Consider the following 123,400-nt stretch of genomic DNA (forward strand, 5'->3'; position numbering starts at 1 on the left):
CAGACCCCCTAGCACTGGGTTAAACAATCTTACACCTAATATGCAAATAGAGTTATTTTTGGAACATTTTCAAGGCATTTTAGACTCTATCACGGAGCGAAAATGTAAAGCAATTCTTTGTGGAGACTTTAATTTAGATTTGTTTGCTTACAATGTACATAATTATACAGCTGATTTTGTCAGCATGCTTTTTAGCGCTGGCTTCCTGCAGCTGATCTCTAACCCTACAAGAGTCTCAGCCCATAACAATACAGCTACGCTTATTGACCACATCTGGACAAATGATATTAAGGATCAAATGGTTTCTGGAGTAATAACTACTTATTTGAGCGACCATTTCTCAACTTTTCATTTTATTAGCACTAATAAACATAAGACAAACCCAAAAGTAATTTCCACTAGAGATTTTTCTGACGTTAATATTGAAAGCTTTAAAGATGACTTAAGTAATTTGTCTTTTAATGAAGTCTATGCCAAAAATAACCCCACAGAAAGCTATGCTATCTTCCAAAACTTATTTCAAGCTTCTTTTGAGAGAAATATTCCTGTTAAGGAAATTCGATTTAATAAAAACTACCACATGATCCAAAATTGGATGACCAAAGGCATATTAAGGTCTAGGAATAAGAAATTTGAATTACAATCTAGATTAGCAAAAGTTCCAACAACTGAAAATAAGGAATTGTATACTAAATATAAAAACGTGTATAACAAAGTTCTGAAAACTGCAAAAAAGTTATATTATAGTAATCTACTTGTCTCCAACCAAAACAATCTTAAAAAGAGTTGGCAAATTATTAAAGATGTTGCTGGTTTGAATTCAAAAAGAAAATTTTCAGCTAATAAGATTATTGTTGATGGTAATGAGATCATTGGTGATAAGAACATAGGAGAGGCATTTAATAGGCATTTTTCTAGCATTGCTTTTAACATTCGACAGGCTATACCCCCTACTGAGAGATCCCCTAACTCTTATCTTGAAGAATCTGGCAACCTATTTAACATTCCCCCAATCACACCTGCAATTATAACTGAAATTGTTAATAATTTTGACCTAAAAAAATCCTGTGACTACCTTGGAATATCATCTTTTTTATTGAAAAAAGTCGTTTCACAAATTCTAGATCCTTTATGTCATATTTTCAATAAATCAATTGAACTTGGCTCTGTACCTGAACAATTCAAAAGGGCTAAAGTAACAGCTGTCTTCAAAAAAGGCGGAGATCCTTTCAATCTTAATGATTACAGGCCAATTTCTCTTCTTCTTATTTTTTCAAAAATTCTAGAAAAGTTCATTGCCATTAATTTGCAAGCTTATCTTTCTGATAATAATCTTATTGATGAACTTCAATTTGGATTCCAGGCAAATAATTCAACATATCATCCTATGATTCATTTACTCAATCATGTAAGTAAAGCTATGAATAATAAGGAGTATACTATTGGAATTTTTTGTGATATTCGCAAAGCATTTGATTGTGTGCCTAAAAATACTCTTCTTATGAAGCTACAGAAATTTGGTATTAATGGGAACTTGCTTAATTGGTTTGAATCATATTTAACAGATAGAAATCAATTTGTTAAATTTGGCCTTTTTGACTCTGATCCATTAGAGATAGATAGTGGAGTGCCTCAAGGTAGCATATTAGGTCCTATTTTGTTTCTTATATTTTTTAATGACTTGCCTAAGTCAACACTTTTAAAAGTCCTACTTTTCTGTGATGACACTACTATATTAGCCTCTGGTAAAAACCTAAATGAGCTTGTTGAATTTGTTAATGCAGAACTCAAAAATATTTCCCAGTGGTTTAGGGCTAATCAAATGTCTTTACATCCCAACAAAACAAAATTCACTATATTTTATCCTACTCCCTCCCTTATTCCATGGAATGAAATCAATCTATATTTTGATGATAATGATCCAAATACCCTTAACCCTAACCCTTTACTTAGACATAGAATTGACTTTGTCAACCATGAAAGTGATATTCCAGCTATAAAATTCTTGGGTATTTATTTGGATCCTGCCTTGAATTTTAAGGTTCATATAAATGAATTAAACAAAAAGCTCTCTAAATCATTATTTTGTCTCCGAAAATGTCAAGGTCTACTCACTGAAAAAGCTCTCAAAGCTCTATATTACTCTATTTTTCATTGTCATTTAGTTTATGGAATCCTTATCTACTCATGTGCATCACCCACAAATCTTACTGGCATAATCACTAAACAAAAAATGGCTGTGAGATGTATTAAGCAAGCAACCTACTATAGCCATTCTAGTCCTTTATTTAAAAATCTCAATATTTTACCCTTTGAATCCCTAGCTCATTACTTCAAACTAAAATTTATGTATGAATACAAAAATAATTTGTTGCCAAGGTCTTTTAATAATATGTGGCCTAGACGAGGTGAATTAAATGGTAACTTCGTTTTGAGAAACAATAATAATTTAACTGTCCCCTTTTCTCGAATTAACTTAGTAGAGAGGCTTCCTATTTGTTCATTTCCAAAGATATGGAACAGTTTTGACGACCGTGATAATATAAAAAATGCCTTAAACCTAAATCAATTTAAGAGTAAGCTAAAAAAATGCCTTCTAGCAAAAATAGACATAACATGTTATAGACTTCTTTGCCGTTCTTGCCACCTAAGAATGTAAAACATTTATTCTGTCTGTTCTACAAGTCTTCACTGATTTACCCCTCTTATTAATTATAAATGTTTATAGTCAATATTACAAACACACATCATGTTACTTTCCCCTCCAATTCCCTTCCTTACAATTCCACATTATAATCCCCATCATATATAATGCGTAAGTTCTTATTTTAAATAATTAAGCTTCATGTTATCTATTATATTTTTTTTATCATTTTTTTCTTATCTGCAAAGGCTACTTAATATTACCTCGAGAGAGATTAATTAGTCCTTTGACACGAATTTTGAATGTGAATACTATTATCTTTATTATTAAACTATAAGTAATCATGATCAATTTTATTGTTTGTTTGTGATTATACCATGTAATGTATATATATTTTTTTGTATGTGTCATAAAATAAATATTTCATTTCATTTCATTTCATTTCCCCTTCCCAAAAAAATCCCCCCTCTCTCAAAAAAACTTTTCTTTTAACCGTCAGTTAAATTATAGAGCATCAAAATTTGTACTTACCTTGTTTTAAGATTATCACTCATTTTATATTTTTAGAAAACATTTGTGCCACATAATCATTTATCTTACACACACCCACACATACGCACACAAACTCACACATACACACCCTCATACACTCACAAAGAAAACAATTTACAACTTCATCTTTCTCAAAAACTAAATTTTCTTTTTAAATCTCTCTCTCTCCTGTGGAATATTACTTCTCTAAATTTTTCTTCCCTTCCTTCCCCAACCCAAAAAATACCTTTCCTTTATTTGGATGGGACTACCCATTGTTTTTGGTTTAAACTATGCATGTGGTTTTGTTTCTTAACAGATATTAGTATATAAAGTTAATCTTTTAAAACTATTGTCCCTCCAAGATGGTCGTAATCATGGAGACACTTTAGCAAAAATTTGTTCATATCCCATTAAATAAAGTAACAAGTATTTTTATCTGAAACTTAAGATCATAATAACTACTGAACTTATTGTTTTTATATTTTAAGTAAGATTCACATAAGTTATTTTTGGTTTTAGGCTATTTTATTTCGGACAATTTAATCTATTTTTTTCTAGGCCCTCTCTGACAATCCGAATACAGAGCCCCTACATACTAGGGGCGTAGCCGCTAGTTAAAAAAAATAGTAAACTTTAAGTGAAGTCAATGTTTCATTCTACCCAACTGTGTTATTATCTTAATTATGTTGAAGATTTATATGTTTCTGTGTATTGTATATATGTATGGATGTGAGAAATAAAAACGAAGGTTCGGCTGCTGCATTCCCAGCCGCTTCTTTTTAAATCACAGCCAGCTGACACTCTAGAGCCGCTAACATACTGGTGTTTATTGTTATATCATGGATCTTGTGGAAGGGAAAATGGCAAAATAAACTCTCTAAACAATCATCAACTTTTTTTAAATAATAGCAGCAGTGCCAGTAGATTTTATGCTGTGATTGGGTTATGAGGGGACATAAAAGTAGCATAAAATCTCACAAGACTTTAATTTTTAAATAAATATACTATTTAAAACTATCCGAGACCTATGGGAATCTTACATATACTGATGTACATTTTCTCGATCAGTTTTATGATATTAACTGACAAACATAATAACCTCAATGCTTTTCAGAATACTAGCGGCAGCGTCCCTAGCATATAAAGCCTTTGTATTCATAGTGGAAAGTAAGATGGGGGAAAATAGCCAAAATACATTCAAAGGCCTGAATCTTAAAATAAATAGTCTAAAAACATTCAGGGACCTATGTGATGCTTCCCTAAAAAGCTTAATTCTATCATAAGTAGTTATTAAAATTTTATGCTTTAGACAAAAAAATTCTACTTTATCTATTAGGATGGCTCTTATCGACAGCCAGTAGCACTTATTATAAAAAAAAATCTGCCGACCGCCGCTCTAGAAATTGAATGACACTGTTAAACCCTTGCATGAAAAGAGAGAAATAAATTTAACTAATTTTCCTAGCTTAATGTAAATATTATGGTAATTGAAACAATAATAAAATTCAGCTTAAATTCTTCACAAAATTTATTTCCTTGCTATTTTCATTACAATCTTGAGAAGTTGAAACCAAAATACCTACTTTGGTATCTTTCTATTTCTACCTTTACTTCATAATAGGAAAGGTTCTGTGACAAAAAGTACAATTTAAGACTTGAAAGTTCTTATGCCAAAGATAAAGTTACAGTTATTTAGAGCGCAGCTACTCTATAATTCAAAAAGGAGGTTCAAAACTTTTTACCTATAATTATAGAAGGAGGTTTTGTTTATCATCATCGGAGATTTACATCAATTACTGGGATTTACTTGGTGTGCTTCTAAAGTTTCATATGAATAGCAAGATTATAATTTAATCACACTTTGGACTTTGTCTTTCTTGTTTTTATACAGGTCCAACATTAAGTAATATATCAGAAATTGAACAAAAGACCGAACCATGTTCTTCATCAGAAGATATTGTTTTACTTCCAACTTTTCCTGCAGTTAAAAAATATTTTCAATACATATGTTCATGTTCATTATAATATTCTTAACCTTTGATTTGCTTCGCCCCTAGCCTAGCCTAGGGGGGGGGGGGGGGTAGTCAGAGAAGGCCTTGATAATAGCTTAAAACTAACCAAAGACATTTAAAAAGCTTGAGATCTTTAGCTTCAGACAAAAATAAGATAAAGATTTTACTTTTTTTACTGAATTAACGTATGTATAGTCCGATATCAAAGAAGGGAGATCAGTGGGGAATTTTAAAGAATAATTTTTTAGTTTTTTTATTTACTTAAAAGATTTTTTTTTAGTATTTTGATACGTAAGAATCATAGACGTCCAAGGGGGGGGGTAAAGGGGTGATTATCCGTCAACCTAAAGCTTCTTTACGTCGACCTATGTCTTTTGTTAACCAGGCTTTACATATTTAAGGTCTAGACTTTAAAGGTTCCCACTGATTAAACACTAAAGAGGGGGAAAATTGGAAAAATTCCTATCATGGGTAATGGTTACCGCCTGTGACAAATAAAGGTTGACTTGATATCTTCCTTTCAGTGAAATTTTATGTTGATCCTTGAAAAAAAATTAAATATTATTGTCTAGAGATGCCGGGGATCGAACCTGAGCTTCATATATGCAAAGCATACGTTCTAACACGAATTTGAGGGTATAAGAACATTGGCGTCCGAAACGAAAGGGGCATTTTGAAATATCCTCATAGTGAACTAAAACCACCCGCTTACCCCGAATTTTGATAAATACTAAAGCTAGGGGCTAGGTACAAAATATTGTGCTAGCTCCAGGGATAAAGGGATAGAATGGCTGTCCAATTTTTCCTTTTTTTTATCTAAACCGTTTCCATATATATCTTAAAGTTTAATGAAATTTGTTCTTGCCAAATTGTTTAAATTTTCTAGATAAATCAGGTATTCAAGACTATGGAGCAAGAACATTTAACATATTTTTTCTGCCAATTGGTCCCTCCCTATATCCCTGGCCAGCCCTAAGTCTGAGAAGTTAGTTGTATTTATCTTAAGTTTGAAGATGTTGCATTTCTCAGCTAGAATTCATACATTTAATTTCATGTATTTAGCAAATTTAGAATAAAACTAAATGGAAATTCTAATTGATTAGAAAAATGCTTAAAAATTTATATTAGTAAATCTATCTCTACTTAAGTGTAATTTTTATCCTTACATGTATCTGGACTACTTAAATTAAAGTAAGATTTAAAAACAGTCACTAAATTGTTTAAGGTAATGAATGAAAGTCTGTGTTTACAAAACTTTTGGGATAAGTAAAATTTATAGTTCAATTTCCCCTCCCTCGCTGATTACACTCCACTTCCAAACCCACAGGGACATTGGGCTGTTAATTACACTGGTACCACTCCATCTCATTCGTTGGCTCAGAAACTTTAGGTACTTTTAGTTGTTTTTTATTTGTGAGTTTAAAACTAATTTTGTCAAAACAACAATTTGATCTATAAGAAGGTTAATCTTGTTAATTATCATTAGGGATGTATATCAATTTATCGTCCATTGTCTTATCCCTTAGGATCCCTGTAAATCTCTGAGAAGGCTCTTGATATGATATAAACAAAATGTTTGCTCCGAAATATTTTAAAATATTGAATAAATTTTGCAAGTATGGTTTTGTCAGATTTGAAGAGTTGGCTCTGCTCATATGTTTGGGATTGATAGCTACAAAAACAAATTTCAAACAAGAGTGATATTATTCAAAAGTAACGCAGCAACAATAATAAATTATTTTAAAATGCATAGAAATAAATACATATCATTCTAATAAAGTAACGGGATCTTTGTTTATTTGTTTGTTTTTTCATAGGTCCTGGGAAGGGTTATACCTATTTTGGGGGAGGGTGCCACAACCCTCCCAAGAGATTCGCCCCTCGAAAAAAAATTTATTTTTTCTTTTACTTTTTCTTTTTATATCTAAAATAAAGAAAATTCAATCAAATTCAACTCTCAAGTGCCCCTAGAGGCCTCTAGGGGGCGTAGCCGCTAATAGTACATATAGAGAAACGGCAGTTTCTCTATAAAAAAAAACTTTGTTATTGTATGTTAGGTTGTATTAAGTCATGGTAGCCAGTCAGGGCCAGAGCTCGTCGCAGGGGTTAGACAATGGGAAAACACCATCCCTATTTTTTTATTTATATTAAAAATAAGATAATTTTTTGTGCTCACTATTGACTTGAGGGAAAGAAAGAACAAATTTTCAAATTATGAAATTGTTTTAATTATCTTCAATTTTGTTATTTTGAGGAAGCTGCGTTAGTTATGGACCTAAATAGAAATATTTAAGATTATTTTATTTTATTTTTATCCTTAAAAATTGTATGTTTGTTTATACATTACTAGCGGCTTCGCCCCTAGCCTCTAGGGGCTTTGCCCCAAGAGGTTTGATCAACCTAATTTTTCGTATTTTTTTTTTTTTTTTTGGGGGGGGGGGGGGTATTTTTCATTTTTTGGGGGGGTTGGGGGTGTCCCACCCCCCAAGAAAATAGCTTAAAACCATCACAGGACCAGTAGGTATATTCCCTGAAGAGTAGAGCCCAATCGGTTCAGTGGTTACTGAGATCTTAAGCTTCAGACGGACAGACAGACGGACAGACGGACAGACGGACAGACAGACGGACAGACATCGTTCTACTTTGTATTATAGATAAAGAATAATTGATTAAGTAAGAAAACATTCTCACACCGTACCTTGATACAATCAAGAAGTTTTAACATTTCTTTAAACTAGACTTTATTATGAAGCTTCACCTGAGAGGGAGGGTCGACATAAGACTGTAAATTGTACAGGTCCTCAAGGTTTACTCATTCGTTGGCTTAAATACTTTAGAACTTGCATTAATTCGTGATTGGTTTGTACAAACCAAGAGTCAATTTAAAACCACCCTGAAGAACACACTTCTTTAAAGCAAATGGTTTTAGTTTTTGTTTTTGAGCACACAATTGTTTTTTAATATGCACTTAATTAAGCAGTGCGTTTGGTCAACATTAAGAACAGTTAGACTTAATAAGCGCATTTGACTGGAAGCTTGCGTAAGTTACTATTCCCTTTGTCCAATTCAGATTTAAACAAAAATTTTATGAAAAAATTAGATGGTATTTTTTCTTTAAAATAATGTAAAACTTCTTGAATGCAATAAAGAGTGGTGTTTCTAAACATTGTTTAATCAAAATTAAAAACTTTTAATTAAACAACTTTTAAAACTGTGAACTAAATATTTAATGAGTAGGTATGTGTACGTACGTGAGTGCTCTTGTTAAAATTCAGTGCTGTCATTATATCAACATACAATATAAACATCATAGCTGGGATTTATATAAATAGGTATATCTATATTTATAACAGGTGTCCAAATTATGAAAATACAATGAAATGTAATATCACAATTAAAAATAGTGAATTTATGTTTCAGTAAAGTTCTTTACAGATGAATATCTTGTACGTTTTGTCGACTTAAATATCAGGCAAATACAATTCAGTCGAAGGTGAATTACAAACAAACTTTAAAAAATAACCATTATTTTGATGCTTATTACTTACAAAGCTGGGTTTAGGATAGCACCGCACAGAAATACGTTTATTTTATTGTTAAAAATGGGAGGGTTAGAGGGATTATATCGACAAAAAACATACATGAGTAGTGTCTCAAAATCTAAATCTTTGGTAAAAATGTTTGGAAATAGACAAAAAGAATTATATCAAATTTGAGAAATGCTGAGTTGTAAAATAGTTGATGTAAAACGCTGCAGTAAAAATTCTCTTGAGTAGGTATCAATAGTTTTTAAAACATTTTTTTTTTATTTCTCCTAGGGGAAGGGTACGACAATAAAGGTACTAAGAAAGAGAGGGAATGTCTGATTGAGCCAATAGGAGAATCGCATAGGTACATACATTTAATTTCATTGGTTGAAATTTTGTACACATCTTGTCACGAATGCATGTTTTTTTTCATTTCATACATAGTTAAAAGTCAGCTGTAAACAGTATATTTTCTTAGTAGAAAGCTTTGCGGAATCAGAATTAATTGCCCAAAAATTTCGTTTAAATTTGAAAGCTTCGAAACGAGGTGGATTCTTAAAAAACAAGTTAGGCTGGCTACTCACTGGTGAGGCAAAATTATTTTTGTGAAAAATCCTCCAAAATCGTATAAAAAAATTTACAAAAATTAAATAAAATATTAAAGGGTTATTAACATATGATTTTGTTTAATTTTTGTAGATTTTTAATGTGCTTTTGGATGATTTTTCACAACAATAATTTTGCCTCACTATCGAGTAGCGAGTCTATATTTTTTTAAGAATCCACATCAGCTTGAGTCAAAAGTAAACAATACTTTTGTCTGCTAGAAATGTTCCTTCTTAGATTTGACGAAAAAGGGGTTCAGAATATGCTTCTATTCTTCTATTTCTATTGGTACGACAAAAGGTATTTAATATACCTAAACAGTATCTGAAGATATAAGACAAAGGTCGATAGATTGGTATACATCCCCAATGATGCTACACAAAATTACCCCTTCTGTAGATTATAATTAGTGGTTGAAACGTATGGACAATCAACTTAATGAACCAACCAATCAAAATTCTATAAAAGTCAACGAAGTTGTTGAGTCAACGAGTAAGAAAACAAACCTTATTATAAAACTTTAAGGACTAGTGTAATAAACAGCCAAATGCCCCATCCCTCCCTGAGTATTTCACTTACTACAAAGTTAGATCGACCAACAAAAAAAACAAACTTTAATTGCACTTTTTTTGTCTTGGTGTATGTTTATTGAGAACAGTTTTATCTGTTTTGGCATTCTTCCTATTATATGGAAAGTATTGAACTAACCCTTTTTTGACTCTTTGTGATGACCAGGATTGTCCAGGACTCGAACCCTAGACAAATATAATCTATCTTTTTACAGAAAATGAAAATCATAAGTTATTTATTTAAAACTGTTCACCAGAATCTTGTATTTGTAAACAGAAATATCAAATTCAATGTGTTTTATTGTTTTACAGGTCTGATACAAAATTACCAACAGACCTTTTTCCTTTTTAATCAATTATATCTAAAAGGTTTTGACAATGAACAATAAATCAATGTTCGCACAACCCCAATTATATAAAAAAAACTACCCTGTACTGTAGATTTGTCGTACATTAGAGTAAAACACTAGAGGGAGAAAGGGTCAAATAACTGTATCTCCCCATCGCAACCACCTTGTGCAACCTTTCTATTGGGTCCTTGAAAATCAACCAATGGTGTCGCTTATATTAAAACAGCCAAGTAGGAGAAAATAATTTAGAAGCAGACGAAAGAAATCTTTGAAAAAGGAAGGGGGGTAGTTGTCTGTCAGTGTATATACAGCTACACTATAGATCTGTTTGTTGTACAGTTTAGGAACTGCTAGATTGAACCAACCAATCACGATTTTATACGTTTAAACCCACAATGAGAAAGAGTGATCATAACACATAGTATAATCTAATTCAAATGATCAAGTAAAATCAATAATTTGTATATTGACCAGTTTATGCTCATGTAATGGCAAAAAATATTAAAACACTGAACAAAGAATTTACTTACCACTTCTCTGGGTAACATAGCTTGAGTCCTTTCCCTATTGAAAATTTTTGAGTGATTATTTCTTTGGTAAAAATGAAGGGTTTATTGTAAAAAATGCAACCTCTCTTCCAGTATGACTTCATAAATGATCAATTTCAACTGGATTAGAAACGTTTCTCAGTCATACTGAAAAATCATGTATAACATTGTATTATGGACAATTTCCAACAAATATAAAAATCATAAAATAAATACTAGTTTTGTTAACCTGGGCCTTTGGCCCTCAGGGCTAATAAAACTGTTTGTTCTTTTAGATTTAACGATACAATAAATAAATATTACTATTTTTTAAATGTAATATGTAATAAATATTGTTATTTTTGTATCATCACCGTTTTATTGTTTTCTACCTGAACAAGAAATGGTGCAATTTGTTCTGAGTTATGAGATCAAATAATTTTAGTCTTCAGTGTTCTATCATGGCCACAGGAGGTTATAATTTGTTCTAAGTTATGAGATGAAATAATTTCAGTCTTCAGTGTTCTATCATGGACGCAGGAGGTTATAATTTGTTCTGAGTTATGAGATCAAATAATTTTAGTCTTCAGTGTTCTATCATGGACGCAGGAGGTTATAATTTGTTCTGAGTTATGAGATCAAATAATTTTAGTCTTCAGTGTTCTATCATGGCCGCAGAAGTGTTATACTTGCAAAAGAAAGATTGATAAATAATCACATAATTCCTCCTCTTGATTGTAGATACCGCAAGTAACTCTAAAAACAAATAGTAGAATTAATAAATAGAATAAAAAAATGGTGCTTTTAAGCAGTGTTTCGGAGCCGGAGCAGCAACATTTTTGGTGGAGCCGGAGCCGTATTTTTCGTTAAAAACGGCTCCGGATTAGCTAAAAATGATTTTTTAAAGTAATATTATAATTTGGCAACGGTCCATTTCCATATAAAAAACTGAAAAACTATTGTTACTTAACAAATAGACACACATCCTTCTACTTTTATATAGCTTTAATCAAATAAAAGCAAAATATTTTATATTATTTATTTTATTTTATCAAATTCAATAATGAAAAAAAATGATATATTAATTTTAAGGTAGGAGCCGGAGCTGGAGCCGCATCAAAATTATACGGCTCTGACACCCTGCTTTTAAGGGAAGCTTTTTATGGATGGTCTTAGACGATAGCCCTATTAATCTGCTGTTCTTAGCTGATAAATATAAAAATAAACAAGACTTTGTGCGAATGTGATTCAATGCATTAATCTCAACAACATATAGGTACTCATTTCCCAAATATATTTCATACACAAGTATTTTCCATCTTAGAAGCTCTGCATAGACAGGACGGTATAAAAAAACAGCCCAATAATGTAATTGTTTTGAATCAAGTTTCAGACACAATGTCCTGAAATCAGCGTAAAATAATGTGTTTTTTTACATCACGCTTGACTTCTCCATTTATTCACATAGCTTAATTAATATTTTATTACCTGGATGTTGCACCAGATTTTTCTAGTAAAGTGATAAGATCAGCTGGCTAAAATGACGATACTCCCCATCCCCCCAATTCACCGGATGAACGAACTGACCCATAAATGAGGTTAATGTGCAACCTACCGACGACAAATCTTTTCTTTTCAATATATATCCACGTAATCTATATCCACTGCCAGTCATAGCTCCCAGGGTGATATAGGCTATTTTTAGTAGCGAAGCTACTCTATAATTCGAAATGTCCGTCTGTCTGAGACAAAGTGGGGGAAACGTGATTTTCTCGGCTCCTATTAAAGATAGACAGCTGAAATTTTTAGTGAAGATTCCTATGACATATGCGCATCTAATCTATACATTGTTTTATCCATCTGTTTGTTAATTGGGGTGCTAGATCGATTCCTAGCTTTTTTGTTTTCCCAATTTTCTCGACTCCTTTTCAAGACAGACGACTGAAATTTTCAGGGATTAAGTAAATTTACATCCTACAAATTTTTACTAAGTTTCATTATGATTTTTATATTTATTGGGGTGCTAGATCGATTCCTAGTTTTCATGATTATCTCTACTCCTGTTCAAGATAAACGGCTGGAATTTTTAGGGATTAATTAAGTCAACATTCTACACATTTCTATTAAGTTTTTCAAAGGTATGCTAATTGGTTGGGGTGCTAGATCGATTCCTAGTTTTTCAAGTTTTTCACGAATTTTTCGACTCCTGTTCAAGATAAACAGCTGTAATTTTTAGGGATTAATTAGTTCAACATTATACACCAATTTTAATAAAGATTTGTAATTTGTTGGGGTGCTAGATCGATTCCAAGATTTTACGTTTTTCTTCTTAGCTTAATGCTTCAAAAGATATACATTTAAAAAGATTTTGTGATTTATTTCATTTACTTCGTTTTAACATACTCAAAAGATTATTTTTTTCCTGGTGTCTATCAATAAATTTTGAGCTTCGCTACTTATGGATGTTGTCATCCTTGTTTCTAAATAAAGTTTTGAGCTTTTTTTCTGTCGCATTCCTCCCTTTTTTGAACATAGAACCCTTATATGCTATTACATGCCACTAGTATTGTTTCTGATCAAGTTTACAGGTTTCTGTGTATATTCGGGACTGCTAATAACACTTTAATGTAAGTGACAATTCTACAGACACATTTTAGTTATAAAGTAGCCTTACATAATTCGGCATTTATTTTTCAATCTAATTATTAGAAATAAAATATAATTGAAAAAAATTTATTGAAAAGATAATTATCACAGTAATAAATACATTAATTTTTCTTTGAAAACCTTCACAAATGATTTGAAAAAATAATTTCTTTACAAACAAAATAAATAGAAATAGATTGTTACACATTAGGCTGTGTTTAATCTCCATTATATTTATTTAATAGTTTGGATTTTAAGATTTGAATTGAACACCAGTATACAATTATACAAATAAATATTGAAAAAAACTAAGAATGAATTTTAATAATATTTTTTCAACACACAAGGCGTTCTATACAGCTTAGCTTCTACATAAATTGAGTAAGTAGTGATGTTTTTCTTTACTTGGCCATACGGAATCTCTTAAACAACGGATGGGTTGCCTAAAATAAAACAAAACTAAATAAAATTCATGTGTTTAAATTAATTTAGCTCGTTAAAATATTTTCTACAAGTTTTATGGACAGTTGAATGCGGATTTTCAAGTAAAAACCCTTATTTTTAGACAGCAAAAAGGTATTAAACTTTCAATTATTTATCAGTAATTAATGGTATTCTGCTGTGCCGTGTCGTTACACTGTAAACTTTGCTTGTACTAAAAGTTTTCTTTTTGGCACTTGATTGGTTGGTTTAAAGTAGGAGAGTCCAATCTTTCCACTTACAATTTTATTCTACAGAGGGGTAACTTTGTTCAACATAATTGTGGTAAATACTACATAAGCGAAGATTAAAGAAGTTGTAGCAGGGAAAATTTCTTGTAATAAGTTAGCAATTCATCAAATGAATGTTAAATTCAAAGATACACAAATTATATGATTATGGTTGGTTACCTTAAGACGGCTTCTAACTTCCAGGTAGAGGTTGTCATCTCCACCAGACATGCTTGCCATGTTTCCTAAACATTATAAATATGTATCAAACAAGAACGACTGAATCCATAAAAGCAAAGCTCAACAAATTAGAGGGACAATCAAACATTGATGGCGCTTTTAATATCACTGAAAATTTTATCTTAGAATCGGGAGAAAAATTCTATATAAATATTTTGCCAAACAGCTTAAAAACTAATTGTTTACCAGCTTACTTCCGTATTTAGACTTTATTATAACCTAAATTTTTTTTTCAAAATATCTCTTTATATAGGTTGCTTGTGAATTCCGTAAAGGTGTGAGATTTAAGGCCTAAAAACAGGAGTAGAACGATAATATTCACTAAGTATATGTATTCCTTATTAAAAAAAAACTATAGACAAAAAAAATTTTGAGTTAAAAAAATTGGTGAAATTTTTTTTTAATCATCGAATGCTTCGCTAATGTCAAACTGACATTAATAACAAAATTGACAATTAAAAAAAAATTATTAGAAAGAGTTTTAAAAATTACAAATAATGCCAATTATTTCAAAGATATTAATTTTTAAAAAAATATTTGATTGTCCATGGTAATTCTACTACCTATATGTTAAAAATAAAAGGGGGGGGCGAAAGTGACACTTTTTGAAACCAAAACTAAAAGTTAAAGGAACTCAACTAAAAAAAGAGTTACAGGTCTGACATTTTGCATGGCAGTTGCTTTATAGGGGTACAATATGGAACTGTGAAGAAACGGCGGCGCAACCGGCGAAAACCGCCGAGAAAAGGCAAAAAAAAATTCGGCGGGAAACGGCGGTTTTTGGCGGTTGCACCGCCGTTTCTTCACAGTTCCATATTGTACCCCTATAAATCAACTGCCATGCAAAATCTCAGACCTGTAACTCTTTTTTTAGTTAAGTTCCTTTGTTGACTTTTAGTTTTGGTTTCAAAAAGTGTCACTTTCGCCCCCCCCCTTTTTATCAGCTTGACATTAGCAAAGCTTTCAGTGAAATTATCAAGTTTTTAAAAACAATTTTCAGGTATCGTTAACTTAAACAAATTTTTTTTGTCTATAGTTCATTTCACTAAGGAACAAAGTTTCAATAAGGAAGAACAATTTCAATATAATATGAGTTCCCCTCAATGAACTAAAACTTATCAAAATATAGAATGTGGACTGACCTGTTTTCCTGAAGGTTCCAGGTTTTCCAGGAACAGTTTCCTCCTCAATATCTGCGTCATTGGCCGCCAGGGTCTGGTGCAACAGAGTTACCTGAACATTTTTATTTGTTTATTTTTCACCATTTTATAATAGGTATGCAATAGTAAGGTTAAGTTTTCCATTTTAGAGAAGTTTTATAGAGGCCTTTGGATGGAGCCGCCTAGCCTGTGAAAATAACGGCTCCGGCCTAAAATCAAGAAAATCTCAACATATTTTTTTTTTGCAAAGTCTATTTTTGACATTTAAAGGTTTTAAAAGTTCAATTTTTGATAAAAATGTACTTGAAAAAACTTAAAAGGGGCATTTGCACACGACACAACAGAGTTACCAAATAATAATTGATAAAAAATCTCTTTTTTATAGCTAACCCAGAGACGAAGACGTTTTTTAACGAAAATAACGGCTCCAGCAAAATATGGCGGCTCCCGGCTACGGCTCCAAACCGCTGGTTTTAGGCTATCCATTTCTAGATTTAAGTCTAGGTTTTAGGCTATTACTATGCAACCTTCCTCATACCTTTAAATATGTTTAAACTAAGGGGGGGGGGGTTTTAATGCAACCATCTCGTAATCAATGTATAAATGGCACTTAGAATTCGAATTTCGATCTCAAATTTTGCATGAGTAATCCTTGGTAGGTCTATTTTCCCTAAATAGAACAAAAAGTTGGAAAAGTAACGGCTGGCAGCTGGCGGCTCAGCCGTTTAGCCGTTTTTTGCCTATTTTCAGGGCAAATTCATCATTAATTACGTAGGAATCAACTTTTAAAACCAGATTTTTGGTTTAATTCATGGTAAATGATAGCAATAACCATTTTTTAAATTTCTAGTACCAGCTGCTAAACGGCTAGAACCGGCTAAAAACGGCTGGGAGCTGCCAAGAGTATGAAGAGTTGATAGGGCATGTGACATGTCTAGGGGTAGGTTTTTATGGTTGCTGAGCTCACAAATGCTACCAAAAATAGTGGCAGCCCATCCATATGGCAGCTGGGTAACAGCTGCAGCTTAGCTGGTAGCGGCCAAGAGTAGAATGAGTAGATAGGGCTTGTAACGTGTCTAATGTTAGGTTTTTATGGGTGCTGAGCTCAAAAATACTACCAAAAATAGTGACAGCTTAATCATATGGCAGCTGGGTAACGGCCGCTGCTGAGCTGGGAGCTGCCAAGAGTTGAATGTGTAGATAGGGCTTGTGACGTGTCTAGGGGTAGGTTTTTAGGGGTGCTAAGCTCAAAAATACTACCAAAAATAGTGGCCGCCCATCCATATGGCAGCTGGGTAACAGCTGCAGCTCACCTTGGAGCGGCCAAGAGTAGAATGAGTACATAGGGCTTGTGACATGTCTAGGGGTAGGATTTTAGGGGTGCTAAACTCAAAAATGCTACCAAAAGTAGTGGCAGCCCATCCATATGGCAGCTGGGTAACAGCTGCAGCTCAGCTGGGAGCGGACAAGATTAGAATGAGTAGATAGGGCTTGTGACGTGTCAAGGGGTAGGTTTTTATGGGTGCTGAGCTCAAAACTACTACCAAAAATAGTGGCCGCCCATCCATATGGCAGCTGGGTAACGGCCGCAGCTCATCTTGGAGCGGCCAAGAGTAGAATAAGTAGATAGGACTTGTGACGTGTCTAGGGGTAGGTTTTCGGAGTGCTGAGCTCAAAAATACTACCAAAAATAGTGGCGGCCCATCCACATGGCAGCTGGGTAACAGCTACAGCTCAGCTAGGAGGGACCAATAGTAGAATGAGTAGATGGGGCTTGTGACGTGTCTAGGGGTAGGTTTTAATGGACGCTGAGCACAAAAATTAGTGCCGTCCCTTCTATATGGCAGCTGGGTAACAGCTACAGCTCAGCTAGGAGGGGCCAATAGTAGAATGAGTAGATAGGGCTTCTGATGTGTCTAGGGGTAGGTTTTAATGGACGCTGAGCACAAAAATTAGTGCCGTCCCTTCTATATGGCAGCTGGGTAATGGCCACAGCTCAGCTGTTTTTTTGAGGCTTAAAAAATTGATTATTTCAGTGGAATTAAACTTCTCCCTATTAACATTTTACCTTTTTTTCATGGATATATTACTAATAACTCTTTTTAATTACTAGATTTCACTGTTTCAAGAGCTGAAAACTACCATAAAACGGCTGAGAAAAGCTAACAATAGCCAAAAGTACATAGCATGTGACTTGTCTAGGGGTAGGTTTTTATGGGTGTTGAGCTCTAAAATACTACCAATAAAAGTTCGGGCCTGTCTATATGGCAGCTGGGTAACAGCTACAGCTGAGCAGCAGCCCTTACGATGCTGCCATGTGTATGGGCTTTTCTATTTTTGGGAGTATTAATGAGCTTGGCACCTATTAAAACTTACACCTCTTTGACACATCACAAGCTATGTCTTTACTTGTTTACTTTTATCTGTTGGTAACTGTTCTCAGCCAATTTCAGCCGTTTTACAACTAAATCAATACATTGATAAGGTGTTGTTATTAATAATATAAAACGACAATAGTGTATTTATACTGAAATATTCAATATTTGGTTATCCTTCAATAGTCCCAATAGTCAATGAGTCTTAAATAACGGCTTACTGTTAAGCTTAGCTGTTACCCAGCTGCAATATGGATGGGCGGCCACTTTTTTTAGTAGTATTTTTGAGCTCAGCACCCATGAAAACCTACCCCTAAACACGTCATAAGCCCTATGAACTCATTCTACTCTTGGCCGCTCCCAGCTGCCATGTGAATGGGTGGCCACTTATTTTTGATAGCATTTTTGAGCTCAGCACCCATAAAAACCTACCCCTGACATGTCACAAGCCCTATCTACCCATTCTACTCTTGGCCGCTACCAGCTGAGCTGCAGCTGTTACCCAGCTTCCATATTGATAGGCGGCCACTATTTTTGGTAGTATTTTTGAGCTCAGCACCCAATAAAACCTATCCCTAGACACCTCACAGGCGCTATGTACTCATTCTACTCTTGGCCGCTCCCAGCTGAGCTGTAGCTTTTACCCAGCTGCCATGTGGATGGGCCGCCACTATTTTTAATAGTATTTATGAGCTCAGCACCCCTAAAAACCTACCCCTAGACACGTCAAAAGCCCTATCTACTCATTCTACTCTTGGCTGCTCCCAGCTGAGCAGCGGCCGTTACCCAGCTGCCATATGGATGAGCTGCCACTATTTTTGATAGCATTTTTGAGCTCAGCACCCATAAAAACCTACCACTAGACATGTCACAAGCCCTATCTACCCATTCTTCTCTTGGCCGCTACCAGCTGAGCTGCAGCTGTTACCCAGCTGCCATATTGATGGGCTGCCACTATTTTTGGTAGCATTTTTGAGCTCAGCAACCATAAAAACCTACCCCTAGACATGTCACAAGCCCTATCTACACATTCAACTCTTGGCAGCTCCCAGCTCAGCAGCAGCCGTTACCCAGCTGCCATATGATTGAGCTGCCACTATTTTTGGTAGTATTTTTGAGCTCAGCAACCATAAAAACCTACCCCTAGACAAGTCACATGCCCTATCAACTATTCATACTCTTGGCAGCTCCCAGCCGTTTTCAGCCTGTTCTAGCCGTTTAGCAGCTGGTACAAGAAATTTTAGAAATGGTTATTGCTATCATTTAACATGAATTAAACCAAAAATATGTTTTAAAAAGTTGATTCCTACGTAATTAATGATGAATTTGCCCTGAAATTAGGCAAAAAACGGCTAAATGGCTGAGCCGCCAGCTGCCAGCCGTTACTTTTCCAACTTTTTGTTCGATTTAGGGAAAATAGACCTACCAAGGATTACTCATGCAAAATTTGAGGTCGAAATTCGAATTCTAAGTGCCATTTATACATTGATTACGAGATGGTTGCATTAAAAACCCCCCCCTTATACGAAATTTGTCTGAAAATAATATCCTTCTTTTCACCGTATCGTTACTGGGTAATCATTCCAAGTTTAAAAAAGATAGGACATTTCTAACATACTTAAATTTACGGATAGAGCTATCCATAAGAAGCTAGTAAAAGTGACAGATTATGACGTCAAAAAAATTAACCAATGAGAGGCCAGTATACACTGTAATTGACCAATGGTAAAATTTATAGTGGCCTCTCATTGGTTATTTTTTTGACGTCATAATCTGTGCCGCCACTTTTACTAGCTTTTATCCAATACGAAAATACAAAACAAAGTTAAATGTGAAAACCCTTAGATTTAAAAATTACAAGTTTACCTGTTGTTCCTTGGTACCATATAGCAGATCCTTGTCCTCCTCCATGCCTGCCAGCTTTGTTACAACCTTGTAGGCATAACCTTGATTCACAAGAAACCTCTGTCTCTTTCTGCTGAAGGACATCTCCTGAGTATCTTGGGATACGAGGGTGTAGAAGAAAGCGTTGAATTCATCCACAATAGCGCCTGGAAAACATATTATTTATCAATTTAAGAACTTGAATTTGTCTGCCACTGTTTGTCTTTCGTTTGTATTATTTATTAGGGGAGGGAGCTAAGTCGTTTCGTCTCTTTGATAAAACAAAATGGATAGGTACGTTATAGTTCCATTTGTTAAATCTAAAGGTTATTCAATATCCCATTTGTGCGGAAAACGTTTTCCTTGGAAAGAATTGATGACTACTTTTTATGTAAACGTAATGGCTTGCTCAAGTCAAAAGCATTTTACAAACATCCTTTGTATTTACTACCTAAAAACGTGCACTTCTAGAAGAAGACAACTTGGCTGATTATTACCTTTCTTAGCTCTTAGAATTCTACCCAATCTCTGAGCCTCCTGTCTTCTGGAACCACCGTGACTAGAAATCTAAACAAATATCCAGATATATTTTCCAACCTATGGAAATAATATGACATAGTTTCGAACCTTTAACGTGCATGTCAAGAGAACAATTTGGCTGATCCTAAGTTGACTGTAAACAGTAACTTATAATCAGGGATTTGAAATGATTGATTGTAATTGATATACATCCACAATAATGATACTCAAAATTACAACTTCTGTAGATTAAAATTATTGCTTGAAAAGTTTGGAAACTGGGTTTAATTTGGAACCAACCAATCACAATTCAATAAAAATACATTGAATGATTAAAATGATCGATTTAAAAATTTGGAAAAGTTAAGCAACAGACAACATACATTTTGGTTGTTTAAACTTTGTGTGTAAGTCCTAAATGTGCAGACAAGACTTACCTGGATAAGAACATTAGCTTCTGGCAGGTCAAAACTGGTGTCAGCAACTTTAGACACGAAAATTGTGTTCACTAAACATTTATTTACAGTCAGCTTGATGGAATGAAATACAAATACAATACGTCACTTTGCGAGTAAACCAGGATGACAACACCCATAAAAGCTTTTGCTGATTTCAGTAATGGTAAAAATTTATATATAAAAAATAATTTAGGGCAAAAAATCAAGACTTTTTGATTTTCTTTGCCTTTTAGTTTAAAATATTCCCAGGTAAATTTGAAAATGTTAACTCAATATTTTTTTTCTCGAACAGCTTAATATCAATTGAAATTGATGGGTCTTTCTGATTTTTATTATTAAATTCATAAGAACTGCAGTGTTCTATTGTAGAAGTTTTCATATTTTTTTACTTAGATAGAAAGCCAAGATGTGTAAATTCCTTTAGGATTGTATTTAAAATTCTGTAGGATGGTGAGTCTTTCAGACATTGAGGTTGGACCATAAATATAGGGTTTGTTCAGCTCCTAGTCGCAATGGCTTTCATTTAATAATTTTCTTTAATAAATATAAAAAAATATTATTACACAAGTCCCCAAGGTTTTATAATAAGATTTTCTTATTTCATGGGTCAACAACTTTGAGGACTTTTAATCAAATTTAAAATTTTAATTGGTTGGTTCATTAAGTTGAGTATCTACTAATTTTGAAGGGGTAATTTTGTGTCTCATTAATATAATTGGCGATGTACATCAATTTATCGGTAATTGTCTTATCTTCAGTTTATTCAAAATATCTGAAAAAGCCCCTTTTAATAACCCAATCATTAGGTAGCTGAGATTTAATATCACTTTGTTTTTGAACTGATGAAAGCCATCCATTCCTTAGCGTAATGTTTGAGTGCATAAACATTGTCACTAAAATAGAATTATCGTTAAGTAGGTACTAAAATATCAAAACTAAAACTTGAAATAGGCTAGGTATAGCGTTTAAACAACATAAAAACTTGGAAAAAATATAGCTTAAAATGTGTTTGAAAAGTACAATTGTTAAGAATGTTTATTAATTTATGTGAGTAAAAGTATAAGTAATTTTTAAAGTTAATTGAGCAACAGATCTATAGAATAGATGTATATACAGACAACTACCTCCCTTACTTTTTCAAAGACATCTTTCGTCTGCTTCTAAATTATTTTCTGCTACTTGACTGTGTTAATATAAGCGACACCATTGGTTTATTTTCAATGACCCAATAAGAAGGTTGCACAAGACGGTTGCGATGGGGAGATTCAGTTATTTAACCCTTTCTCCCTCTAGTGTTTTACTCTAATAATTGAGCAATTTTTATCAATTGTAAGTTAAGTAGTATGATACCTGAAAACAATAATCTTATCGTTTCTCTTCTCATGATATTTGATTAGAAACTGGGTGGCTCTGAATTATTAATCATACCAATCAAACAAAATGCGGGGGAATTCTTTTGTCGAAATCTCGTAATATGTCACTTAAGATCTCTAGCCGATAGGTTTGTGCTCTTGGGGAAGGCTTATATTACTCATAAAGAGTGTTTTATGTTATTTTTTATAATATGTAAATCTCATCATTAAGGAAGGCCTGGGTAAAAAAAGTAGGCAATTTTTCTCTTTAAGCCTTGTTTTTCGTTTCTTTGGTAATTTCTCTAAGTCAGGTTTCATTGGGTCATGGGTTGACCCACAGGGTTAGGATCTGCATAGGAAAAAAATCTCCTTATTTTTATTTCAAAAATAAGGGGGGGGGGGGAATGGAGGTTCAGGGAGGAAGGGGATATTGACTGAAATAATATTACTCGCCCACAATGTTTTAACATCTAACTTTGTGGACGTTAAAGAAATTTTGATTGGTTTGTTCATTAAGTTGAGTGTACAAGCGTTTCAACCACCAATTGTAATCTACTTACGGAGCAATTTTGTGTATCAGCATTGAGAATATACATCAATTTATCGGCCATTGTCTTATCCCTTTAGATTCCTGATGGAGGTTAGTGATTGATACGCATTTTGAGGAAAAGCAAAATAAAGTTGCGATAAAGTTACATGTCCAGAGCTGGAGCTTTAAATCATTTTAGTGGTTGGCCAGATCAGGGTGAGCCAACTTTCCACCATTTGAGAGCACAGCATTTTATGAAATGCCACGCTGTGATTGGCTGAAATTCGGCTCACCCCGATCTGGCTCACCACTAAAATGATTTAAAGATCCAGCTCAGTATTGATTAGAAATATTACTATGATTAATTCCTGAATTTGTTTGGATTCATGACACACAGCAACATTTTCTTCATAGAGCTCATGGATAGATACTCGCGGTAGAATTCTGGTGACATGTTACACCACACCTACAAATATTAATAGTTCTAATGTTCTTTAATAATTAAAATTATACCCAAAACTGTTTAGATATGGATGAGAAACTTATTAAAACAGCACTGAAATTTGGCATGGCAGTTGCTTTAATGAGGTACAAAGTATAACTGTGAAGAAACGGCTGTCTACGGCAAGAAAGGAGTATCAACCGCCGTTTCTTCACAGATCACGGCCATACCAAATTTGAGTGTAGCAACTCTTTTTTTTAATTGAGTTCCTTTGAGTTATAGGTTTAGTTTATTTCTAGTTATCCCCGGAGGGCTCCGCTACGTACCTCAGCACACTGAACCTTGGCAATGAAGCCACCTTTGGACAGCTCCAACCAGTTTGCCTCGTACAGCTTGGGACCGATCAAGAAGTTGAGGTCGGCAATCTTGTCGTCCTCTCTGACCAGGGTGGCGGTTAGACCGAGCTTGGTGTGGGCTTGCACCTAAAATAAATTAATTTATATTTAGGGACAAACATTACTTTTAAAGAGAACATACATAGGTGTCTAATAAAAATTAGCATGTAAAATCTTGCATTGCATTCTCTTTACGAGGAAAAGTTTCGAAGATCTCTACAATTCATTCTAAATTAATCTAAAAAATAAAAATAAAATTTATTCTTACCTGAGTTAAAACCTTTCTGAACATTTTGGCTGGGATTGTGTGTACCTCGTCTAAAACCATTATTCCCCATTCCTAAAAAAAAATATTGTTGCTTAACTCATTCATTTACAGGATTAAGATATAATAATGCAAAGTTATCAAAGGAAAAATTTAATATTAATAAGCGTATGTAACCTTATACTTTTTTATGTAATTTTAATACTCTCAGGAAGTTCAACTTCTTATTTAATTTTAAATCCTATAATTACATTTTAAAGAAGGTTTTAAAAAATGGGTGAACATAAAGTATGGCCCAATTAAACAACTATCTACAACCAACTTTTCCAGTCTGTTTGCCCATTAATTTGACATTGATTAAACATCGCATTAAAAAAAAAATTACCACAAAACATCAAATAAATCTTATGTTATATCCTATTCAATCAAAAATCAGAAAATTGAAATGTTGAAAAAAACTCCTTTTCTGTGTGTGAGTTATCATATTAAATATACCTGTTCCTGGATCCATTTCATAGTTTGTTCAGCTTCCCAACTCCTTTTCTGTGTGTGAGTTATCATATTAAATATACCTGTTCCTGAATCCATTTCATAGTTTGTTCAGCTTCCCAACTCCTTTTCTGTGTGTGAGTTATCATATTAAATGTTGTTATCAACACAGAACATCCCATAGGTTTGTCCTATAACAAAATACATTATTTTTCTTTTTAATGGATGAGCTATATACCTAAATATTATTATACCAATTATCTTGAGGATAAGACAATGGACAAAGAATTGTTTTACATCCAAACCAAAACATTCCTCTTTTCCATATTACAATTATTGGTGTAAAGTTTGGACACTGCTAGTATGAGTATGACCCAACAAAAAAATCAATTAAAGTCCCCAAAGTTGTTAAGCCAAGAAATAAGAAAACGTTATTATAAAACTTTGGGACTGGTGTAATAGACTGCCGAATTGTTGGAAACTGTTAGAATGAAACAACCAATCAACCAATCTAAATTTTTTAGCCAAAGAAGAAATATTTTGTCTCCATAACTTATAGAACAAGCACAGTTTATAGTCCAATGTATTCTCCCTTCCTGCTCAGTACAGAATATTGCATTAGTTTGTCCCTCACAAAAAATATACCTATTTTAACATGTAAGTTAAGCTTTCATCAACTTTAAAATATAGGTATGCACTATTATTTTTTTTAATTTGAGAAATAGTGTGTTACATACCTTGGCATCACTGGTAAACCGACAGATCATACTATCATCCGCTGTGCTCCACATCTTAAATTGGGTTTTCCATTGTTCCACACTCACGCTGGAGTTACATAGACATATTGCCTTCTTTCTAAATATATAGAGCACTCTATGAAATTAGTTTCCATTGTTTTTAATTCCTACCTGAGTTACATAGACATACTGCCTTCTTTCTAAATATATAAGCACTCTATGAAATTAGTTTCCATTGTTTTTAATTCCTACCTGAGTTACATAGACATATTGCCTTCTTTCTAAATATATAAGCACTCTATGAAATTAGTTTCCATTGTTTTTAATTCCTACCTGAGTTACATAGACATATTGCCTTCTTTCTAAATATATAAGCACTCTATGAAATTAGTTTCCATTGTTTTTAATTCCTACTAGAGTTACATAAAAATATTGCCCCTTATCTAAATGCATACTTAAACTTCTATATGAGACTATTTTCTCTTATCTTTCTATACACATCTGGAATAACATAGACATCTTGTCCCTTTCTATAAATATAGTACATTTAATTATTTTCCTTTGTTTTTAATTTACACTAGAGTTACAAAGACAAACTAAAACCACAAGAAAGAACAAAAACACCCACCTGACAGTACAGCAGGCTGTGACACCAACTAAAGATTTACCAGCACCACAAGGAAGTACAATAACACCAGATCTAAAAAAAGTTTTACACTAAGAAGCGACCTTTTTTAATAGAATAAATATTCTGTTGATTAAGACGATTGGAGGCTTTTAGCTGAATATGCCGGGAAAAAAACTTTTTTTTATAGGCAGGTATTAAAAAAAATAGCTTACCTTGCTCTTCCATTACCAAACATTTTTCTGAGTGCCTTTTCTTGATATGGTCTCAGAATAGCAGTTGGCTTCAAATCAATATTTATATCTAATAAACAAAATAAATGAGATAAAATAAATTTATATCTTAAAAATATCTTTTAAAGCCGACGCTACAGAAAAAGAAACATTCTATTTTCATAATGATAATTATTTTTCTCAGATAATATTAAGGACCTATGCATTGATATAAAACTTGACTTACCCGGATTAACCGTATCATTTTTGAAATCATATTCAGCAAGCAGAGGATAGTCTATAGCCATGGTTCTCTGCTGCAATACCTCTAGTTTCTCCTGATAATATTTTAATAAAATCAAAATCCAAAGATGCAGTTTAATTCTTTTTTTTTCAGCAATGCTTCGAAACCGATTGATATCTGGTGGATTAGAACCGGTTCTCAGTCAAACTGAAAAATCATGTATAATAGCATCGTATTACAGATAATTTTCCACGAATGTCAAAATAAAAGTCATAAAATTAAAACCAGTTTTGTTCAACCGGGCCTTTGGCCCCTCTGGGCTAACAAAAATGGTTTTAATGTTATAATTTTTCGTTTAATATCAGAGGAAAATGTCAATAATACGATACGATAAATAACTATTGTATATGTATGTGTGTGTGTGTGTGTAGGCATTGTTTCTTAGTGTTTGGACCAAGTGCTCATGGGTAGAAATTCATTTATAAAATGCAATATAACTTACCTGGTTGACCTCAAAGCTGACCAGCTTGCGAGTTCCTCCCTCCGTTTCATCCTCATCATCATCCTAATACAAAATAAAACGTGGCATTCGTTGCAAAGTTCTCTTTAATCAAAATCATATACCTATACAAAAAGAGCATGCTGCTTTATTGATAAGAAGTGTAAGCTACAACTAGATGTTTGTGAGGTGTCGGACAGGTTCACGTCAAACTAGAAATTTAAAAAGTCCTGTTCGAATGTATATATTAAAATAATAAAATTTGGATTTGACGTCCTTATGAGAATGACCCAACGTTAAAGTAACAGAATTATAATTTCAAGTGTAGCTGCGCTTGATATATGGTAACAATAATGAAAATGGCACAGCATACCTCAGCATCAATCTTGCTGTAGAAAGCACTGATATCCTCAGGTACAACTCCAGGCTTCTCTGGCTCTGACTCTTTTATACCTGAAGAGATAATCTTATTATTGCTCTTGTATAGGGATGAGATACAAACCAGGAAGTGAGTGGACATTGGGTTGTTTATTTCACTAGATCCAAAAGTCTTATAATATTCGTTAGCTTAACAACTTTGGAGACTTTAACTTAATTTTGATTGGTTGGTTTATTAAGTTAAGTGTTCAATTTATCGGCAACTGTCTGATCCCTTTAGATACCTGGATACAAACATAGCAAAGCCACTGTTAATTTTGTACGAGGTAGCTGAAAAAAGATGTAAAATAAATGCCAAACTGGAAAAAGTGTGTCTCAAGATGTAGCCTGTGTATTTTGGGAAAAATGTGAATAAAGTACAAATTTTTGTAAGGGGAAGTGAAAACTATACCTAGGTTTTACATGCCTTATTAAATTAGGCATAAAAATAGTTAAATAATGTCTACCTTCAGTTTTGCTGGCATCGTCTGTGCCTGAGCCCCCAACCTTCGCCAACTTTCCACCAAAGGTTGGTATCTGAGTTTTGGCCATGTCTTCTGTGATCAGATCTGTGTTGGGGTTGGCCCCCTCCTCCAGCGACGTGATGGCGGCTGCCGGCTGGCGCAAGCGACATTCCTGGAAAATCAAGACACTAAGTTTTACCTATGTATAATATTTAAAGTCTGTACACCTAATCTGCTGTTCATAACTCAACAAACTACTCAAAAGTTCATGTTAGAATTTTTAAAAAGAATGAAGAATCCTAAAGAAAGTTGTACCTGAATGATTGGATCCTTCAGGAGAATCTGTAAAGTTTCTGGATGCGAAGATTCCACAAAGTATCTGTTGTGCTTCAATACAAGTTTTACCTACAGAGGAGAATTCAATTTAAAGAATAATCTGTAATATTTAAATCCTATATCTAATATTCTTCAAGTAGTAGGGTCTTTTGTGTCCGAAGCTTAAGATCTAGGAAATTGCTTTTCCGAATGAGTTGTACTCTGCAGGGAAGCTTTATAATTGTGGTTTTAGGCTATTGTCCTCCTGACTTGAATTCATATTAAATCGTGAAAGGGATATTAAAGATGATAGTTCTTAAATAGCGAAAAAGTTTTAAAATCTTGTAAAACATAATCCTAAATATTTTTACCTTTCCATATGAAGTTGTACACATCTTGATATAATCAACAATACCAGAGGGTAAACTTGTTTTACTTAATAAATAATATTTTCTAAAAATGTGACTGCTATTTAAAGTAACTTAAATTACATGAATAAAACAATAGACTTTTTGGTTTAGGTTATCAAGTTAAAAAGATCTTTTTGTTGTGAAAAATTTTCCTAGGAATCATCATAAGAATTTGCGAAAATAAGTGTTTAATTTGGACCCCATAATAAGCGAAGACGTTGAAATATTACATTCTGCTACATGGGGGTTACTTAATGTTTAAGAATCGGATGAATGCCCTGGCTTGGCTCAAGAATAGGCTCAAACCATCACCATGCTCAGTTAGCACTTCTAGCTAAAAGCTTGCAATCGAAGTGTTAGTTATCTGTGGAGTGCCTTGATATGATATACTTATATTTAAATCAATCATTGCTTTAGTTCCTTACCTCAATAAATCTATAAAGAAATCTATAGATGTGTAACCAGTCTACTATCTGGATCCTTCTTTTAAAGACCTTTATCGACCGTCTGCTAGCAAATTGCTTTCTGACCTTTTGTAGAGACTTGGCTATGTTAATATTCCTGACGCTATTGGTTGATTTCCAATGACCCAATTGAAAGTCGGCACAGGGTCCACGGGGTGGGGACATTTATTTAACCCTTCCCTAATACTATTGTTGAACTCTTTTCTTACCTCAACCTGGTAAGATACTCAATGATATCATCGGTCTGTAGGCCGACACTGACAGCAGCATACAGGGAGTAGGAGGTCAGCTTGTACTCGTGAACATGTTCCGGCCGACACACGGGCTCTGATATGGCGATCAGGAAATCATGGGCATGCTAAAATATGATATTCTTCAGAAGGAATGGCAAAAATATTTAATTTGTATTAAATGACACCCATATTTGTGGATATACAGGGTGCGGCACATAAATCGAGACATTTTGTAATTTTTAAAGAAATGAACATAAAATCGTCAATTTTAAAGATTTTATTGAATTTTAAAAACTGGGAAGCAAAATAGGTATATGACTAGTAGTCTAGTAGATTATTCAAAAAAATCGCCGCCAGCCTCAATCACCGCCTCTACCGGCCTCCTCAACCGCCGGCAGGTCCAGGTCAAAATGTACCTGTCCAAGCTGGCGTAGTTCTCCTTGATAGTGGCAATGAGGGAGGTCTTTGTGGTATGGGCACGTCTATTGGTGCATGCTTCAAAGTAGCCCTAGGCCCAAAAGTCCATTGAATTAAGATCGGGCTGCTGGGAGGCCACATTTCCTTACGAACATGAGTAACCGCCTAATTGACAAAATCCATGTTTTTGCTCTCATTTGGGCTTGGATTTAGCTACAGTGGACTTTAAGTACTCAAAATGCGTGTCTCGATGAGCTTAAGACACACACAAAATTTTGGGTCAAATTTCCAACTCCTTCCCTGTCGGCCCCTACTGTTTGTGATTTCTTTAGGCTCAAAATCTTGAAAAATCGACCTCATTTTGGCTAGGATTGAGCTAAAATGGATTTAAACACGGCAAAATGTGTGTCTCAATGAGCCTAAGACACCCACAAAATTTGGGGTCAAGATTCCAACTCCTTCCCTGTCGGACCCTGCGTTTTGTGATTTTGCGCATTAAACCACCGGCGCACTATGAATCTGCCTTGTTGAACATATGCGCGGTCAGCTCGGTGTACACGTCTATCTTCGTCCAAAGATTTTTTTGTGCTAAAAGGTCATTACCTAAGCTTTCTATAGAGGGTTCAAACGTCCTGATTGGTCAAGTAGTTTTCGCGCCATGGCCGTTTGAATAATGTCTCGACTTATGTGCCGCACCCTGTATAAAATATGTATCACGATGTTTCACTCTTTACATAGGAAAATATCGCTACTCTGAATCCTACTAGTCTGACCGCATAGCTGAACCATATACATACAATTTCTGCAATTTTAGTTTCTATTTACTTATATGGAAAAGTCTCTATTAATAATCACTATACACCTGTTTTTTAAATCAGATCTTATCTTAGCTCAATATTGCTACTCAGTTTTTTTATATAAACATCTAAGTTATTTGGCTGTGATGCTTTAAAAAAAGATTTTTACCTTATAAACAGGTGAAAATGCTTCCAAGAAAATATGTCCATTCGGTGCAACCCATAAGGGCCTATAAATAGGAATATATAAAATAATAACAAAGGTTTAGAAAAAATCACAAGGTGTGCTAAGATTAATCTTTATTGATTGAAATCTGATGTTTTTCCTTTCCATAATATTCAAACAATTTTATCCCCCCCCCCCCCCCCCAAACAAACAAAGTAGCCTAAACCACCGCATGACCAATATCTATATTTCCTGAAGAGTAGAGCCCAATAGGTTCAGCGGTTATTAATATCTTAAGCTTCAAACGCACAGACGAATGGACTGACATACACATACCTGACTTCATGGTCTGTCCGAAGGTTCATATCTTTTCTAAAATCTTTGGCGCCAAATTCATCAGTGGTATCATCAACTTTCTCGGCATCCGCGCTAGCTGCAGCAGGCACCCAGTCCTGTGGCAAAACAATTCTTGTACAATGACAAACTCAGCATTTTATAGGATTGCCTAAATGCACTATAAAATATGATGGTATTATTGATAGACAAGTAAATTTTTAATTAGGAATCTAGTACAAATAAGATTTATACGGTTAGTATCATGTCATCACGAAATAATTTAATTTTTCATGTTTTTTTATCTTAGGGTAGGCTAGATTATATTAGCACCTGGGTAAGCCCGCAGAGTTGTGGCACTGTAGGTACAGGCCCTGTAGTATTAGGGTCTCCCACAAGGGTTAGGCATAAATAAAAAACTATCGCCCTCCCCCCTTCTGGATTTATTTATAAAAATTTAAGTGCGCAAGTGCGTGGTGGTTAGGTGCGTGCTCAAAGGGTACTTTGAGGAAAATCACTGTTAATCCTACCTTTTCAGTTCCTTCCACCAGAACAATTTCATCATCATCCTCATCATCAATAGTTATCTCTTCTGTCTAAATAAAGGACAATTATGTTAATAATCACCGTCAATAATTTTCTCTTATGTCTGATACAAGAACAATTATGTCCAAAAAGAGCGAAGCAATAAGAAGCTAAAACAAGTATAACAAAATCCACGAGTAGCGAAACACAAGAAAAAAACAAGTATTTTTGATATATTTGTTAAGATATAAAAGGCTAGGTATATAGTTGTTGCAATACTGAAGAAAAAAAAACCATAACACAAAAACTTGCAATAAAATAGCATACCTATGGGTTAAAAGTTTTAAAAATCCAAGAAAACATATATCCTATTATATGTGTAAGTTGTATAATGTACAGCATGACCCTTGAAAAAGTTTTTTTAAGCATCTGCAGCCTATATTTCTCAATAAAATAATAAAAGATTCATATGTACTTGTTCTCTATAATTTTCTACTGTAACAAAAAGTTTTATGGTCCAAGACACATAATTTCTTTACAGAAAAGATATGCTACATATTAGGAACATCTTAGACATAAAAAAACACCATGGTATAAAACATTTATTAAAAAATTAACATCTAAAATAATATGATATAATATGTATATGTGAAATGTTATATATGTATGAAAAAAGTAATTGTTAATTTATTATGATTATAATTACCTTTATATATGTATAAAATTTTATAAATTGTACAAGCTGTGGTACATTGTGAGATTCTACTTGGGGAAAACATTGGTGAGCCAAAAAGAGAGGGTGTGATGGAAGGTAAAGACAAGGCTAAGAGAGAGGGAGAAATGGGCACTAAACACCAATGATTGCCTAGATGGAACCTACACAGTCTACCAGCAGCTTTCAAGATTACAACACTGTCTAAAGAAATTGCCTTAGTGATAAAAATAAATTTGAAAATAATATCATAAGGTCCTTGTTTTTCCATTGTGGATAGGATAACAAATAGTTGACTTTATTAAATACTGTAATTGCCATCTATTCAACAAAATAGTTGATTAGATATCCATCTGTTATTATAGTAATTGCCATCTATTCAACAAAATAGTTGAGTAGATATTCACCTGTAATTGCCATCTATTCAACAAAATAGTTGATTAGATATCCATCAGTTATTATAGTCATTGCCATCTATTCAACAAAATAGTTGATTAGATATCCACTTGTTATTATTGTCATTGCCATCTATTCAACAAAAGAGTTGATTAGATATTTACCTGTCATTATTGTCTTTGACATCTATTCAGCATAAGAGTTGATTAGATAATTATTGCTATATTTAGACATATCATTGCCCCCTAAGATTTTATTTAGTATTAGCTATAATTCTAAGCAACTCATTGCACATAGAGTTGCCTCCATAACTTCTGGTTGTGTTGACCTGTACAGAGTACAGGGAGGGCTGTATAGAAGAAATTAGCCCTTATAGCAATTAGAATTATAGCTAGGCCCTATCTAGGGACCAACAAAACCCCCCTAAGTTACCCACCTGCCATTTTAGCCCTGCAAATAGGGGGAGGCAAATTTTTGTGGGGTAGGGGTGGATTAATTTTTATAACATATTATTTATGGCTCCCCGTTTATCAGGAAATTAACAGGAAGACCATATTATTTTCAATTATTAACCAAATAGATTAACCTATGTATGATATATTTCAACAATTTAACCTTTTAGATTGACCTAACTATGGTATATTTTTAGAATTTAACCCAATAGATTTATCTATGCATGAATAATTATTATTACAGAATAGCATCAATATTTATATTTTTAGAAATATCCATATGCATTATTTACAGAATAGATGAAAAATCCTATTTTAACCCAATAGATTTATCTATGCAAGAATAATTATTATTACAGAATAGCATCAATGTTTCTATTTTTAGAAATATCCATATGCATTATTTACAGAATGGATGAAAAATCCTATATTATTATAAACATCTCTAGAAATATCATGATGAAAAGAATAATTTATAAATTCTTATGAAGATAATATATCTCTCTTTATGCTATGATTAAAAAAAAATCCAGACAGTTTATTGCCTTGGGTGCGCAGGGTTTGCAAACCTGCTAAATCACCTTGTTGTACTTAAAATCAGGAATAAGGAGATAAGTTTATTCCTAAACTTTATTTATTTTATTATTATACTAAAACACTGAATTTAAAATAATCTGTTGATTCATGACAGAAACTTGTATTTGTGTTTGAAAGTGGCCATAATTGTCAGAACTCAAAAGATTAGTTTCTTAATCATTAAGTTCTATGATACTATATAAGTAAAAAATGAAAAATAGTACTTATTCCTTTATGCAAGGTTGTAAAGAGCAAAAATTCTCAGACAAAATAATCTGATGTGCCATTCAAGATTTTTAAACTATACATTGCTTGAATGGTAGACAGATAAAAAAGAGAGAGTTGCAAATCAAGTTCCAACATGGTATATGAATTGAAAGTATTACTCAAGGATAAATGAAAAATAAAGATTGGAGGGCCTAGAAAAATAGCTTAAAACCTTCCCAAGACTTAAATATGAAAATAAAATAGTGAACCCAAACGGTTCAGTGGTTATTGAAACTTAGTAATCATACAAATAATAGCTTTCTATTTGATTTTTATTGCATTACTTGTGATTACACCCCTATCACTAGAGATTGGAGGGCCTAGAAAAATAGCTTAAAACTATCCCAAGAATTATATATGAAAATAGTTTTAAACCATCACATGACATATGTGAAGCTTACCTAAAATAGTGAACTAAATTGGTTCAATGATTATAGAAGACTTAACAATAATTCTAAACAAAAAGGAGAAAAAAAAGTAGTTAATCTTAAAATAAATTGCAATTTTATAGATTAATTAATTTTAATAATATGTTCAAAACTAAAGAGTAGCTGTGCTTCTTAGATCAATGAAGTTGCTGCACTAATTAAATCTATAAAGTAGCTACACCTCTAACATCTATAAAGATGCTAGTGTTTAAGTTGTTTAATCTTCTTAAATCAATGAAGTAACTCTACTTCTTAAATTAATGCGTTTTTTTATAGCAATAAAGAAGCTGCGCTTCTTTATTAAATCAATGGAGTAGCTGTGCTTCCTATATCTGTAAACAATCTAGATAGTAGCTATATCTATAAAGTAGCTGTACCTCTAACATTTATAAAGAACCAAGTGTTTAAGTTGAAAAGGAAAAATAACGAGTATTGTGTGCTTTTGTTATACACCTATAGAGAAGATTGGTTTGAAGACATTGCACTCAAGAAACACAGTGAAATAAAACTGGATATTTTGTAAATTAGAATCTTCAAAGAAAATTATATGAGTTTTCCCCATGAAAAATAAAGGGTATTAAGATAAAATATTTACATACATTATTAAAACTTCTTATTATTTTCCACTGTGATATATACTTAAAAAGGCAGTGGTTTTCAAACACACCTGACGACGCACACAGGATAGGAATGAGAGAAGAGAGAGATTGTGGGTGTGCCTGTGTGTGTGTAGCTCCGTGTGTGTAGAGTGTAAACTGCCCTTTTTATAGATATAAGTAACAGTTGGGAGCATGAAAAAGGATTTGAAATGTTAAGAATAAAGATAAAATCATTCTTTATCTTTCTATTAGACTAGTTTCAAACATTATATGTTCTTTTGATTCTTATGTAGAATACATTGTATACATGCATTTAACAAAAATGTTTACAAAAACCCTTACCTTTCTTGGGCTTAAACCTAAAATAATTGATGGAATGTTTGAATGTGATTCAAGCATTGAAGTGGAAGAGAGTACAAATTTTGTGTCTGAAACTCCATGTTTCAACTGTCAAAATGATAATATTAAGAATGATAAAATTGTTCTTTTTAACGATTATAAACAATCAAATATTAAACATATTGTTATTAATGAGATGGTTTTTAGTAAAAATAAAACTGTCAATAATTTTAAAAATTTGTATCAATCAGTGCCTTGTAGAATGCATCATCGATTAATGAAAAAATCTGATGTTTTCAAAAAACCAAGCTTTCTTCCAGAAAATGAGTCAGAAAAAGTGACACATCCAAAAAGGGATAATATAACACTTAATGACCAAAAACTGATATTCATTGAAAATATCAGGCTAGAAATCAAAAATGCAAAACTAGAAGAAAGAAACAAACTTCTTACAGATGAAATTAAAAATTTTGAACTGATAATAACTCAGCAAGAAGATGTATCAATCAAACTTTACAAAGAAAATAAAAATTTGAAAGTTGAAAACTCTATTATCAAAAATGATTTTAAAAATGTTAATGAGAGTCTAGATTATCTTAAGATGCTTAATGAAAAATTAACAGAATCAAATGGGACTTTGTTGTCTTTGGTGAAAGAACTATATGAAAAAAGTGTCTGTAAAATACAAGATAAGCCTCTAAAAAGTGCTGATTCAAGAGAAGACAAAAGAAATAGAGACACATTGTATGAATCTAGTTGGCCAAATGCCCCTCCTAAAGCTAGTTCATTTTGTGAGAACGCAACCAGTTCAGTTACATCAAAGAAAAACAATGAAAATTATAGCCTTACAAATGATATGGTAAATTTTAATGAAGATCTTGTTTGTTTCAAAATAAAGCAATTCAAGATGCTCTCACCATATGAATTATCTGATAATATTTCTATTTCAACTTTCCTGGGACAGTTTCCTAAGGAAAGATTTTCTATGTGTTCACAACAAGAATATTGTACTATAATACACCAATTTCTTAGTAAAGAGTTGAAGGATAAAATGGCAGAAATGGGTGTTATACCTTGTAAAATAAATTTTCAAGACTATTTGTATCACCTCTATTACCTTAAAGAAGGTTTATTTGTATCTGAACATGATGTGTTACATGAACTTGAAAATTTAAAATTAAAAGGTCACAATCTTTTAGAAAAGTATGAAAGAATAGTGAACCTTGTAGATAAAATTGATCCAGATACATGGCAAGAAAAAACAAAGTGCCGTTACATATCTTATTACTGCAAGAAACACATGGATAAATCATTAAAACCAGTATTTGAAATGCTTCACAACGATGGCAAAGAAGATTATCCTAGTAGGGTAGATATAAAAAGAGTTATGATTAAAAACATGAAATACTACTTGAAAGATAATCTAAATACTAAACAACCAAAAAATTTAGAACAAAAATTGAGCATAGTCAATGAAGGAAACTTTGAAGAATATTACAGAAAAAACTATTTGAAGCTGAAAAGAAAATCAAAGAAAAAGATTTTGGTTTAATGCAGCAAAGTATCTTATTCATGTATAAAAGATACCTTCTCAAATAATTTTACAGAAAGTTTGATATATTTATTTTCCACTTAATTGAACTGTTTTAGAGATAGATATGATTGGATATCCTATCACTGTACAAACATTTAAAGGAAAACTATTACCTCCCTCAGGGATAAAACATCCTAACCAAAATGTTAGAGGGAATATTAAATCTCTTTCTTGATTAGAACCATTGTGCATGGCCTATGCTCTACAAAAAGGAGATAAATCCAAAGAAATTGGAGAACCATTGTACATGGCCCATGCTCTAAAAAGAGATAAATGGCAATAATGATGTGATGACAAAATATCATCTCTCAACAATGCCTTAGAACCATTGTGCATGGCCTATGCTCTACAAAAAAGAGATAAATCCAAAGAAATTGGAGAACCATTGTACATGGCCCATGCTCTAAAAAGAGATAAATGGCAATAATGATGTGATGACAAAATATCATCTCTCAACAATGCCTTAAAACCATTGTGCATGGCCTATGCTCTTCAAAAAAGAGATAAATCCAAAGAAATTGGAGAACCATTGTACATGGCCCATGCTCTAAAAAGAGATAAATGGCAATAATGATGTGATGACAAAATATCATCTCTCAACAATGCCTTAGAACCATTGTGCATGGCCTATGCTCTACAAAAAGGAGATAAATCCAAAGAAATTGGAGAACCATTGTACATGGCCCATGCTCTAAAAAGAGATAAATGGCAATAATGATGTGATGACTAAATCTCATCTCTCAACAATGCCTTAGAACCATGCTCTACAAAAAAAAGAGATAAATCCAAAGAAATTGGAGAACCATTGTACATGGCCCATGCTCTAAAAAGAGATAAATGGCAATAATGATGTGATGACAAAATATCATCTCTCAACAATGCCTTAGAACCATTGTGCATGGCCTATGCTCTACAAAAGAGATGGCAAGGATGAAGACAGTTGATGATAGAAAAGAAAATCTCAACAATGCCTAAGTCATGCCAAAATCCAAAGAAAACTGGGAGAACCATTATACATGGCCTATGCTCTACAAAAAAAGAGATAAATCCAAAGAAATTGGAGAACCATTGTACATGGCCCATGCTCTAAAAAGAGATAAATGGCAATAATGATGTGATGACAAAATATCATCTCTCAACAATGCCTTAGAACCATTGTGCATGGCCTATGCTCTACAAAAGAGATGGCAAGGATGAAGACAGTTGATGATAGAAAAGAAAAACTCAACAATGCCTAAGTCATGCCAAAATCCAAAGAAAACTGGGAGAACCATTGTACATGGCCTATGCTCTACAAAGAAGAGATAAATAACCATAATGATAAGAGATAATTGGCAATGATAATGATGATTTATGATTGAGTAGAACATCATGCCCAAAACCAAAGGAGACCTAACACACTCAGTATCTAAACCTAAAAAACTTCTTTAAGCTAAAACTTTAATTATTTAAATATGTGCCTTACAACAAAGGTCAAGATATATCCTTAATGGGATAAACATAACAAAAAAACACCTAAAAGGTGTGCCTTTTTTAAAAAGAGGTCCCAAAAGGATGCTAACAAAAAACACTTAAAAAGTGTGCCTTTTTTAAAAAAGAGGTCCTACAAGGATGCTAAATTATTTATAAAATAGACTTAATAGAAGTGAGTTTGGCTACTCTGTGTGTAGCCTATAATCTCAAGAGGACCAAATAACATCTCCATTGATGCTCTTAGTTATGCCAAACCCAAAACAGATTGGTATACAGGCGAGACAATGGCAATGGTGATTATATCTCTTTTACCCAAAAAAAAAAAAAAAAAAAAAAAAAAAAAAAAAAAAAAAAAAAAAAATTTTAAAGATTTACCTTTAAAAATTTTTTTTGCTTTTTTTTCAAACAGAGGGTGAGATTTCCCTCTTCATGAATAGTGAAGTATTAAATAATCATCAGACTCTAGACAAGAATCACATCCTTCAAATTTACAAATGACATAAGAAATGTTTTATGAAGGAGATCAACATCATTCTTTTCTATTCAAGTGTAAAATAACACACTTTCAAAATAAATTTTAATGCAACCATAATTCAAAATTAATGGTTTCAAATGTACAGTAAAAATTACTAAATGTGCTTTTGAATAATGAATGAGATTATCTCATCATTTATTAAGAATTTTCATATTTGCTGAAAAAAGATTTTCTTATTGAAAATTTCATTGATAATCATATGATCTTTGAAAAGATAATAGTTTTAATTTTGGATCAGGCCTTTGTCCTGAAATACCTACCTTGGCAATCAAAATGATTTTATGGATGTTTTTATTTTTCAAATTTCTTATTAAGGTAGGTATAAATCAAATGTTCTACAAGCATCCATTTTTTTTATATCTATGATTCACCATATGTAAAAATTATAAAATTGCAGTAAATATGTGTAAAGTTAAAGTACTTTTAATTATTTCATAATATTATTGTAAAATCACAATAGCATAAAATATGTAAAAATTATGAAACTGCAGTATAAATGTATTATGATGTTGTAATTTCATGTTATCTTTTAATAATTATGTAATTTTATATCTTGTAATAATTGGTAATATAATTTTTTTAGAGTGAATCATAGATACATATATATATATTTTAAAAGCAAAAATATTTTTTTTAATAATAAACTTATAAAGTTTAAAGCCCAGAAACATCAAAAAATAACAGAAAATATATAAATACATTTAGATATGACAAAGCTGTACTTTTTTGAGAGTCAGAGAAATATTGAGGTATTTCTTTGGTTTTCAAATTAGACCTATTTAGTAAAGAAAATTTTAGTATTATATTTGTTTAAAATTTTACTTTTTTGACTTTTTGAGAGTCAGAGAAATATTAAGGTATTTCTTTGGTTTTCAAATCAGTCCTAGTTAGTAAGGGATATAGTAATATTCAAAGTAGTATAAAAATGTTTAGTGAAAAGAAAGAACACAAAGAAAGACAATTTTATTCAAAGCAGACTTAGGCATTGGCTTTTACTCACAGGTATGATTGAATTGAAAGGACATAATTATCTAAGCATTTTACCTAACAGAGATATGTGCAAGAAGTTCAACCCAACTGACAAACTGGTTCCAAAAGCAAGACCTACCCCACCCAAAGCAGAAACTGAAGGAGACGTACAAAAACGGTCATACCTGACCCTTCTTGTGGATTTAAATCTGTATAACAGCTACCACAATTATCTTAACTGGATTCTTCTTATACAAGAACAGGTTAAAGAGTACTGCAAGTGATCTAATTGCAGAAACTGAAGAAAACATACATCTCTGGTCACACATGGCTCTTCTTCTGGATTTAAATCTGTAAAATATCTACCTGATTTCAGTTATCTGGATTCTTATTGTACAAGAACAGGTAGAGGAGCACTGCAAGTGGACTTATTTTGCCCACTGATTGCAGATACTTAAGAAAAGTACATCTCTGGTCATACTTGGCTTTTTTCTGGATTTAAATCTGTTTAACAACTACCTGGATTCCTTGAACCAGATTCTAATTGTACAGAACAGGTGGAAGTGGTCTGATAATATTCATGTAAGGTTGGAGTTTTCTGTTTTAGATGCAAAGCTTCTTATCTTCCTTGGGTTCCTGTTTATCCTGACACTATTTGTCAAACTTGCTTAGGTTTTTTAGTCCTGATTTTTAATCTTTACCTTCTAATTAAAGCTGAATTGCCTTCATTTTAAATAAAAAAACATCTGCTACACAAAGTAAACTCCTTCATAAACAAACAATTACATGTGAAAAAGAAGAATTCTTATACTTAAATTGTATTAATGTTTCTAAAAATTATTTTTGCGGTATAATTTAGTCCTTATCTTAAATAAAAAATAACACTAATGTAGAATCAGTAAAAGATTTGTTTGTAAAAGATCACATTTCTTTTTATACTTAGTAAAACAGTGCAAATTCAAAAGATTTGGTAGTACAGTTTTGCAAAATTCTCTTACAATTTTTATAAAAAAATTTTATCATATATCCTAATATGATAAGAGGTATTGTGTATCAAATGTATCAATAGATATATAATGTATAAAAAATTGAAGAAAAAATAAACAAACAAAAAAAAAAGGTGATGGGTTTATATTTAATCAACAAATAATAATAATTTTTCACCAATGTGTACAGAATTCCTCCCAGGAATTGTCTATTACATTTTTGGGGGAAATTTTATGTTACACAATATTTTCTATGTAGTATGCAAAAAAGTTTTTTCACCAATGTGTACAGAATTCCTCCCAGGAATTGTCTATTACATTTTTGGGGGAAATTTTATGTAACACATTATTTTCTATGTAGTGTGCAAAAAAGTTTTAACATGTTATTTTGTATAACCACCTCTTACCTTGCTAAAATATCATGCTGTATGTGAGGGGTAAATATGATAAATATTTTCATACTAATATATTCTAGATAAAGTAAATCTTTAAATATTTAGTAGTAATAGAATAATTCTATGCAAAAATATTTTTTATATATTTTTGCAAAGTTTATCCTTTATTATGCAGTCTGGCTAAACTTGTGTGCAAGACAAAAGAGAGAGTGGGGGGGGGGGTAAGTAGAGTGGGTTGGAGAGAGAACCAGGATCTTGCCATGAAAAGAATGCCACTACACAGTCTAGGCCTAACTTTCATAAAGATGAGACATGCCTAGCACTGTCTACATACTGCATAATTTAGACTAAACTTTTAAGTTTAAATATGTTGCTGTATGTAATTGTTATATTCTTATATCAATACTTTTAAATAAATGTTGAAATTATCATACATTGAAGCTTAATCTTCCACAGAATTGAAAATAATAAATAAGGTCTTAGTCTTTCCATTGTGGATAGGATAACAAATAGTTGACTTTATTAAATATTGTCATTGCCCTCTATTCAACAAAAGAGTTGATTAGATATTTAGTTATTACTGTCATTGCCATCTATTCAACAATAGAGTTGATTAGATATCCACCTGTTATTATTGTCATTGCCATCTATTTAACAAAATAGTTGATTAGATATCCACCTGTTATTATTGTCATTGCCATCTATTCAACAAAATAGTTGATTAGATATCCACCTGTTATTATTGTCATTGCCATCTATTCAACAAAAGAGTTGATTAGATATTTACCTGTTATTATTGTCTTTGCCATCTATTCAGCATAAGAGTTGATTAGATAATTATTGCTATATTTAGACATATCATTGCCCCCTAAGATTTTATTTAGTATTAGCTATAATTCTAAGCAACTCATTGCACATAGAGTTGCCTCCATGACTTCTGGTTGTGTTGACCTGTACAGAGTACAGGGAGGGCTGTATAGAAGAAATTAGCCCTTATAGCAATTAGAATTATAGCTAGGCCCTATCTAGGGACTAACAAAACCCCCCTAAGTTACCCACCTGCCATTTTAGCCCTGCAAATAGGGGGAGGCAAATTTTTGTGGGGTAGGGGTGGATTAATTTTTATAACATATTATTTATGGCTCCCCGTTTATCAGGAAATTAACAGGAAGACCATATTATTTTCAATTATTAACCAAATAGATTAACCTATGTATGATATATTTCAACAATTTAACCTTTTAGATTGACCTAACTATGGTATATTTTTAGAATTTAACCCAATAGATTTATCTATGCATGAATAATTATTATTACAGAATAGCATCAATATTTATATTTTTAGAAATATCCATATGCATTATTTACAGAATAGATGAAAAATCCTATTTTAACCCAATAGATTTATCTATGCAAGAATAATTATTATTACAGAATAGCATCAATGTTTCTATTTTTAGAAATATCCATATGCATTATTTACAGAATGGATGAAAAATCCTATATTATTATAAACATCTCTAGAAATATCATGATGAAAAGAATAATTTATAAATTCTTATGAAGATAATATATCTCTCTTTATGCTATGATTAAAAAAAAATTTTATACCTTTTGCCTGTGCTCTCATGTGCTCTTATGTGCTTTTATGGATATTGATACCTTTCATGTTATAATTATGTGATAAAGCCTACACACCTTTAGCCTTTGCTCTTAGTGAAAAACATACCTTAGTAGAACTTATAATATAATGGATTAAACACTTTATACCTACCTACCTACCTACCTACCTACCTACCTACCTACCTACCTACTTACTTACCTACCTACCTACCTACCTACCTACCTACCTACCTACCTACCTACCTACCTTTAGCTTTGCTCATGTAGATGTTAAAACCCATTATTTATCACTCTTATGAAAAACATACCTTAGTGAAACTTATAATTTAATGGATTGAACCCCTTATAAATAACTACCTACCCCATTATTACCATTTTACCTTTGCAAAAGCGCGATACCGCGATACCTCCACATTACCCAGGCGGTATTGTTCCGCAAAGCTGGGGTCAATGAGGTAAGTCAGGGCAACCTCCCCCTGAAACAAAAAAAAAAATATGGAAACAAATGTTTAACTCACCCTCCCCTCCCCTCATGGGTTGATGGGTTTGAGTGGTGACATACCCCCCTCCCCACTCTTATAAAGGGAGAAAAAACAGTGATATTCTTATAAATGTGTACATATTAACTCCATATACCCCCCTCCCCACTCTTATAAAGGGAGAAAAAACAGTGATATTTTTTATAAATGTGTACATATTAACTCCATATACCCCCCTCCCCACCTTTATAAAGGGAGAAAAAACAATTAGTGAAAATCTTATGAATACCCCTTATACCCCCCTCCCCACTCTTATAAAGGGAGAAAAAACAGTGATATTCTTACAAATGTGTACATATTAACTCCATATACCCCCCTCCCCACCTTTATAAAGGGAGAAAAAACAATCAGTGAAAATCTTATGAATACCCCTCATACCCCCCTCCCCATTCTTATACTATGAACAATTCAAATATTTAATAAATTTTTATAAAAATTTCTTAGAATAGTGAAATAATATACTTATAACCCTAAATCTCACCCTATACCCACTAAAATATCATGACCTGAGTGATGTTGGCACTGCTTGCCATAGCCCTCAATGTAAAGAGGTAGTTTGCAGACATTTCTCTTCTGAAAATGCTAAAAAGAGACAAAAAAGGTGATATTTTAGAGGGAAAAAAGTGAAATATATCAAAAAGAAGGAGAAAATGATTAAAAAATTGTGTGATACTGGTGAGATACAATTAAGAGACAACAATATATACTTTTTAATGAAAGTATAGAAAAAATACAACAAAAAGGTATAAAAAGATGATAAATAAAGGTGACAAATAAATAGTACTATAAAAAAGGGCATAAAAAGGTAATAACTAAAACATAAGAAAGCAAAATATACCATAATACACATAAAAGGTAAAAAATAAGGCACTATATTAATTTTCACTTGTGTTGTCTGTTCCATAACAAAGAACCAAAATGGCTGCGGATAGGTGTTTATTATGGTGACGTATGCTATACATTCACCTGCCATGGGAATTTTTCACATTGCAAATAGTTCAAGAAAAGACAACTTCTAAGTGATTTATTTGAAAATATATATTTCAGTAACCTATGTAAAATAATTCGCCTTTTCTTTACAGCATGTATATAAATTTTTAAATAAAATAAGCTATCTCAAACATGATTTTGAATAGGAGACAGAAAAAATCTCCTATCTACTACCTTCCTTCTTTCTTTTTCTATGTTGCCAGATTCGAAAATTTAGATTGTCCAAGAATATTTTCATAAAAATAAAAAAGGTGAAAAATTACATTTTTATAATAATATGTCAATATTTAATGAAATATGTCAAGTAAAAGAGAGTAATAATCGTCGTTTTTTGTATTTTATGCATGTATATTACAGTATTTAATATTTTGTATATCAAGAAAAAATTCTGACATACTGGCAACACCAAATAATTCCATATGTTTCTCCTCTCCCATGCCATGTTGTCAGAAAGTGTAAAATGAATCGGCCAATCGATAAATTTAGTAGTAAACGTAGCGAATTTTAAGAAAACGATCTTTTTTATCCATTTTTAAATCGATTTTAAAAGAAATAATGTTAATAGCAAGGCAAAATTCGTAAAAAATTGTCAGATTTTCTTACTAAAATAAATAGAAACAAATTTTGACGATCTGGCGACCTTTCCATTTCCTTTCCTTTAACCCATAGCTGCCAGATTTTTTTATATACCTATATCAAACACGGAAAATTCGCTCAAAAACCATTCTTATAAAAAAAAACGGTGCATGTTTATTTTTAATGCTTATCCTTAAATAATCTTTGCTTATTATTAATGAAGTGAAATGATTTTACATGAAGATAATTGTATATATTCGTATTTCATTTATTAATGATTTTACTATTTGACAACCATGTTTCCTTGTCGACCCGTTTCACGGAAGAGCTGCGATCTATAACACAGCTTTCCCTATTTAACAATGTACGTAATTTTCTCAATTTTCGGCGTTTTTGTGCTTTAAAAAGGAGATTCGTATGGCATAATTGAATTTTGGAGCACGAAAACATCTTTATATAACAGTAAAAATGATTAAAATAACGATATTAGCTTACATTCATACCTCCCCATACAAGTAGACCAAGTTCAAGTCTCAGGTAGAAGTACGGATAAAAGCTTAAATGTCCGAGTCTTAATCATAACGCACAGTTTTTCATCGTTTTTCATCGTTTTTCATCGTTTTTGTAGATGTTTTTGATTAAAATGGAATAAAATGAGGGAACGGCCCATTGCATTCGGTTTTTAAGCATAAAACATCACAAATAAAAGTTATTGGTAATGCCACAACAATTTTATTTGGAAATCAGAAAAGGGACCATTTTTGGTTCTATTTTTGGTATCTAAAGATATCCATAGTTTTAAGGCATTGTGTCTTTTTGAGATTTGTAGTAACATTGAGATGTTTCTTTGAATTTCTGACTGACATAATTAAAGTAATAGTTTGTAAGAGATATGGTAATATTGTGCCTTTTTGAGATTTGAAGTAATATCGAGGTAATTCTTTAAATCTCAAATTGATACAATTAATGTACAAGAAAATCACAAAAAAAGGATAGCAAAAAATAAAAAATTGACAAAAAAAAAAAGGTGATGGGATTGTATTTAATCATATATAAAAAATCAATGAGGTACCTAATGTGTACAGAATTCCTTGACTGGAATTGGATTATCTTTTTTGCGGGGAAATTTTATGTAACAAAAAGTTTTATGGTCCAAGACACATAATTTCTTTACAGAAAAGATATGCTACATATTAGGAACATCTTAGACATAAAAAAACACCATGGTATAAAACATTTATTAAAAAATTAACATCTAAAATAATATGATATAATATGTATATGTGAAATGTTATATATGTATGAAAAAAGTAATTGTTAATTTATTATGATTATAATTACCTTTATATATGTATAAAATTTTATAAATTGTACAAGCTGTGGTACATTGTGAGATTCTACTTGGGGAAAACATTGGTGAGCCAAAAAGAGAGGGTGTGATGGAAGGTAAAGACAAGGCTAAGAGAGAGGGAGAAATGGGCACTAAACACCAATGATTGCCTAGATGGAACCTACACAGTCTACCAGCAGCTTTCAAGATTACAACACTGTCTAAAGAAATTGCCTTAGTGATAAAAATAAATTTGAAAATAATATCATAAGGTCCTTGTTTTTCCATTGTGGATAGGATAACAAATAGTTGACTTTATTAAATACTGTAATTGCCATCTATTCAACAAAATAGTTGATTAGATATCCATCTGTTATTATAGTAATTGCCATCTATTCAACAAAATAGTTGAGTAGATATTCACCTGTAATTGCCATCTATTCAACAAAATAGTTGATTAGATATCCATCAGTTATTATAGTCATTGCCATCTATTCAACAAAATAGTTGATTAGATATCCACTTGTTATTATTGTCATTGCCATCTATTCAACAAAAGAGTTGATTAGATATTTACCTGTCATTATTGTCTTTGACATCTATTCAGCATAAGAGTTGATTAGATAATTATTGCTATATTTAGACATATCATTGCCCCCTAAGATTTTATTTAGTATTAGCTATAATTCTAAGCAACTCATTGCACATAGAGTTGCCTCCATAACTTCTGGTTGTGTTGACCTGTACAGAGTACAGGGAGGGCTGTATAGAAGAAATTAGCCCTTATAGCAATTAGAATTATAGCTAGGCCCTATCTAGGGACCAACAAAACCCCCCCTAAGTTACCCACCTGCCATTTTAGCCCTGCAAATAGGGGGAGGCAAATTTTTGTGGGGTAGGGGTGGATTAATTTTTATAACACTACATCAAAGGATATCAAAATATTTTTTTACATCAATTAACAGCCGAGATTTTTAAAGCCAAAGTTTGGAAAAAGTGCTTGAGAAACTGGATATTGCTAAATATTTCTTAGTTTTTTATTAGTATATTAACTTTTTATCAACCAGTTAAAAAACAAATAAGAAAGAAGAGCAAGTTTACAATTGATAGGTACCTTTTTTATTGCATTAAAAAATGTTGGTTTTACATATCAAAAAAATACTTTTAAATTTTATTGAATGCATTTTTTCTAATAACCATTTACCCATAAACCTTATAATATCCCCTTCTTAACATGACCTTAAATGAACCCCACCCCAATTTATCCTTATGACCGGAAAGGATTAGCGCAAATTTGACCTAATAAATTAACACCCACTTATACAAACTACTTAAAGACACATAAAAATCATTTAAATTTTTAAATGTTTAATAAAAGTTTGTAGCTGTAACTTTTTCGTTTTTTAACTTATTTTAATAAAATAAAAAGTGTTTGATTTCTGTTTATGTAAACTTTTAATTTGCTACTATTTTTTATAGGATTTCTTTCTGTAAGGGTGTTTTTGCAATTTACACTAATCTAAAAATGCCTTTTAGAGCAAGTGAAAAAAGTGCTTTCAGCATGAAATAAATTTCTTGGAAACATCTTTATATAAGTTTTATAAAAAGTATTGAAATTATGAGGAAAACACGTCATTTCACTTTAAAAAAACATTTTTCTTGAAAAGTTACTTTTTCCTCAGCCACTTTTTCAACTTTGGCTTTAAAAATCTCGGCTGTTAATTGATGTAAAAAAAATATTTTGATATCCTTTGATGTAGAAAATTATAGAGAACAAGTACATATGAATCTTTTAATATTTTATTGAGAAATATAGGCTGCAGATGCTTAAAAAAAACTTTTTCGAGGGTCATGCTGTACAAGCAGAACTTAATAATATAGATAAACGAAACAATTGATTTAACAAAATCTTATTGTCAATCCAAACTATTAATAGGAATCAGTTGCGCCAAAAAAATCCCGCGTAGGATACATTTTTAACATCTCTTAGTATGAATAATCTCACCTTCTTCTTCCGTTTCTTATCTTTGTCTTCTTTATCCTTTTTTGGTCTTTTAGACGACGGGCCCATTTTAATCTCTGAAATCAATAACAAACAATTGTTCTGTGTAAAATAATTATAAAGGGAGAGTTCTATGAATGGTACATTACATAAATAGTGATTAAACAATATTAATTCAAGTTGAATTTATTAGAATTCAGGGGTGTATATTCTGCAAATTTGACCCTGCTGAGGGGATGGGTGGGTGGGGGTGGCGTAAAAAAAAATAAAAAATATGTGGTTGGAGGGGAAAAAATGTAAAAATTAGGAGGACTACCTAATTGGCGAAAAAAATCTGGCTGGAAAAAACTAGTAGGGGAAAAAAAAAAAAATTGCAGCGGGGGAATAAAAATGAATCTTGTGCAGAATATGCACCCCTGTTAGAATTACATATTAAAAAGGTTCTATAAATAGTAGATTTTACATTGTTTGAAAACAACATTGTAAATATTGATGATATATCATCATATTTTTATATTATCAATGAAATATAATCATTATAACCTACATATATTGGAAAAAATTTCTAGACCACTTATTTAACAAAACAGCATTTTCATAAAACTATCCCTTTAATGATTAATTTTGAGATCATACAAATACATTAAAAGTAAAAAAGTAGATAGGTAAATAGTTATAAACAACAAGAAATATACAATTAAAAACATGTTGCTTTTTCTTTTCAATTTTAATTCAGGTTTTCCATGTATATTCCATGATTTCTTTTGGTTGACAATTTTCTGTTCTTAAGTCACCTGAAATAAATAAATTTTTAAACCAAGAAATGCCTTTAATTTTGCTTTAGGAGAGATTTTTTAATAAAGGGAATACCTAAGCTTAATAAAATAAATAAATACCTAGTTACCTATTTAAATAGAGTAGCTACTCTACAACAAATGTGTGTACTGACCTTACTTAGGGTATACTAACTCTACTGGAAACTCCTCTCCCCAATGTTTAGTTTTACAAAATTGGTATAATTCATTGTCGATCCTCTTGTCACATTTCACTTCCTACAAGAAACAAAAAAATACATTTTATCAATAATTATTTTTTTGTAAAGGTTACAGCGGTAAAAAAAATATATATATCAGACTACTAGCGGATACGCCCCTGGAGGTCTCTAGGGGCACATTCAATTTTAGTTTTAAACAGAACAAAAATAACAGACCTCTACTTAGGAATTTCTACTGTAAATTAGATATCCTTTTACTTTAATTAAGTACTAGCGGCTTCGCCCCTAGCCTCTAGGGGCTTTGCCCCAAGAGGTGATAAAAAAAATTATTGCGAAAATCGTAAAGGACCATGGAAATCTCCTTCAAAAAAAAAATGGGGGGGGATTTTTTGGTTTTTGGGGGGGGTTGGGGGTGTCCCACCCCCCGAGAAAATAGCTTAAAACCACCAAACGACCAATAGGTAGATACCCTGAAGAGTAGAATCCAATCGGTTCAGTGGTTACCGAGATCTTAAGGGACAGACAGACAGACAGACAGACGGACAGACGGTCAGACGGACAGACGGACAGACAGACATCGTTCTACTTTGTATTATAGAAGGATTATTTTGAATTTTTATTATTTAGATATTTTATTCCCAATGTCTAAAGATTAGAAAATATTGAATCTTTGAATGGGATATTTGATTCTTAACGTTTCACCTATGGAATAACCTAAATTCAATACCTGTAATGTTCCTCTCTGAGTGCAGAGTCTACATATGAAATGAGTCTTAGTTCTGATGGGCTCTTCCACCAGACGGGGTAGGCTTGTATTACTTCTTTTACCCTAAAAGGAAAGATTTATGAATGGTATGCTTATTGTTTAGTAACATACCTTAGTAACCCTTTACAATTATGTATTTTGTAACGCAAATGTCTAATATTTGAATTCATCATCTTTAATTGTTATGATGTTATCAAATAGGGGGGGGGGGGGGGGGAAATTCTGACACATTTGCGTAAACCTGGTGTATAGGCTTTATCTTTGAACTGAGAGGATAGGTTATTAGGGATAAAATCATTCTTATATGATGAATTTCCCCCAGATTTAAGATTTTTTGGATAGGCCTCCAGGTTCCGGAGCTCCAGGCTTCCAGGTGGTCTCTGTACAGGTACAAATTAAAAATAAGATTTTTTTTTTTTGAAGAGTTAGAGGTTAACTTATAAAACAAAATATGCTTCTTTTTGATTTTTATTCACATATTGGTAGAAAAAACATACATATTTTGTCTCATAAGCTAACATCTAACTCTTTAAAAAAAATTTTTTTTCATTTTTACCTGTACAGAGACCACCTGGAGGCCTATCCAAAAAATCTTAAATCTGGGGGAAATTCATCATATAAGAATGATTTTATCCCTAATAACCTATCCACTCAGTCCAAAGATAAAGCCTATACACCAGGTTTACGCAAATGTGTCAGAACTTCCCCCCCCCCCTTATTATCTTTAATGGTACTTTTCCTTAAAATGACTTTCGATTACTAAACCCTCCTCCCCACACCCTTAATTTTGAATTAAATTAAAATTTAAGTGGGATGGGGGAGTTTCCCATATGCCTATCCCAAGCAGGAGCCATAACAATGCCCGGGCCTATACCTGCAGTGCCCTTAACCTTTTTAATAACTTGATGATATAAAAACAATGTACAAATAATAATATCTTTACCTTTTTAATTACAATATATGAAAATCTTTCATTGTGCACCATGGACTTCTTAAAGAAGTCGATATCAAACATCCTGGAAAAAAAATGAAGAATATAATAACAAAAATTTTTGTAAATTTTTCTTTCTAAATTAAAATTTCTTCCATAGATAGGTACCTAGGTACCTTATAAGTTTGAATAAATAACATAGAAACAATCATTAAAAATATTTCAATAGGTATTAAGTTTATAAAATACATCAATCATAAAATCCAATTGACTCTTTTATTGAAAATAAACCAGGGCTCGGCAATAGCGACTAAGCCTCAAATTTAAACCCGTTTAGTTACTTTAAAGCCTTTTTTTGAAAGAAGATTTTTTTTGAAAAAAATATATTGCCATATGAGAGTCAGGTTTAGACTTCCAGCTGATTCTTAAAAAGAATGAGGTTGATTTCCCAAGGATATATAACGTGCAGCTGACGAGAAGCTGCCGAGCCCTGCAATAAACATCGTCTTAATTAAGTAGACTTGTCAGTAAAGTTAAGCTGGATACTTTTTTGGCCGGATACCGGATATGGATATCCGAATGACTCTTAATGCCGGATATCTGGCCAGACAATAGAAATCAGCCGGATAACCGGTCCAACCCTACTTGTAAGAAGAAAATAATTAGTAGGTATTAAATTTATCTAACTATAAATAATATTTACCTGTATTTAACCATAAAATTGCAGGGTATATTATCATTTTCATATCTGGGACATGCTGATTTATGTGGACAGGGAGCTATTATATCCATTTCTTCTCCACCCACCTTAATTATTGTTTTCTTATATACTAAAGTAACAGGATGTCTCTCTGGATGCATGAGTGTCCGCTAAGATCTTGTGAACGGCTTGACCAATTGTTCCACAATTTTTATGAAAGTTTACATTGGTCCCGGTAACGGTTTACTCAATGGGAGGGGACCAAAAAAGAAGGTTTAACACTTCCTTTTCAACAAAAAAAATAAATCATATGTTGGAAGTCTCAAACTGAAACCAGAGGCTAGGAGCACAGTTATTTGTATCTAGATATAAAGATATGATAACCACTCTATTTATGGTATCGTTAAATTCTTTATATCTAGATATATTTTTATTACCTGATATTATACACAAACTTACATAAAACCTACAAAAAGTAGGAGGCAAAATTGTTCTTCTAAGAATCTTACCTTTATGATGTAATCTCTAATTTCAGAAATAATTTGGAACCCAGCATTTGTACCGAATTCAACAACTACGAGACAGCCATTTTCTTCAACTCTAAATATTTCAATCAATAGTATGTAAATAGGGAAAACTTTTCAAAAATATCTTCATTCTTAGAGGCTGTCTACTACTCACCCATCACTCGCTCATTTAAAATCCCGACCCAATGCGCCTTCAACTCTAAATATTTCAATGAATTGTATGTAAATAGTGGTAAAAATTTAAAATATCTTCATGCTTAGAGGCTGTCTACTCACCCATCATTCGCTCAATTAAAATCCTGACCCCATGCACCTTATCATTAAGTTAAATTAGTTCCAGTAGATTAAATAGAACTGCCCCCCCCCCCTTTTTTTTTAAATAAATTGAAAAAAAAGGATAGGGATGGTTTTTTCCTACGCTTAACCCTGCAGGTTATTTTTTAAACAAGGATGACAACATCCATAAGTAGCGAAGCATAAACAATTAAATAAGAATTTAGATATTAGTTGACAAAAGCATGCATATTAGGAAAAAATCACGAAACCTTTTCAACATTTGTTAATTTCTTAATATTTATTTATATTTCAGTACTATGACTAACAGACTGACGGTCAAAGTAAATTACATACGGATGCTCAGAACAACGGGAAATTTAATTTTGATAGTTTTAACTACAAAAATTTAAAAAAAAAACGGACCATAAACACCAAAGATATGAAGAAAAATGTGAAAAATATAAAAATAGCCAAAAACCTGCAAAACGGCAGTCTGACCGCCATTGATGTGTTCTTGAAACGAAAGGAAATTTAATTTTGATATCTATAACTGAAAAAATTTTGGAAATCGGACCATAAACACCAAAGATATGGAGAAAAATGTGAAAAATACAAAAATAGCCTAAAACCTGCTTAAAGGCAGTCTGACCGTCATAGTTGTTTTCTTGAAACGACAGGAAATTTAATTTTGATTCTATAACTGAAAAAATTTTGGAAATCGGACCATAAACACCAAAGATATGGAGAAAAATGTGAAAAATACAAAAATAGCCTAAAACCTGCTAAAAAGCGGTCCTATCGACATTGATGTTTTATAGTTAATTGTGCTCCTTGATAATGGGAATGTTGTCAAAAAATTTCAGCCTTTTATCTATTATAGGAGCCGAGAAAATTACGTTTCCCCCAAACTAAGACGGACATACGGACAGACGGACATACGGACAGACGGACATTTCAAATTATAGAGTAGCTTCGCTACTAAAAAGTGGAGGGGTTGTGCTCGGTTAGATAGACACTTTAGGAAAACCACCTACGGGTCTGTTTAATAAGGATAAGTCACGAGTGAGTATTGAGTAAGCATCAATCAGATAACAAAGTAATTCATACTAAACACTTTGTACCCCTTCCTATTGTTGTAAAGTAACCCATTCCAGGGTTATAAATCTTTAAAAAGTGTATGATGTACCTTTCCCATAGATTGTGAATAGTTTCTAGTCTAGCTACTGCACTCTTTTTCTCCATCAAAGAGAAGGCAGACATTACCAAATTGTACTTTAAACTAAAACAAAATATAATATCCTTATAATAAAGTAACAGGATGTGTGTTTGTGTGTCTGTCTGTCTGTTAGTCTGTACCGAAGGATCTTGCTAAACGCTGAACGGAACGGGTCCTTCGTATAAACAGGGTAGCTTCTCATAGGTCCCGGGAATGTTTATAACTATTTAAGGGGAGGGTAACACCACCCTCCCCAAAGAAATCGATAAATATAAAAAAACGCCGCCCGGCGGACATTTTGCAATTACTAAAAACTAACACCATCTAGCGGCGAAAAAAGTATTTTTGGTAAATAGTTGATTTTAAAATAGATTGAAAAGAAACAATTTTACGTGTCCCTAGAGGACTCTAGGGGCGTAGCCGCTAGTTTGAGATAAAGTGGTCAATCGTTTTAAAATAACATAATTCTGAATGATAAAAGCACAATTAACTCCAAAAGAGGTTTAATACCTAGAGGTTTTTGACATATTCAGAAAATGTAATATATAATATATAAGTATGGCTATTAGGCTAAGTAGGAAAATAAAATTGTAACGCTTATTGATAGAGGATATACCCTATAAGAAAATTGGATGCATTACTATCTTGTATTTACCTTGTAGTTGAAGGGGTGTGAAGTCTAAAGGATACACCAAAAGGCAAAGGAACATTTCCTTCCCCTGAATAAGATATTAATATTTGTCAATGTGTTGAATCAAAATGTTTAACAAAGAAAATCAATCACATGAATAGGACAAGCATTGATTGACAATATTTATGATAAAAGACAAGGTATTGCATCATATATCAGATGGTTTTTAAAAAATGACACTACACCTAATAAACCATGGACAGAAAACGAAGTAGCGGTTTCGTCGTATTTTCACAGTAGCTTTTCTGATATTTATAAACCCCTGCGGGGCAATAAATAAAATTTACCAAACCTAACCTAAAATAACCTATCATAAGCTACTGTGTAAATACGACTAAACCCGCTACTTCGTTTTCTGTCCATGGTTTATTAGGTGTGGTGTCATTTTTTAAAAACCATCTGATATATGATGCAATACCTTGGCTTTTATCATAAATATTTTCTACTAATCAGTAAACTAAAAGATTATGTATAGTTTTATTAAAAATCATTCTTTCCCTTGTTTTTTATTTAATACTTATTGCTTACCTTTAAGAATTATATTTTTAGCCAAGTCATTCATATCTGATGATGAATCTACGCAGTATACCTAAAACAAAGGTGTTTTATTGGATTTGAAAGTATCAGGCGGCGTGTCGGAGCTCCGGCTTTGACCTAATAACAAGAAAAACTCGACATATTTTTTTTTCTCCCAAGTCTATTTTTGACTTTTGAAGGTTTTAAAAGTTCAATTTTTGATAAAAATGGACTTGAAAAACTTAAAAGGGACATTTGTACATGAAAAAACAGAGTTACCAAATTATAATTTATAAAAAATCTCTTTATTTATCTAGTCCGAAGCCGGAGCCGTTTTTTAACGAAAAATACGGCTCCAGCTCCGGCTCTAGCAAAATATGGCGGCTCCACGGCTCCCGGCTCCGAAACACTGGTATCAGGTAATGATTCAGAGTTTTAATCTACAAAATATTTTATTGCTTGACCTTGAGGTGTTGCTGGTTGTTTGTTGCGCCTGTTTATTGCCCAATATATTCCCAATACTCCAACTAACATTATAACATGTAAGGCAATTTTGACGGCTTCCAGAAAATTTTAACAGACGTAACTTTGAAAAATACAAAATAAATATTTACCTCTGGAATATTTCCAAAGACGTGGTTAGTCGCCCAGTACCCTGTGCCTACGCCAGACCCGTAGTCGAAAAAACTTTTAACACTGAAATCTGGCTCCTGAGTTTGATCATACACATTATTTACAGTCATTTTGTTAATTTAAAGTAGCTATATGATAATTGCAATATTTGTAGAAGATCCAAAAGCACAATTGTCAAAGAGAATTTTAAAAATTGCATTTCTTTGAATAGAGAATGAAATTTTAAATTAATAAAAACCTTTTTTCAAAAAATTAGTAAGTAGGTATAAACGCATTTTAATATATTTATACAGACAAAAAGACATATCCTAGGTCTAGAGCAGCTACGCTTCTTATAAGATGTGCACGTTCCTGATTTTTAATGTCAGTAAGGATTGACTCTAAAACAGCGTATTCAGCCGAGCTTCTGTTATTTTATTATAATATTCATTTCGATGTTAGGTATTGTTTTTTTTTTATTTTTTTCCATGAAGGTATTTAATAGTTCAGTTACTTGCAGCCTAAATACCAACCCAAGACTTTAGTTTAATCTTGAAATAGCCTAAAACCATCCAAAGGCTTTTCTATTAATGGTTATAAAAAACAAAGAGAATAAGCTATTAATCATTACATTCTGATAACTATAAGTGGGGAAAACTGCTTTTAAAAAAGTTCTCATAAAAAAAACACACTGTATATTGAAATAGCCTAAAACCATCCAATGGCTTTTCTATTAATGGTTATAAAAAACGAAGAGAATAAGCTATTTTTCATTACATTCTGATAACTATAAGTGGGGTAAAATTGCTTTCAAAAAAGTTCTCATAAAAAACACACTGTATATTGAAACACAAATAATATTGAATATTAAATTTCCTTGCTAAGAGATAGGCTAACGAACATGTTTTATCGTAGGTAATTGGCACCCATTTATTTAAATGTATCTAGAATAATATCAAGAAATTTCAATTTTGTTTGTTGACTTGTCTCAAATACCTAAGTTTTTCTGTTATTATAGTCTGTACGTCACATTCACTGCATCATTGCTTTAAAAAAATGTAGGCAAATATTTTTTTTTTCTTTATTAGGTACCTACTATAATTTATGGATATTATTAAAGGGGATAAGACAATGGAAAACAAATTTATGTACAAACAAAGATACCCTGTCAGAAGATTAAGACTATGGGTAAAATGTTTGGACTGGACTGGAATAGTTTGTACCAATTGTCAGATTCAATAAAAGTACCCAAATTTTCTGAGAAAACGAATAATTTTGGGTACCAATGTAATTTCTTGATTGTTATTCCTTTTCTAATTGTTGTTTTCTTTTGTTATAATCATCAGTTCTGAAAATAAAATATTATCCTTATTATATCCTTATACAAAAAGTGTGTGTGTGTCTGTCTGTACCGCAAGCTAAACCGATATGGTTCTCCTTTATGATGTAGGGAAGGTTTATAACTATTTTTAGGGGAGGGTATCACAACCCTCCTAAGAGAAATCGTTAGTATCAAATACAGTAATATTCTTCTTAAAAGGACTCTCCACAGAAAAATCAACTTTGGATTTTTGAAAATCTAACCTGAAACTATTATTCTCTGTTCAATTTTAGGCATTTTTTGTTTTTGTGGCATCGCGATCGAAGCCCTTTGAAAATTTTGTCCGCCGCCTATTTGTACTGCCGCTATAACAATATATACTACACTTTCCTCCACTCAATATATGTTTGCCGCTAAAGAACATTTGCTCCATTGCAACCGGCCGCTCTACGATTTATCCTCTTCCTTGACTGGACAATCCTGCCGCCTCCATTTTGTGTTCGCCTCCGCCAAATATAACCATCTTTTGCCGCAGTTGCCGCATTCATCGCCCTTCTCCGCCGCTACTCTGCTATACATTGCATACGTCGCTATACACAACACCCCCAGCCTCCATTTAATTTCTGAACAAAGGAGAGGGGAGCATGTATTAAAAAGCGACGTACAGCGATGAATAGCGGAGTAGCGGCGGAGAAGGGCGATGAATGCGGCAACGGCGGCAAAAATAGAAGCTAAAAATCACTAAAGCAGCACAAATTAAATGGCGGGAGGATTCACTTAAAGGAGGTAAAAAATTTCAAAGGGCTTCGATCGCGATGCCACAAAAACAAAAAATGCCTAAAATTGAACAGAGAATAATAATTTCAGGTTAGATTTTCAAAAATCCAAAGTTGATTTTTCTGTGGAGAGTCCTTTTAAAGGCATTGCTTTTCAATATTTAGGTTAAGTTCGTTCGTCTGTCTGTAACGAAAAGCAGTGATTGTTAAATTAAACATTGTTATTCTTTTATATCACAAAAGTTTTCATTGATTTGTACTTTCAATTTTGATTAATGTAATGGTTTAGAATTAATATTTAATGAGCTAAATTGAAAATCAATCAAACTAAAACCATTTTCTAATAGAAACTAGAAAGTACATATTTTTGACAATTAAAATACTGGGATCTCTATCTGTATGTTACCCTGAAGGAAAAGATCTCAGTAACTAATGATCTAAGCTTTCATTTTTGGAATAATGATTTTCAGGACGAGAAGGCGTCTCTATAATCAAATATATAAATGTAAGTATGTCCGTATTACGCATTTTCTATAACTTTGGGAATGATTTACACCTTATTAATGCTTAACATTTAATGGGTTGTTACTTTATGTAAATCAGTGTTCGTTCGTTTGTCTGTCTTATATGTTAATCTTCGCTTTTATGGATGTTGTTATTTTTATTATGTCTTTGATTTACCTTTGCTGTTCTGCAATAAAGCTCTGTTGGTCAACTTCTCCCTCATTATCATATTCCTCAGACAAAATATTCTTTATTAATTCTTCTTTTCTCCTAGCAAAAGAAACAATTTTTTAACATGGAAAAAATTGACGCCTTCATACAGTACGTTATGAGCATTAATAACCTCCAATAGTTTGAAATAAAATAAATAATAGGAGAGGGGATTCAGATTTGTTAAATACTTTAGGTCTGGTTAGTTTAGACCAGGTTAGGTACTGGTTAGCCCCACCGGGACACTATGTGCCCAGGCATTGCAAAAACTCGAAGATTCCAAAAAATGCAATTTTGGATATTGACCATTTTTATAGTTTAAGGCTAATCTTTGTCATATTTGAGAAGGATTCCCAAAGCAAGAGGTGAAAATATCAATTACTTATGATTTTACAGCCTTTAGAAGTAGCCTACCTAGATATTTAGGATTTTGTAATAAAGCCTGACTATTGAAATTACATTTTATATGCAAACTTTAAATTATCGTCAAACTACCAAAAATTGAGCTACAGTAATATATTATACCTTTTTTGAAAGCTTATTGAATATACTATACGATTTTAAATTAATTTTTATACGTTTACTTCTAAAACTTATGAAAAAATTGATGTCAAAGCATTCCCCCCTAAAGAGGCAGGAATTATAATATTTTGTCATGATACTCTCAACTTCAAATAGTTTGATCTTTTTTCAGCTAACGAGGCCGCATATCAGACCTTTACACATGTTTAACCAAGGCACTCAGTGAATGAATCCCGTTGGTTTCACTGGCGGCCTCGTTAGCTGAAATTTTTTTTCTCGCATTTTTGTAGGTGCGGTCGGACCCATTTTATAGCAATTTTTACATAATAAAGACTAATTGAAATAACTTCCCGATGCAATTTTTTTTATACAATCCCTTATTCTTATTGCTTAAAGTCTCTAAAGGATATCCTTGCCCCTCCCCCCCCCACCCCTGGAGGGTGGGGGGAGACCCCCAATGCACACCCCTAGGAATATTTATTTAAGCTATGTTATCGAACCTGTTGCTTCTAATCAATTAACATTGTTTTTAAATCAAATGAATATCATCTTAAATGTTTCAATTTGATAAAACTAAAACCTATTCCACTCCATATACACGCTCTAAAGAAATAAAAGAGTTAAGCAAACTTGTAAAGAAACTAAATGATTTAAACCAATTTGTTAATAAATGTATATTATACATACATAGAGCCTATGAGTATGAAGGCCTAGGTATCTAAAAGGATAAGCCAATGGCCGATAAATTAAGGTACATTACCAATAATGATACACAAACTTACCTTTTTTGTAAATTACAATTAGTGGTTGAAAAGTTAAGACACTCAACTTAAAAAACAAACAAGAAAATGTTATTATAAAACTTTGGAGACTAGAGTGATCAACAGCCCAATGTCCCATTCCTTCCTGATAAAGGCCCTATTGCAGACAATCAATCCTTTGATTGCAAGGCCTTTGGATTAAAGTTTTTAGTGCTTTTGGGGTGGTTTGTGATGTATTCGCTTTTATTTTTAAACAAGGATTGTTTTGTCTATAAGTAGCGCAGCAATAACAGATCAATTTTTAATAAAAAATTACAGTAAATTATTTTACAAAATGTTATTAACATGTTTCTTTGTTTCAAGTTATTAATGTCAACAAACCCAGAGATCTAAAGGGATAAGTTAATGGCCGATAAATTGATGAGCTTATCCAACTATGATACACAAAATTACCCCTTCTGTAGATTACAATTGGTGGTTTAAACGTTTGGACAATCAACATTTGAAAAAAAACAATTAAAATTCAGTAAAAGCCCCTAAAGTCGTTAAACCAATGGATAATAAAACGTTATTATAAAGCTTTGGGGACTAGTGTAATAAACAGCTCAATGTCCCCTCCCTCCCTGAAACAAATCAATTGATATATAAGTATTTAATTGATAATTTATTTATGGGGGGGGGGGGGGGGAGTTAAAATGTGGTGACTTGAAACACGACATACCAGCAATTTTATTTTGGGCGCTGCTCCCTTAGTTTTAGAGATAATTGGGTAAAATATTTTGGGTTGTGTCACCAATCACCCCAAGTTTTGGTATCTTAAGCAAAAACCAGGGCGGAACCGCCGTTCACGACCGTTTTCCACCACAACCAAAATATTTTTTTATTGTAATTCTCGCTGAATTAGGCAATTTGGAATCATTTGAGACTCAAATCGTTTTAGGATGTCACTAATCACCCCAATTTTTGGTATCTTTGAAAAAAACGACGGCGGGCCCGCCGTTTACAGCCGCCGCCGCCAAAAATTTTTTTTTTGCATTTTTCGCCGAATTAGGCAATTTGGAATAATTTAAGATAATGTTATTTTTTTGCCGGCGGAAAATGGCGGTTAACGGTGGGAGCGGCGATCTTGTCGCCGTTTTTTTTAAAGATATCAAAACTTGGGGTAAATAGTGACCCAACCCAAAAGATTTTACCCAATTTGAAGCAAAATTAACAGAATTATGAGTTTTTGTTTTATTTTGGAATTCTGGGCACATAGTGCGGGATATAGTTTAGGCACTTTGTGTATAAACTAGCGGCTACGCCCCTAGAAGCCTCTAGGAGCACTGCACTAGTAGGAGAAGGAAAAGTCGACCTCATCCTATTTTAAATTTGAGTTTCCAAAGAGTTATAAAAATTATTTTTTGGGGGAGAGGGGGGTTAAGACACCCTCTCGAAAAATAGTTTAAAACCTTCCCAGGACCTATAAGAAGCTTCACTGTAAAGGAGAACAATATCGGTTCAGCGGTTAGCGAGATTCTTCCGGACAGACAAAAAACGCTTACTACTTTATATAATAGGATTACCTAAATTTCATTGGGGTGAGTTATCTTTTTACCATAATGGGGCGCATTGTTTGCTCAATGTTCTGATTTTTTGGGGAGTAGGATATAACAACCCCTTAGGAAAATAAACTAAAATCATGTTATGACCGATTGTCTTTTTCTACATACCTAAGATGTACGCCCTCTAGTGGTAGATTTCTTGCTTTTAGATATCTGTCAAGCTTCAACCCAGCTGGAAAGTAAATAGACAAACGTTCCAATTCTTCTCCATATGCTTTCTCTAATGCTAAACTGAAAAATAAATAGAATATGATAATTTGGGTTGGTTAGATATGCGAATCTAATAAATATTAGGTAATATTGGTAAGTCTAACATCTAACGCAAAATTTATTGGTTACCAAAGGAATCTTGTGAGATAATATAAGTAAATCTGATTTTTAGAGAACTACTTATTAAGCTTTTTATGGTAATATTGGTCTGATTTCTTTGGATAAATTCTTCATAAGGCAATAACGGGTAGATTTTTGTTCACAGATAAGCTAAAGGCACTATATAATATAACGGTTTCCAAGTGGCTAAAATGAAGCCAAAATTGTGGAAGCAAAACACATTATTAAGCAAAGACATAAAAGCTTATTGACGGAAGTTATCTTATGGTACCCTGTTCGTTCAGCTAACCTCCAGGGCGATTTGAGAGGGAGGGGACATTGGACTGTAATTTCCATAAGTACGTAAAGTTTGACCATGCCATCTTATTTATTGACTCAAAAACTTTGAGTACTTTTATTGAACTTTGATTTGTTGGTTTGAACAAGTATTTTCCAAACTTTTCAACCAATAATTTTAAACTAGAGAAGGGGTAATTTTGTTTATCATCATTTGGGATGGAAATCAATTCATCGTGCATTGATTCCTTTGAAGGGCAACCCACTGTATATTTTAGACGATAGCACTAGAGACAACACTAAAACATCTTTTTATTACTACCTAATCCTCTTAGGAATGGCAATGTCTCTCACCTAAGTGAAGCAGAAAACTGTTCTGATGGTGAAATGATTGGTATTGCCCTGCGGTCCTTGGGTTGAATCCTGGTATGGTCCAGACTAGGCACAACCAACTCATTACTGTTGTATAATACACTCTTGTCCCGCTCTACTGACTAAAATAAAAAATATTTATTCTCATTGGTGGTTTCCCTCAAAGTGCCCTTCGAGCATGCAATTCCGTCCCCTTATGAGAAAAAAAATTGTAAATAAGAGGGAGTATTTTTACGTGTATTTTTTTACTGTAGGTCAGGTTAGGTTGCGTTAGATTGGGAACAGGTCCCGAAGGGGTATGACCCCCAGCAGGGGCTTAGGCATCTTAAATATATACTCCACCCGCCCCTTATTTTTAACTTAGAGTGGGAGGTTGCTGTGCTAGCTATGCACCTTGAAGGAAAGAGTCAAACTTCAATAGTACACCAATAATACTTAAGATACCCTAGTATGACTTTAGAAAATGGTAAGGAGGAAGTGACCATAAATGATTCTAAGAAACCGAAATAAAACACAGAGGAGCACAATAAAAAAGGTTTCAAATCTTTAATTAGTGGCAGGCCTAGGTTGCCGTCATTTTTTTCCTACAGCTAGTCCATCAATAAAGATAATCAACTGGAAAAATCAGAAATGAATAGTATCTATCTATGAACATTTTGCAGAAAAAGCTACAAAATTGCTTCTCTATTTGATTTCGGAATCTGTCCACAAAATATTTATCCGGAAAGCCGTGGATATTTAAAGCATTATTCCGAACACCGGCAATGAAACACATTACGTAGCACACACTAAAAACAGGCCTCTGTCACTGCTTTAAAGTATTAGGGGCGTCGAAGCTCAGTGGTAACGCACTAAGTTACGGTGGTGAGAGTTCGAGTTGAAGTCCATATGTGGCAACTCGAATTTCTCAGTCGCAATTCATTCACGCAACTTCCCCTTGGTTGTGTAAGAAGGGTGATAATTGGGTAGTTTGGATACTCAATAATCAAGTACATAATATCAGTGCAACCCTTTCCCAAGCTCCTCTGTGGAGAGCGTCATTCATTACGGTGACTTAATTTGGGACACCTGTCATACTCGGCGAGGGTGAGGTAATAAAGAGTAGGTCCCTTGAGACAGCGGGTCAAGTACTTGTACTTGAGCGTGGGACTTGAGCTGGCCCTGGTGCTAGCATACAAAAGTATCTTGTTCTACTCCAGGACTACTTAGGTCCAAACACTAAGAAACTATGGCTACATACACACACACACTGCTTTAAAGTTTCAAACTCTTGTCTCATTTGTCGGAATACTTTTTATGCTTTATGAAAACATATTTTCTTTTTTTAAGTTAAAAAAATAAGTCTTGGCTTTGAAATGATGTTAATGCTATTACTTGGAAATTAACATTTATCTGAAAGATATTCAGTCAAACTAAGATTCAACATCAATTTTAAGTGCCATATTAATTTGATATACCTTAGAACTAAAAAATGTTCGAGTAACATTTTTCTGATTCGATTTATTAACAGCCGCTAAAACAGCTGTAGTAAATCTAGGCACATTTTTATCAAATCTAAAACATTTCATGCTTTCTGCTAACATCTGAAAATCAGTTTTTTTTCAAAATATATTTTATTAGATTAAACAAGTAAATATTTAGGTATGCTGTTAATTATATATATTTTCAATAACAAAAATTTAGGGTACATTTAGTTATTAGGATAGATTTAGAAAGAAATTATTTGAGTACAATTTCCCACTGTTGATATGACTTTTAACAAAGTTAAAACAGGGATGGGGGTTCTGTTTGAAATATCATCGAAAATTATTTATAATGTATATTACTGTAAAGCGCTTCTTTAGAAGTATTATCAAACTGAGGCTAAGAGTGCTTAAAAACCAATATTAAGTTTTAATAAAAAGAACCACCACCCTTATTAAATACTTGAATTATAGTTTAAATTCCTTTCAGGAGTTATACAAAATATTTAAATTTTAAAACAAGATAAAACAATTAAATTGATGAGTAATAACAATAAAATCAACAATTTTGGTACATAACTTTATAATAAAAACTGCTCTATATACAAGATTCTAACTGGACTACTGGTTCACAAAGTAAAATATATTGTAATCTATACAACGTGGAATATATTACAGGGCACAGATAAGGAATTAATAAAAATATACTAGTGTAAAGAAAATATAATACATATTCTAGTAAAAAGGTTTGCATTTTCAGGCAGTTACCTTTAAAAACAATATTTTTTTCTTCAAATTACTGATGCAAAATTTAAAGCCTAAATCATAGTTAAGAGAGATTGTGTCTTAAATTGAGATTCAATCAAAAAAGTAAGTAAGTATCAATGACTTCTAGAAAAAATCTAGGAAGAATAATTTTGAGAATCTACCAATGTATGAAGAAGACTTAGGTATAAAGCTTAAACTTTATAGATTCTCAGAAACAATTTTACAATTTTAGAACAAATATCTTCCTGATATGAAAAAAAGTTTTTAAATTGAATATTTTAAATATTTAAAGCATTTGGTGCTTAATAAGAAAAATACCGATAAATAGCCAAGAATTTGATACCGTTTCAATTGGATTGCCAATACAAAAACTATACATGAAAAATTAGCTTTCAATGATGTTTTAAAAGTGTCTTTCATACCTTGATTTTGAGTTCTCAACAATATTCACTCAATCATTTAAATTTTAAAAGGCATCTTTGATATTTTTTAATTCAAAGAGGATTAATTGACACTAAGTAGGCAAATTTTATGTTTTACAATATTTTAATAATAATTTGTGTAGGTATATTATATTATCTATTTTATGAGTAATGTAATTGTAGAAAAGCATAATAATGCCATTAATCAGTTTTATTTATGCATTTTGATAAATAATATTTTCTATTGACTTTTTGTGTTGGATTGGTAAACATGTAGTACCAATGTCGTACCTAATAGTAATACAGTTAGATACATGTCTGAATAATTGGGAATTGGAGAGATGATATACCATCATTTATTGTTGAAACCTTATGTGTTAGCTTTTTCTCAAAAAAATGTTTACGAGGCCAATTTTTAAATATAATAGTATGTAAGCTCTTCCAATACACAGTAATTCATTATTGTATCTAACTGTATTATTTATTTTATATTTGCTTCTTAGCTCCTAAAGTTTACTCCTCCATGGGTTGGTTAGCTCCCGGGACAACTCTAGGATAAAGACCCAGCAGATTACGTGGTACATAACCCTCGCCATTGTTATGTTCTGCCCGGCACCACCACCATTCCTTCTCCACCTCGTCGCCCTTGCGGACCACGCTCAGCTTGTCCATGTCCCTGAAGCCCAGCTCGTCTTTGTTGGCGGGGTCGTACGAGTACACTGCGTACACTGCGCCATCGTTGATTATGCCAAGCTTTTCCTAAAATATTTTTTAAAGTCAAACGATCAAGTAGGTATTTGAAAAGAAAATTTTTAAATAATAAATTTTCAGTTTTTTAAAAAGAATATGACAGTAGACGATAATTTTCCTTTCTCCAAAATTCTTATATTATATGTGAGACCCTTACTTATGTAGGAAAGAAAGATATAGTTTTGTAAAAGTGTATTAGCTAAACTACACAACATTCTGTAGGTATTTAATAACGTAAGTGACAAAATCTTTACTAAAGCGGAATCTAATTTCTGTGTTTTTTTAAATGCTGAAATACAAAGTTTGAGTAGGATTTCGATGTTATTTCATTTGTTAATAATTAAATATTAATGTGGAAGCTAGGGTTGAATATTCAGCAAAAGAATATTTTTTCCCCCGGATGCAAAATATTCCCTCCCCCCCCCCCCCTATTTTTTCGCCAAGGAACACTTTCTGGAAAATGAAAATATGTTTTCAGTTCTCTTTATTTTATTCAGTTTTATTACCATGGGGAAAAAATTGAAAAATGTTTTCATGACTGTTTTTTTTCTCATTTCTCCCACATATTTTTTATTCCATCCCTCCTCCCTTTAGCAATGAAGAATTACACCATTGAGTTTAACTAACCTGAATATGATAAAGATACTCAGAGCACCCATCAAATCCTTCCTCATCCTCCTCACACTTCTCTGCAGCTGTCTCGTGATCAGACAGGGTTGTGGCAAATATACACGCTCCATGCTCCACCAGAAATCTGACCATAGCAAGATTATTACAGGACGCGGCACAATGCAACGGCGTCCAGCCGTCAGAATCCTGCGCATTGACATCACATCCAAAGAGAACAAGGAACTGTACAATGTCAAGGTGTCCAGCGCAGATAGCGTTGTGGAGTGCAGTAATACCTTCGTCATTAGCTGCGCTTGGGTTGGACACCTCAGTAGCTGTTTTCTTGACAAGATCAAGTTCGCCTTCCAAGGAGGCATCAAGCAAAAGTGCCAAAGGATCAAAAGTGACTTTACGGTTGTGTCGTGTCTGGCCTGTAACTTTGACATGACCTTTCTTGGACATCTCAAGGATACTTTTAACACCCTTGGACTCAGCACTGGACGAGTGGTCAAACTCAAACTCTGGAACAGTTTCAGGTGAATATTCATCTGATTCCTCGGGTGATCTGGACGAAAATAGCTGTTCTTTCTCCTCCATACCAAGATCCTGAAACTCCTTGTAAATCTGGTTCACCATTGGGAACATTGCGGCATTGTCAGTGACGTCGCGCGGCAACAGCGGCGGATAGTCCCCACCGGCTCCGCCAGACACAAGATCGCTCGGCGGCGCCTCATCCTCTGGGAAATGGAAAGCTGGCGGCATTTCAATCCTACGATTGATGGACACATGCACGTTTTGTGACTCCATGGTTGTTGTAGTAGAGCTAGGTGTTGATACTTGCAGAACTGAGGAATCATAACTAATCTGGGACACTGCAACAGACATGTCGGGCAGACCACTGATGTTACCCCTGTTGCCATTGATCATATCATCCTGAGGAGTCGGCGAATCGCTGGGCGGCTCCGTTGTAGGCGGAGGAGGTGGCAGATCTTCATCATCAACACTAGTACCCTCCTCTCCGTGGACAGGCATCTGCGACTGAAGATCTTGCTGCCCTGGATGGCCGCTGCCAACAGAAGGCTTTGGCGGAAGTGCGGGTCGTAGTTTTGTTGGCGATCCCTGTCTTCCCCCACCGCCGCCAGATTCGTCAGAACTATATTGATGGCGGTTAGTTGTTGGAACAGGCGCAACTGAACTAATAGGTTTGGTAACACTAATACTAGATATGGCGTTATCAAGCGAGGTTGGCAGTCCACCGTTACCCGCCTGTCCAGAAGCACTTGATGCCACCGCTCCATGAGGTATGGGGGCTACCACACCGACACCTGGGCCTTGATAATTGCCCTGGTAGTCAGTGCCTCCTTGGCGCCCGCTGGGACCACCGTAAGTAACAGAAGGTGGGGGCCGAGGTAGTCCCTCAGAGAAACCAATGTTATTGTTTTCTTTCTCCAGTTTCAACTGTTCAATTTTCTGTGCTTTATTGTAGCCTCCCTGACTAACTCCCCCTCCGGCCCCGGATGCAAATTTAGTGTTGTATGGTAAGGTCTGATACTTGGAATCCTGTATTAAATTCTTATTATCCAAGTCCATAGAGTTCAAGTGCGAGTTTTGTAAGTGAGGCGGCTTCAGGTCCTCCGCACTGACATGCAGACTGTTATCAACAGATCCACCTGTACCTGCGTTAGCAGGCAGGCTTCGCTGGAACGGCTCCACCGTTGAAACAGGTTTGTTCTTGTTGCTATTCTTGTTGTTGACCAAGCCAGCCTGGATGGCACGAAGCTGCGCCTGTTTAGCACTTGTGGCTGCGTTGATTTGGTTAGCCAGCTGCTGGTTCATCATGCGCTTACGGGTCAGCCTGTCCTGCAGCTCCGCTATCCTGCGGTCAATCCTGGCCATCTCATCCTGGCCCATGGACAGTTGGGTCCGCTGCTGGGTGATCATGTTGTTTTGCTGCTCGTTTAGCTGGCGGCGGTAGGCAAGCTCACGTCTTAACTTCTCCAATTCAACAACCTAAATATATTTTCATTAGTTAAAAAACTTATTTAGACTTCTTTTACTTTCTAATATCTTATTTTCTACAGATTATTTTGTGACACCTAATAGGTATAAACTTGCTTATATGTAATAATTTCAGTTGAAACATCCCTCCTTTATATTTTGTACCAATTAAACGAAAAAAACTATATGACAACTTAATAATAATATAATTTCATAGATTTGTTATTTACACTTGTACAAATAAAAAGTAAATGACATGTGAAAAAATGTAATTTTTTCTTGAAATAAAACGGTTACAAGTGAATTATTTGTTACTTATTTATCTATTCACAGAACAAAACAAAACATATTATGTTAAAGCATAACAATGCTAGGTATAAAAGCTTTCGGAAATTTCTTGAAAATTAAGAAGAAAAAAGCCTTCCTATATCCTATTTCTTTTTAGTTTAGGGCCTCCCCCCCCCCCCCCACCTTCAAATTTTTAAAGTAATATACAGAGTGTGTTTTTTTATGAGAACTTTTTTGAAAGCAATATAAAAATGGTTTTAGCGCATTTTTCTTTAAAAAATGGATTTTCTGTAGTCGACTTTGGGGGGCCAGTACTCCCTCCCTGGTTGAGATATGACCTTCAAACTTTGATATGTTCTAGTACATGTCCCTAATAGTATCTATATTCATTTTTAACTCTATATCTCAACTTTGAAGTGTTTAGCAGCCATTCTTCCAAAAGGTTGATTATTTGAGCATAAAAAAAATGCGCTAAAACCATTTTTAGATGTTGACACCTAAGTTTTAAATTTTAGATTTTACTGTACTTTTTAAATAAAAACTGAAATATTTTTTTGTTGTACTATTAATTGCCTTAAAAAACGAAGCAAATAAGCCATTAATCATTAAATTCTGATAACTATAAGTGGGGTAAAATTGCTTTCAAAAAAAGTTCTCGTAAAAAAAAACACACTGTATATTGAAAATAAAATAAAGGGATGTTTTATGTTTGTTTAGTTATTACTGGGTAGCACCTCGGGGTTAGAGCGCCCCGCATGGATTAGACATAAGAAAAAACTCCCTCCTTTAAAACTAAGGTTCTCGACAAACACTTACAGGAAAAGCACCTAGTTTAGTATCTCTAGAGTCCTATGAGGTTAAAACTCCCTACAGGTGTAGTTTCCTTACTTGAGGTGGGTAATTATAATTAAGCTTGCCAGATCTTAGCTTACCTGAGGTGGGTAATTATAATTAAGCTTGCCAGATCGTAGCTTACCTGAGGTGGGTAATTATAATTAAGCTTGCCAGATCGTAGCTCTTCCAGTTGGCGTGTCAACTCCTCAACCTTAAATAATATTGTTTTTATAAAATATCTATAATACAAAGTAGCTTGATGTCTGTCCGTCCGTCTGAAGCTTAAGATCTCGGTAACCACTGAACCGATCGGATTTTTCTCTTCAGGGAATATACCTATTGGTCCTGTGGTGGTTTTAAGCTATTTTCTTGGGGAGTGGGACACCCCCAACCCCCCAAAAAACAAAAAAATCCCCCCTCATTTTTTTAAATTTTTTTAAGAGGCTTCACTGTAAAGAAGAACCATATCAGTTCAGCGGTTAGCGAGATCCTTCGCTACAGACAAAAAAAAGCTTATTACTTTATATTATAGGATAGCCTTTTTGGAGCCAAATAAATATTAAACGAGGGAATACAAAAATGTTCTTTCAAATTGCAAATGCTTACCTTTGTAACCGCCATTGCCAATTCTTTCTCTTTTTCATTGAAAAGTCTTCTTATTGACTCTAAATCTGTCGTCAAGGAGCCGTTGTTTTTCATATTCTAGAAAAAAATATCATTTAAATACAAAATTTTAAAGAAATCCTAAAAAAATAAAAGTTAAACTTTTAAAGGTGGTTTGGGTTCCTTGACTTTTTATAGGGTTTCAGGGATAGGCAATTGCTGATAAAATATATTTCCTCCCCTGAATGGGGGTAATAAACTCATATGTCCATTCCTGCCCTAATTTTTTTGACTGAAGGAAATCTTATCATACACATTAAGGTTTAACATTACTAGAAGCTCCGCAGCACAATAGTGAGAATATTTTTTTTTAAATGTGAAAACTTTATGTTTTGATAATATTTATCTATAGTCCAAAATTATTCTTTATGATTCTTTGGTGGGAAGACTTTAAATCTCAGAGGGAAGATTTCAAGAAGAAAAAATGAAGTCAAACCTGATCCGCTTGACCTCGCATAGCGCGAAGCTTCCTCAGCTTCGACTCTTGTGCTTCCACCTTGTCACGCAGTCGGCGCAGCTTCTCATATTCTGCCGCCATATGATGCTGCTGAAACTCGTGCTGCTTCAAATATTTGAGCCGCTGCTCCTTGGCAACTAACAGCTGCTGTTGCTGCTCAATTTGCTGCTGCTGTCGAGCTGCCATCTCTCTGTAATAATTTATTGTTTTTTTTAAAAGTAATTTTCAATGACATATTTTGAAACATTTAAAACTAACTACCTACCTACCATAACTACCTATTTCATATAAAAATGGAATATTTATCTATTTTTTGTTAAGCTCCTTAGATTTTATATTGATTGATAGGCACTCCCCCCCTCCCCAATCACGTTACGTATTTTTATTTTGAATCTTAGTCTCCAAAAATCGCAATTAAGAAAGAATACCTATACAAAGAAAACTTATTTTTTTTTAAATAAATGCATTCTTATCTTTTTATTTACTTTTAGCAAACACTTTTTTTTATCTAATTTTAAAAATAACATAGGAAAAATATAATTTGCATTATGTAAAAAAAAATAATAATATTTGCATTCAATACCTACTTGTATATGAGAAATAGTTTTTATTGTTTGACATATGATATAATACACAAAGGGGGAGTCAGGTAGGTTGTGCTAAAAGTCCGTAAAGTTGTGAGTTTTAAGGCTTAAAAACAGTAGTAGAACGGTAAAAATTAAGTTAATTTATAAAAAAAATTATTTTTAGTTCTTTTCAATAAGGAATACAAATATTTAGTGAATATTATCGTTTTACTACTGTTTTTAAGCCTTAAAACTCACACCTTTACGGAATTTTAGCACAACCTACCTCCCCCTTTTTGGGCGTATTCTTAAAGCATTAGGAGTTTAAGGGTTAAAGAAAGTTTCTAATTAAGTGAGTCAATATTCAATATAAGGTCCAGTTTCTATTAGTAAACTTTTTTCTTGGTTTTGTAACTAAAATTGTTACCTTAACTGGAGTATGGAAGGTGTTTGGTTAGGATTATTATTCATGTTATCCACCACATCATAACTAATATTGTTACCTTAACTGGAGTATGGAAGGTGGTTGATTAGGATTATTATTCATGTTATCCACCACATCATAACTAGTTACCTTAACTGGAGTATTGAAGGTTGTTGGTTAGGATTATTATTCATGTTATCCACCACATCATAACTAATATTGTTACCTTAACTGGAGTATGGAAGGTGGTTGGTTGGGATTATTATTCATGTTATCCACCACATCATAACGCATCTCATTCTAGCTAGACACACCTAAATAATAACAACAAGTTGTGGAGAATATGGAGTTAACGTGGTTAAAAAGAGAATATTATTTATTCTTACTAACGGATAAGCCCAGGGTTGGCAGACAAAAAAACCACCCGGGTTTTTTGCACTTTAACCCACCTTAAAAATCCCATGGGGTTTTGGGTTTTGGGGGTTTTATTAAAAAAAGGTAAAATTGTTTCAAAAATAAGTTTATTTTTCATTGTTTAATAAAAAAAAATATGTTTTTCATTGACCCCTGTATTTAACAAAGGAATAGACTGCTGCTATTACTACTTGTGCCTGATTTTGCCATTGGCATGGGCTAAGGAAGAGATAGTAACTACTAGCGGCTTCGCCCCTAGCCTCTAGGGGCTTTGCCCCAAGAGGTGATCAAAAAAATTAAGGTGAAATTCGTAAAGGACCAAGGAAATCTCCTGCAAAAAAAAAGGACCAAGGAAATCTTCTGCAATAAAAAAAAAAAAAAAGGGGGGGGGGATTTTTTTGTTTTTGGGGGGGTTGGGGGTGTCCCACCCCCCAAGAAAATAGCTTAAAACCATCACAGGATCAGTGCCCACTGAAAAGTAGAGCCCAATCGGTTCAGCGGTTACTGAGATCTTAAGCTTCAGACGGACAGACAGACGGACAAACATCGTTCTACTTTGTATTATAGACTAGCGGCTACGCCCCTAGAGGCCTCTAGTGGCACTTTAAATGTTTTTGTTTGTTAAATTTAATTTTTTATGTACGATACCACCTTATTTGACGTTGAAGTCTCCCCTAAGGCGGGGATTTTTTTGTTTTTGGGGGGGTTAGGGGTGTCCCACCCCTCAAGAAAATATCTTAAAACCACCACAGGACCAGTAGGTATATTCCCTGAAGAGTAGAGCCCATTCGGTTCAGTGGTTACCGAGATCTTAAGCTTCAGACGGACAGACAGACGAACAGACGGACAGACAGACGGACAGACATCGTTCTACTTTGTATTATAGATTAATAGGTTAGGTTAGTTTAGGGGTAATGATTGCACCGCAGGGCTAGAAATAAGAGAAAAGCTACTGTGAAAATACTATGAAACTCGCTGCGCCATAGAAAGAATCTTCTATTATATATTATATTTAATATATTATTCAAGCTTTTACAGTATAAAAACTATAAAAACCCAAAATACCCCAAAAACCCCCAAGAAACCCCTAAAACCCGGGTAAAACCCCTATTTTCCACGACCCCGGGGTATTTTTTAAAAAAACCGGGTTTTGCACAGCCCTGGATACGCCTCTAGCATCTAGGGACTCTGGCATCAAAGGGGTAAGAAGGGGGATTAAAAATAGCCTAAAACCATACCAGGACACAAATCTAAAAATAAAAAAGTCTAAAACCATCCTGCAACCATAGTGCCTTCTTTAAAAGGAATAATTCAATCAGCTCTGTAGTTATTGAATTCTTAATACTGTACAATTTAAAATACAAAAAAAGTAGGTAAGATCATAGGCGTCCAAGGGGGGGGGTAATGGGCCATTTGGCACCCCCAAACGATTTTGGGGGTGCCGTAGGCACCCCCAAAATTTTGTAAACAATACCCCCCCCAAAAAAAAATTACCCCTACCTTGGGGGTGCCGTAGGCACCCCCAACGATTTTGGGGGGGGTATTTACCCACCCCAAACCATTTTGGGGGGGGTAATTACCCCCCCCAAAATAAATGTTCTTTAAAAAAAATTTTTTTAGGGGGGGTATTTACCCCACCCAAATTGAATGTTCTTAAAAAAAAAATTTTACTGAAAATTTGCATCGTGGCAACGCCCCTTAAGGGGCAATTCGTCGTATTTTTAAAATGGCTTTTGATAGTTTATTTTAAGATAGGTTATATTGGTTTAGGTGATTGCCCCACATGGTTAAGCAATTGGCCCCCCGCAGGGGCTAGAAATAGGAGAGAAGCTTGTGTGAAAAAACGAAGAAACGCCCCTTAAAGAGCGTTGCCACAAAATAGTCCAACCAGTTAAAACAGTTCTTAACCATGATAACAAAAAATTTAATAGTTTGATCATGTTTTATTTGCTTGGGCCTTTATAAGGGCTAAAACCATCCCGGGGATCTATGATGTAATTGTAAAGCACTGAAGATTCCATAAAATAGATACCTAACTAAATTAAATATTTCATTATATAATGAAAAAGAATTTCTATAGGCGATTTCTTTTGGGAGGATGTCAGGGTGTCTCAAAACTAGTTATAAAACTTACCAGGACCTATAAGACGCTTCACTTTAAAGTATAATCATATTGGTTCGTGAGTTAATTATTGTATTTTTATGTTCTAAAGAATGAGATTATATACTACTATATATTTGAATAGTAGTGGCGCCCTTAGCATCTAAGAACTCGTATTTTCTAAAGGGTAAAAAGGGAGGAGAAAAATAGCCTAAAACCACTCAAAGGATTGACCTATAATAGTGTGGAACCATCATGGGATCTATGTGAAGCTTTCCTAAAAAGGAGAACTCAGTATTAAAAGTAATGAAATCTGAAGCTATAGTCAAATAAACCTTACTTACTACTTTATGTTATAGGATAGTACTTATTATTAACTTAATAGATTAGGTAGGTGCTTTTTTTACATAATTAAATTACCCCCCCCAAAAATTTTACCCCCGGGGTAAATTAGTTTGGGGGGGGTAATTACCCCCCCCCAACAGATTTGGGGGGAGTATTTACCCCCCCCAACAGACTTTAGGGGGGGTAATTACCCCCCCCAATCAAATTTTACCCCCGGGGTAAAAATTTTGGGGGGGGTAAAAAAAAATTTCGGCGCGCTTCGCGCGCCATTTTACCCCCCCCAAACACGAATTACCCCCCCCCCCTAAAATTTTTTACCCCCCCCCAAAAAAAAAGCTTGGACGCCCCTGGGTAAGATTCTTTTACAAAGAGCTCTAGTTTTTTCCCAACTGATTTTTGTCTTCGAGGGAAATAATACCCTTCCCTCTCCCCCCCCCCCCCTAAACTTGTTTATTAAGTTTTAAAATTGTTTTACCTGATTTTTTTCCAATTATCCAATCATATGCACTAGTTTTACAGCTGACATATTAGCACAGCTTATTAAAACAAAAATTTTCTCGTGTACTTTCTGAAATAATGCAGGTTTTTTTTACTTTTTTAGCACATATACAATGATACATACAATCTTTAAATATTATTACAACATAAATAAAATTTTTGTGTCTAAATATAAACAAAAAATATTCTTTTCTTAAGGTAATCATTTAGAATAAATAACAGAAATGATAAAGGGAGTAGGTGATAATTGTAGATATCGCGTAAACGTAAAAAGGATGTATAGCAAACTTTGGGTACCAGTGAAAGCTAAATGTCATTTCCACCTAGATTACAAGATCTATACAATATTCCCCCACTCCCCCATTTCAAAATGCTTTTTAAGTTCAAATGAATTTTGAACTTTACAAAAAAAATATAGATGAATCTTTTACACATTTCAATATACAATAAAAATAAAGGATTTTTTATTACAATAAAAAATAAAACTGAAAATTAAATAAAAATTCAAGTAATGCCGAATGAAATCATACATTATTTCAAATGAAAAAAAATTGTCAAGTGATAAATCTATTTTTAGACTAACGCCACGTATAATAATAAGTATCAAAATATAATCTAAATTTGTCGGGCTTCTTTTATTTATTGTTGTTTTGTAATATTATATTAGAATATTGAAAACGTGGCGTCAACAACATAACTTAAATTTCTTAATCCTATCAAAAACAAGAAATTTAACGTTCAAAAGGAGCGCAGCAATAACAAGGTGACAACAATTTTGATTTTAAATGAAAAGTAAACTGTAAAACTACAAAATTTTAGAAACTCTTGAGAGTTCTATATAAAACTTAGTCGATTTGTCTAGAAGAAAACATTCTAGTTATAGAGTAGCAACGCTACTGACACAAGATTATGCTTTACATAAATATTTATAAAATTTCTCTATATACTATGTACCTACTTATGTATAATAGTAGAAATATGAAATTCATTATTTTTTCAAACTGAGAAATTTAATAAATATTATATTAGCAATTAATTTAGACATGGGTAATTTATACTTGTTTTAATATGAACATATGAAACATTTACTTTCCCAATAGGTGAACTTAACATGGCGAATCCTAATTTTACCCAAATCATTCCCTCATCTTTGAAAATGATGGACCAATCAAAGTTAATAATCATGATTTGATTTTTATATCAAGTAGGACCTAGTTAAAGTAGTTATCTTGCAAAAAAATGCACAAAAAGGGCCTGATTTTGCGCGAATAATCTGAAGCCACGCGCCCCCTGTGCATAATTAGCTCTTTTTTAAGGAATGTCAATTTGAATATGTATTTCAAAGTCTACTTCCATGAAATAAAAGATATGATAATATTGTCAGTCAAATGTGATGTCATAAATAAATCAACAAGGACAATTGTGTACAAACGAACAGACCATAATAAAAAAAGAGTGGCTACGCTACCAAAGATGATAAAGTTGTGTCGTCTAAAACTAAAACATTTTAAAAAATAAACCAACACCATACTTTTCTTCACAGCACAATCAAATAATAAGCTTTTCATCAAAATAAATCATCAATAAAACTCTATACATAGCATATTGCCTAACTTAAAGGAAACTTTGTGACTTAATAACCAAACAACCAATAATAGGACTAAAACTTAATTTAAAACTTAAGTAATTTGACTTAATAATTTCGTAGGCCATTTTTTCTGACACTCAAAAATACATAAAAGCCTAAAGATCTCTATAGACATGAAAATAATTTCTTAAGTGTGATGACTGATATCAGAGATTAATCTAATACTTATTTTTTTACGTAAAAATTGTAAAGGCTTAACTCATTAAAAACATTACTTCCCGTAAAATTACAGTATAAAGCTCAAAATAACAATGGCAAATGAAAATTAATCTTGGAAAACTTCATAGAAACAAAACTGGATTGCATTGTAGCTATGACATTTTTCAGATTTAAAATTAGCACTTTAACCTTATGAAAAGGGAAGGCAAGCCCAAAAAGCGTCATCTTACGCAAAAATGACATATATCTGACAACGTTATCATAGCGTTCAAAAATGAAAATAAACTGTAAGTATTTCTTTACCTAGGTATCATTTATAATTTCCTTTTTTTCTTCTGAATTAAAAAATACTAAAAAGTATTATTTGATCACTAGGTAAGTAATTTTTGTTAGATGACGCATTTTGCCTACCCTTTAATAGCTCTTCTACTGATTACAATTACACATCCATGTTATAAAGCATATTGCTATTTACCAATACATCCCATATCACATAAGAGTTATCACCAAATAAAAAGCATATTCCACTAATTATTCTCTTACTTCTGTTTTCAAGATATTTTTTAAATTAAAATTCCCGGATTTTCAAACATTTTTTTTTTTGGTTGGCAAGACAATGATTTAATGAATATGATAACTAGAGATGGTGTTGTTGAACTAAATAATGTTATCCTGAGGCTTGATTAGTGGAGCATTGTACTCGCTGTCTGTGTCAGAGTCTAGGCTTTCATCTGATAGTTTACCCATTGCCACGTCTTTCTTGTGTTTGATCAGGTCATCTTTATACCTAAAATAAACAAGATTTTTACACATTTATTCAAAGAGTGTCTAAATGTTTATTGGTTAATGTTTTTTTTTTTCTCAAATAAACATGAAATAAAGCGCCGGTGTGACGATTTTTAAAACCATAACTAAAAGTCAAAGTAACTCAACTAAACAGAGTTACAGCACTGAAATTTGGCTTTGCAGTTTCTTTAAAGAGGTATAATGTGGAACTGTGAGGACATGGCGACTTTTAGTTTTTAAAAGCGTCACACTCGCCCTCCTTCTTTATTTACTACTGTGATGTTTTTAATATGACAAGGATGACAACATCCATAAAAGCGAAGCACTGAAACGGTAGGACAAACGGACATTAACATTTGTATAGTGTCAGAACTGAATAATAAGAGATATAAGTTTTCCGGAATTTTAATGTAGGGAGTAGATTTGAAATCTGCATCAAATTTTAAGGATTTTTTATAAAATTCGTTTTTTGTAAAATTCTTTATCTAAAAGCGAAAATACATTTTAAGTTAATTAATTTTGACCAATAGGATAGGTGGATTTTAAACTACCTGCGCTCTAATTGGTTGAATGATGTACGACATCCAATCAGAGCGCAGATTTTTTAAATCCACCAATCACAGATGCCAAAATTAATTAACTTAATTTGTATTTCAGCTTTTAGATAAAGAATTATACAAAAAACGAATTTTATAAAAAATCCTTAAAATTTGATGCAGATTTCAAATCTACTCCCTACATTACAATTCCGGAAAACTTATATCTCTTACTGAATAATCAAAATATGTATAAGAGTCGAACCAAAATTGTAAGTAATTTTTTTGAAAAACTGCTTGATACAGGATAATGTTTATGAACATACTTACATTTTTAGGACTTGATTATAGAGTTGCTTCGCTTATAACATTATACTTTGTTGTCCCAGGGAATTAATATACTAAAAATCAGATCAATCGGATGATATCATGAAAATTTGTTGTTAAAAAAGTAAAAAAAATCGACATGTTTAAAATGGACGTACGGACATTCTGGTAATGATTATATAGTTGCTACGTTTTCTAAATCGTACCTAACTACTAAAGGAATCACCATGCAAAGTTTGAAATCGATAGGACAATTCTAACATGCCTAAATTAACGAAAAAAGCTATCCGTTACGGACGGACCGACCCTAGTTATGGAAAAGCTTCGCTTTTAAAAATCTGTCAAAAAGACGTGCTGATTTCAGTTTACTCAGTAAGTTAAGAAATCATATATGTCAAATAGATCCCTAATTAGGCTAAGTTGGTAACAAAATTCGTAATCTAACATTACCTTTAAAATCATAAATAAAATTAACATACCTTGGTTGTTTGCTGCCTTCTTCATCAAACATAATAACAATGCTGGACTGTTCTGGGATCATGGCCGCCATCATTATGGCCAGCAACACCAACAGGGCCCCGAACACAAAGGGAGGGCCTGGCATGAGAGCCGATATAAAGCTGATTGCACTGTTTGTCTCTTCTTGAGCATTTTGATTGTTCTCATTAAGGTCTACATGGAAGATGTAAAAAATAAGTCCAAACATGGCCGGGCCTAGGCCGTTGCACAGACCACGGATACCTGTAATCATACCCTGCACAAGGCCCTGTTTGTCCGAATCCGCGTGCATGGAAACATAGGCAGAAATTGCAGGATACGAGATGCTGGAAACAGCTGCTAGAATTCCAGCTGACCACATCATCCACTGCTGGGATCCGAACCCGTACCACATCAGCTGTAGCATCTCAAAGAACAGCCCAATCATGATGGTGTGCTTGGGACCTACAGTCTTCATGAGAGCCGACATGAGCACAGTCTGTGACAGGACTGACAGTATGCCAACTACAGCGATGAACAGCGCCACATTCTCTTTGGTAAAATTCATTACAAGACGGAGGTAGACAAAGAAGCATGAATATTGTCCCGCCTCTGGTAGATAGGCCAACAAAACTGTTGCACACAAAATTAACATTGTTGAATCCTTCCACATTTTTCGCAGAGAGGAGAAGGGGTCGACCTGCTCCAGTGTTAGGTTTCGTGATGCTGGCTTGAAATGTTGGGGTAACGATTCTGGAACAGCTACGAGAATAAAGAACACGTCCAACATGGCAGTAGCTGTGGCAGCTGCCACTACAAGTTCCTCGCCGTAGTTGGCCTCAAGCCAAGCGCCTAACGCTGGCGAAGTAACCAGGCTGGCGGCAAACGTAGCCGATACCAGTCCGTAGGCCGATGATCTTTCTGAGGGTTCTGTAACATCAGCTACATAAGCAAACACAACGCTGAATGTAACGGCAAATATGCCAGATATTGAGACCATAGCAAAGTACCACCAGTTGTTGATTTTCATCAACGGAATGGGGGCGCACGTGAAAAACACCGTGATTAACAAAAAGAACTTGCGTCCCCAAATGTCTGACAGGGCGCCGATCAGCGGCGCTGACAAAAACGACAAGATACCCTTGATGCCCATGATCAATCCATTCATCAGGAATGTATGATCGGGGAAGGTTTCGTTTAGCACTGTAATCATGGGGGACGTTAGCAGGCCCCATGCAAAAAATTCTAGAAAGATAACTACGAGGGCATGGTAAATGCTCGCCTCGCCAAGTCCACTGTTTGTCACTACACCCTCCATTTTCTTGGATTTAGGAACTCTCATGATTAGGCCCACAACTTTCTTCTCCATACTAAGTGGAATTTTCTTCAAGTTCTTCATAGTTGTTGATGAATTGTAGGTCGGGTCGGAGAGTTGAATTTATGTCGGTACTGTGGACTAACATCCTGAAAAATTACGCTATTCAAATATACTCGTCTTACTAAGATGTTAATGTAGATAGGTATTTATAATGGATATTATACAAAATAGCCTCGTACAAAATAGCCACGAAATAGCCCATTAATAAAAAATGGCATCAACAAAATGGTATCTAGTACAAAATAGCCACGTAACAAAATAGCCTCTATTTTACAGAAAGACAGACAGGCAAGAAGGCAGACAGAGGAACAGACAGAAACACAAGCAGAAATACAGACACAGAAATTGTAAAAAATTGTAAAAAAAAATTTAAATGGCAGGTAGGTAAAAAATAACTAAATAAAATTAACTACAATGAAAAAATCAGTTTTAAAACATTTGATATAATCATTTGAACATCTTTGATAAACATCTTTTAAAATGAAATAGTAATTAAAATGAATTTGTTTTAATGTATAGGTAGGTACTTTTATTCTAGTCAGTTTCATGAAAAATTTAGAAAATGTAAAATGTCCTTTCGTCTACAAACAAAACATAACGTCTAGAAACCATACTACTTTGAAAGATAGAAAGAAACTCAACATCTAGACTGAAAGACTTTAAACTATTAATTTTCTACCTAATGGTTTTACCAAAAAAAAATACTTACTCTTTAAACCATTCAAGATATCAACCTGTAAATAAACAACTCATCTAATTGTAACTAGAAATTTTATATATTGTTAATCATTATTTTTCACTTCACTAAAATTTAAGATTGAATCTGAAAATAAACTTAATTAAAATCAAATACCTATGATAAAAAAAGCAAAAAGTTAAAATATTACAATTTCTGTAAAGACTTGTCTAACTTTAAATGTTTATAATAGAATTATCCAAAAAAAAAGTTAAATAGACGTTTTTCTAACCAGTAAAAACAGTATTTTATGCCTTTCTTAATAAATAAAATAGTCAGATATCTTTGTAGAAACCTTTGTTTGCAAAAATGTAGGAGGCAAAATATATTTTCTTCAAATAGAATCTACATCTTTAAAATTCAAAATTATAGAACAGAATATACCTGACTTTAAAACAATTTAAATACATAATAAATATTAATAAAATACAGCAAATACATTGTTTTTAATAATATAGACGATAGAAAAATCATCCTTATTAACCAATACACAATCAAAATTTATGACTAGTCGACTGGCATAAACGTTGTATACTTAATCAAAATAGTTTTTCTTCAGATGAATATTTAGTACCAACTTCCAAGAAATCAAAACCAACTTAAATAAATATGAATCATCACAAATATTTAGATGTATATCTATAAAATTAAAAGATAAAATCTAAATTATAAATTTTCAGAAAATCTAACTGTATAAAATTAACAATGACATCACTGTATAAATTAGATAATTATCATTTTTTTAAAATTGAACAACATAAAATAAAAATTAATTGGTGAAAAACATGACACACACACCCTAAGTAAATATTTACAATTTAGCACCACCACTTAGCGAGCAAGGAGGAAGTGGTTAAGAAATAAATAAAACTGGCCTAAAACCAGATTTATCATATATATGTATACCTTGTAAATATTCTCTCTCTTCTCTTCTTGCATATATGGAAGAATGTGTGTGTGTATGTGTGTGTGTGAGTGTGTGTCTGTGTGTGTGTGTGAGTGCGTGTGCGTGTGTATGACTTGACTTCTCTCTACCTGGGCGAAGAAGGATGGAAAAAGGGAAAGTAAATGTGTATGAGATGGCAAATATAACTCTCACTGTGGGTGTGCAAACTTTTTCGCATATTATAATATTCACAAATATTTTAATTCTCAAAACAAGATGTAATTGAAAATATTTGCACCGACGTATTAAAAAATAAAAAATTATTTATTTTGTGCTGTATTGATAAAATGCGGTTCTAATGCACTGTTAATGTGTTACTTATGCGGAAATAGTTGCACATTAAAACTTAGAGCCATTCCTTTCAAAATTACCTTACTGAAAAATAACATCAACCTTTTATCTGTAATTCTATTGTGCCACAAATGATTTGGACACCTTTGAAACTTTGAAAGGGTTCTCCATACCCTTTCATATCTTTCCCCTTTTTTTTCTTATTCGTCGTGTCGACGACTTGCTTCGTTAGGTTGTGTGTGTGTGTGCGTGTGTGTGGCTCTAACAGCTGAATACAGTACGAGGAACAGATGTCCCGCATTTTTCCCTCAAATCTTGTATAAAAAATTTTTACGGATTTTTCTGACAAACAAATTTCAAAAATTATAATTTTCTAAAATAAATTATAAAATTTTGATTTAAAAATAAAATGTGGTACCTTTGATAAGTAAGAGGGGAAGGATTGATTGAAAGGGTAAGGAAGGTAGAGGCTCCCCAAGGATAAAACTTTCTTCTCTCCCTTATTCCTCTCTTCCTCATTTTAGATTTAAATGTCGTCTTTGCTTAAAGGCGCATATGCCGCTGAATTTTCTGTGCACTAAATGTAAATAAATAAACTGAAAAGAAAATTTATATTTATTATTGTTTTAGTTTTATGGCTTCAACATTCATTCTTTGAGTCATGTTTACTCCAATTGAAGCGATTTGTAGAATAATTTTGTGACCAAGTAGTTCAGCAATAACAAACAGAATTGTTAATGGAATTATAATTCCTTTATAAATCATATAATTTAGATTTATTTTAATTTGAATTGTATACATTTTATTAATACCTAATCATTATAATATCATAGATTATAAAGTATCTCTATTGTGAGTGTGTTTCCTTGTGTATGAGTTGATTAGTTTGTTTTGTGGTAAATAAAATGAGAATTGAGTGTGCTAGACTTGACAATTTTTAAAGAAATTTTTCTTGGGTTGACCTACGTACGTACCTATTAATGGACATTTTCTAATATATTGAAGAGTAAACTCGTACTTTTATATTTTATTTGTAATATATATATTTTGGTTTTGAAATTTAAGCACTTCAACTTGATGTTTTATTAGAATTATTATTGTTTAGAATTTAATTTGGTAAAATGTCGACAGCTGCCAAAGTTGGTGAGATTTTTACGGCGGCTGGACAAGCCTTCGAGAAATTGGGGAAGCTTACTACTGAATTACAGGTTTTATATATATTAATAAAACATAATATATTATGATTAAATTTAAGTAAAAGTCAAAACACTGTTTCTTTAAATAACATTACTTATTTCCAAACACTTTTAAGGATTTTCTATTCCATTGCTCTGCAGCTTTGTCGCCAATGTAGACTAAAACTTTTTTCATACATTTTCGCACTTTTCCGGCTCCGTTGACTTATAGTTGACGAAGTTTAATCTTTTTTTTAATAAATTTTTTTATGAAGAATTTTTATTTCTAGAAATCTTTTTCACGATCGGATTATATTTGCTTTTCAAGTATAGAATTTTCGTGGATTTTTTATTCCTGCAGAGACTCCTACACACATTGTAGATATTATACATAGCAAAAATGCAGTGATTTTTGTTCAGGCAGCGCAGCAGAATACAGGCGGAGCTTCGGCCAAGTGGACAGATGAAGAGATAGAAATGATGCATCAGGCAAGTTTTAAAATATGTAGTTTTAGAGCCTTTGAAAATTGAAGAGGGTGGGAGCATGGCAACCCACATATAATCAAAAACAAAAAGTAGGAGACCGTGGAAAAAGCTTTTCTTATCTCCAGGGGAATGATACAAAATTACTTATATTCGTTTGTGTATAATCCCGTTTTAATAAAATTAAGTTATTTTATTAATTACAACTCTTTTATTTTACAGGCAGTAAAAACATTCTCAGACAATTTAAGCACAATCTCAGAAACTATAAAACAGGTAAAAATAAATAAATTCGAGGTCTCATGCTAAAGGATTTATTTATATCTTGATTCTTTTTTAAGTTTTATTAAGGCTAACAATTTAAAACTGTACGTAAGAGAAAAAATTAAATAAAACTTTTTACTGTTACATAGTTTTCAAATTTTTTATTTTTATTTCAGCGAACAGTATTACAGATTGGTTCAGCCTTACAAAAGAAGGCATTCAATGAGGCTGGTATCTCAGTTCAGAGCTTAAACACGCCTCAGGTATGCAAAGGTTTTTAAAAAGAAATAATATCTAGTTTGTAAATATCAGGGTTGAATTTATCTTCCCTCCCTCCCCCTTATTTTCTTGTGAAAGTTATTGCAAATATAAAAACATTTACTGGAAGAATGGGGTTTAGATTAAATTATCTTTCTTTTTTCTTTGCTTCCCTCTTTTTTCCCATTGCAGCTTAACTCAAGAGCAAATCGCATATTTTGACTTGTTCTTTATCAGGCCAATTGCATAGAGAGCCCCCTTAATTCAAACTTTTAAGGGTAAGCGTGTCCTTGAAAGTGAGGGGAGCTCGGCAACCTCCAACAACGAGGTCACCCTGAACGCTTTGAATGCGGCCAGTGAAGCTGAGCTTGAGTCTTTACAGGATTTCGGGAACTCTGTGGTTCGATGATCCGCTGCTGACCTGGATTACTCTCCTGTGTCCGACGATGGTCCTGCTGCCGGATTTCATGCTACCTGGGAACCTGATTAATGTTAATAGTAATTTTATTTAAAAGGGGAGAACATTTATCGCTAAGTTTGTCATAATTACCTTGTTATCAATTAAAAATATTACCAACTATATTATATGGATTACTTGAACTGAACATAAATAATAACTGCATTTTTGTACCTATTTAAAATAATGTCAGAAATTTACCACTTTCGGATAATGTATGTTCAAAGTATTCATATCCTGTTCACTTTTTACCAATAACTATATGCATAACATACTATTAAGTGTATGTTATAAAAATCACAGGTTTATTTTGGCACACCTAGTGTTATATTTCCTCCTTCTTTTATTATTTATAATCAAAACGTGTTTGTAGATTCTCTATTCCTAATGTCTTTTATCTTAGTTTTAAGCATACCAAAAAAAGTTTAGTATTTTTTTATGTTCAGTGTGGCTCGCTATGAAATTATATTGAATGTCTTGTAAAAAATACAGTGTCACAAAGTTATTAAATCCTCCAGAAAAGTATGTATTTTATCAAAACAAAAAATTAGAATTTTGTACTGTCAAATTTTTACAGAAATAAATAAAAGTCTTGTCAAAAGTTTAAACTCTTTAGGGTAAAGCGGGGCGAACTCGGTCTTTTTTTCGGTTTTTTGAACCTGCAAATCGTAAAAATTATTTTTTTTAAATGGGACCAAGACCAGTAGAAAGATCTCGGAAAAGTCGATCAGGTCCTAAAGGGACGTAAACCTAGGACATTGGGAAGTTTGTCAAAATTGATCTCTAAAACGGCACCGACTTCGCCCCGCCTTGAGGCGAAGTCGGTAGGGCATTTTCAAGCTTCAAAAAATCGATGACGTATTGATTTTATTACAGCATGCCCAAAAGGTAAAAGTTGCTAAATGTAATAAAGAGTATGCACAAAAAAATTTATTAAGATAGGTCAATTTTTTCTACCAAAAAAAATAATTTTTCCGAAGTACGCGAAATTTGACTTTTTTTTTCGAAAATTTTTTTGATAAAAAACATAAAAATACTACTAGAAAAAATAACTTTTTAGGACTTTAAAGGCCTGATCCTTAAAATTCAGGCAATTTTGAATAGATTTGGCCAAAAAAAATTAGTTCTATTAGCAAAATTTCCTTAAAAAATCAAGTTGAAAAAAAGAGAAAAGTTTGGCAAAATCTGTGGTCGATTTTCCAGCTTCATAAAACCTATGACATAGTGATTTAATTACAGCATGCCCTAAAGGTTAAAGTTGCTAAATGTAATAAAGAGCATTCCCAAAAAAATTATGAAGATCAGACAATTTTTTCTACAAAAAAAAAAAAAATTTTTCTAAGTACGAGAAATTTGACTTTTTTTCTCGAAAATTTCACTTTTTTATATAAAATTGAAAAAGTTAGTATAAAAAGTGAAAAAACCGAATTCGCCCCGCTTCACTTTTAGTCGATTTAAGAAAAAACTATTCAAGCTTTTTTAAAGTTTGAAACGGAAATGGATAGCCTATTAGATTCTTAATAAGTCCCCTGAAGACGTCTAAGCTCTAGCTCTTACCAGTTTTTGTCCAACTTACCGTTTTTCCGACCGAAGCAAAAAAATCGAAAAAAATTTTTTTGTCGTCCGACTTTAAGACCCAATAAGTACCCTAAAAATTCATCTCACAAAAATTTCATTTTATACTTTTTTGTAGGCAATTTAATAAGGAACAAATTTGATTTTATGTTTTTTTCTGTCAGTCGATTAGAACATGGAGAAAAATGTCATTTAATGAAGGTGGTCAAAAAAATACCGACTTCACCTCAAAACCGAGATCGCCCCGCTTTACCCTAACTTTTTATACTTTAGATAAATATTAAACTCATGCATAATACAATACTTATGAATTGTCAATGTAAATTCAATTAAAGTTTTTCTTAACATCTGCAAATTATTTACCCTGTAATCTAATAGATAGTTTCTACATTGTTTTGTATATTTTCAGAATTTACAAAATGGGTATGACTCCAGATCAGATAATGAAAATACAAGGCATAGAGAAAATGATATATAAGAGACGAATTTATTTAGTTTAGGAGGGGAGTTTAATTGTAAGCCTGGCCACAATTACCGCGTCCATAAAAAAATGTTTCAGCACTATATGATTTAGAGGATGCCACTTAGAATATAGATAGAGCCCCTTGATGCTTGGGAAGTATCCGCTATTTTCAATATATTGTTTATTGTTTGTATACTCTTAGGAACCCCAGTAGGGTTATAGTAAGAGGTCTGAATAACTAGGCCAAAGTCTGAATATAACTATCTTTTCTTGAATGTAGATAAAATCACGACCTTTTATATTATAACACTTTGAAATTGTATATTCTAATACTTTAGATAATATGAATAAAAATAGTAAAAAGTTATAATTGTTGTTGCTTAACGGATTGCAAGTTTAAATAAGGGGCACTTTTTTAAAAAATATCTTCCTACAGAAATAGTTTGATTGAAATTTTTAAAAAAGAGAAGGATGTTCAGTCTCTTATTTATTTCATTATGATTGAAGGAGACCTGGAGATAACCCAGCAGAATATGGGAATATTTAGTGAGATGTTGACGGATCTCACTCCTGGCAAAGAACATCCAGAGGTAAGAATATCAGTCACTTGACTAAACCTGAAGGTTATGGGTTCGAATCTTGACAAATGCGTATTGGCTGAAAACGTTAAAAAGATGATTTTATGTTGCTACAATGCCAGGATTTGACAATAAAATACAGTTAGGACTTTCAGACAAAAGTTTCACAACAAGAAGATATGATAACTGCTAATAGGTAGAGGATTCTTGCTAAAACAATGTTTGCTTTTATGGTTGCATGTAATCCCCAAACATGTACCTAGACATTATTCATATATTAAATTTTTTAAATATTTCTACCTAATATTTTAATTTCCTATTTTATTTTAGGATAAATGTCTTTTTGATCAACTCCACGCTACTTGCAGAGCTATGCAGACAAGATTAGTTGAACTTGTTGATCAGGTGAGTGTTTTTTTAATAGCAGAGCTTGTAAATGGATTTCATTGATGTTTTACATTTAACACTTCATTGCAGAAGGATATTTTAAAAGGTAATAAAACTATACTGCAAAATAAATAATATAAGAGGGAAGATATCAAACATAGATACTAATATGCAAACTAAAGAATTCATTAGAAGGTTTTAAACATAACTGCCTTTGCATTTGTTAAACAAGAAAATTAATTTATATTTTGTGCAGCTTGAAGATGATAAACTGATAGCTGATGTGCTGGAAGTTAATGATAATATGAACAATCTATTCCTAAGATATGACAGGTTAATCTTTTTATTCTTAATTCTCCCCTCCACAAATTAAACATTTGGAGAAATTCTTGTGCTTTTATCAAGAAGTATTGGTTTTAGTCTTTAACATACTTCAAACTATTTGATTCGGATAAGCTAGACTTACACCTTTTAAGTAAATGATAAACGTTTACTTGTAGCTAGAAGCCATTTTGATTAGAAAGATGATCACAAAAAGCAGTATTAATGTCTATTGTCGTTTTAACCATTATTTTATAGAAAAAGAACATCCGTCGTAACAAATTAAAAGCTATTGAATATCAAAATTGTTTGCAGGTATGAAAAGAATAAAAGCCAAAGCCTGGGTGCAGTTAGAAGAACACCTGCTTCTGGTGGTATGGTAAGATTTTATAAAACTTCGATTTGTAGAAATGTAATTAAAGTATCTTCTATTTTTTGTTCAATTTTACTTTAGAGCTTTTGGAAGGTTTTCTTCCTTTTATTTTCCTATTTTATTTTGTAAAATAAAATTTCCACTTTTTATCCAGGACTTGGGGAAAATGGGTGCAGTTGGTGGAGGTGCCACAGCCCTAGGAGCAGTTGCCGCACCCATGGGTGCTATGGCCGCTCCCCGGCCACTTTCTGAAGCGCCCCTTATTGATTTCTCAGCCACGTCAGATCCTGATTCGGCCAGTATGTCCACACTCGTCAGAATTAAGGTTAACTTTATACAATTATTTTAATTGGAGTATTAATTAAAAATGTAAAAAGGCCAATTATGTCTTACATAGCGTAGTCAAGATGTTCCAATAACATTTTATGTTTATAAAATTTGACTGAAGAAATAAAAACAAATGTTAGTGAAAGTGTTCTGATAATATATGGGAATTAATCAGTGTATTGTCATTGAATTACTAAACAAGTCAAATCCGTTTTGCATATTTCATTAAGCTGGTTTCATTTTCAATTGATTTTCATCTTACTCAAATTACATTCGGACCACAAATGAACTTTTTGAAAAATCGTATTTTTTGAGTATTTTTAGTTTAGGTTATATTAAGTAAAGGTTAGAAGATTCCCACATTAGTACCCCGTAGGGAGAGGAACTAGATATATTATTTTTTAATAAATATGTTAGATTAAAAAGCGCCAAAATCGTAAAATTATCTAAAAAAATGTTTATTACACAGGATGAGGATATAGATAAGTTATCTGAGTGGATAGGTGATGAGAAAGGAGCCACTGGAGACGGTACTACTGCGGAGTTTGATAAGTTCCTGGAGGAAAGAGCTTCTGCTGCTGATAGTCAAAGAAAATAAGTCTTCATTGCATTGTCACTATGAATACAGGGATAGGACAATGGATGCTGGATAATTCTTACTCACCTACTTTTCTTATCTTTGTTAATTTTGGGGAGTATCTATTTATATCCTATTTATCTGTTATTTATTGAAAAATTTAAATTATTTATTTTGCACCCAATTTGCACCTAATGTTTTATTTGTAGTAAAATCAATAAAAGTTAGTAAATACTTCATTACTGACTTTGGTTTTTTATTATTTAGCTTAAAACTTTATATATACTATACTCCACATGTAACTCTCTCATGTGTTATTTAAAATACATTAAAGACTTAGAAAGAATTCTTTTCTATTTTAGAATTTTTATTGCTTATATTTTTTTTATGTGATATTCTTTCTATTTTACGTTTTTTTTATTTTTATAACAGTTTTAATGTAATATGTTATGTCAGATATCTTATGAAATGATTCACTAGACATTCTTCATGCTAAAGGGATAGTTGCACGAAGTGAATTTAAACTTGAACTTAGAGAACTGCTTTTTTTCTGTTCAATAGTTTCAATTACATGTAATAGGACATATATTTATAAGAATTTCAATTTTCTACGAGGTAGTTTTAAAAATACCAAGACTTGAAAATCATACTTTTTGGATACATGCAACAGAAATTGCTGTCCTGTTTTCACAAAAACAGTATGATGCCTATTTTAGTGGTGTATAAGTGATTGCTATTTATTGTAATACAAAATTATATACATATGTTAGATGGTATTTTTATAACTTAAGCTTGCAATTAAACTTTTTAAATGCACTTCATGCAACTATCCCATTAGATATAAATTTGCACATATTTCACTTTTTTCCATTTAATTTAAAATATTTCAGAAAAAAATGAATATAGAAAAATGTCGACCAAAGGTGGTGAATCAGATTGCTTCGGACTATGCTGAACTTTCAAGGTATAAAATAGAAGACTTCAATAAACAGAAATTATGGATCAATTTTATTACAAGGCGGTTTCCCTCAAATTGTCTAGTCGAGCACAGAACCCCCCACCCTACACTTTATTTTGAAATAAATTGAAAATAAGTAGTGTGGGGTTTAATTTTACTTTTGTTTGTTTTTTACTTTAGATCAGGCTGGGTTAGGTTATATTGGAGTTGGTGCAACGCAGGTGTAGGCACCGCTAACCCCCCTCCCCCTCCCCGCCCTCTCCAATTTTTTTTTAAATAAGGGGGTATTCAGTTCTTAATGGGCCCTTTGTGAGAATAGTTATTTCTTTCATCGTATTATAAACGGCTTACCGCGGATATAGAATGTACAATTATATACCTCGGGGCTAAAAAAACTGGTTTTAATCTTATGATTGTACATTTTTATATTCGTAGAAAGCTGAATATAATACGATGCTAGACATAGTTTTTTCGTATGGATAAGAACCGGTTTCTATCCACCGGATTTGAATGAATATGAGAAAACATCTTTTTCGTTTTTTTTATGAAACAGGTCCTACTTAGGTACATTTTAGGGAAAATCAGCTTTTAATTCTTTTTTCTTTCTGGAGTTTCACCTGTTATTGGGCCAACACATTGCCTACAATGTTTGTAAGCGATTTTTTTAACAAAGAGGGGGGAGGTTATAATAAGTGATCAAACTTTTTTATTATGTAGGTAAATATAAAGTAGAATAAGATCAGTGATTGCAAAAAAAGTCTTAATATTAAATTTATTTTTTAGGAGTAATCTAGCTACTAGTCATGCTGATATTGTAGAACATATTATAAACTTAGAGGAACAGATAGCTTCGTTCTCGGAAATGCTTCAAATTACAGAAAAAGACAGGTAAAAGATCTAAGACTAATAGTAGGTACCTATGCCTTTTTGGAAAAATGAAAATATGAAATTTTTCGTATCTTGGCCATTTTCGATCGGATTTCATTTTCAATTAAGAATCAGGAAATAATTTCCAAACGTTCTGTACCTAGGGTTTGCTTATACATGATGTTTTGTTTACTGTTTAGTGCTAAAATATGCAACGAGGCATTGCCTGGAATCCATGCGCAGTACGCTCAGCTACAGCCAACATTCAATCAGATTGATCGACTGCAAGAGCTGGTGGAAACTGCTCAAAGAGACACTGATGCCATTGGTAAGTTCATTTCTGGTTTAAAATAAAAAAAGACTGGACTTGATGAAATATTCTTTATCTAAAGGGGCTGGGTAGTAGTAATAAAAAATGTAAAACTTATCCCTTGGGCCAATAAAAGGCTTCTTCCTTTGGAGTGGATTTTATGATTCAGTTAGACTGGAAGCATTACCCATATCATAATTAATTCGGTTATAGGACCTTTGTCAACCTTTAAATTATTAATAATATTGCTGCTCTACTTTCCTAAATTAACAATCAATGATTACAAAGTACCTAATTTTCTCTGTTTAGAAGCAGATTTACTTGCTGCCGAAGAAGCTGCAAACAAATCAAGCATCAAAAATGTTATCAAATCTCAACTTGGCAAACTTTCTGTTACAAGAACACCCAATGTAAGTTTTTTTATATGTGTAATGGGCGCGGGTAGTTACGTTCTAATCGGGCCGTAAATGGGTGATTATCGCCCCCCCCAAAAAAAAATACATATTAAATACACATTCCACACCCTTTAAAACAACTAGAAAAATTCTGACTCACGCTATGGTATTGAAATAATGTGTTTTTTTCACAAAAATAATTTAGTGGAGTAAATAAACTTTTCAGCGAGCTTCGCGCGACAATTACCACCCAATAAAAAAATACTCCTTGTTAGTGGGTAATCAGAACTATTCTAACAATACTGCCATGTTAGATTCTTGAAATGTAAAAGTACATCGAATGCATTGTTAATTATTTACACAATTTTGAGGATTTGAAGACAAAGTTCATGCAATCAAATTTTACTTTTAATTCAATATCACTAAACTATATTAAAATGATTAGGTACAACTTTTTTATTTTAGGTTGCAAGTGGAAGCACAGAAGATACAAAACCAAAATATCAACCACCAAAAATATTCAAAACTGAACAATTTTTCCAGTAATTTGAGCTTGTTTACTTCAATAGTTGAACTTGTTAATTCTTTTTTAATATGCATTTAACAAGGACATTCATGTCAATAAGTAGCGCATCTAAAATTACGATATAGAAATGGTATACAGTAATAATAAATAAGGAATTATTATATAAGTAATGATCACATTACGACCAGGTAAAGGAGGGTAAATAATAAAATAGATGGTTGGTTATTTTAAATAAAATAACGGGGTGACGGACGGACCACTTAAAGAGAAGTTGTGCTACTAAAATCTGTATCTATTAGCATTTTAATTTATGGGTTCATTGATCACTAAACCAAATAATAATTTTTGTGATATATTTTATAATTTCTAGTCATTTTTAAAAATATTTGCTGCAATAATTTTGATGAATATTAGAATATGTTAGAATTTATTTAGCCATAATTTTCTATAAATACAAATTGTGTTCAATAAATTTTTTATCTCCTCAATATTTATTTATTGATCCTCTTTCATAATTTGGTTACTGTAGACGTATCCAAAAATGAATCGTTTAGCACATTTGTTTATGTTTCTGTGTTTATGCGTATTTGTGGCCTTTTTTTAATTGTTTGAGAAGTGTAAATTTTTTTTGTTTTATGGATAGACAAAAATACTCTTGAATAACCTCATTTAAAACAGAAATTTAAATACAAGTAAGAGCACTTTGGATTTTAGATTTAATTTAAGATTCGTAATCATAAAGTAGTTGAAGGTTTTGTAAAATGATTAGCTTATTTTTTAGTTAAAGGAAGATAATAATAAAATATAAGTATGGTTCGATTAGCTATCCTATTATACAAAGTATTAAGGTGGTTTTTTTATATAGCCTAATAGGGATGGCAATCCATCAAAAAATTTTGGATCGGATTCGGATTCCTACAAGAATCCGTCCAAAATTCTTATTTTTGGCGAATTTCGTATTCGGATTCCGGATTCTAGCAATATTTTAAAAGACTTTTTTAAAGGGGGGGAAGAGTAAAAGGAATATTCTCTTTACTTTTCTCAGATTTTTTTTCAACTTAAGAATTAGTTCACTTTATCCTAACTGTTAGGTGAAAATTAATTTATCATTCATTTGTCCTATCCGTGTTGAAGAGTAGTATGGTACCATATGTTAAGCAATACATTCATATTGAAATAAACTTTGTTAATAAATTTGTATTGGCGAGGGACACCCATCTATCTGGATATTATGAGTTCAACTATACAAATTGTACACTTTTCAATGTAGCGGAGCTAATATATTATTTTAGTTTTTCTTTAATAATACAGTCCGTTGTTGATTAAAAGTTAGATGAGCATTATAACTGTATACTTCCTTTGAAAGCAAAGATTTTCCATAACTAGGGTCGTTCCGTCCAGAAAAGTTAGCTCTTTTCATTAATTTAAACATGTTAGAATTATCTTATTGATCTTAAACTTTGCATAATGATTTCTATAGCAATTATGTACGATTTAGGAAGTGTAAAGCTTTGTAATCGTTACCAGAAAGTCTGTACGTCCAATTAAAACATGCAAATATCTTACTTTTTTTCTAAGTGTATAAATATGTTCTGAATCACCCTGTATGTATGACCATATGGACTATACCTCTCAGAGTATAAATATATTCTGGAACACCCTGTATGTTTGATCATATGGACTATACTTCTCAGAGTATAAATATATTCTGAATCACACTGTATGTATGACCATTTAGACTATACTTCTCAGATTAAAAATATATTATAAATCACCCTGTATGTATGACCATTTGGACTATACTTCTCAGATTAAAAATATATTCTGAATCACCCTGTATGTATGACCATATGGACTATACCTCTTAGAGTATAAATATATTCTGAATCACCCTGTATGTATGACCATATGGACTATACTTCTCAGAGTATAAATATATTCTGAATCACCCTGTATGTATGACCATATGAACTATACTTCTCAGAGTATAAATATATTCTGAATCACCCTGTATGTAAGACCATATGGACAATACTTCTCAGATTAAAAATATATTCTGAATCACCCTGTATGTATGACCATATGGACTATACCTCTCAGAGTATAAATATATTCTGTATCACCCTGTATGTATGACCATATGGACCGCTTCTCAGAGGATAAAGCTTTTCACAAAATTGAAATTATCTGGAATAGATAATTCCTATTCTCACTCACATTCACACACAGAGACACACACCCACATTCATACACAGACACACACACAGAAATGCACACAAACATCACGTGGTACCCATTCAAATACAAATACACTGAAAAAGTTAACACAGAAAACTAAGAGTAGAGATAATAAGATATTTAGACCTAAACAAAGCGTTTGCTCAAATTTAGTGTTTGATTTTATGTTGAGAATGAAACCAAAAGAGCTGATAAAATGTAAATTGTAAAACATTTTTGAGATATTATTTTAATTCAGATAGATTGATAAAAAAAAAAGATGAATAAGCAACAACTATTTGCATTATTTTTTTCGTATACCTAATCTATTTAAGTCTTGAAATACATAAATAGAAACGGAGATCAATCATTGCGGAAATAAAATGTTTTGTTTTTTTTCATCGATATATAGATATGTATGATTAATCAAATTGTTTAAATCTATCTGGCTGTTAATTTCACTAGCCCCAAAGTCTTAAAATAACGTTTGCTTATGTATTGTCTAACCAAACTTGGGAACTTGAATTTTGATTGGTTGGTTCATTTTCTTGGGTGTCCAAACGTTTCAAGCATCAATTGTAATCTACAGAAGGGGTAGTTTTGTGTATCGTCATTAAGTATGTACATCAATTTATCAGCCATTGTCTTACCCCATTACTTCCCTGTTGAAGAACCTGCCTCCTTGGCGATTCACTTCAAAACGTTCTCCTACTTCAATCTTTTTTCAAAAGTGTCACACTTTAACAATGTGCGAAAGTATAAAACATGCAATTTTGACGGAAAGGATAAAACCCTGCAAATACACATATAGAGAATAATCTTATTTGAAATTTAGCATACCTAGGTTTAATACAAACACATATGTTCATTTTACAGTTTCTAGCGGCAGGGGAATGTTTCTGATCAAAGTTTATTAAAATAAATTAGGCGGTTTCTAAGAGCCCAGTCGAGCACCATAAATTGGAAGGGGGGGGGGGTTGTGTGTTTGTTTTTTACTTTAGGTTAGGTTATATTGGTTGCATGGTAGCCTCGCATGGTTTTGTCACTGCAGAGGTTTTTTATAGGGAATTTTAAAAATACTTCTACCTTATTTTTTATTTATTCTTTGCTCGCTAGGTAGTTTGAGGGTAAGCACAAAAACTATATAGAATGAGTCTTATTAATGGTATTATGTAATTGATTTCAATGAATGGAGAAAAATTCTAGATTTTCTACAGAAAGTTGTTGAAAATGTTCGTATTTCTGACTAGATCCAAATAATTTTTACAGGTCAGACTGAAAATCACAAAACCTTGTATGTTGTTTATAAAACAGAAAGACAACCCTTATTTTAAAAGTAACAAGATGTTTGTCAGTTTGTACCAAATTTGCTGGACCGATATGGATTGCCTTTGCAGTGTTGCTTCTTATACGTTTTTATAAGGTATCTTGGAGTACGTCATCTCCATTCTCCACCCTCCAAGAAATACCTAAAATGTAGGGTGGTAGGTCGAACTCCCACATCAAATTTTATACAGTGCTTGCTCCTAGAGGCATTAGGAGGCGCAAACGATAGTACATAAAAGAATAGCAGCAGTTATGAATTAGTGTTCTTTTGACTAAACCAAAGCATTTGCCATATGCACAAAACATTTGTTTAATTATTTCTCATGAATAATTGTTTTACCATTAAAGTAAAAAAATGGAGGGAGAAGGGGCTAAATAAATGTTTGCCTCAACCCCGTAGAGTGGACCCTGTCCCCACATTCAATTCGGCCTTTTAATATCAGGCAATAGCGTCGGAAATATCAACATAGCGAAATCGTTACAAGCGATTTTCTAGCCGACGAAAAGTAACCAACACTGGATCCATGTAATCGTCTAGGTTATACATCTATACTTATAGGTTTATTATTTAGCCAATATCAAATACAAAGTTGAAAAAGTATGGACATACGTACCCTGATTATAGAGAAGCAGTGCTATGCAAAATAACAAAAATCTTTAAAAAAGGATGATATATATTTATCTCACTATAATGGTAATAACATATAATAATATGGTAACTTATACATTAAAAATTAAATATTTTATATTAATCATTGCTTTAATTTAATATGAAACTTTTTTCTTTGTTGAAAACAAATAAGAAATGTAAAATGTAACAAATCTTTTTTTGCAAATAAATGACTAGATTAGTGTTAAAAGCAAGGCATAAAATAAGAAATGTTCGAAGGGTAACTTAAAATCAAATTTACCATTACATTGTACAATTATTATCTAAATAAATTAATATAAATCACACTGTTCAAACCTGTATTCAATTCAAATAAATTGAAAAGTAAAATTAATTTCATTTTGATTTCTCTATTTTTTTTATAAAATCAGCCTTAATTTGACCATAGGTTAATATTTAAAAACAGGGTTACTCTGACCAATAGTAAAATAATTTGTGACACAAATTTCAAAATCACCTAGTGCTTTAAAATATTTAGTTTAAAATTTGGCAAAAAACCTAAATATTTTTATATATATCTTCTCAAGAAGATTCAATTTAACTTTCTTCGTCTATTAGCATAAAGTGTTACATTTTATTTAAATTATAAAAGTTGAACGTAAATAAGTGAAAATTTGTTGTAAAAAAAAAATTTCTATATTAGTACATTATTAAATAATTGTATTATTATAAATGAAAGCACAAATTCAAAGGATAAAAAAATTTGCCACAGTATAGCCGCCAGCAAAATTGACTTTTTCTAAATTTCGAAGCCTAGCCCAAAAACTTCTAGGCATTAGAGCGGCGGCGGCTGCCGTGACCTTATTAAAATTGAAAAACTTTGGTATCATCTTTATGTATCTCATTTTTTCAATTAGTGCTTATAGTTCAAAAGAAGGTGTCTTAACTTTTATTTTTATAGCTAGTCGTTGTTTTTAGTAAGTAGTAGATGTAAAATTTTCCATAGAATTCAGATATGCAATCGGTTTTTTTTGTAGACTTCTTATTTTTTAAGTAGTTTAAGTTTTAAAAAAAAAATTAAGTTAGTTTTAAGGTACTAAAACGCAATAAAAAAAGAAAATGGCTATTATGAACAAAAATAGTAAGATCTTTAATTTGACACCTTACTTTTTGAATTCTGTCAGGTAATTATTGAATAATCGATTTTTTTAAACCTCGGTTTAATCAAAACTTTCAACGTAAATATATCCTAAAATAGACATAAAAAATATGGGTTCATATATACTTTTAGAATCAGAAAAATATTACGAATCCATTGTAAGCAAAATTGAAAAAAGTAAAAAAAATTTAAAATTTAAAAAATGGCCTAACATATTATTTTGTACAGGCAACACTTACTTTACCCCCTATTTAACCCCTTCCCATTTTTACTCTCAATGATTTTACTCTTAAGATTTAAGATGGTTGCCTGTATAATATAATATAATATTTTCATATAATTTATTTTATTGTAGTTTATATACTATTTTGTAAACTTTTTATTTCAATTTTGCTTTGAATGGATTTGTAATATTTTTCTCATTCTAAAAGTATATATAACGCCTATTTCTTATGCCTCTGTAATGATATATTTAAGTTGAAAGTTTTTATTCTCGTGGGTTCAAAAAAATAGATTTTTTCAATAATTACCCAACAGAATTAAAAAAGTAAAGTGTCAAATTAAAGATCTTACTATTTTTGTTCATAATGGCAATTTTCTTCTTTTTTTGTTGCGTTTTAGTACCTAAAAACCTACTTAATTTTTTATTAAAAAAAAACTTAAATTACTTTAAAATTAAGAGGTCTACAAAAAAACAACGATTGCATATCTGAATTCTATGGAAAATTTTACATCTACTACTTACTAAAAACACCGACTAGCTATAAAAATAAAAGTTAAGACGCCTTCTCTAAAGTATATATTAGAAAACCGCATAAGCCCGAAGTGTGCTAGTAAACAATATTACACAAGAAAAACATAAATAGTGCCAAAAAAATCATGTACAATTATTTGAAGAAAATATTTTTGGCGCTTCGCGCTATTCATAAAAAATAACATGCCCCTACAATTTAGTTTCACTGGGTATACTTAGGAAGGCATATTTCATCTGGATAAAAACTAATTTGTCTTCAACTATTATTACATTTTAGCAACATAAAAACTGTTTTTACTAGCACAAAAGTTGACTGCAAAATAGTTTTTATCAAGATAAAACTTTGTCCCCTAAACTCACATAATTGTGGATAAATAATTTTAAATTGTTCTAATTCTAAACTGATCACAAAAGTAAATTGCATTGAATGTCCACCAATTTAAAATGATCAAAAAATTACTGTTTAATAAATATTACATTTCAAAAAAATCTAAAAAATTTACTTTGCTTCATTTCCTTTCTCTGCACTTATTGACGACGTTTTATTGCAATTCAGATCCAAGGGTCCAGCAGCCGAGGCTGTCACTGGCGGCGATGAAGGTGCCGCCCTACCAATACCCGCAGCAGCCGCTACAATGGCCGCGGCAGTCGTTTCATGGTCGGTTACAGCGGCTGCCCGGCATATTCTGTGGTGCGACTCCCAGTCTTTGTGTTGGCAAAAGGCGCCGCAATATTTTGCCACTTTGCAGCCGGAACAAGTTTCAGAGCCGAGTCGGCCGCAGTTCCAACAAATTTCGCTGGTGTCTGATTGGCTGCTGCTGGTTGATATTCTTAGTAACCCGGCAGCTTCTTTGTCTGTCCTGTTATTGTTATTGCCGCTACCAACACCGCGGCGTAACAGCAGTAGTTCCTGGCGGGCGCGGGATATCTCGTTCAGTGCGTTCTGTTTTACCTCGTTTACAGCTCGTACAGCCGATATTTGAACCTGAAAAATTTAAAAGTATAAAAAAACATGAAAATGTATGATATAAAGTTTATTTTCTCTAATTTTCTTCTGATGTTTCTGTCATTTATAATGGTTGTTATATAAAATATTATAACTTGCCGTTAAAGGATTTAAAACAAGTTTATTTTGAAACCTGTTTAACTTGAGTCCTGAGGTGGATTATTAAAAAAATTAGGGTTGCTTCTGAGTCAAAATTGTTTTTGCGAAAAATCCTCCAAAATCACATAAAAATCTACGAAAATGTAAAAAAAACATAGTAGGATTATTAGCATAAGATTTTATTTAATTTTTGTAGATTTTTTAATGTGATTTTGGAGGATTTTTCACAAAAACAATTTTGCCTCACCAGCGATGCAGCGTGCCAGCGACTCAAATTTTTTTTTAAGAATCTACCTCTGGTGTTAAAAGAAAAAAACTAACCTCATCAATAATATCCTCTGGAGACCTCTGGTGTTGAAGTTGTTGACTATTTGACTGTCTCTGTTGTAGGATGGTGATTGCCCGCTGTGTTTTCTCTACCATGCCAAGTATACAGTTTAGCATCTGAACAAAAAATCTTAATGACCTTAAAGTTCAAATACTATTTTTCTCAAGGGACATAAAGGGATAAGACAATGACCGATAAATTAATGTACATCCAATGATTATAAACAAAATAACCCCTTCAGTATATTACAACTAGTGGTTGAAACGTTTAGACACTCAACTAAATGAACCAACCATTAAAAATTCAATTTCAAAAAACCCCAAAGTTGTTAAGCCAACGAATAAGAAAACGTTATCACAAATAATAAGCAGCCCAAGGTACCCTCCCTCCCTGATTTTTCTCTCTTAGAAAGTTATTTTGTGGACTTCTTTTAGCTTGAGGAAATTTAACAAATCATTACTTACCACTTGGACATTCTTCCATTCATCATCTGCCCCTCCAGCTCCTGATCCTGGTCCTCCAGGTAGAGAACTGGAACTCGTGCTGGAACTTCCAGACTCTGGCTTCACCGCCTCCAGTCCACTGCCGTTACTGCTGCTAGGACAGCCAGGAACAATGGCAAGCTTACCAGCATACAGGCTGCTCCATTTTCTTCCATCAATGGCAGCTGTTCCACCACCAAACATATCCTTTCTTGGAAACAGCCCGCTGGACAACAGTGGCGCCGTGCTGTTGTACAACGGCGGACTAATATGTCCTAAACCGCTGCCGCCAGGGTTAGGCTTTGAACGTTTTGCAGCCGCAACGGCGGCTGCCACTGCTAAACCGCTTGGATCAGATGACAGCGGCGAGGATTCTGAATTAGAGGAGGTGCGGCGCTTCCTGTGATGGTGGTGCGACTCAACAGCCTCGCTGTGGAAGATGTCATTGGGTTCAGCGGCCAGGCCGGCCTCCAGCAGCGGAGGCTGGAAGATGGACTGCTCGTGTATGCGCAGGTAATCCAACACTTTCTTGTTAGCAGACAATGCAACACTAAAATGGAAAACAATCAATAACTTTAACTTTTGTAGTTTGTAGCAATTAGAGTCTATATAACTACTTAGGAAAAGTATTAATTAGCAAAAAGGTATTATTTTCTTAAATTGTGGTCTAATAGATCTGTAGACTATGTTCATAAATCAGAGAAGATTTTATTATGCAATATACAACCAATCAGCGTATAGGGCCTAATAAAAAATGACGTCATACAATACAAATGACCAATAATAGGCAAGTATACATTTCACCATTAGTCAATTACAATGTATTCTGGCCTATCATTGATTATTTGTATTTTATGACGTAATTTATTTAGGCACTATAAGCTGCTTCACCAACACCGTATTAATGCAGGGAGTAAGGGAGGGGACAATGGGCAATTAATTCAATATAAGAGTTATCAAAGAAAGGGCATGAAATCCAGTTTAATCCAATAAATTTGTAGGAAATTATAAAGGGATTGTTAATTGAATAATAGATTTTCATAGCGTCATGTAAAGTGAAATCACAACTTGTTTTTGATAAAATATATTGAGGTTTTATGGTGTGATTTTTATATTACAAGATTATTGGACCCGGCCAGCTGCTAGCAAGAATATGACTGCCCCTTTTTATTCTGTTTATTTCCCTTGCCCCTTGCCCCCACCCCCCTTCTCCCTTCTCCCCGTCTGCTACATTCCAAACTAACACAACGAGTAGTTATTTCCCTTGCCCCCACTTCCCTTATCCCTTCTCCCCGTCTGCAATATTCAAAACATACACAACGAGTAGCGGCATTTCATGCGCAAGTACCCAAACTCAGTCAGAAACTGCTAAATTCTTGCACATTCCCTTTAAGCCAGTACCCAAAGTCTGAGACTCCTAAAAATTGAATATTCGATCCATTGTCCCCTCCCTTACTCCCTGGTATTAATGACTTCATTCATCAATGTATTTTTGAATTTTTCAAAGCATTTGACTAATTACTCTCAGTAAGTTTAAAAATATGACTATCTTAAATTTGAACTGTAAAGTTTAAATCGTTCATGAATACTCTTATGTTTGAAAAAAAAATTATTTGCTCAGGTGTCTTAGCAAAACTACCCCCGCCATAATAAAACAAAGGGGGAAGAGGGGCGGAGGGGGGGGGGAGAATTGTAGGAAAAATCATATGATAAGAAAAGTCAATCTAATTTTTTCTAAATATTTTTTTCTTCATAACTCATATTAAAATAAGCCATTCATGTCGCTTAAAGAATAACTTAGTGCTTAAAATGCTATGTGATATTTTAAGAAACCCTTTTTTAAACTTTCAAAGTTCAAATGTCATATGATTGATTTTAGCGAATTTTGAGATAAAGATGTTAAAAGTGTTCAAAAACGTCATTTTCCATGTTTATAATTATACTTCGATATAAAATTATTGTTCAAAGTTCAAAATTGATAAAAAATAATTTTGTAGAATAATTATACAATGATACATTGTTTGCATTTATGACAAGATTTCAACTAATCTTTTTACTTTTTATTATGACTGCAGAACTTCATGAACCTTTTTTTTTAATTTTAAAGTTTAACCTGGGGAGGTATTCTTAAAAAATCTACAAAAAAGTTCCAAAAGAACATAGAAAAAATATAACGGATAATCATGGATAGAAAAGAAAACAATCAAAATTATGAAAGAAATTTCAGAAAACTTTTTTGACTGCCTCTTTACTGAACGTTTAAAATTTTGCAGTTTTGTTTCAATTGTGTAATAATTATGTTTTTCTTACTACTTAAAATAAAATATTTTTCAAAAAATTAGGAGAATTTTCGACAGTTAATAATATTACAGGACACGAAGATTTTCATCAGGTGCTATGTTCATAATTATCATAAAAACTGATTAGAATAAGTTCACATTATAATAATAAAAGTTCCGATGAACTTGAATTATAAGAATTTGTAAGTTTGTTCAAGTGTTGAGCAAATATTCAGTTGCACACACACCTGCCACAATATAATATGCAACTGTACACAATAAGACAAGACCGCCTACGGCCACAATATAATATGGAACTGTACAAAATAAAACAAGACCGCGTATAACCACAACAGCTGCCACGTTATAATATGCAACTGTACACAATAAGACAAGACCGCGTACGGCCACAACAGCTGTCACAATATAATATGCAACTGTAAGAAATAAGACAAGACTGCATACGGCCACAACAGCTGCCACATTATAATATGCAACTGTACGAAATAAGACAAGACCGCGTACGGTCACAACAGCTGCCAAAATATAATATGGAACTGTACGAAATAAGACAAGACCGCCTACGGCCACAACAGCTGCCACAATATAATATGGAACTGTACGAAATAAAACAAGACCGCGTATAGCCACAACAGCTGCAACAATATAATATGCAACTGTAAGAAATAAGACAAGACTGCGTATAGCCACAACAGCTGCCACGTTATAATATGCAACTGTACAAAATAAGACAAGACCGCGTACGGTCACAACAGCTGCCAAAATATAATATGGAACTGTACGAAATAAGACAAGACCGCGTACACGGTCACAACAGCTGCCACAATATTATATGCAACTGTAAGAAATAAAACAAGACCGCGTACGGTCACAACAGCTGACACAATATTGTATGTAACTGTTAGAAATAAAACAAGACCGCGTACGGTCACAACAGCTGACACAATATTGTATGTAACTGTAAGAAATAAAACAAGACCGCGTACGGTCACAACAGCTGACACAATATTGTATGTAACTGTAAGAAATAAAACAAGACCGCGTACGGTCACAACAGCTGACATAATATTGTATGTAACTGTAAGAAATAAAACAAGACCGCGTACGGCCACAACAGCTGCCACAATATTATATGGGACTGTACGAACTAAGACAAAATAGTTTATTGTTTATTTGGTTCTTTTACACAAACTGCCCCCCTCCTAATTTTCAAATAAATTAAAACAAGGGGGGGGGGGGTTAGTTTTTTTTCTGTGCCTAAGCTAAGGTAATAAACAAACGAATAAAAAAACCCTTTTTTCAACTTATTTAAAAAAAAGTGAAAGGGGTTAAAAAGTGCTTCGCTTTTATTGATGTTGTCATCCTTGTTAAATAGAAAATAGATTTAATGCCCTAGTTAGTCGATATTGTGGTCTGATTGTTCCAACATTATGTTACTATTGGTCCAATAAAGATATTCTTCATCTAACATTCTATATTTATTATGAATAAGTATTCCAATACAAATACATAAAGTATAACATACGAATTCAAACAGGCACTCGCTAATTATGAAGATGCTGCGCTACAAATATGTTTCAAATGGTAACCACCTTTACAAAGTGTGTCAAAAGATCAGCCGTGTGACGTCATAAAAATGATGCATGAGATGAGAAGTGGGAAAGGAACCCCTATAAAAGAGATGGATAATCCGTCATTTTTATGACGTCAAATGGCTGATTTTTTGTGACACTTTGTAAAGCTTTAATGGTACAATAGTTTAAAGGAAGGGAAGTACGTATGGACCAACAGGTATAATCTAATCATAAAGTTGCTGCGCTATCTAAGTTTTTCCTCACCTTTGAATTTCTCTCTGTAGAAGTGGTACATTGGTATGAAGGAAAGGAAGGACGTACGGACGTACGGGAAAATTTGTCACTTCTTGCAACTGGCGGTGGAAATCAGACACGCTTAGCAGTCCGCTCTAAAAAAAATATTGGATGTTAAAAGTTATTTATCGCATCATATTATAGACAGCTTTCCGCGGATATTACAATCAAAAATTATAAGAATAAACCAGTTTTGTTAACCCTGAGGGGTCGAAGGCCCGGGCTAACAAAAATGGTATTATTTTTTATATTTTTATTTTAATATACGTGGAAAGTTGTCTGGAATTCGATGCTAAACATGATTCTTCAGCACGGCTGATGAGAACCGGTTCTAATCCAGAGGATATTAACCAAGCCGAAAATTTCGCTATAGTATCGCATACGAGCTCGTTCAATATATGTACGAGCTCATATGCTACCTCGTATCCTCCTTGCCATCAATTACAAATTAACGGAGGTGGAAGGGGAAAATAGTTATTTTAGACACCGCTGCGCGTTTTACTTTGTTAGAGAACATGAAAATCTGGTGTAAGAACCAAGTAATAATACATCCATAAATGAGAAGAGTCATGTTGATATAACAATAACATCCAAGTTTAACTAGGTTGCTTATCCAGAGGGAGGGGACAATGGGCTGTATATTATACTAGTCCTCAAAGTTTTTAATAACGTTTTCTTATTCGTTGGCATGACAATTTTGGGGACTTTTATTGGTTGAATCATTCATATAAGTGTCTAAACGTTTGAACCACTAAGTGTATTCTACTGGAGGGTAATTCTGTGTATCAGCATTGGGGAAGTATATCTATTTATCGGCCATTGTCTTATCCCTTTAGAACCCTGTTGCTTATCTCTCAACTAAATGTTATCAATATTAAAACATTTGTTTTGACTAAATACATAATTGTGTAAAGTTCGCCCCAACTCATTACACTTTATAATTTAATCTTTAATATGCAAAAATGCATCAAAAAATTATTATTCATAAAATTTTGAGAAAACAACGGCTTGCATAATTATTTACTCTCTCCAGAGAAACAAAAATATCCGTATAGAAACTTAATTTCAACGTGAATTTAAACAGTACATTTTTGGATTTAAATTTTACCTTATTAAAAAAAACATGCATGGATCTTAAGGGATAAGACAGCATCCCCAATCATGATGAACAAAATTACCCTTTCTTTTGATTAAAACTTTTAAGTGAAAATTTTGGACATTGTTACTTTGTACCAAACAATCAAGATTTATTAAATGTACCCACAGTTTAAAGCTAACAAATGTGAGAACGTGTTTATAAAACTTTGGGTACCAGTATAATTTACAGTCCAATGCTGGATTGTAATATTATATAATTTACAGGATTATAATAGTTAGCTTGCAGCTTATACTGGATGAATAGCAGCAGGTTTTCGCACTAACTGTCCTATATTTGAAAAATCCGCCGTCATAGCCCGGTGCCATAAAACTACGCGGTTGCAAAGCCTTGCAAAAACACTAGGAGTACAATACTTTTTTTAAAGACGTATTTTTACAGCTAATATCATGCTGCGTTGGACAAATTGGACCTTGTTATTTAGATGTAAAGATAAGAGAGTGAGAGAGAGAGAGAGAGAGAAGGAGAGAGAAAGAGATAGAGTGTAAGTGCACAAAAACTTGAGAATTAAAAGTGTGTGCAAACTGAAAAGTTTAAAAGTTTGCGCGGTCTTCTTGCGCAGTGCTGCAGACAAAACGTTTCCACCTGTATCAACAATCAACAGTCAGGTACATAAATGGATTATTAGTGACTAACGAATTACGGAGGGAGGGGACATTGGGAAGTTTATTACACTAGTTCCCAAAGTTTTATAATAACGTTTTTTATTCTTTTGCTTGACTACTTTAGATTTTTATTGGATTTTAATTGGTTGGTTTATAAAGTAGAGAGTCCAAAAGTTTCAACTACTAATTGTAATCTACAGAAGAGGTAATTATGTGCATCTTCATTGGGGTTATATATCAATTTATCGATGTTTATCTTTTCCCTTTAGATCCCTGCTAATGAATCCATTCCCTTCCAATACACAGTAACCTCTCTGTGTATCTAACTGTTAAAACTAAGGTTGAAATGTCAAAGTTTAAAATGATACATACGTATTATTTCAGATGTTATGGGGGGAAAATGAAACATGCCTGTTAAAATATCATTTTACAATTACCTACCTATATGTCTAATTGATGTCTTATATCTGTATTTTAAATTTCTTTCATAAACAACCCCCCCCCCCTTTTAACAAAAAAGAAAAATATTTATCTTTATTTTTTCTTTTAAAATGGGATGAGGTCGACTTTCCTCTCCTACCTTAAGTGCCCCTAGAGGCTATGGGCGTAGCCACTAGTAAAAACAAACAAAAAAGAACTTACCACCAGATTGAAGATCATGTCCCTGACTTTGTCCCCCACAGGACCAGAGATGTCTGTACCAAACTTGATCAGGGTTGACAGGAACCTCTTTAGTTTGTAGACTGACCGCTGGTAGTCGCTGCTTCCACCCGGTGGGCTCAAACTCATTGTACTAAAAGCAAAATAACATTGAAAGCCTCTGTTTGAAACTTAATTAATGGAAATTAAAGAATAATTTCAATGATTTTTTTTTATGAACGTGAGGGTAAGGACAGTTGCAGATAAAGTAATTTTCCCCCAATTAAATAGGCTAACAAAATCAGAGCTCCACATGTTTTGCAAAGGATACTTTTCGATGTTATTATAGTGCCTTTAATTAATGATGTCATAATTGCCTTCCATTGGTCAATTAAAGTGTATACTGGTCTGCTATTGGTAATTTAGTATGTGTATTAGCCTATCAATGTTCATTTGTAAGGAATGACATATTTTTATAGGCACTATAAAGAGCTTCATACTTTTATATCCAATTGTCCCATTACTGAACCGTAAGAACTTTTTAAAGCACTTAAATAATTTATAAACCTTTAAAAGAATCCTACCTGTCGACAAGACTCGGAACCATGGAGGCCATAGCCGCAGTTCTGGACACTGGCGGTGTGGAGGTCGGTGACACACGTTGTGTCGGTGCAGTTGTGTGCGCGGTGTGGTGGTGCAGCAGGCCGCTGCTGGTCGCGGTGGCTGTGTACACACTGCTCGACCTCACAGAGTCCGCGTAGATGCTGGCAGCTGCGCTGGAGCGAGGCAGGTCCGCGTAGTAGCTGGATCGGGCAGCTTCTAAGCTGCTGCTGTAAGGAGTGTCATCTTCTATTTCTTTCTTTATCACTTTATCCATCTAAAACAAAAAAAATGATCATAAATGGTTCTTGTACAAAATAAAATCAAAGACCTTAATGGACAAGGCAATCGATTTACATCACCTATGGTTTTAAACACATTTACTTACTCTGTAGATTAGAATATTGCATAAAAATTAGGAGTCAAGAAGTACCCAACGAATGAGTTAGGTTGTTTATAAAAAAACATTGGGTACCAGTATAATTTGCAGTCCTTTCCAAATAAAGTTTTCACAGGCATAGCTACACAAACAGCAGATAATCTGTATAACTTAAAGTATTTGCTTGTTGTTTCTGCTCTATTCATTAGCATTATTGTCTTTGTTTTATCCCAAAACATGTGAATTGGTTGATAACAGAATAAAATCCAGGAAAATTGATATTTAGATAAAAACATTAAACAAGGATAATTATATTAATAAGCAGCTTAGCAAAAGCAATGAACCTACATTAATTACTGCAAATCTAAGTTTACAGAATTCTCAATTATGTCAATTAATTATTAAAAAACGGTAGTAAGAAGATACCCTAGTAACAGAGTAGCAACGCCACCAAAAATGAATTAGAATATATCTATAATACAAAGTAGAACGATGTCTGTCTGTGTGTTTGTGTGTGTGTGTGTTTGTGTGTTTGTCTGTTTGTAACGAAGGATCTCGCTAACCGCTGAACCGATCGGGTTCTCCTTAACAGGGTAGCTTCTCATAGGTCTCGGGAAGGTTTATAACTATTTTCTTGGGGGGTGGGACACCCCCAACCCCCCCAAAAATGAAAATCCCCCCCCAGAAAAAAAAAAAAAAATTTTGAATTTTTTTAACTAAAATTAAAAATGAGGGGGGGGGCCACCCCCCCCCCAAAAAAAAAAAAAATTTTTCGCTCCCCCCCCAAAAATTTTTTTTACTTTTTCTTTTAAAATCTAAAATAAGAAATTTAATTTTTAAATTCGACTCTCTCCTCAAGTTCCCCTAGAGGCCTCTAGGGGCGTAGCCGCTAGTCTATAATACAAAGTAGAACGATGTCTGTCTGTTTGTCTGTGTGTCTGTTTGTCTGTTTGTTTGTAGCGAAGGATCTCGCTAACCGCTCAATCGATCGGGTTCTCCTTTACAGGGTAGCTTCTCATAGGTCCCGGGAAGGTTTATAACTATTTTCTTGGGGGGTGAGACAACCCCAACCCCCTCCAAAAAATTAAAAATCCCCCCCCCCAAAAAAAAATTTTTTTTAGATTTATTTTTTAAAATCTAAATTACGAAAAATTGGTTTGATCAAACCTCTTGGGGCAAAGCCCCTAGAGGCTAGGGGCGAAGCCGCTAGTAAGTAATAAAGGTGTGAGTGAGAGAGTGCCGTCAAAAATATAGGGATAGGTTAATAGATGATATGTAATCTTTCCCCAATTTTTAAAAGCGAAGCTTTTCTATAATTAGGGTTGGTCCGTCCGTCCGTAACGGATAGCTTTTTTCGTTAATTTAGGCATGTTAGAATTGTCCTATTGATTTTAATCTTTGCTTGGTGATTCCTGTAGTAGTTATGTAAGATTTAGAAAGCGTAGCAACTCTATAACCACTATCAGAATGTTCGTACGTCCATTTTAAACATGTTGATTTTTTTACTTTTTTAACAACAAATTTTTATGTGATCTAATAATCCGATTGATCTGATTTTTGGTATACTGATTCCTGGGACAACAAAGTACAATATTAGAAGCGAAGCAACTCTAAAGTCAAGTCCTAAAATGTAAGTATGTCCATAAACATTATTCTGTACCAATAATTTTTTCAACAATTTTACTTACAATTTTGCTTCGACTCTAATACATTTATATTCTGAATATTCAGTTCTGACACTATACAAGTTTTAATGTCCGTTTGTCCTACTGTTTCAGTGCCTTGCTTTTATGGATGTTGTCATCCTTGTATTCCCAGTGAATTTCAGAGGTTGGGAACTGGAGTTAAAAAAAAGATAATATTTGTAAGATAAGCTAAATTAATTATCATTTTAATAATAAATTTACGAAATCTGGCTTAAGTAGCTTAAATTTTTATTAAGAATGTCCGTACGTCCGTTTTAAACATGTTGATTTTTTTACTTTTTTAACAACAAATGTTTATGTGATCTAATCATCCGATTGATCTGATTTTTGGTATATTGATTCCTGGGAGAACAAAGTATAATGTTATAAGCGAGGCAAGAATGTAAGTATGTCCATAACCATTATCCTGTATAAAGCAGTTTTTCAACAAATTTACTTACAATTTTGCTTCGACTCTTACCTACACATTTATATTCTGGTTATTCAGTTCTGACACTAAATAAGTGTTAATGTCAATTTGTCCTACCTTCAGTGCTTCGCTTTTATGGATGTTGTCATCCTTGGTTATTTCATTTCTGTAATTCTTGGTTAATCGCTTATAAATATTGTTTTATTTGTCTGTTATTATCTTTCCCAAATTCCTACCAATATGTTAAAATTTCAAAAATAAACATAATTAGAAGAATAGTAATCGCATCGTATTATAGACAGCTTTTCAGGATTATTAAAATGAAAAAAAAAAGATTAAAACCAGATTTGTTAACCCCTAGGGGCCCAAAGACCGGTCTAACAAAACAGGTTAAAATCGTGGAGAATTGTCTGTAATACGATGCTATACATGATTCTTCAGTATGGCTAAGAACCGGTTCTAAACCAGCGGATATTAATCGGTTACGAAGCCATACTGGAAATTTAATTAATCGTCCGCTTCCTCCCTGATGTGACGCACAACTAGAGAAATGTAAAATATGTTTTTAACATTGTTATGGTATTCTATTAATTAAGTATGTGTGTGTGTGTGTGTGTATGTGTGTGTGTATGTGTTTACATCTGTGTATGTAACAAGTGTTGGAAAAGTTATCAAGCTCTATCTAGCACATTTTGCATACTCCCACAACCCAGGGAGGGAGGGGACATTGGGCTGTTTATTACACTTGTCCCCAAAGTTTTATTATACCGTTTTTCTATTCGTTCTCTCAACAACTTTGAGGACTTTTATTGAATTATGATTAGTTGGTTCATTAATTTTAGTGTCTAAACGTTTCAACAGAAGGGATAGTTCTGCGTATAATCATTGTGGATGTATGTCAATTTATCGACCATTGTCTTATCCCTTTAGATCCCTGGCCATAACCTAAGCGTACAAAGCAACTTAATTTAGTACTTTCCAAGTTCCAACTGATTTTCTCACAAAGAAAAATTCACTTTACGAAAAATTATTATGTCTCTAACTTTACCGTCTCCATTACTAGCAGCTTAAACCATCCTGGGACCTATGTGAAGCTTCCCTAAATTGAAGAACTTAATCGGATCAAAAAATCTTAAGCTACAGACAAAAAAAACTACATTTTACAGTAAATATGCTAAAGTTATTTTAACAAAGACAAAATTAAATAAAACAAAGAAAATTCAGATTTAATTGATGGAAAAATTGTTTTCTAAGAAAGGAATTCTTCCTTATACAATTTTTAAAATTAAATTTTAGATAATGATTTGAAAAATATAATACAACAATTTCTATTCAAATATGGCTTTGAAACCGATAAATAATTCTTAGCCATACTGAAAAATCATGAACCGTATCGTATTATAGACAATTTTCTACGAATAATGAAATAAAAATGATATTATAATTTTTTAATAAAAAGAAAATTACATTTTAGTAAAAATATGTTTGATACTTGAAGGAAATCTTATTAATTTAATTTTTAAAGGTTAATCGTGTATAACAAGTGAATTTTGTTCAGTTTAAAATCAAGGGCAACAGATTTCAAAGATTTTTAAATACAAAAAGAAATAATGTTTAATAAACATCACTATCTATAATATAAAGTAGCTTGATGTCTGTCTGTCCGTCTGTCTGTCCGTCTGAAGCTTAAGATCTCAGTCCCCGCTGAACCAATTGGGCTCTACTTTTCAGGGATTATACCTACTGGTCCTGTGATGGTTTTAAGGTATTTTCTTGGGGGATAGGACACCCCCAAGGGCCAACCCCCCAAAAAACAAAAAATCCCCCCCCCCCCATTTTTTTTATCTTTTTTTTATTGCAGATATTTTCTTGGTCCTTTTTTTACAGGAGATTTTCTTCGTCCTTTTACGAATGTCACCTTAATTTTTTTTTGATCACCTCTTGGGGCAAAGCCCCTAGAGGCTAGGGGCGAAGCCGCTAGTGTATAACAAAATAGAACAACAATAAAGTATTAAGCTTTTTTGTATGTAGCGAAGGACCTCTCTAACTAACAAATTAACTATATGGTTCTCCTTTACAGTGAAGCTTTTTTTATGTATGGGGAAGGTTTACAACTATTTTGGGGGAGGTATCTCAACCCTCCCAAGAGAAATCACCCCTAGAAAAAAATCCCCTCGAATAATTTTTTAAACTTTTTCTTTTTAACACTTAAATTGAAAATATGGGGAGACGCCTTCCCCCCCTCCCACCTTAAGTACCCCTAGAAGCTTCTAGGGGCGTAGGTGTTATATTAAAAAAGCCTTTTGATAAAAGACTACGTTGTGGGGGGAGAATAGGTATTCTTTAAGTAAAAAAAATACTTTAATTTAATTTAAATTTATATATTATTTTGATATAAAAATAGGAAATGCAACAACTGTTTGTTTATGTATATAAAATTGAATGACTTCAAATTTTCTAAATAGAACGTCATATTAGAAACTAGAAAGGAAATAGTTTAGCTGTTGTTACAGGTAGACGCCCTTTAACAAGTGGAATTTTGTGTATAACTCTTCTAATTTGTTATTTGCCGTGCTAAACTTTGAAGTACAATATTGATTGTTATGTCGACAAAATATTGGAATAAGTAAATGATATCGACGCTGTGATTTCATGTCCAAAAAGAAGACAAAGCAATCATTATAATAAAGGAAAACGTTCACTGTCTTTGTGTGTGTACTGAAGAATCCGCTGTTACCAGTTACGGTTCTCCTTTACAGTGTAGTTTTACATAGGTCCTCGGCAGGTTTATAAATATTTTGAGGAAGGGTACCACCACCCTTCCAAGAAAAATCACCAAAAAATTCCTTAAAATATAACTAGCGCCGCATAACGGCCTTTAAGATATTTTTTAGTAGACAGCTGATCTTAACATTTATTGAAAAGAAAACATTTACCGTGCCGCTAGAAGCTTCTAGAGGCGTAGCCGCAAGAAATTTCTAACAACAGCATTACATCAGTACGTTTTTTAATAATGACAACAACATTTTTCTGAGAAAAATAAATGAATCTAGCTAGAAATGTTTTTTTTTATATTTCATATTTTAAGTTAAATGCAAAGTTTATATAAATACCAAATTTAGGAAAGAATTATGGTTAGCCATTCTCACATGCATGTTTTCATCCTTGTTAATATCAATAATGTACAACCTAAAAATAATTTAATATTGAATAAGAACAGTAAACTGTTAAACAGTATTAATTTGTTAATGGACGGACAGATGTACATTTGATACATAGTAGCTGCGCTACTTAAAAACGGAACACAAATGTAAGTATCAGATGTTTTTTTTTAACAAATCCCTTTATATTTTATACTAATCATCTTTGCTATGCGGTGACCTATCTCTTCCGCTCAGAAAATATAATTATTGGAGAATGGTATAAATGCTATATTCAGGTTAGCAAATAATCTCATTATCGCAATATTGATATATCATCATAATAGCCAAATATTAAGGTCTAATGTTTATTGATAAGCTTTCCTTATATTTTGTGAAAATTACACTCTGACATTGAGAATGTATTGATTCTTAATTTTTCATATAATGATAATTACCCATTCTAAAAGAGAAGCTTATTTTGGCTATAACAACACTGTATAATTATAGACGTTTTTGATTTTTGGGGGAAATTTTACCACTTTACCTCATACATTGACTAAAAGCTTTTTTAAAATCAATATTGGGTTGCACAAGCTTTCAGTTTCCAAGTATAATCTTAATCTACAGAAAGGGTAATTTTGTTAATATAATTGGGGGTGTCAATGTCATTAATGAAGTGGAAGTTATAGGACACCTTTCTACGTACAGGATGAATATAATTAAACATAATTATGTTTTTATTACGTGTTAAAGATAAAAATTTAGATAATTTTTTGCCAGATTTAATATATTATTTAGAGGTTTTTATAGTGAAATTTAGACAGAGAAAAGACAATAGCTGATAAATTAATCAACGGCCCAATCTTTCTCTCTTAATTTTACAAGCTAAAAAAGAAATAATTTCATTCCGGGAGGGATGGCGCCTTTGGCTATTTATTACACTAGTCTCCAAGGTTTTTAGATAACGCTTTCTTATTCGTTGACTAAATAACTTTGAGAACTTTTATTGAATTGGTTCATTAAGTTGAGAATACAAACGAGTCAACCACTAGTTGTATTCTACAGGAAATGTTAATTTTGTGTATCATTATCAAAAACATTTTTATTGTATTTTCTTTGTTCATAATAGCAGATAAAACAATAACCATTGTCTCAATTATGAATTCTTTTAATTGGTGGAAAATTGAAAGCAAAACAGTTTTTCTTTAAATTAAATCCCTAGGTGGTTATGTAAGACAATTAAAGAGATAGGGGGAAAGAAAGACAAGTCTAGCAAGTGTGCTTTAGTATTCTACATCATGTTGGACCCGTATAGATGTGGTATACGCAGGGCAGGGAGGGGACACTAGACTCTTAATTACACTAGTACCCAAAGTTTTATAATGACATTTTCTTATTCGTTGGTTTAACAACTTTGGGTACTTCTAAATTATTTTGATTAGTGGTTTAGGTTGAGTTTACAAATTATAAATCTACAGAAGGGAAAATTTTGTTTATCATCATTAGGGATGTACATGAATTTATCGTCCTTTGTCTTATCCCCTAGAATCCCTGAATATAGGCGAGTTTTAATACTTCGTAACATTATATAATTCTTGTATTAGTAGCCCGCATTCTAATTATTTTAAAAATCTAAAAAGCCTTTCAAATTTAATTTTTTGTTTTATATAGTGTCCAATAAAATAATTACTAAATATATTTGAAGGTTAGATATGGCAAGAAAGTGATGGGGTATTGGAGTGAAAATTATACAGGTATCCAAAACACCATTTGAGGGCTTAAAGTTGGGTACTTTTATGAAATTTGATTTGTTGGTTCAAACTACCAATGTCAAAACTTTTCAACCAATAATTGAAATCTAGAGAAACCTGATTTTGGAGAACATAAATTTATCAGCCATTGTCTTATACCTTAAGATTCCTCAAATCTAGCCCTAAAATTACACATAGCTAAAGCAAAGAGCAAAAGTTGAGGTTATGACATAATACAATATATCATGGGTCCCACATCACCATATTATAAAATTATACAGAGGGATATGACAAGAGAATATAAAATATGAGATACTGATATAATATAATATATCATGGGTCCCACATCACCATATTATAAAATTATACACAGAGATAGGACAAGGTAATATAAAATATGAGATACTGATATAATATAATATATCATGGGTCCCACATCACCATATTATAAAATTATACAGAGAGATAGGACAAGAGAATATAAAATATGAGATACTGATATAATATAATATATCATGGGTCCCACATCACCATATTATAAAATTATACAGAGGGATATGACAAGAGAATATAAAATATGAGATACTGATATAATATAATATATCATGGGTCCCACATCACCATATTATAAAATTATACAGAGAGATAGGACAAGATAATATAAAATATGAGATACTGATATAATATAATATATCATGGGTCCCACATCACCATATTATAAAATTATACACAGAGATAGGACAAGGTAATATAAAATATGAGATACTGATATAATATAATATATCATGGGTCCCACATCACCATATTATAAAATTATACAGAGAGATAGGACAAGAGAATATAAAATATGAGATACTGATATAATATAATATATCATGGGTCCCACATCACCATATTATAAAATTATACAGAGAGATAGGACAAGAGAATATAAAATATGAGATACTGATATAATATAATATATCATGGGTCCCACATCACCATATTATAAAATTATACATGGAAAGAGGGATAGGATAAGAGAATATATTAATGTTTATTATTCACGTCCAAATTATGATGAACCAAATTACCCTATTGTAGATTAAAATTGTTGGTGCAAAAGTTTGAACACTTAAAATATCCAATTATGATTCAACTTAGCTCACCCCACAAGCTTTTAAGTTATCAAATAACTAATTTAGGGAATGTACTATTTTCATTCCATTCCCCGTGTAATAAAGAATAGACAGAATATTCGAGAAAATATCTTTGTAGTTAGATTTATATATTTTACTGAGAATGATATTTTACCTAAAGATTTATTTCGCCTCTAAATTTCCTTATTATAAAGTAAGAATCCTTAAAAAGGAAATTTATGATAAGCGTAGCAAAATAAACTCACAACCTTGGTGATATAACAACCAGTTAAATTATTACAAGTACTACAACAAGAAGGTTACAGTACTAAATATTAGTTTTTAATCATTGTTACAGCGTACAAACAGACAGCCAAATGAACGTACCGTACGGAGGACAGGCAGAAAATAGTTTTATAGTAGCTGCGCTAACAAAAACTGTTGAATTTGAATGTAGTTTATTGCTGTAGTTTTTTGTATGTATGTATGTTTCTCAGAGAAAGAGAGGACAAAAAATCTACAAACCTTCTTTCCCCTTCCAGTTTACCAGCTACTAATAATAGTAGATTTTTACTATAATATATCGACAACGAATCAAAAAATCATGCAACCTTTACGTGGTTTTCAGCTGTTTTTGGGGGTCAACACATATGAGAATTGACGACCATTTTATCTGCCCCCCAAATATTACTTTAGATTTATTTCGCTTGTTGGCTATACCTTATTTCAGGATTTCTACATACAGAACTTTGGAAGATAGATTATTTATCGTCTATTATCTCATCCCTGATAATTTTACACATTGAGCAAGTTTAAATAGATTTAATCAAGCGATAATTAAGGGCCTGTTTGATATTTATACACATCATAGCAAGCATATATGTTGTAGGACATGTATCAAAGACTGGTGCAAAAACGATGAATCAAATCAATCGAAGAATAGTTATTCATTGAATCGTATTATAGGCAGCTTTCGCGAATAATGAAATGAAAAACTATCAGATTAAAACCAGTTTTTTTAGTACATGATTTTTCAGTATGGCTGAGAACCATTTCTAATTCAGCAGATATTAATCGGTTTGACAGCCTTACTGGAAAATACACTTTAAAGATATTTGACTTTGATTTAATTTATGAATTTAAATCTGGGATTTTTTTAATATGTGAATATATAAATCCAAAGGTTATAATTAAAATGTTAAAAAAAAACATCATCAAAATTGGCCCTAATGTCTAAAATGCATCCAGCACAAAAATTTAAGGTCAAAAATAATTATCTGTTACCTCTTAAATGGTTTATGATAAAAGTCTTAAATGTTGGATACAATGTCGGCGTAAGGATAAGCCAAATATAAAAGACAATTTTACATTAATATTTAAAATTTCCCCTTACAATCTCCTTTTTTACAACCAGTATACAGTGAAAACAAGACGTTAAAATTTCAAAGAAAACCTTTCAAAAAAGTATATCTATATAAAATTATTAGGACCCAATAATGAAATTATTCCAAAATCAAGAAATAAATAATTTTGGTCCAGCCTAGAACAGACATACTCTGTTTTCTCACCAAACCTCAAGTACACATCAACATTCTAGGGTAGGGATAAACATTTCCAAAAACAAGGACTGACGGGTATTGTCGATTTCGTGACATCGTCTCTTAAGGGGCGTTTTGTCGTATTCTTAGTAGTAACTTTTGATAGGTTAGGTAAATGTTAATGATTGACCAGCACGGTTAGAGCCCCCCGCAGGGGCTGGAATTAGAAGAAAACTAAAAATACGACGAAACTGCCCTATAGAGGCGATGTCACGAAACCGAAAATACCCGGACAAGCATATCCTAAGAGGCGCAGCAATATCACACATATTATGACCAAACTTCAAGTACACATCAACACTCGAGGATAAGGACATTTATAAGATAGATGTAGAACTTTAGGTTGCTATTTCCACTGTCATTTATTGGTCAGTTGGTTCATCCAGTAAGAGGGGATGGGATTGATCGTTATTTTGGCCCGCTACAAGTTTCACTTTATTAAAGTACATTATAATCTGGTGCAAGATTTAAGTAATAATAAATCCATTTTTTAATAAATCAAGGACAATCATATCCATTAGTAGCGCAGCAATAACAAGTAATTAACAGAATATTTTAAATTATGCCCATTAAAAATTAATACTCTAGGATAAGGATATATATTATCAAAACAAGGACTTTTATTTCAATAAGAAGCGCAGAAATAATATCATAATAATCCTAAAATAATGCCCATTTTAAATTAAAACTCTTGGATAGGGATAGAAATTGGTACAACAATGACATTTATAGGTACTAATAATTGGCTCAGCCATAAGAAGCTATCAAAGCACTACTAAAATTAACTTCATTATATGTACATTACTACAAACGTTCTAAATACAACAACCAATTTGATTGCACAACCTTCATTTGGAGGTCCAAATTGTGGTGCATCAGTTATTATGAGTTATGATTTTGGGCATTAATAGCTTTTTGTTCTCTTTAAATTTCCAATATTTGAAAAGAAAAACATTTTTCGACATTACAGTGAAAATTTTCAAGGCTAAAGATTTAGAGGGTAACTTATACTTTTAGGCATATGTAACAACATTTAAAATATACTTTAAAATAACATTCTATAAAAAAATAGAATTACGCGTATTTCTAGTACATAATCCCATATGATAAGATCCTAACTACATGTGTTTAACACATTAATATTTTGTAAAAAATATGCTTTACTTTTCACAACTTATCTTTTTTATTAATCAATAATCAAGTTTTTTTTAAAAGCGAAGCTTTTCTATAATTAGGGTCGGTCCGTCCGTCCGTCCGTACGTCCGTCCGTCCGAGATAGATAGCTTTTATTCGTTAATTTAGGCATATTAGAAATGTCCTATCGATTTCAAACTTTGCATGATGATTCCTGTAGTAGTTGGGTACGAGTTAGAAAGCGTAGCAACTCTATAATCATTACCAGAATGTCCGTACGTCCATTTTAAACATGTTGATTTTTCCACTTTTTTAACAACAAATTTTCAAGTGTTTTAATTATCCGTTTGATCTGATTTTTTGTATATTGATTCCTGGGACAACAAAGAACAATATTATAAGCGAAGCAACTCTATAATCAAGTCCAAAAATGTAAGTATGTCCATAAACATTATCCTGTTTTTAAGCAGTTTTTCAACAAATTTACCTACAATTTTGATTCGACATTTATACATTTATGTTCCGATTTTTCAGTTCAGATACTATACAAGTGTTAATGTCCGTTTGTCCTACTGTTTCAGTGCTTCGCTTTTATGGATGTTGTCATCCTTGTTATATAAAAAAAGTATCTAATCCTAGTTAAAAATATTTATTTAAGCAATTGACAATTTTGACAACTAACCTCAAAGGCTTGTAGCCAATGATTGAGAGAACGTGTTTATAAAACCTTGGGGACCAGTATGCTAATTTACAGTCCAATGTCCCGTCCCTCCCTGGGTATACCAATATCTACATATTTTTATGTGATTCATAGAATATTTCTGAAGCTAATTTTCAAGCAATAGAAATTTTATTTAGGTTAAATTTTGTATTAAATTTGTTTAATTGTGCATAATTTTAATTTACTCTATACTTTCAATATTATTTAAAGAATGAAAATAGGTTTTGCCACATTTTGATAAGGATTCCTTTCTCTTTATTTCAAAATTTATATTTTGATTTTTTTGCTTTTTTTATAATTTATATCTTTGCTATTTTAAAACTATATTCGCACTATTTATAACAGTCTCTAAGTAGTTTAACAGCCTAAAACGGCAATATGCAGGTTTTCTGCTATTTTAGTGTACAGCTTTCAAAATAAAAGGCTAAGAAAAAATAGACTAAAATTTTTAAGATGGAATAGGGTTTCCTAAGTCAACATCATAAGCGATGCTACTTTAGATTAGGGGCTTAGCCGCCAGTACTATTAATATTTGCTTAGTGACAAGGTATATGGATTCTACCTAAATGAAGTCATGTACATATATATACTAATAATCAAGTGTCAATATTATCAATATTTTTGGCTTAACAACTTTGAGGACTATTATTAAATTTTAATTGGTTAGTTCATTAAGGTTAGTGTTCTAACGTTTTAACCCTTAATTGTAATCTCCGGAAGGAGCAATCATTGTGGATGTACATCAATTAATCGGCCGTTGTCTTGTCCCTCTAGATTCCAAGCCACTTTTTGTACATCCATCTATTGTCATAATCACTTAGGATTATAAATGTAGTAAACTTGACTTCATTTAGTTCAAACCAATCATATGATGTATTTATAGATTGTTGGTTTCTGAGTAACCTTTGGAGATTATATTAAACAATAGCTTTTTAAAAATAATAATTTAGTTTTAGAGCAACCTAGCTCCTAAAAATATTAACATATGTAAAAACAGATATCAAAATATCTTATTTCATAAAAAAGTATAAATTTCACATATGTAATTGTAGGGAGAAATAGAAAAATTGATTTTACAATACTTTTACGTTTAAATAAGCAATTTTTAGTACCGAAACAAATATATAATTCACTTTGTCAGTCAGTCTGTAATGCTATGGGGAAACTGTAAATTCCGCGGCTGTTATTCAAGGTAGACGGCTGAATTGTTTAAGGAAGATTTACATGGTCCGTCGGTCCATCAGTCATAATGCAAAAATATATTTCATAAATCATACAAAATATAAATAAACAAGGATGACAACATCCATACAAGCGAAGCTCTAACAAATACGGTTTTGACAAATTTACACGTATATTTGTTGCAAAACTTCTTAAATACCCTAAAACAGCAACTCATTCGGTTCAGTATTTATTATAATCTAAGGCTACAAACAAAGAAAACCTATATATAATAGAACTAACCCCTTTAAATCAATATGAAAGTTATTAAAGTAGGAAGTCAGTTTGAAAAAGCGGAAAAATTAATCCGGAAATTAAAGTATTAAAAAAAGATGTGGAAAGGGTTAAAAAGCGGCTGGTATTAATATGGATAATGCCGTGTATGTTAAAAAAAATATAAAAAGCGCTGAAGGAAAAGTTAAGGGAAAAATAGCTTTTCTTTAACTGAAACATCATTACCTTTTTGACTAGAATGTGTTGAATTTCACCAGTGAATAATTCTCCTATTTTTAGCACAATTTTTTTAACATGACATTTTTTCACTAAAATTATGTATTTCAATTATCTGCAGATGTTTTTGCTTTACAAAGTTTTGATAAACTACGACGGACAAATTAACAAAAATAGATGGGGGGAGAAAATAGAGAGAGAAGGGGGGGAAGGAGAGAAAGTGACAGGGGGGAGGATAAATGTTGGGAAGTGGGGAGGGTGAGTGTCAGCTGTTTATCGAGAGGAACAAAATGTGAACCGTATTTTGTAGCGCTTTCGCGGGTTTATACAATTTTATTTCTCTTACATAGAGGAAATTACATTTTTAGGGGGGTGGAGAGGGGGTGAGTATTGAAAGGGAAGGTTGGTATCAGAGAAACCCCGGAAAAAAAGAGTTCTCCGGTTTTATTAATACAGTTAGGTAGTTGAATCCATTTTTATAGAAGCAGAAATATAATCTATGATTATGGTTTGGACCCTCTAAAACTGTCATCTACCTTTCCACTTTCCCCTCTCTTGGTGAAGATATCTTCAACGCCGATACGATTTTTGAAATATAAGATTCTACTTTCCCTTCTCTTGGTGAAGATATCTTCAACGCCGAAACGATTTTTGAAATGTAAGATTCCACTTTCCCCTCTCTTGGTGCAGATATCTTCAACGCCGATACGATTTTTGAAATTTAAGATTCCACTTTTTCCTCTCTTGGTGAAGATATCTTCAACAAGAGAGACAAAAGTGGAATCTTATATTTCAAAAATCGTATCGGCGTTGAAGATATCTTCACCAAGAGAGGGGAAAGTGGAAGGGTAGATTACAGTTTTAGAGGGTCCAAACCATAATCATAGATTATATTTCTGCTTCTATAAAAATGGATTCAACTCCCTAACTGTAATAGGAGGCTAGTTCTGTATTATTTATAAATTTTCTTTTATTTACTTATTTTTTTTTTAATTGAAATATGTTAAAACCCTAAAATAATTAAAACAAAAATGCAAAAACCATCAACATTTTTTTTACATACAATAGATTAAGTGTCTTATTTCAATAATCCTTTTATATAAAGTAATATAAGTTTTTTTCAATGCTTAGGTAAGATTTCGATAATGACTGATCTAATTGAGTTTTCCAATTTAGAGAAGATTTACATTTGTCCCTTAATGATTTAGGGCTATTCTATTTTTAGGTGTAGTAGGTCTTAAGATGGTTTTAAGCTAGTATGGTTTTAATAAGAGATAATATCCAATATATACTATAATTAAAAATTGCCTAATATCTTCGTCAACAGCATTAAGCTTTAAATACTTGTAACGCATCTTTTATAATAAAATTAAAACAAATTATTTGAAAGCAAAGCTTTTCTATAATTAGGGTAGGTCCGTTCATAGCCCGGAATTGCTAACTCTTTTCGTTAAATTAGATGTAAGTATATCCTTTAAAAATATTCAGTTTTTTAGCCTTTTGCAACGAATTTACTCACAATTTTGTTTAGACTTAAACATTTATATTCTGCTTTTTCGGTTCTAACACTCTAAAAGTGTTTATATTCGTTTGTCCTACCTTTTCTGTGCTTGGCTTTTATAGATGTTGTCATCCTTGTTTATGTTGATATAAAGAAGAATAACATAATTGTTGTACGTCATAAAAACATAAAAGAAATATTAACATTTGGTTATTGATTGATATTATAACATAGTTACTGAATAATCACCAAAATTTATCCAAATGTTCAGGTTTAGAATGCATAGGGTTAATAATGTATGCTTTCATTCCAGAGTTGAAGTTTTGCCCTTTTGCAGATGTGAAATCAAAATCACCTCTGCTATACGAACATCTGTGCAATAGCCCCTCCCCCCTCTCCCTAACCCAATTCTTGCATTATCCAATCCTCAATTTGGATCATGTCAAATATATCGATGAAATAAAAGACGTCTATTTTGGGTAGATTTATGCGCTACCAGCGGATACGCCCCTAGAATCTCTATTTTAAGGGAAGAGCAGAAAAATAGCCTAAAACTATATAAACACCTATATATTCATTAATAAGATAGCCTATAACTACCTAAAAACTGATGTGAAGCTTCCATATAATGGAGAACTCAATCGGTTCAAAAGTTATGAAAACCTTAAGCTACAGACAAATAAAAATAAATACTTTATCTAATAGGATTTTTGGTAAAATGTCTTTTAATGCATCCTATGGTTTTATATTGTTAAAAACAACACACAAACAAACTGAAGTAACCACGGTCTAAAAATGTATATAGATTGAACTTCTATTAGAAAAAGGCCCTAAAATGGAACATGAAAAGAATTTTTGTGCCGGTTCATATGATGTGCTTTAGGCTTTTGCCCGTTTGCAGCTTTTTAAGTTACTAAAAAAAAATATTTTTTCGTATTATAAACTTGATCCCTTAATTTTTATAAATCCCCCCCCAATAAAAACCCTTCTAATAAGGGAAATACTCTGGGGGATTTGTGGGGGAAATTATCACCTGGCCCTTTCTTTCAATGTGAGCATGTGTGTGTGTGTGTGTGTGTGTGTGTGTGTATGTGTGTGTGTGTGTGTGTGTATGTGTATGTGTATGTGTGTGTGTATTGTGTGTGTGTATGATCACAGATGCCCC

The 123,400-nt window shown here is 32.7% G+C and overlaps 8 protein-coding genes across 16 annotated transcripts; 3 read left to right on the forward strand and 5 right to left on the reverse strand.

The window, feature by feature from the left end:
- Positions 1-13,809: 13,809 nt before the first annotated feature.
- On the reverse strand, positions 13,810-47,971 carry hay (ATP-dependent DNA helicase hay). 5 transcript variants are annotated; one of them, XM_080163307.1, is made up of 28 exons: positions 43,481-45,561; positions 42,816-42,911; positions 31,097-31,162; positions 30,570-30,685; positions 30,237-30,297; positions 28,830-28,978; positions 28,118-28,181; positions 27,747-27,836; positions 27,435-27,603; positions 26,924-27,003; positions 26,554-26,616; positions 26,055-26,145; positions 25,811-25,898; positions 25,599-25,670; positions 24,971-25,088; positions 24,317-24,424; positions 23,748-23,819; positions 23,411-23,566; positions 23,011-23,108; positions 22,112-22,171; positions 21,619-21,654; positions 21,180-21,262; positions 20,741-20,811; positions 20,282-20,351; positions 19,767-19,951; positions 15,508-15,598; positions 14,306-14,370; positions 13,810-13,858 (listed from the first exon to the last, which is right to left on the reverse strand). In XM_080163307.1, the coding sequence occupies exons 1-28, from the start codon at positions 43,538-43,540 to the stop codon at positions 13,817-13,819; spliced, it is 2,520 nt and encodes an 839-aa protein (XP_080019433.1). In that variant the 5' UTR covers positions 43,541-45,561; the 3' UTR covers positions 13,810-13,816. The 5 variants fall into 5 exon arrangements, with proteins under 5 accessions (XP_080019433.1, XP_080019435.1, XP_080019436.1 ...); XM_080163309.1 differs by lacking the exons at positions 42,816-42,911; positions 43,481-45,561 and adding an exon at positions 47,876-47,971; XM_080163310.1 differs by lacking the exon at positions 42,816-42,911.
- Positions 47,972-48,532: 561 nt separating this feature from the next.
- Positions 48,533-63,363, reverse strand: LOC145321741 (ribosome assembly protein METTL17, mitochondrial). The gene is made up of 17 exons (XM_080163312.1): positions 63,235-63,363; positions 61,760-61,899; positions 60,908-61,030; positions 57,880-57,972; positions 56,410-56,449; positions 55,978-56,045; positions 55,472-55,528; positions 55,104-55,197; positions 54,502-54,562; positions 53,938-54,001; positions 53,253-53,345; positions 51,773-51,863; positions 51,267-51,370; positions 50,576-50,648; positions 49,594-49,695; positions 48,822-48,924; positions 48,533-48,666 (listed from the first exon to the last, which is right to left on the reverse strand). Exons 1-16 carry the CDS (start codon positions 63,358-63,360, stop codon positions 48,823-48,825), a joined length of 1,431 nt encoding a protein of 476 aa, XP_080019438.1. The 5' UTR covers positions 63,361-63,363; the 3' UTR covers positions 48,533-48,666; position 48,822.
- Positions 63,364-63,413: 50 nt separating this feature from the next.
- ASPP (Ankyrin-repeat, SH3-domain, and Proline-rich-region containing Protein) lies at positions 63,414-75,642 on the reverse strand. 5 transcript variants are annotated; one of them, XM_080163302.1, is made up of 9 exons: positions 75,296-75,642; positions 74,355-75,090; positions 71,246-71,333; positions 70,009-70,219; positions 69,516-69,611; positions 69,052-69,120; positions 65,808-67,799; positions 64,904-65,189; positions 63,414-64,721 (listed from the first exon to the last, which is right to left on the reverse strand). In XM_080163302.1, the coding sequence occupies exons 3-8, from the start codon at positions 71,311-71,313 to the stop codon at positions 64,944-64,946; spliced, it is 2,682 nt and encodes an 893-aa protein (XP_080019428.1). In that variant the 5' UTR covers positions 71,314-71,333; positions 74,355-75,090; positions 75,296-75,642; the 3' UTR covers positions 63,414-64,721; positions 64,904-64,943. The 5 variants fall into 5 exon arrangements, with proteins under 5 accessions (XP_080019428.1, XP_080019427.1, XP_080019431.1 ...); XM_080163301.1 differs by having other exon boundaries at positions 63,414-65,189; positions 75,296-75,609; XM_080163305.1 differs by lacking the exons at positions 71,246-71,333; positions 74,355-75,090; positions 75,296-75,642 and adding an exon at positions 71,099-71,156 and having other exon boundaries at positions 63,414-65,189.
- A 1,199-nt stretch (positions 75,643-76,841) lies between these two features.
- Positions 76,842-79,709, reverse strand: LOC145322000 (solute carrier family 71 member 1). Its single transcript, XM_080163728.1, has 2 exons — positions 78,313-79,709; positions 76,842-76,971 (listed from the first exon to the last, which is right to left on the reverse strand). Exons 1-2 carry the CDS (start codon positions 79,707-79,709, stop codon positions 76,842-76,844), a joined length of 1,527 nt encoding a protein of 508 aa, XP_080019854.1.
- Positions 79,710-82,748: 3,039 nt separating this feature from the next.
- LOC145321744 (BPTF-associated chromatin complex component 1-like) lies at positions 82,749-86,284 on the forward strand. Its single transcript, XM_080163316.1, has 6 exons — positions 82,749-82,869; positions 83,257-83,329; positions 83,546-83,595; positions 83,760-83,846; positions 84,119-84,915; positions 86,147-86,284. The coding sequence occupies exons 1-5, from the start codon at positions 82,783-82,785 to the stop codon at positions 84,248-84,250; spliced, it is 429 nt and encodes a 142-aa protein (XP_080019442.1). The 5' UTR covers positions 82,749-82,782; the 3' UTR covers positions 84,251-84,915; positions 86,147-86,284.
- On the forward strand, positions 86,282-89,472 carry LOC145321742 (target of Myb1 membrane trafficking protein-like). The gene is made up of 7 exons (XM_080163314.1): positions 86,282-86,329; positions 86,844-86,926; positions 87,245-87,319; positions 87,558-87,634; positions 87,938-88,001; positions 88,150-88,320; positions 88,792-89,472. Exons 1-7 carry the CDS (start codon positions 86,293-86,295, stop codon positions 88,918-88,920), a joined length of 636 nt encoding a protein of 211 aa, XP_080019440.1. The 5' UTR covers positions 86,282-86,292; the 3' UTR covers positions 88,921-89,472.
- Positions 89,473-89,748: 276 nt separating this feature from the next.
- Positions 89,749-92,443, forward strand: LOC145321743 (uncharacterized). Its single transcript, XM_080163315.1, has 5 exons — positions 89,749-89,863; positions 90,641-90,745; positions 90,925-91,052; positions 91,344-91,444; positions 91,895-92,443. The coding sequence occupies exons 1-5, from the start codon at positions 89,796-89,798 to the stop codon at positions 91,973-91,975; spliced, it is 483 nt and encodes a 160-aa protein (XP_080019441.1). The 5' UTR covers positions 89,749-89,795; the 3' UTR covers positions 91,976-92,443.
- Positions 92,444-98,078: 5,635 nt separating this feature from the next.
- Positions 98,079-120,908, reverse strand: LOC145321745 (transcriptional corepressor CBFA2T3-like). Its single transcript, XM_080163317.1, has 7 exons — positions 120,744-120,908; positions 107,089-107,381; positions 106,508-106,658; positions 104,075-104,199; positions 99,919-100,486; positions 99,448-99,570; positions 98,079-99,006 (listed from the first exon to the last, which is right to left on the reverse strand). Exons 2-7 carry the CDS (start codon positions 107,379-107,381, stop codon positions 98,521-98,523), a joined length of 1,746 nt encoding a protein of 581 aa, XP_080019443.1. The 5' UTR covers positions 120,744-120,908; the 3' UTR covers positions 98,079-98,520.
- Positions 120,909-123,400: the final 2,492 nt, after the last annotated feature.

Source organism: Acartia tonsa, chromosome 6, assembly GCF_053477335.1.
Source record: "Acartia tonsa isolate MP-2025a chromosome 6, ASM5347733v1, whole genome shotgun sequence".
In the NCBI taxonomy this organism is placed as follows: Eukaryota; Metazoa; Arthropoda; class Copepoda; order Calanoida; family Acartiidae; genus Acartia; species Acartia tonsa.

What these genes read in the sequence shown, in the direction of transcription:
- hay (XM_080163307.1), bottom strand. Translation starts at nt 43,540, where the DNA reads ATGTCTGCAAACTACCTCTTTACATTGAGGGCTATGGCAAGCAGTGCC. An exon ending in GGTATCGCGCTTTTGCAAAG is followed by an intron (nt 31,163 to 42,815) that starts GTAAAATGGTAA and finishes TCCTTTATTTAG; the next exon opens with ACAGAAGAGATAACTATTGA. An exon ending in AATTCTAAGAGCTAAGAAAG is followed by an intron (nt 19,952 to 20,281) that starts GTAATAATCAGC and finishes TATGTTTTCCAG; the next exon opens with GCGCTATTGTGGATGAATTC.
- LOC145321741 (XM_080163312.1), bottom strand. Translation starts at nt 63,360, where the DNA reads ATGTTAGCAGAAAGCATGAAATGTTTTAGATTTGATAAAAATGTGCCT. An exon ending in CATATATTGTAATTAAAAAG is followed by an intron (nt 49,696 to 50,575) that starts GTAAAGATATTA and finishes CTTTCCTTTTAG; the next exon opens with GGTAAAAGAAGTAATACAAG. An exon ending in CTCAGAGAGGAACATTACAG is followed by an intron (nt 48,925 to 49,593) that starts GTATTGAATTTA and finishes TGTTTCTTGTAG; the next exon opens with GAAGTGAAATGTGACAAGAG.
- ASPP (XM_080163302.1), bottom strand. Translation starts at nt 71,313, where the DNA reads ATGCGTTATGATGTGGTGGATAACATGAATAATAATCCCAACCAACCA. An exon ending in CCTTCCATACTCCAGTTAAG is followed by an intron (nt 70,220 to 71,245) that starts GTAACAATATTA and finishes AAATTATTACAG; the next exon opens with AGAGATGGCAGCTCGACAGC. An exon ending in ATTATAATTACCCACCTCAG is followed by an intron (nt 67,800 to 69,051) that starts GTAAGCTACGAT and finishes AAATATATTTAG; the next exon opens with GTTGTTGAATTGGAGAAGTT.
- LOC145322000 (XM_080163728.1), bottom strand. Translation starts at nt 79,709, where the DNA reads ATGAAGAACTTGAAGAAAATTCCACTTAGTATGGAGAAGAAAGTTGTG. An exon ending in GAAGGCAGCAAACAACCAAG is followed by an intron (nt 76,972 to 78,312) that starts GTATGTTAATTT and finishes TGTTTATTTTAG; the next exon opens with GTATAAAGATGACCTGATCA.
- LOC145321744 (XM_080163316.1), top strand. Translation starts at nt 82,783, where the DNA reads ATGTCGACAGCTGCCAAAGTTGGTGAGATTTTTACGGCGGCTGGACAA. An exon ending in AGCTTACTACTGAATTACAG is followed by an intron (nt 82,870 to 83,256) that starts GTTTTATATATA and finishes ATTTTTGTTCAG; the next exon opens with GCAGCGCAGCAGAATACAGG. An exon ending in AGAGCTTAAACACGCCTCAG is followed by an intron (nt 83,847 to 84,118) that starts GTATGCAAAGGT and finishes CAAACTTTTAAG; the next exon opens with GGTAAGCGTGTCCTTGAAAG.
- LOC145321742 (XM_080163314.1), top strand. Translation starts at nt 86,293, where the DNA reads ATGGGTATGACTCCAGATCAGATAATGAAAATACAAG. An exon ending in TAGTTGAACTTGTTGATCAG is followed by an intron (nt 87,320 to 87,557) that starts GTGAGTGTTTTT and finishes TATTTTGTGCAG; the next exon opens with CTTGAAGATGATAAACTGAT. An exon ending in CTATTCCTAAGATATGACAG is followed by an intron (nt 87,635 to 87,937) that starts GTTAATCTTTTT and finishes AATTGTTTGCAG; the next exon opens with GTATGAAAAGAATAAAAGCC.
- LOC145321743 (XM_080163315.1), top strand. Translation starts at nt 89,796, where the DNA reads ATGAATATAGAAAAATGTCGACCAAAGGTGGTGAATCAGATTGCTTCG. An exon ending in CAAATTACAGAAAAAGACAG is followed by an intron (nt 90,746 to 90,924) that starts GTAAAAGATCTA and finishes TTTACTGTTTAG; the next exon opens with TGCTAAAATATGCAACGAGG. An exon ending in CTGTTACAAGAACACCCAAT is followed by an intron (nt 91,445 to 91,894) that starts GTAAGTTTTTTT and finishes TTTTTATTTTAG; the next exon opens with GTTGCAAGTGGAAGCACAGA.
- LOC145321745 (XM_080163317.1), bottom strand. Translation starts at nt 107,381, where the DNA reads ATGGATAAAGTGATAAAGAAAGAAATAGAAGATGACACTCCTTACAGC. An exon ending in ACATGATCTTCAATCTGGTG is followed by an intron (nt 104,200 to 106,507) that starts GTAAGTTCTTTT and finishes TATTTTTTTTAG; the next exon opens with AGCGGACTGCTAAGCGTGTC. An exon ending in CAGAGGATATTATTGATGAG is followed by an intron (nt 99,007 to 99,447) that starts GTTAGTTTTTTT and finishes TAAATTTTTCAG; the next exon opens with GTTCAAATATCGGCTGTACG.